General features: G+C 38.7%; 10 protein-coding genes across 14 annotated transcripts; 7 read left to right on the top strand and 3 right to left on the bottom strand.

The window, feature by feature from the left end:
• Positions 1 to 4,223: 4,223 nt before the first annotated feature.
• plcxd3 (phosphatidylinositol-specific phospholipase C, X domain containing 3) lies at positions 4,224 to 16,819 on the bottom strand. 2 transcript variants are annotated; one of them, XM_026322294.1, is made up of 6 exons: positions 16,459 to 16,819; positions 7,796 to 8,052; positions 7,382 to 7,555; positions 6,381 to 6,556; positions 5,975 to 6,076; positions 4,224 to 5,012 (listed from the first exon to the last, which is right to left on the bottom strand). In XM_026322294.1, the coding sequence occupies exons 1-6, from the start codon at positions 16,559 to 16,561 to the stop codon at positions 4,856 to 4,858; spliced, it is 969 nt and encodes a 322-aa protein (XP_026178079.1). In that variant the 5' UTR covers positions 16,562 to 16,819; the 3' UTR covers positions 4,224 to 4,855. The 2 variants fall into 2 exon arrangements, with proteins under 2 accessions (XP_026178079.1, XP_026178078.1); XM_026322293.1 differs by lacking the exon at positions 7,796 to 8,052.
• Positions 16,820 to 18,109: 1,290 nt separating this feature from the next.
• On the bottom strand, positions 18,110 to 54,790 carry oxct1a (3-oxoacid CoA transferase 1a). The gene is made up of 17 exons (XM_026321843.2): positions 54,355 to 54,790; positions 53,134 to 53,242; positions 52,540 to 52,630; positions 47,078 to 47,213; positions 46,698 to 46,847; positions 46,032 to 46,138; positions 45,457 to 45,517; positions 36,684 to 36,791; positions 36,250 to 36,364; positions 35,758 to 35,852; positions 35,102 to 35,150; positions 34,798 to 34,870; positions 33,241 to 33,316; positions 26,446 to 26,535; positions 25,385 to 25,465; positions 19,162 to 19,263; positions 18,110 to 19,064 (listed from the first exon to the last, which is right to left on the bottom strand). The coding sequence occupies exons 1-17, from the start codon at positions 54,451 to 54,453 to the stop codon at positions 19,029 to 19,031; spliced, it is 1,578 nt and encodes a 525-aa protein (XP_026177628.1). The 5' UTR covers positions 54,454 to 54,790; the 3' UTR covers positions 18,110 to 19,028.
• Positions 54,791 to 55,307: 517 nt separating this feature from the next.
• On the top strand, positions 55,308 to 59,058 carry rimoc1 (rab7a interacting mon1-ccz1 complex subunit 1). The gene is made up of 6 exons (XM_026321844.1): positions 55,308 to 55,440; positions 56,085 to 56,194; positions 56,888 to 57,034; positions 57,438 to 57,569; positions 57,753 to 57,867; positions 57,963 to 59,058. Exons 1-6 carry the CDS (start codon positions 55,347 to 55,349, stop codon positions 58,196 to 58,198), a joined length of 834 nt encoding a protein of 277 aa, XP_026177629.1. The 5' UTR covers positions 55,308 to 55,346; the 3' UTR covers positions 58,199 to 59,058.
• Positions 59,059 to 59,176: 118 nt separating this feature from the next.
• fbxo4 (F-box protein 4) lies at positions 59,177 to 63,104 on the top strand. Its single transcript, XM_026320659.1, has 7 exons — positions 59,177 to 59,425; positions 59,987 to 60,261; positions 60,353 to 60,573; positions 60,955 to 61,030; positions 61,128 to 61,300; positions 62,084 to 62,328; positions 62,439 to 63,104. Exons 1-7 carry the CDS (start codon positions 59,270 to 59,272, stop codon positions 62,529 to 62,531), a joined length of 1,239 nt encoding a protein of 412 aa, XP_026176444.1. The 5' UTR covers positions 59,177 to 59,269; the 3' UTR covers positions 62,532 to 63,104.
• A 5,676-nt stretch (positions 63,105 to 68,780) lies between these two features.
• On the top strand, positions 68,781 to 95,815 carry ghra (growth hormone receptor a). 2 transcript variants are annotated; one of them, XM_026320791.2, is made up of 10 exons: positions 68,781 to 69,084; positions 77,415 to 77,533; positions 86,508 to 86,637; positions 86,741 to 86,910; positions 87,766 to 87,944; positions 88,555 to 88,708; positions 88,893 to 88,983; positions 89,136 to 89,205; positions 90,149 to 90,360; positions 90,498 to 95,815. In XM_026320791.2, the coding sequence occupies exons 2-10, from the start codon at positions 77,419 to 77,421 to the stop codon at positions 91,258 to 91,260; spliced, it is 1,884 nt and encodes a 627-aa protein (XP_026176576.1). In that variant the 5' UTR covers positions 68,781 to 69,084; positions 77,415 to 77,418; the 3' UTR covers positions 91,261 to 95,815. The 2 variants fall into 2 exon arrangements, with proteins under 2 accessions (XP_026176576.1, XP_026176577.1); XM_026320792.1 differs by lacking the exon at positions 68,781 to 69,084 and having other exon boundaries at positions 77,277 to 77,533.
• A 1,804-nt stretch (positions 95,816 to 97,619) lies between these two features.
• selenop (selenoprotein P) lies at positions 97,620 to 101,441 on the bottom strand. The gene is made up of 5 exons (XM_026320793.1): positions 101,285 to 101,441; positions 100,427 to 100,650; positions 99,846 to 100,058; positions 99,591 to 99,708; positions 97,620 to 99,456 (listed from the first exon to the last, which is right to left on the bottom strand). The coding sequence occupies exons 2-5, from the start codon at positions 100,627 to 100,629 to the stop codon at positions 99,061 to 99,063; spliced, it is 930 nt and encodes a 309-aa protein (XP_026176578.1). The 5' UTR covers positions 100,630 to 100,650; positions 101,285 to 101,441; the 3' UTR covers positions 97,620 to 99,060.
• A 2,067-nt stretch (positions 101,442 to 103,508) lies between these two features.
• On the top strand, positions 103,509 to 108,984 carry znf131 (zinc finger protein 131). 3 transcript variants are annotated; one of them, XM_026322668.1, is made up of 9 exons: positions 103,509 to 103,635; positions 104,560 to 104,707; positions 104,797 to 104,898; positions 105,926 to 106,067; positions 106,229 to 106,337; positions 106,537 to 106,728; positions 106,852 to 107,230; positions 107,316 to 107,446; positions 107,883 to 108,984. In XM_026322668.1, the coding sequence occupies exons 2-9, from the start codon at positions 104,578 to 104,580 to the stop codon at positions 108,405 to 108,407; spliced, it is 1,710 nt and encodes a 569-aa protein (XP_026178453.1). In that variant the 5' UTR covers positions 103,509 to 103,635; positions 104,560 to 104,577; the 3' UTR covers positions 108,408 to 108,984. The 3 variants fall into 3 exon arrangements, with proteins under 3 accessions (XP_026178453.1, XP_026178455.1, XP_026178454.1); XM_026322670.1 differs by having other exon boundaries at positions 106,855 to 107,230; positions 107,883 to 108,407; XM_026322669.1 differs by lacking the exon at positions 103,509 to 103,635 and adding an exon at positions 103,721 to 103,868 and having other exon boundaries at positions 107,883 to 108,407.
• A 1,232-nt stretch (positions 108,985 to 110,216) lies between these two features.
• On the top strand, positions 110,217 to 121,291 carry nim1ka (NIM1 serine/threonine protein kinase a). The gene is made up of 7 exons (XM_026320658.1): positions 110,217 to 110,353; positions 115,356 to 115,706; positions 116,107 to 116,476; positions 116,630 to 116,742; positions 118,211 to 118,332; positions 118,487 to 118,633; positions 119,705 to 121,291. Exons 3-7 carry the CDS (start codon positions 116,166 to 116,168, stop codon positions 120,461 to 120,463), a joined length of 1,452 nt encoding a protein of 483 aa, XP_026176443.1. The 5' UTR covers positions 110,217 to 110,353; positions 115,356 to 115,706; positions 116,107 to 116,165; the 3' UTR covers positions 120,464 to 121,291.
• A 528-nt stretch (positions 121,292 to 121,819) lies between these two features.
• Positions 121,820 to 128,188, top strand: creb3l3l (cAMP responsive element binding protein 3-like 3 like). The gene is made up of 10 exons (XM_026321664.1): positions 121,820 to 121,947; positions 123,263 to 123,403; positions 123,727 to 124,123; positions 124,339 to 124,448; positions 124,635 to 124,727; positions 125,058 to 125,164; positions 125,784 to 125,852; positions 125,968 to 126,052; positions 126,158 to 126,251; positions 126,462 to 128,188. Exons 2-10 carry the CDS (start codon positions 123,263 to 123,265, stop codon positions 126,836 to 126,838), a joined length of 1,473 nt encoding a protein of 490 aa, XP_026177449.1. The 5' UTR covers positions 121,820 to 121,947; the 3' UTR covers positions 126,839 to 128,188.
• A 2,273-nt stretch (positions 128,189 to 130,461) lies between these two features.
• gadd45ga (growth arrest and DNA-damage-inducible, gamma a) lies at positions 130,462 to 131,481 on the top strand. Its single transcript, XM_026321665.1, has 4 exons — positions 130,462 to 130,589; positions 130,703 to 130,804; positions 130,929 to 131,139; positions 131,315 to 131,481. Exons 1-4 carry the CDS (start codon positions 130,537 to 130,539, stop codon positions 131,426 to 131,428), a joined length of 480 nt encoding a protein of 159 aa, XP_026177450.1. The 5' UTR covers positions 130,462 to 130,536; the 3' UTR covers positions 131,429 to 131,481.
• Positions 131,482 to 139,718: the final 8,237 nt, after the last annotated feature.

Raw genomic sequence — 139,718 nt, 5'->3', positions numbered from 1 at the left:
GCACAATTTTAAAGAGATACAGAGATTGCATGGCAGGTATAAAACTAGGCCTGTCTGATAATACACAGTGTCAGAAATATACTTCTATACTACAGAGGTATTATATATTTGACATACAACATCTGTGTATGCAAAATATTAAAACTGACAGGAACAATATTTGAGCACACTGTCACCTCAATAATACAAATTGTAAACAATCAAAACTTAATTCATACCATGTGCATGACAGACTGAGGTAATGACTAAAAAAATGAGTTCCTGCGTTCCTGAAATTACATCTCAATGCTAAATGACTCAGCTACTGTACAGCAACAAGCCAAGTCCCAGCACCTCAGGCTAGAATAACAGTTGGCTCAGACAATAGGCCACCAGACCGTGGCCTCCATTAGTGCTGCTTCTGTGGGTCTCATGATGTTCAGAGGGCCGCCTTCGACCGCCATCTGCCTGGGAAGTTTTGTCTGCCAGAGCGTTGCCAGTCTTTGAGGGTCAGGCAGAGACTGACTTAGTCAACGAATATGCACCTTTACAAAGTTGGTTGTGTTATTAAAGTAATATGTGTCCTAATAGCCTGGCGGTGAAATGCCATGCATGCCATCCTCATGTTTCCTTTCTATTTCTGCTGTGTATCAGTCAAAGTGAAGAATAAAAATGAAAACATTTTGGACCTTATGAGCTGACGGCAAGCCAAATTTAAAGTCACCCAGCATTTAATGTTCCATATTTTGTGAATAATAGAAATGCAACACTTTGAAAACAATCAGGAACAATACTAGGCTTCGTTATCTTTGTGAAAAATGACACATGATTTTCAGTGAACAGCCACAATGTCAGTCCTGTCATGATGGGTCACAAGCAGCTTCACATAAGGAGTAACAAGCCAAAAGTGGTGGAAATCACTCATATATGTCAAAGTCAATTATTAATTTGCAAAATACTGTGATGCATTTTGGTCTTGTTAACAAGAAAGGAAAAATTAGTGCCAAGGTTATATCTAACACAAACATTATCAAAGTGGTGATGCTCTGTGATGAATAAGGTCATAAACCTCCAGTGGTCAGTTTTGACAGATGGCTCTGTCAGATAGAATGACACTGTTTGCTCTCTCTCTCTCTCTCTCCTCTTGCTGTGAGTGTTGCTTGATGCGTCTCTGTTGCCATTTGCTGTTTTCATGTTTGAATGACTAAAACAATCAACATTGTAATTCCCACAGTTTCTCCTCTGTCCCTGATAATGACTTTATCTTTGGCTTGCATTAATTAACTGTGCATCCCAGTCTCATTATGTTTATATTTCTAATAAAAAACACAATTATAGCTGTTTTTTAAATATCTCTCTGGTGAAATGACTCTTCCTCCTCATATTCCAAACTCTTCTGAAACTGCATGTTGCTGCTGCCCCTTTTTAAACTGTCCAAATGTCATCATCCATCTCTACCTCCAGATGTGTGTGTCTGTGTGTGACAAAGACAGACACACAACACCACTATTAATGATCTTGAATCTGTTAATGTGCCTCAGAAACCAAATAAAAACCACAGGGGAATAACATTTAAAGAATCACAACATGAGATTATAAAAAAGGAATATACACAAACGAGGCAAACGAGTTGCCTTTTGTCTCTCTACTACTCTAATATGCAGTCAAAGCACTTAAGAACAATCAAGCCTAGATCTAGTTACCTCCATAACACTGCTGTTGTACTGAGAAGCTTCTACATGTGCAGATTATGATGCTGCTGATAACAGCATGTTTGCACAATAAATTGACCTATGTTAATAAAGTTAATTGATGAACTTGACTATTCAATGCAGTAATTGGCTTCCAAACAGCTACCTGATTACATCACAAGTCTCATGACAGAAGGTCAAAATATAGATTTTTTTTTTTAAACAGCTAAACCCTCGAAACTACATTGAGATGCATACAACAGCCCGCGCACGCACACACACCACACACACACGCACACACACACACACACACACACACACAGCCATTCAGCGTATAAGCTGTCTGTTTCCTTTTCATGAACACCTGTCTGCAGAATGGCAGATAATGAATTACAAAACAGTCTCAGCAAGGTCATCCTGGGTACCACAGCCCACCCACCTCCATCCTCATCACCCTGGAAACTGGATGATTTTAGGATGCTCTTCAGCAGAGATAGGGAATAAACTATTGTTATGTTAGCTTAAAAGCCGCAAATGTATTTTCGATTTAGATGTGGAGTACAGTCTGATTGAATTAAATTACAATTTTATTATAATTACTTTAATAATGTTTTTTCACTCAAGCAACTGAACAACTAAGCAACCAATAAGTCAGAAACTGCTGAGGAACAGCTCAATTAGTCATTTAATAGGCATAGAAGCTTTATTTGATTGGCCATTTTCCACTTAGAACAAAGTCACCTTCATTTGAATGAAGATTTTTGAGTTTTACAACAACAAGGGACTTTTTTCACACCAGACCATAAAGGAAATGACAACAGTTTGGACCAGGGAAGACACAAATGTCTAACAATTTGCAAGCCATTTTAAGTCTACTCATTTGTGTGGGTTCATTATCCATCTGTATGGGGTAGTAGCAGTGCAACATTAAAAAAAAAACAACAAATTAATTTGGAGATTTGTCTTAAAGGGTAAAAATATTTCCAGCTGAGATGCACCCATGCTATTAATAACAATATTCAGAAAATAACAGAGGTTATGCACAACCCTGTTGGTATACAACAAAACATATATGTAGAGGTTTTTGGTTCATGCACCAGAGTGAAGTACTAAATAAATGTGAAAAAACAAGAAGCAGTATGAGAGTTCATTTAAGTAAAACTTAAGAAATTGCTGTCAATGACTCTTCACAATAATTTAAATAATTTACAATTTTTCGGCAGTATACTATTTGCAATTACAGTATGTACAAACTTTTCACGATATAAAACAGTTCAACATGAAACCACACTGAAGTGAAAGAAGTACCGCTTGAACTCATTTTTACATTGAAGCATAGGATACAAGCATGACTTTCTAGTTGTTACTCACTCAATCACATGAGACTTAGAAATGGCACAGTTACACACAAGACACATACATTCACAAATCCAAAGAGTCGAGTTTCCTGTTGTGGCTTTACATTACCAAACTAGAGAACAATGTCCTTACAGGATACATTCTCCGCAGAAAATGCCACACCGAACATAAGGTGTGTGAACTAGTGTGTGTGAACTTTTTTTCATGCATAATGTGTAAAATCTTGCAATAAAATATTTTCACTGTCTATCTGGGTATTTTTTTTTTAATCTTAAATTAAAACATTGCACAGTAAAGAATAAAATGCATTAAACATACATAAAATAAAAAATACTGAATCGCTTCAATATTGATACAGCAGAAATCCAGGGATCCAGAAACATTCAGAATTATGAAACACCTAATAAAGTAGACACCAAAGACCTACAGCTAGATCTGAGCAAAACATTTATTGTATTATTTTGACTGCTGTCAGATCAAGACCCCCTCACTCTGGATAAGATGTTTTTTTATGATGGTTCTCTGGCTTGAAATAAAATGGATCTCTGACCAAGTGTTAAGCAACTTTATCATTTCTTCTTTTGAAAGACACATCACTGTGATACGTTTCATGATGACTCATATATACTGCACTATAGCAGTAAGTATAGATGCACATACAGGGGCCAAGCATTCAGCAGAAGAAACACAGATGGTGGATACACTCTAGGACCCAGATATACTGTATTTTTATACTTGGCTATCACGACTCAGCACCCACCACACAATCCAATACATTTGTCACGTTGGATTTTTAACTACTGAAAATGACTCGTAGCATTGATTGCATTTATAGCTTTTTTTTTTCTGAAATTCTGTACCTTGCAGAAACAGGACAGTGCATACCTTCCTCAATGTGAAAATGAATGGTTAGTTTAGATGCACAAAATATTAAGTACAAATAAAATGATTTGTATATTTTTCTTAAGTCAAACTGCACTTTTATTCCAACTCCTGAATGTTTGAATAAGAACATCAATAAACTGTTAACCAATAGGGCTGCAAGCTGACTTCAGTGGAAACTGTTACTGAGAGAAACCAGATAACAGATTAATGCTGCAGATAAAAATAGAATAGAATAGTTTATTGTCTATGTAATGAGTAAACATATTGTATTAATACTTTTTGAACACACACTGCTTTCAAGCTGCTGGAGGAATTTTCAGAAATACCTGCAGTGATGTGATCAGGAAAGCATGTTGTAAAAAAAACAAAAAAAACAAAAACAAAAAAAAAAATCTTGGGCAGATATTTCAAAGATAAGCAACTTCAAGCTACTTACATAAAGACTAGAATTTGAGTGGATTTAGTAACACAGACTTATTTAAAACAACTTCTGATAAAACTGTCACTATCATTATAAGAATGACATACCAATACATTAGCAGAAAATTGATATGCTCTGAGGAGTCTACCTTTGATGAAGTGGCACGCCTAGAAACAGTGCATCAGATCAGTGAAGAAAGCAGCTATTTTTACAGCACAGGAAGTAAAGAAATGAATCTCACTGGGAAAAAAAACATTTTGATGTTCCAAAGTAGGAAACAAACAAAACGTCACTCTCGTGATGCTCCAACTAAACACCATTGATGTTTCTACTAATTTCAACTTGTCGTCCCCCTTTCTTTTCCATTTGATCTCTCAATTCACTATAGCCCTAAATAAAGTGAAAGGAGCCTTGCAACTCCCCTCCTGAAATAAATGCCAAAGAGAAAATATGAGAGCACAGACCCAAGCAACTGGCAGTGGTGATGGTGACTGCACTCCCTGACACCCGCTTCAGGCTCTCAGGTGGCATCATCATCATCTTCATCCAGGTGATAGTTGAGGGTGATGACAGCACTGATGAACTCTCCAAGCTCCACAAAGTCAGCTGTGATAATGTTGATGCCGCTCTCCCCGGGTCTTTGTGATCTGATCCACTGCATCATGCCTGGTAAGGCCCTGGTGGGACACAGAAACACACACACATACACAGTAGGACAGAAGCAAGAGTGGGGGAGACATAATCAAAGAAAACACAGAGAAGGAAAGAAGAGGGATGATTCACAGTTGGCTTTTGTAACACACTGGGGCACACTGTGATAAAAATCTCTGTGATGCAGCATGGGATGTCAGCAAGCCAGATACCAGCTGCAAGGATCACATGTTGGACATGTCTGTGTGAGCCCAACATGAGGGGAGGGTGTTACACCTGCAGATGCCTCACCCAGCTTTCTGCATAACAAAATTCTACAGTCTCCTCCTCACACTTGCTTTCTTTTGTGGACTCCTACAGTGGCAACCATTGTGGCAAAACAAATGGATGGAATTTTGAAGGATGCCTGCATCAAAGTAACCAAATGTCTGATGAGAATGTCTGATAGTGGAGTTATCTAATGTTTAATTCATGGAACGAAAATTGATGGTTTTGCTGCTTAGGCTTTTAACAAACTGGTGACATTAAGAGGGAGTGAAGTACAGACAAAGCTCAGGATAAATCAGAAAAAAAACATACTGCACCACAACAGAGAAGGGGGTGAGAAAGATGAAACACATTGCCTCTAGTCTGTTGCACCAATTTAAAACATACTCGAATGAGGTCAGTGTCAAATGCCTCGGGACACCTGTAGAGACCAACATGCCTTTGAATTCAAATATAAAATGCCACGATGACTCATATATGACTATTTATGTGTGTGTGTGTGTGACACAGAGAGAGAGAGAGAGAGAAGTTTTTGTTGTGAGCTTTGGATGTGTTGTTATAATTTTGGTCCCACAGTGCCTGTGTATTTGTTGTAGTATTTTGTGCCACTGTTGCTACTAATTCTACACCTTACTCTTGATATTGCTGTAACTACTGCTATACTGAACAGAAAACATTCTCTTAGTTTTTCTGTCTTATACACACAAACAGGTGTACACACCTTTCGGTGATTGTCTCTCTCAGTCCACTGGCCACACCCTTCATCACGGTGCTGGCCTTCGGTGTCAGAACCACTTGGGAGACAAAGAACGTCCCCTTCCTCCTGCAAGAGACAGATTAAGCATTTACGACATGTTTTTGCTGTATTTTCTAACTGTAGCTTTACTCTGAAAGTTTTGCTAATGAGCCTTTGGTGTAAATGACTCAATGACAGAATACCTGTCATTAAGTCTGACCCAGCAGGGTAGGCCATTAAAATGTAAAACATAAAACAATATAAATGATATATAGACTTTTGCTTGAGTGAATAAAAACATATCTAACAAAATCTAATCAGATGTTGTTCCATTTAGCCTCATGCATTATGGACACTAAGTGCCCACAGTGAAATAAATGTTATGGCTGACCTGCGGTCAGTAATAGATGCCTGAAGAAACTGAACCAGCTTTTCTGGGTCAGTTGTGTTGGCCCAGGGAGAGGGCATCATCTGCCCTGGCCACAGGAAGGGCACCTCCAGAGCCATGGGATGGTGGTAGAAGACCAGCACCTGATACTCCTTCTCCCACAGATACTGAAGAGTCACCTTGGGATTGATAAAAATAAAAATGGTTCTGAGACTTGTTTTTCTCCTGTGATTATCTACTGACCATATCATCATATATTACTGCTTAAAACAATCAATTCAGTCTGTGTAGCAATGGTGAATAGAGGGAATAAAACATGCGAGCAAAAAATACCAGTCCTTTGTCTGCTCTAAAATTAAACACCACTCAGATGCCCCTATAGCTATGACAAGAGTTCATTTTCCCAGAATCCAATAGCCAGTGTTGGCCTTTTCCTCCTCCCTACACTTCTTCCTCACACGGCATCAACTCCTCACAGGGATCTGTGATCTAATAATGGTGTTGTTGACATGGGAGCTGATGAAGGGTTGGTGAATTTTAAGGCTCATACACCCTAACCTCAGGTGGGGTGATACAGGGGTGAAAATGGGCCAGGTAGTGGAATGTAAAAAAAAAACCCCAAAAATAAATAAACAGACAAAGAAAGGCAGGAGTGGGACAAATCTAAGCAGAGGAGTACACACATTTTTACTCCACTTTTATACAAAAGGGCAAAATCTGACATTAAAAACTAGGCTTAAATAGGATTCTGGATGTGATAATCATTATTCTAAATTATTCTATTGCTATAAAAATCATTACTATTGTTCAGGACTGAGAACACAGTAAGTACCAAAAGCCTAAAAACTAAAAACCACAAAAAGTCCTTTCTCAGTCAAGAGCTGTTGAGGCAAAATAAATAAATAAATAAATGAATGCATCCACAGCAAATGTAGATCAGGTTCTAGGAGATTTTATTGCTTTTACTCCTACTCTTTGTTAAGCGTATTTGAATGCGACAGTACCTCCTGAGCGAAGACGACTGGGCAGAGTTTCTCTCCAAATACCTCCTTTAACATGGCCACCAGTTTTTCATGGTGCAGGTTCTGCACACCATAGAAGTGATTGAAGTCCAGGAACACGACCTCTCTGGCGTGAGCAGACAGGAAGCTACTGATCTGCTCTAGACCTTCTCTCACCTGAAAAACACAGAAATAAAACAACTCATATATCGATATTTTCTTATTACATACAGAAACAGAAATAACTGGTGTAAAACCTCTGAAGCACCGTGTATGTTGAAGCCCTCAGTCTGCACTCACACATACATAAATACGACGCCACATACAGAGAAATGTACAAACATCACTTAGCAACAGCAAGCTTTACTAAATATTCATCACATCGAAAACCATCAAAACTCAACGCTCTGTGCTGACCGTGGCACTGAAGAGTCCGTGGGCGAAGAACAGCTCGTTGTCGGGGTCGCGGGGCTTAGTGGAGATGCGCAGGTCAAAGAAGCGGATCCCAGCCTCCAGTTGGCTGGTGAAGTTCATAGTCTGTGTAGCTAACCACTTCCTCATTAGCTTCTTGGCCACCGTGCCAAAAACAGAAACAAAGTTCTGCACCGTCTCTGGCTGCTCAGGGCCCACTGGAGACGCCTCGTCGATGTAGAAACTGAAGGAGTCATGGGAGCCTGGAGAGGACACAAACATGAGGCTGTATGCAGGTATTGACTGCTGTATGTTTTATTTCTGTGGTGGGACGGTGCTGGAAACAAGCCTGATGCCATGGCAACAACAGTGACTATCTGAGTAACAGCATCCATGGTCGTAAGTCATGAACTCTGACAACTTGAAAACAAGTCAGTCTGTGCTCACATACACTGATATTTTTCATCTATCATATTTGCCAGGCACAAGAGAAACCTCAAAGAAAAACCATCACTGTGATTATAGATTTTTCTCATATATCTTACAGGATATATTCTTATGGTCAATCTTCCAATACAGCTGTTAGTTAACTGAAAAATGAATGACTTTGATTTAACAGATTTTTAAGCTGAATGAAAACTATCTCATGCTCTCCTGACTGGTATAAAGAACACATAACTGTAAAAACAGAATTGTATAGATTTCCCACAGACAAGGTGAGTGAACTGCTGCTTGACTTCACATGCACTTGGTCTGAACAAGCATCAAAATGCTAGCACACCAACTGTAAAGCTCCTCAAATAATTAAAATTCATTAATGATTTTCTTCTTCAGAAAGTAATCCTGATGAAAACTATATGGATTATACCGACATTGCTTCTGGAATGATGAATGATGTTAAGAAGTGTCATTTAGCGGTGCCTGGAGCAGAAATCGTAGGTGTAGCAGGGAAAATCTAAACTATATGGAGAGATACAAACCATTATCTTGTGAACGTACTGTGTTTGTGATTTGGGTGAAATGACCATTTTACTAAATATGACCAAATATTTCTTCTGGTTTATTATGTGGCTAATTTTAAGAGTTGTATGCAGAAAACAAATAAATAAATAAATAAAATAAAATCATTATGCTTACACATTTCCTTGAAACCGATCCGAGGTGAATTCAGTTAGTTAGGCCTGAGGGTTGTTTGCCCATCCATGCCAGTTTGAGATTGAGACAAGCGTGTGTATATACACGTACAAATTAGGCTGACAGTAATTCTGCTATCGTCCTCTGGTCTCATCACTGCAATCAATTTCTCATCCTTGTTTTGTCTCTTCACATCCCCTCACACTTTCACACAGACAAACCGACACCCCTTCTCCACCAACACACACACAGACACACACACAGACTCTCACACACACACAGAGCCTGAATTGACCTTCAGCTATCTGTACTCCAGTGCCAGGTCTTTGCAGTTGGCCCAGAGAATGACCATAAGCAGGGTGGACAGCTGAATCCTGGGGCAGCATCACTACAAGCTGAGCATTACCACCAGGGTCACAGCGTAACAGAGCGTGACCTTAACTGGTCAACAAGAGCTGTCTCTGCTGTTGCTGCACAGAATGATTTCTCTTCGGCTCTGAACAAAACAACAAAACATCATACAGTAATTACCACACAATTATTTCCATTAATCACTATGCTACCAATTATTTTCTGCATTAAATCTAGGAAATGCTACATCTATAAAATGTCTTTCATTTATTTGCTTACACTGACCCACAGTTCAAAATCCAAAGATATGTGATATAGTTAATTTCACATCAGAAAATTAAAGAGAACAAATCTTTATATGTGAAAGGATCTAGATAACATTTGGCCTTTTTCTTGTGAAATTACTGAAAGTGTTTAATCGATCATAATAATTACAGATTTTCTGTGGATTAACTGATGGGTAAATTGACTGTTCAGCTCTACAACAAACATACACCTGTAAGAGCTCATTTTTTAGGCTATTCCACAGCGCAGTTCATATAAATTAAATTCAACAGTCCCCTAGGATCATGCTATTGACTGTCAAGATTTAATTAAACTGAAGAAAAATCAGAGTCAGAACATCAAGAGCTGAATCAACCTTGAATCAATCTTGAGTTGACAAACATTTTGTCAAATGAGCAGCACATCTGCGCAGAAACTGCAAAGAATGCTGTGCAGATGTGAGAAATACAATCCAACACAATTAAGCTTTTGTAACTGAGCTGTAAACATGATTAATTATTGGTTATCCTATGAAATAACTTCCTTCACTTTAATGCTGTGCCATGCTCCAAGAGCAACACATGTATTTGGCAATATGAGGAAATATTTTAATTTTGGAAATGAAATGTACAAACAACACATTTTCATGCTCATACAAATTTGAAGAAATAATTGTGCCTCAGAATTGAGTCATCTCCCTTTTATTCTTGTCTGCAAGAATTAGAAGGCCACATTCATTAGTGAGTATGGCTTGTTTACTAGGTTTTTTATCCTCTCCTTACTCCCATCAAACACTGGAAATTACAGACACGTGGTAGAGACTTAAGGCATGGTGTGTGTGTGTGTGTGTGTGTGCAGGAAAATCACAGAGCTTACTAAAGGAAATCCACATTAGTGCTGCCCTTGTGGCTTCAAACAGTGAACAAACATTTTAATTTCAATAAGAAACCCAAAATACTTAAAAAAAAAAAAAAAAAATCCAAATGAGTACAGTGTGGTTCTGACCACAATGTTTAAAAAGGCCATAGTCGATCCTCTGGAGTGACCTGCTGGATAAACAGTATCCAGACTTGATGATTTTTTGTTTTTAATAGATGCAAAGAAAAGTGCAAGAACAAACAAAAAAAAAAAAAACACAGTGAATATAATAAAACCCAGACCATCACAAGTAAACATCAGTTTTGTCTTTCTATCAGTCACTGGTGATGTCAAAGAGACTGTCAATGGCCGAACAGTGCAGTGCTATTGTTAATTGCTGAATGTGAAGTTTCTTTCCTTCACTTATGGACATGATGTCATGTGGCAAAGAAGATGTGAAGAAGTGGAAAGAAAGAGAATGAGCCACAGTGTAAAAAAGAGGAAAATAAAGCCTGAAACAAGCTAAGACTATGATTACACAGCAATTCACTTAGGGACGATGGTGAGGATGACTGTTACCCTGGAGAATTGACCTGTGTTAACTGAGTCATTCTGACTCAATAAGAGCAGACCATTCAGGACCATTGGTGGCTTTTGTCCATTTTCATGAGAAATCATTACTGCTCAGCATGCACTCTATCAATATCTATTTTAGGAAGCTGTGCTGAGGAGAGAAAAGTAGTAAAAGTAACAAGTTGGAGATGAGCTAAGTGATACTGAAAGATACGAGCAGCACCAAACTTCCCATCCTCCCTCACTTGACTCTTTCTATGTTACAGTAATTTTTCAAGTCTTTGAATCTACCTTCTAAAACTCGTGAATCTTCAAACTCTTGGCCAATTCGCTCCATTTCCACTTTGCCTTCTGCCTTGCTAAAGCTTTCCATTTTCTTTTGAGAGGCAATGCAAACACAGCACATACGTTTCTGATGAGGATGAATTATTTGACTTTTAGAATTAAGATAAATGTCCTCCTGCTGGAAACTCAATTAGCTGCCAGTGGTGAGTCGAAAGCAGCCCATGGAGAATCCATAGCTAACTATTATTTTCTGATTCTGGGATATTTTGATAAAAGATTTACTCAAGCACTATATAAAATTGAAATGTTTGCAAATGTATTAAGATGCATGATGTTTTCCATATACTGAAGATAAATATTCTCTGTAAATTCATTCTTATATATAATATCACCACTCTGCCGTTTATTATATAAATGGCAATTATAAAGTCCAGAGAACAAAAATAGCAGACTGGTGTCTGAGCAGTTTTAAAGCCATTGTTTAAAGTCATGAACTGCAAAGAGCAGAATGTGTATCTGGTCAAATACATTATCCTCCGGTCAAACTAAAGTTGACCTAAATGGAGATTTAGGGGGATTGTGCATCATGGTGGCACATCACTACAGAAAATAGCTGTAGCATTCCCACCTCTTTCCCACCCATTTACTAACTGTCTCTAAATGTGTTTTGTTTTTCTCTTGGTTTATCTACTAATCTATTTTCTCCTCCTGTATTTGTTTAGAATTTTACAACCCCTGTACTTCACGTTTATGTGGCAGATTTCCTGCCCTTCCAACAGCTCACTGTACTACCTGTATTTATCATGTTATCTGACGCCATTCATCCTCCTTGTTCAGGGACTTATGTTGCAAGAGTGTGAGCTTGTTGAAGGACTGACGGACAGATTTACAGCTAAATGGTCTGGGTCAGCCTTTTCCTCTACCCTGAGGGTAGAATGAAGACTGAAGATACCTCTTCTCCAACACATTTGTTTAAACTGCCTCTGAGGCCTTCTAACTGTAATATAACTGCCTTCAAACTTTCCCCCAGCCAAAGGTAAGCTATTCATTTCTTACCTCTGGTGAAGCTTTGAGCTGTTAGCCATCAGAAAGGCTCCCTTGAGCCTGTTCATGCAAATCTGTAGTATCTCAGAGACATATTACAGTATCTGATTACCTGCTTTGAATGAGCTGATACAAAATGTGTTTCTCAATACAACCAAGCTAATGTTAAGTACAACAGAAGAAAACCATCAAAATTTTGGATTTGTGGTGACAAAATTATATATTACATTTATTTCGCACAAATGATCAGACTAATATTATTATGGCAATTATTTAATCTTATTATAACCCTTCACACTCTGACAGCACAAAAATGTCATTTATAATATCAAACTTAATCACACATATTTAAAATGAGCCACGCCATGTCAACAACTCTGCATTAATCAATATTGTTTATAAAAAACATTAACAATTAACCAGGGAATAGTCCACTAAATTAACAAAGATGATGACGATTGCTTAGATAATAATCATAAAAGTAATGGGTTTTTCATTCAGGTAGGTAAGTATGAGTTATTGTGCACACCTGTGGGACACAGATACCTGCTCAGTCATACCAAAAACACTGAAAATCCAATGTATTTACCATTTCAGTGACATTCTGTCAGCCACTCCCTTCCCTCCACTAAAGCTTGTTTCATGGTGAGAGAAGAGAGAAACATCACAGAGAAACAGATTCACAGTATTTCTGGCAGCACACCTTTACTGACCACCTCAGCCAGACGAACACACAGCCAGGCAGTCTGCAGCACTAACCTCGCAGATCTAACAATAGCCACAGAAAAACAGCACACCATGTTGCCACAATGATCAGCTAGTGGAAAGAAAAGTGGTGCCTATTCCCTCTCGTTCCCTCCTTCTCTCCTTTAATGACTTTCATCTTTATTCTGATACCACTCCCTCTTCCTTTCCTCTCCTGCTCATCCCCTCACCCACTCCCTAATTAGCTAAAGAGTAGAACGGGTGCAGGTCATCTGACTTGTAGACTCGATGGGTTGGCTTAATGTGAGCCATGTGGGTCCAACCCAGAGAGCTGAGTCATGTCTGAGAGCATCCATGTTAAATCATAGTGAAATCACTGACCAGCAGAGGACAGGCAGCATCATGCTCATGAAAATATGTATTATTTTAACATAAGTGGTTGGCAGCTCTTCTGTGTCATGAGTCACAGCATAATAAACAACGTATTCTGCAATAACTCTAAATAAACAACACAGCTTAGCTGCATCCTTTCGCTGACCTCTAATCACTTACCCAACCTAAACCTGATACTCTAAAGCATCTGGTTTCAAGACTTTTGTTTTTATATATTTTGTATGTATATGTGTCTATGTCAAGAAAAAAAAAAAGCTGTTAATTCACAGCTCTTTTCTTTTTTTCTGGACAAAATTCAGTCAGATTTCACAGTAACTTTGAGTCAGCTCTCAGGGTGACAAATGAGATGTCTTTGGATTCATCATCATGCTTTTATCAACACATTAAAATTCAGACAGACCTCTGCTACTTTTGACATAATTAATTATTTTGTGTATTGGATTATCTCAATAATGCTGCTGCCATTAGGGATCAGGGGTTGTAGTGGTTGGTCTTTTACTGACAGGATTGATTGGTTAAAAAATTGACTCATGATCTTTTGTTTTCCTCTGCACCTACCACAAGGTTTTATTTTAAAGCCCACTGCATTTTCACAAAATGTGCTTCCAGTGGGAACTTTTATAAAAAGGGTATTTTTTCCTGTTAACACACAACATGCATCCCTGTACATCCCTTTGAAACCTGCTGATGTTTTAGAATGCCTCTTCATTGTTTTGAGGATTTCAAATGCTAAATGAACAATGTGAATACAGAACAACTTCTGACCTCTGACCTTTCAAATTCCAAGTGTGTCGTAAAAGGCAACTATTTCCACCTTAGGACTTTGAAATATTAGAACACCTTCTCATTTAGGGACCCAGAGACTGTTTTACTGGACATGCTTTTACCTCTCAGCCTATTGATTACTGTATCTCTTTGTCTTTGGGAGTCAGTCAGTCGGCCTTGCAGCTTGACCAAAATGTTATCAGAAAGTCTACTCAAGAAGAGGCATCTACCTTCCTAGATTGGCTACACAAAAAAATCACAATGTACAAATAAACCATCCTGATCAAGATGCTCCTGTGTGCTGCGCTTCTAATACTGTCTTCACACTGAGATTTGCTGGGTAGATCTGCACCAAAGGAACCAACAGCAGACACTGATAGATCTGTCATGCAACAGATGTTGTATCTGTCAAATGCCTACAGTATGGCCTCTATACTGTGTAGCTGTGTAACTGCATAGCCATATAGAATATTTTCTACACAAATCACTTGGCATATAGCTCATGAATAAAGTATGTCAAACATAACAAATAGATGCCATTAAAACATCATTGAAATCAGATACTAATTAAGTCTTTTCTGTCACCATGAAACCTTAAAATCCATCCAGTACCAATCATACAGGACATAACATAATATGGAGCTGTGCAATGCTGGAAACAACTGTTTTGCTTTTTGGCAATAGCAGAATACCAATACCAACTCCACATGTTGGAGTGCAGTGAGTAAACACAGCACCTTGGCCTGGTTCATTCAGTTTGTGTTGGCTGATGAACTATTCCTTAAATATTAATAATTACTATACCTAATATACATGCAGCAGCAGCTGGACAGTGGGGATTGTAAAGCAGGAATTTACATCCTAAATATAACTCCAACTACGAGGAAGAATGGAACTTGTGGAGGAAGTGTGGCCCTTCTGTTTCTTGTCTGGCCCAGTTTTAATGCCTGCTTGAACACAGGCTTGTAATGCTGCATTCTAAGAGGAGACAAAAATGATGTGATATGAGACATACTCAATAAAAAAAAGAAACTCTGTAAATGCCAATAAGAACACATTGTTGTTGAGAAATAAGATCTCATAAAAGCCCAGATTATGGAATTTATCTTGATAAACATTATGCCAAGTGTGTGCATACAAAGACAGGAAAAGTGGAAAGAAACTGGGGATGGACAGAATCAGTATCCAAATGAAGGCTAGACAGAGCAGCTGAGCTGCAGGGCCAATAAGAAGTAATGATACCTAATTAATTGGGACAGAGCATGTTCCCTGGTGCCTTGGCATGGATGGACTGTGGAGTAACAAAGCGTGTGTCACGTGATTAAGCCAAACGTCATGCATGGAGTAACACTCGCCATACTCTTGTAGTCGACATTTGATTAAATCTTTGATAATTTACGGGTCTTTCCATCCAGAAGGGATGGGGTCAGTGTTAGTAAATGCCACGCCTTGCTGGACACTGAACACCAAACAGTCTGCATAGGAAATTGCATTATTGCCTAAGGGCGTCTGGTATCTAGAGTTCAACAGCTAGAGAGAGATGTGGGGATAAAGAACGGGAGACTGAGGCAGAGAAAAAGAGAGAAGAGAGAGGGACGGACAAAGGATTAGAAAAATTAGAACGGTTTGTGGAGGTGGGACAATCACAGGGAGCAGAGATGAAATTAACTGGCTGCAAATAAGCCATTCTATCAGTCCGATCAGAGGTGGGCTTTACAACCAGCATCTCCACTTTGAATGGAGTTTAAGGAGACCTGCACACTGATTGGCTAAAGGTTCACCAGCTTATTTTCTGTGGATAACGCTGTGATCATCTGAGCGCACAGACTGAACCCATCCCACTCCCTGCATCTCCTCCATGGCCAACACCCAAGTACAAACACCAGAAGTCCTACATAACACAGCATGGTTCATCTGAAGCCTCCATGGTTGATCTTCAGGGACGCCCTGATGTGGTTTTTTGCTCCATATATTATCATCGTTTGGAGTAGGTTGATAAACTGTAAAGCCTGTGGGTATTATTTATAACCTTCAGACATAACACGAGGAAGCTTAACTGTTGAAAATATACGGCACTTCTGCGCAACAGGTCTTACCCTTTGTTCTAACGAGGTACAACAAAAGTAATAGTGCAGAAGTTGCACTGTACGCAAAGTAAAACATCAAACTTTAAAAATTAGTACAATATTTGCAATGGTACGTCTCACAGCCTATTTATTAATTTCCCATCTACTACGGCTACATGAACTGCGCACGGACAGAGATGGACAACCTCCTCCTCACCCGATCACACCTACCGGGAATCGCCAGGTTGGTGAGCGGGATGGTGTGCATGCTCTGCGGTAAACTTGCCATCCAGTCAGCGAACCGCAGGTCGCTTCTCCCGTGAGACGAAGCCATGCTGCCGCCGTGCACAACGCTCCGTTCTCCCGGACCGGTCCCTGCGCCAACCTGGAGTGCGCGCTCTCTCTCTCGCTCTTTCTCTTCACACACATCAAGCTCACACACGCAAACACACCAGCAAGACGAGAGCCAGTCCACACCCCCCTGAGCAGTAACCTACACATCGGCGTGTATTACAATTATGAATATGCGATTTGAAGGTTCTAAATATGGTAAACATCCAGTGGTTAGATTTCCAACAATACGCAGTAATAACACATAGCATATAGCCCCATTAATAATTCGCGCTTTTCTACCCACAATCCATGCCTTTATCATGGGACTTGAGGCATTGCGGTCACAGCACCCACCACTTCATGGCTGCATGTTGAACGTATTTTGGAACAACGTACTTGAATGGATAGGTACCTCATGTAGAGACATTTTGTACCGGCTTTTCTGTCTCTCTCTGTTCATATCAAATTCACAGCTCATCCAGGAGTAGGTCTGAGGTCACACACTCCAGTGACTGAGAGCCATATGGCAGTGATTCATTATGACTGCAATTAATGGCAGTGACGATGAATAACTGACATACTGCGGTGATAATCAACTACCTCCAACCTTAACACGAGTCACTCAAAAAGTAGGTCATAACGGTAAAAACATGGAGAATAAATGAAAGCATCAAAGCTGCAAGGGACTGTGTGCACCACGACATTTGCCTGAGTGTTACACAGGCCATTTCTAAGCTGCATCTTCTGATGAAGGACAACTAGGTGACTGTCCATAGCTCTGCCAAGCCTCGTTTTTGTCTATTTCCCACTTGGCTTGTGCAATGATCATCAGCTACATTTTTTCTAGTCCAAGGCAACATCCATAAATTACCAGGATTGTAGAAATGACTAGGGGATCTATATCTGTTCAGGTAGGTGAAATGAAGAGGCTTTCAATCGCTATTCCAGACATCCTGTCATGAACCTGAGAATCCAAAACAGACGCTATGCAGACAGAGTATCTGCTAATGCAGTTCTGTGTTGTTGATCTCCATCTGCGTGACCTTTACCTTGCTGTACTAAACCCACCTGTTCTACCTGTTTACAATTAATGCAATTTGCAATACTAAAGCAGAACTTCATGTACTGTTGATGTTCAAACCCATTTGTTTCTTTTAGGTTTGTCCTTTTTCAGTGTGTTCCAGTATGTATAAACAAATAGGTTACACTGCGTGGGCTTATGTAGTATACCACTCTGGTTTGACTCATGAAGGGATGTGCTGGATTAACATCAAAGGCCAGTGGCAACAGTCCTTGTCATTTTCTTCCATTTTTCTGCTTGATCATTCAACCCAGTTGATCTTCTTGAACCCACTGGCTGAATCCTCCAGTTGTGTAACAGTCCTCAGGTAATGACAGCGCTTCTCTACTCAAGTGGAGTAAGCCCACCATCCGTATATAGAAAGCCCTAACCTGTAGAGTGTCAGAAGTCATCACCCTCAAAACAGTCATTCTGTATTCAATCATTGTGTGACTTTATGAACAGAATAATTTGAAGACACGAGCTTACTGTTGTTTTAAGATTCTTTGTTGAAATCATAAGTTTCTGATGAAAGACAGTAAAATTCCACTTGTTCCACTCAGCACACAAGGTTGCATTTCATTTTGTGTATAAGGCGAGTGAATGGCAATTGTATGAGTAAAAATGTTAAGGCTTATTGTTTTCTGGCTGAAAATGTATGTTCAAAACTCTGAAAATATAGAGGCTGAGAAAAAAAAGCAGTTGTCATAGTTCATCAAACACGTCTCAGTATTCCACATATTACTAGTTTTCCAAAGGACAAAAAAGAAAAAGATATCTACATTTCTACAATTAATTCCAGAGACACTTTGTTACCCGATGCAGCACATTAAAACAACTACACACACACTCCCTTCTGTACTAAATGGGGAATCACCTTATCTACAACAGTTTTTCTAAATTCATTACATTTTAGATTTCAGCATCTTGTTTTGATGAATTACTCATCTTATGATAAACAGAACTCAAGAGATGAAGTATTTATTAAGTTACTGCATTATTTTTGTTCATTGTACTACAGTATTAAAGTTGCATTTTCTTAGGGAACATATAGCATATGGAATAAGTCAATTTACAGTGTAAGCTCTGATGGATGTTTGGTAAAAGCCACACAAACATCATCAAAAAGGAATAACTTAACATTATAATGAGTTATTGTAATGTTCCCGTACTGTTGATTCAGTTCAAATCACAACAGGAACCATGCATGTTGGCTCCTGTGAGTCCAATTCAGTTAATGTAAGGACTAAACCCTTCTGAGATTTGTATGCTGATCACCAGAGGAGACAACCAAACATTTGTATTTTATAAACTAATCTGACCCATCTCTTGCAGCAAACTCACCAGCTGTTTCTCACTTAGAAATAAAGCAACACCAACAACAAAATATAATCAGAGCCAACGAAAACTAGATTTGCTGCATGGCCCTCAGGTTGGGAGACACCTAGAAGACACCAGACAGGAAGCAAAGAGAAAAGTGAAGTGAACCTGATTAGTACAGTGAAAATTAGAAACTGATATAAAGCCAAACTGTTACTCACCTCAAAATCTGTGCCAGTGCATGCCTTGATATCTTCAGGAGTGAGCCCCTCCCATAATTCTATCAGAATCAGGCCTTTTGTCTTATCCACATCAAACACAGCCTGGTAGAAAGGAACATGGCAGAAAGAGAGGGAAAGAAGGAAAAGAAAAAAGGATGGGATGTTTAAAGAGAGGAGCGGGTGACAAGACACAAAAACAACATGGTTGACATTCTATCAATTACGTTGATGTTTAAAAATAGGACAGTGAGTTTACATGGTTAATTTGGCAATTTGTTCACCTGTGATCACACTTGTCTTTTGTGCATATGTATTGTGAGGAGTTCTTGTGAATAAACAGACATGCACAAACAAAAAGTGATAAATCTGACTCTCATCTTGCACACAGTTTATATATTGACACAGTAATGAATGCACAATTCACAAATGAAGTCCCTGGGGATTTCAACATCTCAGTTTCATGACTAACTCCACAGAATATAGACAATAGCATCAGCCCTGTTGAAGAATAATTTAATTATATTAAAATTACCATAAAGAATCTCATCAAACCTGTCATTTACATAGAAGTAGCTCAAATGCAGAAAATGTATCTAAAGACAAGTAATGTTCTTTTTAAAAAGCAGCAACAGAAAAGAAAATCAATCTGATACAATAATGCTTGTCAAGTACCTTCAGGCAACAGACTTTCTTTTATGAGCCAAAATAATTTTTATTCCGTAAATGCAATTTCTGTAATTACAATATCGGAGTAAAATAGTTTCGTCTGTTCTAAGTGTCATCTTGTCTCAAACACTTTCTGTTTTGGCTCGGCTTCTCATATTGCTTGGATTCGTGAACATTTAGAGAAGAACAATCCTCAACACTGTAATTGTCTTCATGCTCAGTGGTTTCAAACATTATCACTGGCCATTAAAAGACTGGGATAGATAAACATGAGCTGTGTTTCGGTCTGTACATTACAGCATACTGAAAACAGAGATAAAAAAGGCAACTCTTTACTTTTTATTTGTACATTTTTTACTTTAGAATATTTAAAAGTATGTTAGAGATCTGTTTTCTGAATGTGTGTGAGTCTATATACACTAGGCTTAGAAAGTTGCAGCAAAGCTATTTTATTAATATTAATATATTCAAACATAAGAAAGAGTTTAATACATTTGGCTTGGTATATCATAAGCTGTCTATTTAGCTTCACAGGTTCAAGTTATTCCTAACCTTGATCAATAAGTTGGACAATTGCATAGCATTGCCACTCGTGTTCCAAATTGAATGTGATATTATTACTTAGACTGCTGCTTCTCAACGTGGGTCTGATATAGCAAATTAGGTATGTGAACATAATGTACAGTTTATACAACAACCCTTTGAAAGTGAACCCAAAGCAATGCCATTATCCCCATTTATGCACACAATGCAAAAAATACTTTAAGACAAACCAGGCACACTCAGTGGAGCTGCTTCCTGTGGCTTCTCTCAGCAGGAGTTGACAGGCCAAGCTACAGTCACATCCAGTCAAAGCCTGTCAGGACTTTCAGCTCATTAGAAGCACACACACAGTGACAGGGCAGGAGGCAGATATCTCACTCCAATATAGCAAGACAGATGGAATGTCACAATGAACAATCGTCTTTGGCTAACACAGTGACATGTATCTCTAATTGTGACACGTGTCATAAGTGATTAAGGAAAATTAAAGATCTGCTCAAATGTGCCAGAGGTAGTCAATATATGGATACTAACAGTGTGCAGATATGGCAGGTGCTGTATGTTATGTCAGTATGAGCTCAATCCAGTGGTCTGTGTTTCACAATGCATGCAAGATGTTGACACAAAACTCTCTGGATAAGTAAACTGTAGAGCAATAAACTATCAACCGACTCAATTTCTGATTGAATGATTGAATAATTCAAGAGTCATTCAATTTCATCTCCAAAAAATATGGGCAATTATGTTTTTACTTTCATATTTTTAGAACCTGGAAATAATTGCCTAAATAACTGTTGAGGAGAAAATTAGTGGGCAGAGCCTTGCCGTGGCAGTCACGAGGCGGGGGGCGGTGGGGGGTTGTGCACCAATTGAACCAGAGATTTTATCTATTAAACAGTTCAGTCAGTGGAGTATGCATTCAGGATAACATTATCAGGCTTCTTATAAACCCTTTTTTGAACCACGTTCTTAGCCCCTCATTTTGTACTGCAGCGAGTTCGTGCTAGTGATAACTAAGAATATTTTTTTCATTGCCTAAGAATAGTTTTATACACAGGGTTTCTGGCTATTATAGAACAAAAAGCGGTGTTGTACTGCTGGACATTAAGTACTTTGTTTTGTGACCAGTTAAATTAGTTGAAATATTGTCCAGGTCAGTTACAACTGGTGCCCATGCCTTTAAAAAGTGTTTATCTTGCAACTTCAACATTACAAATACCTTGGCAATATCCTTAGTGTGGAAACTATTTCTTCAGAGGGCCTTATAAATTTGTAAATGGTCTCTTTTATGAAATACACAGTTAATTGTTTTTCTTCATTACTGTCATGACTAGTTTCAGATATATTACAGGTTAAATTATACCCCAAGGACTCCAACAACCTGTCATAGATGAGTGGAATTACACTGGAAATAAAACTGGAAACAAAATTATTTTCTGTAATGAAAGTGGCTCATGTTTTTTGGCAAGTTTGACAGCAATTTTAAAGGGCTGTACTATTTATTATGTTTTACCTTGGTGGAATAGTAACTGAAAATGAGTAAATGCCAAATAAATTTTAAATAATTAGTAAATATAGTGCTACGAAATATAAAATGAAGTAATCAACTCCTGTGTTGATCCCTAAATTTCTCTATTTGTATAGCAAAATGTGCTCTAAAATCCACCCATCATATAGTATGTTTGCTCATGCACACACAGCATATCAGTTTAAAAACTATTTTTGACAATACCTGTTGAATCCAATTTGCTTTCCACTTAACCCAAATCAGGACAACTGTTAAAAATTAAGTCAGCTGTAAATTTACTGCAGGTGTCATTGGCAGATCTTTCTTTCTATTATAATTCTCTATAACAGCATTTTCATACTGCTCAGACACAAACAAATTGGAGGTCTTCATTAGAAACAAATTGAAGTACTACTACTATTTGCTAATGAGAAGGGATGAATAGACAGCTTTGGCAAACATGCCTTAATGTCTGGTCTTTATTGTATTTTCTTGATCCTTAAAAATAGTCATAATTTGATTGATAGCCTTGCTAACTACCAACAGTAATTCCCGAGCTGCTGTATTGACATCCTCAATCAAATCACTACTTTATACACAAAAAATGTCAACAACATCTTTATTATGTAGGTGGGTACATTGTTTCTTAAAAAAAAAAAAAGCAATCTGTGAGAACTAGAGGTGGCAAAAAGTTGGCTTCTAAGCATTCTGTGAGCACTTTGGCAATATCGGAGAGCCTGACAAGCTGGCATTCACATGTCAGCCACTTTGAAAAGCCCATTTTTTCCCCTGTCCAAAATATAAAGACATACTGGCATGGTCAAAGGAAGAGTGTTTTCAAAATGCTAAGATTCAGTGACAGTGTCAGTTTGGAGTGGATGGAAGGCCAAATGGAGAGAAAAGTATATGTCCAAATTTATTCAAAGCAAATCAGACATGGCATCAGAAGAATGAAGTAGAAGAGGAGGTCAGGAGTGGAAGCATGAAAAGATGCAAAGAAGACAAAGAAACATAGTAAAAGGAAATAGTGTTGATAGAAATGAGAAAAGAGGTTATAAATGATGGACTATAAGAACTCAAGTCATAAAGAAAGCAAAAAGCTTCAGATGTAATAATAGAAGAAAATACTAATGGATAGAGAAGAAGAAGAAAACACAGCAGGAAATGAAATGAGGAAGGTGGAGAGGAGGAGGTAGTACCAGCGCTAGCAGGGCAGTAGAAGGAGCTTTAACCTTTATAAATGTTGACAGAAATCTGCTCGCTGAGAAATGTTGTGCAATCACAACAAAAGCCAGCCAAGTAGAAAAGAACAGATGGAGGAAAAAAGGAAAAACAGCCATGCACACACTGTGTGACTTTGCTCCTCACAGGTCATGTTTTCAATGATTGAGTTCTGAAGGCAGCAACAAGAAGGTAACAGGTAACTGACCAGAGTACATGAAGACACACAAACTAAATGATCACAAAAGCTCCACTGGTTACTGCAACTTTACTCTGGTCTGTGAATGATAATAGTTACTCTCCTCCACAGCTGGGCTCATTCTCAGACTCTTCACCTTTTCACCATAAGGGTTTTCAAGTATGACAATATACTGTTGTGAATGGGGTCGGTCAACAGTCATTAGGTCAGCAAATGTTATCAACATTTTACCATGCAGGGAGTTGATAAAAACAGAGCATAAACTGAGCTTTTCCCAGACAAGTGAACAAGATGGAGTCCTACCTTCAGTTTAAACTCCATAAGCTTTCCAAATGAGATTGAGAAGCCAGATTTCCCAAAGTACATAGAACCCATTTTCAAAAGTGGGATCAAAGCCCTCACGTACCACTCCACAGACACTGTCCCAAACTATATCAAGAGCCTCAGGCTAAATGTCTTCTATCACTACTGATATAGAGCTTGACTATCTCAGAGACCTCCATCATGGATGTTACCACGGCCTTCCACCTCCTCTGCAGAGGATGTGTCAGTTGGTTTCAGGAGTTCCTTCAAGCGTTTTTCAATGTTCTCCAGCTGTCTGATAATTTGCCAGAACCTCTTTTGGGCCATCTGACCTCCTGAAAGTCCACATCGAAATTACACATACAGGGACTTCATTTGTGAACTGTCCATTACTGTGTCAATATATAAACTGTGTACAACTCACACAGAGTTTTTGCTACTGAAAACAGAAGCTAAAGTCCTTCTGGCTTCCCAAATCATGTCTGCTGATTCAGGGATAACCAAACACAAAATTACCTGAAGAATACTAGTAAACGCAAGCACAACCCATGCATTACATGCATGAATATTGCCCAGAGCACTAATCATGCTTTGGAAGATGACCCACTCACATTACATAATGTCATGGCTCACAAGACTAAAGAAACTTTTAGAGATGAGAAATGAAGACTCAGGGGTCTCAGGCAGAGCTTTCTAGTATGACCTTAATGCATTTTAGAATTTATCAAATATTTCACTAGAGAGAAGGCACAACTAATATGGTAGAGCAAGCATCAGCCCTGAGGAAGGGATGGGAGAATCAACAAAATAGAAGTCACACAATAAAAGCAAAGCCAACCATGCAGTGAAAATTTAAAAAAATAACAACAAAATCAATAACCACTCTGAAATCAGTAGAATTAACTGGTCTTAACTGAATAAAGGCAATTTATATCCTTCTGTGTCACTTTGTTAATCATATCAATGTATCATTTCATTGTGTGTTCTTATTTTTGTATAAATGTAGGTGTGAGGGAGATGTAATTGAAAAGGATATATACAAGTCTTTGTGTGCCTTGCTTATTGCTGACAGAGTCAGGAAACTGGCTTGAGGTGATAAAACAGTAAGGCAAACCTTCTGACTGCAAAAGATAATTTAATCAGTTTTGGTTTGAAACAACTAGTCCTGACTGAAAGGTATAAACTAAAATTTGCACAGTGAGCTACTGACTAAAAACTAACCATGATTTTTAAAATTAGTATTAAACACAAAGTTACATCAAAAAACATAAATCACATCAATCCATTAGCTAGAAGTGAAGAAGAAAATGATCACCCGGGAATGAACTGAAGCGAAGATCATGTTAATGAGAATACATTTTCATAATTAATCATTGTAATACAATAATTCACATTACTGCATGTACTGCAGCCTAGTTAGGTATAGGCTTGACAAATATAGTCTTAAGTAGGTGACATTTGGGTGTTGTTTATCAAATACATTGAAATCATTTCCAAGTCACAGGCATTCACAATATATCAAAGATATATGTTAAAACACACTACATGCAGAAAATCATCTCATGCCTTCCAAATCCAGGTATTTATAGGCCAGGAGCTGAGCAATGCACTAGCTTACTCACTGACACTGTCTAAATTGTAACCAGCCCACATTTATGACAAATGCCTAATTCATCCATTCATGCATGCACCTATCCATCTATTTATAATTTGGGCTGATGAAGACACATTTGCATATAAAATCTATCCATATTAAAAATATAGAAATTAAAGATAATACACACCTTTTCTGTGATGATTCGATCCACACACTGTTTCCCTGTTACAGGCAGGATGCATTTGTCCAATATCTTGTGTTTTCCTCCCTGAAATGAAAGGCTAGTTGGTTGAAGGAAAGACTATACTGGAGGTCAGTTACCTAATTTAGCCAGTTAGGTATAACACATAGCAAACATTGGATTGATAATTTCAAGAATGCCGGTTAAATTTTAATATATTCTCAGATGCAGCTTGTTATGCGTACTCGTCTTATACACAAAGTGTATACAACACATACTGCAGATAAAAAAGATAGATAGATTCATCCATCCCCCATGGGGGAAATTTAGAATATAGTGTATATCGGTTTGTATGTCAGTTTGACAGTCATCTTTAAGAAATAGCACGCATCCAAAAGAACCTGATGCACCATGAGAGGCAGACAACATATATCGCTGTCCGTCCCCCAATCATGAATGAATTCAGGCTTTAGTGCAGTAAATTTATGCTCACCTGCTGCACCATCTGGACTATAGCAGGGCGCCAGACAGGTTCCCATTAGCAAAAAACAGCATGCTGCTATGAATGCTGAATGTTACATTGCCCTTGCATCATATCAGTCTGGACTTTCTAAACATAAACCAATTCAGCTGAATTGCATATTACTATTGTCAGAGGCCCTATGGGGTTACTCATCTCTAGCTGCAGCACCAGTCTAACTAATCAGCTGTTCCAAAAACAGTTCAAACCTAGACTCGTATTTAAATTAATCAAAGACAAATGAACAGGCAATGATTCGTGCGTGGAACCTCGTTAGGATGACCTGGTGCTCTCAAGTAAATGGACATTAAGCAATCCATTAACAGAATTATTCTTAATCAATTATAACACTCACACTCATTGTAGAAGCAGATACAAGGCACGCTGATGAAGGTACTAACATAGGAAAAAATAAATTGCCTATTTAAATTGATCTTAATTCCTGAGAAAGGGAATGAACCTATTGAGGCAATTTATAAATGTAATGTTGGTTAGAACGGCCATAGTAAAAAAAAACAAACTCACACTTGCTCCTACATATACATACCTTAGCTGAGTGCTCCATTGTGACCACCACCTTAGTTCCAGCACTAGCCACCAAATCCATGGCTCCTCCCATTCCCTTCACCATTTTACCCTAAGAATGAAAGATTAAAAGAAAAAATAACACCTCAGTAGATTGAAACACCCTACATAATACTAATTCCACCCAAAACCACTTAACTGCTTTAAAAAGGACATTAAAATTAAATGTTCAACAAATATAACAAAATCATACAAAATAAAAGTACAAAGTAAACAAAGGGATTGAGTTAGAAGACACCAATACCCTCTCTGCTTCAGTACCTATTCAGCTTTCTCAAAAACAAAATGTCCTTCTCCAACAAAAATATATAATTTACTCTGTGTTTTCAAGGAAGGACATTTTGCAGTGCTTGGGTCTCAATATAGCCAATTTTATCCCACGACTAACACAGAGGAAAAAAAACTTCACAAGACAGCAGAATGGTTCTTCAGTATATAAAAAATGTGGTGGGGTTATAGTGGCAATACCACAAAGCCTTGCCAATTAAAGATTTAAAAAATGCATTGTCTGTCCCTCGAAATTACCTTCTAATACCTTAGAAGAAAATGCTTCTAAGTGATTTTTTTCCCCCAACCTAGGTCTTATTTTAGTAGTTCTCATCATTATTTCTGTGTGTTAGTATAATATTTTAGTTTTTATTTTGGCATAGGGAAGCAACAACACTAGGCTAGGCAGTGGGTCCAATGCAAAATATTATTATAATTATGCATATTTGTGTTCAATCCAACATGTGATGGGCCCATTTCTAGAAATAACTTCTACAGCAAGAGTTTACTAAGAAAAAGCACCGTGGCTTTATTTAAGGGAGACAAAAAGGACAAATAAATAAACAAATAAATATAAATATTTATAATACATATATATTAATATAAAATCACAATCTGACTGAAAATCATGATCGCAACAGAACTGCTATCTGAGTGAAAAATTGTCCTCAATTCCCTCGTTTCCAATAAAGAAGATTTCGAAATAAAGAAGACTGGCAAGCAGATATAGCCACAAGGTGACGGCTGAGTAACTGAATTAAAATCCCATTTGCTCATCAATCATGTGAGAAGCTTCCTTTGCTTTCTGCTTGATAACTAGAGGATATATATGCCAAGTGTGGTGCTTCATAAGCATACTGTCTGCCTCTAGGAAAGCCAGCTGGGTGGATAAGATATCAACAAGAGCGGAAGGAGAGTTGGGAGGGGAGGTGGGGCAAAAAAAAAAAAAAAAGGGAAAAGCATCCACTGAGGAAATGGGTAAGGCCACATTTCACTGTGTTATTTTAGAGAACAGCTGAATGTGGCCTACTATAACAAAATCCATAAATAAAACCATCAAAATCTGTTATCAAACAAGTACCCATTTTGACCTTTAACACTAAAACACCATCTCTCCACTATTTTTCCTTTAGCGTTTTTATTCAACATGCACTGACTCTTTAAGATTATACTCCAAAAAGAAACCATACTTTTTAATCACTTGATCAATACTGATGCACTTTCTGACAGTTAAAGGGCTGGGTGGTGTGTACCAGCCCTAGGGGGATAATGCTGTCTGACCAGATAGTAGCAAGTCTAGATTTATAGCTGTGTAAGCCAGACCACCTGTTAATGTACTCCTACGAGCAACTAGGCTACTGTTAAAAAGTGGACCTGTTTTTGAGAATTAAAACATCCATATTAAATTCCAAGTCTGGCTATGCTCAAACGGTAAAAATAAATGTGCACAAAAAGAAAAAGAACTCTCCAAAATGAATATATTTTCCTGTGAGAGGACTGACATTTTTACTGGAATAATCCTTTATTATAACTGCTTCTGTGTTTCTCCAACTAAGGATACAGGCATCAAGTAACTCGAATTGTTATGGGAAGGGCTGGGTTATACAACAATCTTAAATTTGTTTTATGAAAAAAAAATGATATGATCATATGATATTATGATATGATAATACTTTTTGATAAATCTATCTGCTGCCTATTAGATCAAAACAATTGGATTATGCAGTTGCAACAAAAACATACACATGCTACCACACATGCTGTGGGAAATCTAAAAATGAGTGCCTGTAACAAGAATCAGTCGGCTGCACAGGACAAGGAAATTATACCAAAGTGAAACAGCATTGGTGATTAGGAAACAAAGCGTTCTAAGCTAGATAAATATGGAATCAAATCATTGCCAGAATAACAACTTGAATGATATCAGCAATGCCAGATTGTGAAATATAATCACTACTGAATACTTGATCAAATTTATTGATATAATCCAAATTTTTATGACAAAGACAGAAAAAAAAAACCATCCTTTTCCACCCAAACAGGTAATAGCAGGTAGTAGCTTTAACTGGACCTCTTAATACTGGAGGTATCTCAGATTTAAAAGAATAGTGCTTTGCCAAATTCATAGCTTCATGGAGACTTTTTAATGCAGAAGTTTCCACAGCATTTGGCTTTCAACCAGTAGAATCTGCAGAAAGGAACTCAAATAGAATATGTATTCCCAGAACAATATCATGGAAAGAAATATCTTCTGCTTAAGTTACTGGCAAGAATAGGGTAATTCATTAACATGGCTTTGATTATAGTGATCTTGTTTAGCTAACCAAAGCCCCAGAGGTTTTGACATGTCCTCACCAGTCAAATTGTGTCCTTTATTGCTGTAGCCTTAGAACCACGGGGGCTCTAGGAGACACACTTCATTAGCATGAACACACAAAGACATGAAAATACACTGTGAGCCATGTTTCTTTTAAGCACCTAGAACTATTTTTCACCTGGTTGAAGACAATCATAGTGACACATACATACACAGGAATAACTGTATTCTTGCGTAACATATTAGAGAAGACCGAATTCTATTGAAATGTAAAATTCTGTTACAAAAAGGATGAAATCAGTTGCAATTCTGTGTAATTTTGTACTTTGTACATCTAGGATGTTATTTCTTCTCAGAATATCTATTATATATTTTCTAATGCTTTCATATTGGGTTGCTGAACTGTCTCTTTGAATTTAATCCTTGCCAGAGGCAGACATACAGTAGCCTACACATATGCTAATTAAATAGGAATTTGAGATGGAACATCCATTCATATGATGGCTTTAAAAGTGCGAGATAATATGGGGGACTGCAGAAAGCAGTATCACTGGTGCAGAACCCAGATAACAGAAGACTTCTTAAGTTGAAACTCAGCTGAGATGACACCTATCATAACGTGACAGCAGAGACAATGACAGTTGGCCCCACTCAACCAAAAATGTTTTCTCAGAGAGACACCAATGACACACAACTAAGCCTTTTTCTATTAGGTATTTTATAATAGAAAACACAGAACAACAATGAAACTGCAGTATAACTTTTATATTATGATTTACTGCATTATATTATGATTTACTGCATTGTAAATACAACACTGTCCAAAAGGTTTAACAATTTAAAAGTCTGACATTTTCGTTCAAAGCAATCTCTGCATACAACAGTTTGGAGGTCCTCTATCTCCAGACGTGACATTTAGAAAGCAAATGTTGGCTTGTTGTCACTATCAATTAAATCAGTCAGGATCTAATTGCTTCTATGACAAAGCATGACCGGGGTTCCAAAATATGCTGTTGCAGCAATAATGCATAAGAAATGCATCATGGGAAGCATACTTTGACGGGCACTGTATTTCTCTTAAAATGCTTAGGGTTGCTTGGATTTTTTTTTATGTTGCCATGACAACAGAATACGATTTCCTCATTTGTTGTGCCAGTGTTCACTTTCCAGTCAGTGGCAGAAACACCACAGAAAATGACCCCCTTCACAATCCAAGAGTTCCCACTTACCAACTGGCTTTATTTCTCTCCCCCTCAAATTCTCTGACATTCTCAGCTGTCTGATACAAACGACTCTCCATTTAATAACATAGCGACGGACCACAACGAGCCTTCGTTACCCAGACAACTAATGACAAGAATCAGAGGTTGAGACAGGACTGACAAGAAGATAATGGACATAGCACCAAATAACTGGAAAACATAACTGTTTGCAGTGTATAACTGGTAAATACAATCTACTACCAAAAAAGAAATTACAATACTTCCCTAACCAACGACATTTAAATTCCCGTGAATTTGAAATTCTAACCAGACCTGATATTGCAGGGTTCACTTTTTTTTGGTGGCTAAAAACACTGCCAAACATTATGAATGTAGCTCATACACATTTACATACACTGGGGAATATAAACTAAATATCTTTCGACAAACACACACTAATGTTGTGTTGCTACAAATTCCTAGAAGGACATCTTTAACTGATAAAGTGGCAACTAAGTCCAGATAAATCTTTTAGACGGAAAGAGAGTGGAGTTCTAAGTGGGAAAAAAAAAACAAAAAAAACCAAAAAAAAACATTATGCGCTTAAGCATCTCTGTAATTAAAGCTGCCATCAGGCCTTATCATGAGTGCTTGAGCGAATAACTGCATTTTAATAGTCAGTAGCTCCAGCTATTGCAGCACTTAAGCTGTAGATATACAGAGCCTCCAAGGGTTAGAAATAGACATGCATGTCTGATGTAATGCTTTCTCTGTTTAAAGATAATGACTGTAACTTTGTAAAATATATAGCCATATTTAATGTGACCAGATATATTTTTATTGGTCTGGTCAACTTGATTAATTTAATTTACAATGGCTGTACAAATGTTTAGTCTTCACAGATTTTAAGCAAGTGAAAATGGTACAGCACAGGCCAAAATCTAAACTGATAGATAAACATGGTTCTCATTTTGAAAACAGCGTATTCCAAATTTGTAAGGAGGTACATAATACAGGAAACATCTGTGTTTTCATCTTCTGTGAACAACTGGGTGTAAAACCAGTATGCTTAGGAGAGGCTGATAAAGCTTCAGCTGCTAAATGATAAAATAGCATCCCAAATCCAAAATGTCACCCTGTACTCTATTACCCCTTTCTCAGTCGTCCATCTATTGTTTTTTTCCCAGATGTTTCAGGCTGAGTAGAGATGTAAAAGCATTTCAAAGCTGTCAGCTGGAAAATGTTCATCTGCATTTTGCATATTAAAAGCGTTCAAAATCAACATAATCATGCTGAGAGTACTGTATCCTAGACTCCCACGTAAAATATTTCTAATTTCACGGTATGCACCCATCTTTATATAGTGAATCATTTTCATTATCACAGAAGGTGGGACATGTAATTCTCTTCATCCATCCTTTCAAAAGAGGGGATAATGAAAATTGAGGTGTAGGTGAGGACAGAGCATGTGTGCTTATGTCGCTGCATAATTTTGCTGTTCAAACTGTCAAATGGTAAAATGACCAAACAAGATAAAATCCTGCTTCTGAATAAGATCTCCACTGCAGGCTATTAATATTTGCATACTATGCTTAATCAAGCGCCAGTTAATTAGCAATTACCATGGACAGAGACGTACAACCGGACACTTAAACAGAAAACTGTGTATCAAAATTTAGACATCACCATGAACAGCAGCTGTGCAGCATGTCTCATGTTTTATTCTCAAAGTCGCCACATGTATTCATTTTGAACACTTTGTGGCTGTACTTGGCTGCTTAAAAGAGATGCATCTATAAAATTACACTGGCTGAAAAAACTATGCACATTTCAGTGAAGCAGAAAACTGTGTGAAAGGAGACATACTGGTTGAGCCCTCAAACATTATGAACAATCTTTTAATGGGTTCTTGAATTCGGTAATCAATGAAGCGGACTGTGACCACTATGGATTAAAGACCAGTTGACCTGAAGAGACATCTACCAATTGTGTGCCCTTAATATATCTTTTTCGACCAGGACATTGTCTTTCATGAGAAGAAATATTGGCCACTACACATAAAATAAGCAGACTTTGCAACTAAGTCTAAACTGTCTAAAGATATATAATATACTACAATTAGAATAAATTATCTCCATACTGTCACTAATGTCCTTTAAGACTGTTTGAACTTGAAATTTTGATCAGAAAATATGAATAAACTTGAGCAATGACGAATTAGTCATTACACAAACCACCAAGGTATTCAGAATAGTGCTGAAAATCACTTGAAATTAATAAAACTATGTTAATAATCAAGTGATTTTCAGGAGTTAAATGCCAATCTCAGTTTGTTGCTTCATTTTGTCTTATGAGACAGCAAACTACAACTTTTGGTTTGGGACTGGTGGTCAGATAAAATAGGCAATTAAAGATGTCACTTTTTGTTATGGACGAAATATTTGAAGAAGAAACTAACCAGCAGGTTAATCAATTTTGAAGATAAGTTAAATGTGGCATTAAGTGAATTTTCCTTAATACGCTTTGTGGTTGATTCCAAAATCCTGTGCCAAGTGAACTATTGTTTGTGAAATATTTATGAAAATGTTTTAACTGATATTAAATTGGAGAAAATGTAATTTATAGTACTGTACTGTACTGTATAGTACTGTACTGTAATTTACACTACTGAATCATTCTGGTCTTCTGACCTCTGACAGTCAGGTATTTAAAGATAAACACTGTGTAAAAATATGTACCTGTAACTATGTAGATACAACAACATGTTTAAACTTAAAATATTATGCAATCCAACAGCACAGCACAAACTTTACATTAATGGGGAACAAAGCCTATTATAAGCTTTACAAAACAGCATTTGGAGCGTGCCTATTTGTGCCTATTGTGCTGATGCTTGAACCATGACAGATGGAGCAGAAAGTATGCATTTTGGTAAAAGATAATAGATGCATGTCATCAAGACCAAACTTACTGGGATCATCCAGTTGGCTAGATCTCCATATTTTGACACCTGCATGGCTCCCAGCATTGTCAGGTTGATGTGACCTCTAAAAAAAAAAAAAAAAAAGACATAACAGAAGGAGACAGCTGTCAACTTCAGAATCAGTTCAACTTGTGCACTCACAAGTCCATCCATCAGAAAAAAACTGGACTTAGTATTGCTACAATACTAAATACACAATTAAAAAATAACTGATACTTGACCATTGATCAGATTCTGACAATCCACAAATATTTTCAAAATAATAATCTCCCCTGTCTCTGGCTGTTGCACAGCTGCCCTATTACATTTCTGTTACATATAAATGTACTGCTCTAGTAGAATAAACATAAGTCTGATTCTGTAATAGAGGTAGGTCCTTCATCTCTCTACTAATATCTGATCCTCTGTCCTCAGAGAGAAAACTATTGCACTGCTGTCTCCACTAAAATCTTACTTAATATCTTAATTCCTCATTGTTTCTCCATTTCATGTGGAAACATAGCAGGTGTGAGGCCCCACACAAAAACATATAAAGACTTAGCAGTGATAAAGAAACAAGTCTAAATGTAATCCTTGTGAGAGCGGTTCCTGGAGTGGTATTTAAGGCAGCATGGCTCACAATCCACCATATGTTGTGTTATTCTTTCTCAGTGACTTTGGACTCTTAACTGTGTTCACACAACAGCAGACATGCACAAATAACACCAGACATGCACAAATATAAGCTTGCTCACACACGTGTATTCATTTCTCGCGAGGACTTTTACATCTGGTCCTTATGAGGAAGGTTGAGACACCACAAAGTGAGTGCGTAAACAGGATTTGGCCCCCACAATGTGAGTAATACCACACATGCCCCAGGTTCGCTTTCAGTCCTCATGGGGGCTTGACATTCACTTATGTTAATTTCCTGGAGATTTGTTCTAACCTTAACCATAACAACTATGTGCCCATCTCTAACTCTTAACCTAAACCTAAACTTAAACCAAACGGTCACTACAAATACAATACCAATATATGGTCCACACAAGGAAGGCCAGTTCAAGTTTGTAAACCATTTTTTTGGGCCCCACAATGACAGCAACACCAGGTGTGTGTGTGTGTTTGGTCCCTGCCACTGTGACTGGACAGTGCTATTTATGAGCCGTATTGGATTTCCACTGGGTCGACAAACAGAACTGATGCTGCAGGGAGTGTGGGTGGGCAACCTCAGACAGCTGGCAAATCAATAAGAACCAGGGACTTTGGGAATATTGGCAAGGTTGCAGTACTGGTGACAGTAGCTATTTGTTAACATCCAGTGTTGCAAATCATGCTATGTCTTGAGGTCAAATCCTGCTTAAGGGTTACAGCACGCTTATGGTGGAGGTAATAATTTTTTGCATAAACAGCAAGAAATAAAGTCGACTGAGGGTATTATAAAAAAAAAAAAAAAAAAAAAAAATCAATAAGCCATTTGTAAATCCAGAAATGCCAGGTAGATCTAACTTTTAGTCACCAAATAAGTTTTCAAAAGTTTTCAAAGTTAATGTGTTATGGTCTTACCCTCGGATCATGGCAAATGACTCATCACTGGAGAAATACGCAGCTCCAGGGAGCACGGTAACAGTTTCCTTCCCTGAAAACAGAGGTAAAGAGGTAAAACGTGCATTTAATAAGAACTGATGTGGAAAAGAAACAAAAGGCATCAAATGTCAACAATATATCACTTTAAATGTATATTAAGCATTCACCAGAGTGTGTCGAAACTATGCGAGAAATCATAAAAAATATAGGATGTTGCTCAAAAAACGTTAATTCTGTTTCAATAGTTCAATCATTTTGAGGAAACAATTAGAATAATCCTTACCAGCATTAATTAGATCTGCATCCACTGCATCCTCAGTGGGATATGGGCCCTATACCGAAAAAAATGAAGATAAACAACAATGTGGTCACAGGCAGGCAGCCACACACACACTAACATGTCACTCAGGTTGACCAGCCATGATCTTTCAAGGGAGAGACAGACACAATCACATTTCTTTGATTAGATGAGACATTGATTTTCTCTGTGTTCAAGAAAAGGAGCAATCGTTTTGGTCCAGAGAGCAGAGAATAGAAAAGAGTAGTGGAGAGAATAAGAGGAGAGAAAGGAGTACTTCTACAAAACTGGCATTCATAATTAAAATAAATTTTGGCAAATAAAACATTAGCATAAAGCTGCATTTCCCTGTCAACGCAAATGATTGGAAAGTCATTCCATAGCAGCAGCAGCGGCATAAAGAAGAATGGAACAGAAAGTGTCAAACTGCCACAATCTGTTACATAACAGACCTAATACATTTCAAACAAGGGCCCCAACTAGGAATGACATTGCTTAGATGATTGGCTATTTATCTTGCTACATGCTCAGAGCACACTTCAGTATAATAAGGTTTACTGCTCCATCTACACAAACTGCACGTTAGTTTGTTCGAAGTATGAGATTCAAAAGGTTAAGAAAATGCTCTGTACGTGTCTTACCAGTCCCAAAATTCCATTTTCACTTTGGAGGTGTACAGTAATGTCTGGTTTTATGAAGTTGCTGGCCAACATGGGGATACCAATACCAAGGTTAGCTGATTGGTTCTTTGTTAAAGATCATATCTATTCCATCTGTTATCATGCATTGAAAATCTGATACAAAGATGAGCAGAAGTGAATAATACATAATGTTGAGAGTTGCTAAAACCAAAACTACCACACATGACACAGCGTCTCTTCAACCACCTCAAATCCCTTAGTCGTGTTGTCATGTCATGCTTGAACAAATGAAACATTTGTTATTAATATGTCATGCTTAATTATAGTGGAATATGAACAAGTCTTCAAATCACTGAGTAGTTTATCACAAACCAGCCACTTAAAACACTATGGCGGCTTTCATGAGGAAGTATAAATGCAGCATGATTATGATTTTTTGATATGATAGTAGGCTTTTGTTATTTTCTCACTGCTTGTATTTCCAAAGGATACCATACATCCCATCCTCAAACTCCAGTGCAGCTCGGCGAATTATCCTTTCCCGAACAATGTCAGACTCCTTCTTTGGTTTGGGCTTCTCTTCTTGGCTTTTTTGTACTGTGCGTTTCTGGAACCAAAACGAGATTTGAGGAAAAAGAAGACAGCGTCTTGAGAGGCAATGACACATATGAATAAAATTGTGTGTTTCTGAACAGTGAATACATAGTTAATCCCTGCTCCAATGATGTAGAAAGGGTTAAACTCCATACTATTTTTAGGGGATTAACTATATTATTAATTTAACTAACTGTTTAATGGAACATGATTTTCAATGAAGTGGCACCCACATAAGGATAGAACTGTAGAAAGAACTGATACATGTCATTTCATGCCTTTCATGTATACTTTCTCCACTCATGCAAGATCTGAAAGGCCTTGTTTTGTACCTCAATCCGTTTCTCATAGCTGGTTCCTTGGACAACCCTGTGGATGTAAATGCTGGGTATGTGGATGTCCTCTTCAGCAAAGGTCCCAACATCCACCACCTCCTCCACCTACACAGAGCCAAAAAGTGATTAGCTTTGCCTTCACCTGTGAAACATCTCATGACTCTTAGGATGGAAGCTCAGATAAGGAAACCAAACATTGATACACCAGAAAATAACCTTTACCCAGCTATGAAATTCAACACATTGATACACACACACTGATAAAGGCCAGAACATTTTCGCTACTCTGCAGGGTAAGCTCAAAGAATTATCTTGATTTATAGATTGTTAAAACTTAAGAATGATGATCCTTAACTGCTTTTTAAGTAAAACAGGAGGTTTTGAATTTGTTTGACATTAAACACTAAAATGAGCTACAAACAACAGTCATGGTGATGCAGAAGGAGATAACAGGTTTAAAAATTCTGCTAATATATTGGTGGGAGAAGGTGTTGCGCTTATTTTTATTTTATTTTTTATTTTTTTAGCAAGTGCACTGAGTCCAGCAAAAGCTGTCTGTGTACCCAAAACCAGCCTGGCAGACTGAAAACATAAAAGGATCATCTGACATACCAACCCAAGTGGATGTAGCTTGATCCTAGGATCATAGGAGAAGTGAGTAAGGGTGCACTGAGATTGTCTTGGTATTGCGAGGACTTTTGTATTGGCTGAACCAAACACAGGCCAAAAGAAATTAACTTTTTTTAACTTCACTACATAGAAAACAATCCTTAGGTGCATACATTTCTTTTCAGGTCTATTCCATAACCTGCACTGTACTTTCATTACCACATATTTGATACAGAGGCATAAGTAGAAAGGAACAAATCTCAAATACCTACTAAACATAATGTTTCTGACTCGGAGACAGAGGCACATCACCTTTATGTAAAGTGCACATAAGGTTTTATTTCTGTCTGACTAGCAAGACACAAATGGAAATGGATATTGATTTAAACAGAGCTGGGCCAACATGTCTTAGATAGAAATCCAACAACGAATGCACCTGCTCCCTCTTGCTTAAGTAACAATAGGAACTGCTATAAAATGAGCATGCAGCCTCCACTTGGACAGGTGCTCAGAAAAGCTGTACGGCATGTGTGGGTCCTACTCAGTCTTATAGCCCATTTTTACCTTGCTGTGTGTTTGTATTTACAGTAGGTTGCTTTATTAAACACAGAGGTTCCTGAGATTTTAAGTCAGTGTAAGAACCAAACTAAAGTGGGAAGGGACAGTAAGAAGAGAACACTGATTTTCCTCTATCAAACAGAAGATGCTTTAGGGAGGAGGTGTAATTTCTTTTTTCCTCGAGGTTCAAATTTCAAGGTAGAAGAAGCACTTGAGATGACACCAAATTAAAAAGGAAAAAAGAAGACATGGTACCCATGTCAGAATTAATTCTCAACCTCTCTTCCACTTTTCTTTACTTCACTATTGTGTAGCTACAAATGCAACCTACTTATTACATTTACATGGGGGCAAGCAGCCATTCAGAGAAAACTGAATTGAATTTCTCCTTATCTCTGCTTCCTCCCCCAGCGCTGAATGAGAAAACTCAATGGCTAAGAGCGGATCCCATCTTATTGTTGTGTTGGATACACATGCTTTAGTCTGTGGTGAGCTAAGGCCACTTAGGATGGTAAAGTGATTTTAGATGCTGATGCTCCACAGTAAAAAGCAGGATGAGATTGGTGGCGTGAGTGAATTGATACAGCAGTCCCACACATCCACCCACACCTTTTTCTGGGGGCTTGAGAATGATGATTTCCACAGACATCATCATCATCAAGCAAGACCAAATTTAAAACTAGTATTATAGGAAGGCCTAATGTGTCAGGGAATGACTACAAATATGTGGAGGCATTAATTTTAAGACTTCAGATTAAGTAATTTGATTAAGCATATGAATCCATAATTTTGTCTCTTCAGTCAAAGTGTCAAACAGTATGCCCCACGAAACCAACAAGAAAAAAGAAATCACACCTCGGAGAGGGGTTTTATCCATGGTTGTTTGTCTCATACAAATGCAAAAACACTAGGTATTCAACAAAATTTTCAATTAGCTATCCAATACTAAGTCACCGCACAATAACAAGCTCATACAATTTAAATGTGCTGTGTACATAAAAAGAACTCTGTTCCTTTCATCTAGGTGATGTGTCCTGGCTACATCGTTGCTCAGATGTAGTTCAGACAAGAGGTTCAACACACGAGGCGGATAAAGCATTAAAATAAAATACTAAAAACAGAAGAATAGCACAGATAAATGCACACACATACACACACACACACACACACATACACACACACACACGCACACACGCACACAAAAGAGCAGGTGTGTAGAGCAAGCAAACAGGCACACACACAGACATACACATTGATATTCCCATATCTGTAGAACGATTTTCACATCAATGAGAGCAGAGTGAGGCATGAAGTGAGCTGGCAGGAGGATAGAGGGAATCAAAGTGCCCTCTGGGGACACAAGCGTTTTTTGAGAGTATGTGCTTTTTTAGGTTGTGGGCTTTGTCAAATCTTGTTAATTTCAAAGTGAGTGGTACACAATGCTACCACATTCCTAGAATAAACCACCAACAGTAGTGCTGAATACAGTGATCCTTCGACTAACGAAAGTAATATGATGTTTTTACCTTTAAGGTTTTCTCAGTCAAAATAAAATCAAACACATTGAGGGGAAAAAAACAGATGTGACAAATAAAAGACTTTCAGGGATGGATTCAGTCACACCAATGACTTTAATGCTTACTGAATAAAGTTATTAATGGGAGCTGATTGTAGTCCTATTAACCTTGTGGCCTACATCCCAATCTCAAATTCACAAACAGGAGAATTTGTGTTGTCAGATTATATGCGTGGTATAGTAGTTCTCTCTGGTCTAACAAAACCTTAGCATTAGACATGCAACTGGCAATTAGGTGTGATGGTCAGGCCTGGGAATCACCAAAATTCAAAGGAATCATCTATTAGGGAAACTAAATGCCTACAGCAAATATCTTGTATATCTGGCAGTTGGTTATTTGGCTAATTGGATCAAAGTATCAGGAGGACTGACACCTTCCATCCATACCGGAGGGGCAAAACCTTTGCTCACATGGAGTTAAAACCTTAACTGTGACATCAACGTACCATGTCTCTATTTTGTTTGGGTGCGTGCATGTTTTTTTTAAAGAAATGGTGGGCTACAGGCGACAGAGCATAAGGATGACAGCGACACCACACTCTTGTTACCCTGTATATTTATAGCCTCTCCATCTTCCTCCCAGTGTGTGTGCATGTGTGCTTGTGTGTGTGGGCACTTGGCCATGGTCTGCTGCCACTTTTGGGGCTCAGCTCTGCTTTATCCTCTAACCCAGAATACTGACAACATGAGCAATCTGTTTCCTCTCAGTGGAAGCTTTGCCTCGCCTATGACAGCCTTTATGGTATTCAGAAAATGGGAGACAGCCAGCCAATTCAAACCTGGACAACATTATAGAAGCTAAAAATACATTTTTCAAATGACGCATACTGCACAGCAAAGCATTAAGAATTGACAATTCTACTTCCAGCTCAAATGGCAATGTTTACATTTCAAACAACAGATAAGCCACTGGTGCAGCATGATTCAGATTCAGAGTAATAGCAGTCGCCATAAAAATATGAACATAGAGTCAGAACTTATAACATGCAAATTTGCTGTTTCAAACATTCAGTTAGTGCATACGTGAAGCAAATATTCCTTTGGAAGCAAACCTTGGCATCATTATACCTAAAAAGCTAACCTGTAAGCTACACTAGCTGTGAAATATTAATCAGGCTTCCTGTTCACCTGATATGTTTGAATTAATGAAGGAAAGACCTGACTTTCTCAAGCAGTTGCACACCCACAATTACATTCATTCATCTACACTGATCTGAAAGTACCAAGGAGAGGTTACTGAAACTATCCTCAGCAATGTATTTTTCTAAATAAGTTACTAAGTGATAAGTGACATTTTGAGAAACTTTACATATTCCTTTACCTTCCATGACTTCTGTGTGTGCTTCTATAAAGGGAACAGTAAATTAATTTCACTGTTTTCCATCACTATCGAGGTTGCCAATTTATCAACTGATGTGTAGTTTCCCCATCTCAAGACAGTCTCAACTAAACAGAGGGGGAAGTACACTATTAATACTATCAATGCCACTTTAATGTATTTCCTCTCCACACATGAATACAAAAGATTAACTTTTGGGAGAAAAACATGTCAAAGCATTTTAGACCCATCTATTAATTGATATTACAGCGCACTTTACTGTGTTTCTAGCCTCGCCAGCCCCACAATTACCAGCACTTGCTCTGGAGAGGTTTCAACTTTAAGTAAAAAGAGACATCATATTGAGGACAGTGTTCATTTTCTTGTTGCTATCACATAAGTCAAAATTGAGGATGCAGTAGTGTGTAATGTATTTGAAATACTAGTTGTCACAATTACATTGTACAAAGCTATGCCACTTTCTGACATATGAATCCTATTACATTTAAGCTACTGATTGGTGGTAACACTGTGGTGATGATACTAACAAAGCCTGGCAAGGCAATTACTTAGATACTGTATTTCTGTACCAATAAGACCCTCCCCAACAAAAAAAAAATTCAAAATACAGACAGATTTTGACCATTGTACATCCTATGCACACAAAAGCTAATTCATAAACCTCTTTAGGCAGAGAAATGATGGGGAAAATAAATAAGTGGATTTATAATTATTTCTCACAGTAGCTTGAGTAATTGAGTAAGTTGTAAAATATTTGCTATAATAAATAAATTCCGGCATTGAACAGAAAACACATTATTTACACCTAGTTCATGTGCCAAACTGATGACTACTGCTAACCGCTAATTTTGTTTCATCACAAATGTACAGTGGAGGGCTGATCCTAAAACCCCTGAGCATATAGGTCGTTTTTATCAAATTACACCTCTATTATGGTTAAAAGAACAAAACACATTTATTCAACTCATGCATGACTGCTTGGCTGTGCCTGCACACTAACACCCACACCACTACATTGCACTGCCACAGTAACAGAATATAGTTGAGTCATTTACTGTGACTGATTGTCAAACAACAGGCACTGCTGTATTGTATCCCACAATGCACCGGGGCCTTTCACTGTACTTGTGATAAGGGAATAACTGGACCAGCTGGATACTGTGGAACATTCAACAATTGAATCGCAGGGTTTTGGTTGCCTAGCAACCACGATGGGAACTGGTGATGATCTGGTAATTTTCAAAGTCTTTTTGTGTTGTCTCGTTTTCTGACACCATTCCTGCCGCTTGTAGTTCAAATTCAGGAAAGGCAACTACACTAGATGTTTGTATGAGAACTGAAACTATAATGACTGGGAATGATGTGGTAATGATGACAATCACCAAAGTTTAATTAAATTCAGAACAGCACATGCATATGGAGGATTTGCCATGATAAAATGTACATTAAGATATAACAGATCGTTAATCATTCGTCTTGAAGAGAGTAAATATGGAGTGTCCTGAGTGAAAAGGAACAGGCTGGAGATAACTGCAAATTACAGATAGACTACTGGGAGATCATTTGAATTTGCTTCCCAGAAATGTCATTAATGTCTTACAGAAATAGAGTCAGCAGGTTACATATCTCCACATCTGTTAGCCCCTCAAGGATTTAATGCATTACAAAACACATTCACTGAGATTTGGGGAAGCCATTTCTCACAATTCAAATTAAAATGAGACACTTTATATCTTTAACCTGGTTATCACAGTATGTAAATATTTAAATATGACTTTTTTGGTCTAGGCTGCGGCACTTTAACTGAAGCTGAGATGTGCATTGTTTTTATTTTTCACAATTTTGACTGGTGCCCTCAGTCTCCCCACCACGATGCCCTGACATATTTCTCCCTTTGATAACAATTAATTGCTTAGCCCTTGAACAATTTTAGGCTACTTTATAGAGAAACAAATCTGGTCAAGCAGACAAGCTTTTTACTGTACAACATGATCATCTAGGATCTTGCCATACACTGGCCTGAGTTGCCAAGCTAAGCTTCAAGTTAAATCCATAGCTTCACCAACACCTGACCCTGTCTCTCGGTTCTTTTCCCAACCCTGACTAGCACACCAAGGCAGTAGGGTCAATATTGACAGGATATCACCAGATTTATGACTGAGCATGCACTGACTCCTAAAGATAAATTTATTTCCTGAGAGACGGTAATTGCTTCAGTATCAGGGATAAAAGGTTCTTAATGGGTACTGCAAAACATAGTGATCACTTTATTGTCAACAGTAAGTCGACTTGTCATCGATTATGTTCATATGTTACTTGCAACACCATAAAAAGGCACATACAACCTGACAAATCACCTGATACAATGACAAGACAAAGTGTTCAGACAGATATAATTGGAGTCTAAGTACTTAATAGCACACCTATTAAATAACAGTCATATTATTACACATCTGGAATACTATTTTATTTTAATATTTCTTTTATTTATAATTTATTTATTTATTATACATTAGGAGCCACATTTTTATCTGATATAATAAATAAAAAAATTTTATACTATGATTGAGTATCAGTAAAAAAAAAAAGAACTCACCTTATTATTTGTTGTCATGCCTTCAGAAAGCTAGTAAAAACTCTAATTAATAACTACAGAATGTAAGAATGACAGTTTTAAAATGTATTGCTTTCCTTTTCAGCATTTGAAAATCTAATATTATCTAAATCTAATATTATTTGTCAGACTATAGCACAATTACTGTGTATGCCCCAGAAGCATTTAGTTGATATGCAGATGACAAGTCTCTGAAAGAACTACTTGTTAATAGAATATAGCAGGAAAAAAGTAGGAAAATGCTAGATCTTCAAAGCCTAGACTGAAAACTAATAGATGTTTGAAGTCTGGTTTAGCTGGGAACACAAAATTACTTTTAAAATGGATTCATTCAAGTTCAGATGCAAATACAGAGCTACCCTTTCTTAAAATTAGATGATTTGTGTCAGGTTATGGAATGTATTTTGGGTGAAGTTAATTGGTTGAAATTCAATATTAATTATTTTCATAAACAGGCCATTTCTAATAACACTTCCCTAGGCTGCATACCTAATACTGTTAAAAAGGCTGTTTATACTGTGTTGCTGTTTGATGAATTAAGTCAAGCAATTATTTTGGAAATGTGTAGTTTGTGTGTAACTTTTCTTCAACCTTGTTAACTGAAGTGTCTAAAGTGTATCCTTGAAACTTGTGATTTGGTGTTATTTAAATCTCATTTTCAATGTGCCATGTCATTCCTTTTATCTGAGCAAAAACACTTCTGTTTGTTAAATACAAATGCATCAAAGGTCTCGTCGCCTTTAAACAATTGTTTCCTCCTCTTCATTCACCCTCCCCAAAAAAACAAAACAAAAATGAAAACACTCTGAGCAGATGACATTAGGTGCAGAAACGTTGAAGTAGATAGTTCAATATTAGATCCTAGCAAATATATGATGTTTGCATCTAATAACGCAGCTCTCTATGCAGAGCTTGCATTATCATTCATGTCACTATCATCTATATCACAACGCCAGCAGACATCACACAGACATTTCTTGGTGGAACCACCGCTGTCAGAGCAACTAGCTCATTATCTTTGCAGAAGAAATTTGGATAATTTCTATTATACCATAACACTGATTCTCCATAACTCATGGATATCCATCGTTTGAATTATGGTTGGTGTCACCATTCATGCAATGGATTAGGCACGATGCCAAGTAGTTAAATTTGGAGGTTCATTTCGTTGGGATGTGTGCAGAATCCTCTTGTCTTAAAACTCATTAATATCTGTTGTATTTACTGTTAAATTTTAGTGATTAACTGACCATAAAGCCTACACAATAGCTCAGTAGTGAGAAAATTGAGACCACTATTTGGTACCAGACATTTCTACTCAACAGGAGAGTAAATCTCAAACTCAGCCACTGTGGAATTATTGAAATTGTGCTTTGTGGAAGGTGTTAGATTTATGAGAGACCCTTTGCTACCGATTTATTTTCAGAAAACGGCTGTGTTTTATGATTTCTCACACACACAGACACACACACTTTATCTCACTGCTGCTCTCTGCATCAAACTGTCTATATGGGAGGTGTGAAGGTGTGCTGTGTGCTGGAGGAGTGAAGATAAAGAAATGTGCTTGCACGCACATATTTATTATATGTGCACACAGGCACGCAGAGGGAACAGATGACCTATTACATTTCTATATTGTCAAATGCCAGAACGTAAATAACCAGACAAACAGAATAAAACAAAGTATGACACAGCCTGGGGATGACAGGACATGCTCAAACCATTTCTGGTCATGCAAATGGAGATTAAGGTCTTCAGACTTCTAATCCGTTAATAACGTTTAAGTGTTTATTCAATGTAATATATAATATAATACATTCCAATTCAAGATGATCTATTCAGCCCATGCTCTGGTCCTTTTTAGTTTGTTCTAATTTGTTTATATTATAATACACAGTTGGGTACTCTCAAAGTTCAGTTGCTTATCAGAGTCTTTGTGTGAACATCATATTACGGTATACGTATTTTGAGAGAGACTTAAGTTGTATGGAAAAGCTAAATTTACTAGAAAATGAAAGTCTACATAATGCATCAAAGCAATTAACAGAAAACTGAAGCCAAATCATGTTCATACCTCAACAATGGTAGTTTTGGCTGCCTTGCACATGGGCTGATTAAAGTTCCTGGCTGTTTTCCTGTCAAGGAAAAGAAAAAGACAAAAGCATAAGAAAGACAGCATTAAAACAAATATCAGGTAAGGTAAGGAAATAGCTCAACAAACAACAGATATAACATAGAAACTCAAAACAGCTTACTGTGATATCCAGAATCTAATTGCCCGTTTAAGCTAGTTTATTACAGGACACTGCCCTCTTGTGGAGAAAAACTTTACTACATCGACTAATTTCCTTCATTCCCACAAGGACAGCAGGACACCAACCCTGGTTCTCGAGACCTATCTCCCTGGTTGCTTCCCAGCTTTTAATGCCCTTCCAATTTCTGTTCAGCTGAACACACCTGATCGAGGTAATCAGCAGTTGGTAGGGCAGAGTTAGCTGGAAAACAAGCAGGGCAGTATTGCTAGTGTTTACAAGATAAATACTAGCACTATTGTAATACCTGTCTGTGCTGTTGATGTCATTAGTACAGATGTTCCTATTTAGTGGAACATAATCAACATTCTCATTACATTGTGAGGTTATCACATACCTAAAGACAATGTTTCCAGCCTTGTCAGCCTTCCATGCTTTGATCAGAGCAAAGTCTCCAGTGATGGCCTTTTCCATTATGTAGTACCTGCCATTGAACTCCCGCACCTGTGCACAATAACAACAAAGTTCAAGAGTGGCACTCAGAAGATTCAAGGATGAACATGTGACCAGTTTTATAGAGTTTTAAGACTTGGCAGAAATACTTGTTTCCAGACCTAGATTAGTTATTACTGAGCACAATAAAAATAAAAAAATAAAAAAATCAATGAGTACAACACACCTTACCAGCAACACATTATGCCATCAATGTTACTATGCAACATCTTTGTAAACATCAACTTTAGATGTTACTTGGTGTCTGCCACAATAACACCATCCAACCCCTCTGCTCTCCATGCATAAATCCACATTATAAGCATGAATTCGTTACAGTGGCTGGTGAGCATTATAATGGTCCAGAAACAAGCTCATGGGAGCACACCATTATGAGTGGGGATCCAAAACCACTTTTATTTATTGCATCCAGCACTCAACCCATACAACAAGCTTGTAAGAAAAGTTGTCACAGGTCTGAAAAAATATCTGCTGTCACCCCAGTCCAAAGAAAATTTGTGCTGACTTGGGCTTTATGGCACAACCACAAGAGGGAGGAACGTACTCTCACCTCTCTCTTCTCACTGGCAATGGCAATACTACCATCTTTGTTGTACTTGATAGGACAGCCACCCTCTTGGATCAGTGTGCCATAGCCAGTCGGTGTGAAGAAGGCTGGAATCCCAGCACCCCCAGCCCTAACCCTCTCTGCAAGAGTACCCTGTGGAAGAAAAGGTGGCAGAGTAAGAGAAAGTGTCCATTGTATGCCTTTTTTATTATCCAGTACGTAAATATAAACAATATGAAGTCTGACCATGCTAGAACTTAACATATCTAGACATCTTGAATGAATTTGGTGTATGATGTTTGTATATACTTTCATGCATAGATAATATTTTTAGATTTGTGTGCAAGTACATGTATAAACCATTTTGTGGTTTTCTGCCCAACCTGGGGTGTCAGTTCCACTTCCAACTCTCCTGCCAGATACTGACGCTCAAACTCTGCATTCTCTCCAACATATGAGGAGATCATCCTCTTGATCTGCTTAGTCTGGAGCAGCAGGCCCAGGCCAAAATTATCCACTCTGATAAAAACACACACACACACAGGATTATTGAATTTTTACGTGGGTTCAATTAAGCTACAGTCTATTGAAAAAATAGCAAAACTGAGACTTACATTGCAATTTTCATGTCTTATAAATAAAGATTTTAAAGAACATTAGGGAAAAGACTCACAGTCAGTCAATATATATTTGAAAGTTTAATGTCTGTATTATGTAGCTTAGTCTGTTCTTTTTCTACATGCAACTTCACGGCGCTTGAGTAATTCAAGTGAATACATGCAATTCTGTGCAAAAGATTTTGGCACTAAAAATACACCATTTGGTCCCAGGCATGCTTTCAATATTAATTACATAAATTGTGTTTTTATTTATAAATTAACATCATATCAAATGCAGTTAATGGAACTAAACCTAAATCTAATCTAATCAGTATTTGCAGCTCTCTCCTTTGCACTTAAACCAGCAACAATTCTCTTTGGTTTGACCTGCACAGTTTCTCCTGGTACTTTGCAGCACCTTGAAGAAGCTGCTGCAGTAATTCTGTAAATTCAGGCTGTCCCAGTGTTTTTGTCTCTTCATATGGTCATAGACTGACTCCACACTGCCCAGATCTGGGCTCTACGGGGGTCAGACCATTTGCTGTAGGACTCCTGGTTCTTTTTTCCTCTGAAAATTGTTTTTCATGAACTCTAGTGGATTCTTTATAAACTTATTGCCCTGCACAATGAGCTGCACAATGAACCTGGGATTAATCTGACACCTTTTGCACAATACTGTAGGATCAAGTTCATCAAAGGCACCTCATAATGATTCAATGATGTTTAACAACAAAAACAAAACAAACACAAAAGTATGTACCTTCCCTCTAATGCTTATAAAGCCTCATTCAATGCTGTACTTTGAGTGAAAATGTTCTCATTTCCTACAATTTGTAACACAGTGCACATTATTATAAATCCCAGAGAGGTTATTCTAGATTGCGACTTTACCAAACCAGTTACCTTTACCAATTCCTTTATGTGATCTTAAAGACAAGCAAGTCTAACTGCAGCCTATCCACAGCCAGAAAAGAAAGCTCATGAGACCAAATCCAGATGCTGGGCCTGTAACAGCTGCTGCAAGAGACATCTGTGAGCATCTCTTTGTTTACCAACTGGGACATAAAACAATTAAAAACTTTTGGCACAATTTGTCATTAAAGCAGTGACCAGCTGTTTAATGCAAATTCATACCAGCACTTGGTGTTATAACCCATTTAGACCATTAAATCTGGACAAACCATCAATATTTAACAGCAAGGAAAATTCATTCTTAAACACATCTCTATAAAAAATAAAGTTATTGTGTCACCAGGGCCAGTAGCTATGATAGGACCGATTTTTGTGTGTTTGGTCAGTCATTAACCTTTAAGATACTGTCTTCATAAAATTTATAAAGCATATAAAGCGGAACTGTTTCATGATACAAGATAAAGGCAAAATCCCATCAAACAGGTTTTCTGGTATTTCCCCACCCTATTTGATTACAACCAGCAATGTTCCTCTTAGAACATCCTTCCGTGTGGATGACATTAGGCGAGAGGTCTTCCTAGAACATGGTGCAATCAAATTATGTTCATTTCAAGACCAACTTAATTTTGTAATGCTAACATTTAATGTGTTCTGTAGGTTAATGCAGAAACAGTTTCTCTCTATCGCTGCTCCATTTCTCTCTATTAATCGGGGGTGAGAGGACAGCTGAGCTTTGCAGAGTGAATTCTACATCTTTTTTTGTATAATAATTAGCGGAAAATTAGAAACTACTGGTACTGCTTTGTTCTCAACTTTAATCTCAGGTCAGCTGACAAGACAGCCAGGTCATGTGTGCTTAGAATACTAAAAACAAATAGCTGTGATAAACTCTCTGTTACACAAACTGTTGCTTATCAGAGAAGGCTCCAGCAGTGATCTGAACACAAAAATTATTGCCTTTGGTATAGATTCTGTTTTGATTGTGTACAATAAAACTGACTATATAATACAAAGAAACCTACGTAGCGTGATGGTTCTCTCACAGCTCAGTCTCCTCTAATCCCTTGTATATACATGAATCCCTCACATCTCATATTACAGAGCCAACTATGTCATTGTTCTACAAAGTAATGGTAGTGCTTCCCTCTACTCAGTCAACAGTGGCAAGATAGCATAGCCAGAAGTTTCCCAGAATGCTTCAATAGATTCAAAATCTAAAGAAATGCATCCAAATCATATTTCAGAATAATTCTGTCCTACTTAAATCATTTTTGAAACCTCTTAACAATTTGCACAATTGCAAAAACAAAATTAAACATACAACATTAGCAATTCTTACTGTTTACAGTAACCATGGATAAATGGAATGACTTTCCATCAACATTCAACAGCACATAAATCTTAAACATGTTCCTCTTATTTGTACAGATTCAGAGATCAAGAGATCAAGAAAAAGACAGTTTCTTCACAAAACGTCAGTCAGAAAAGCAATTTAAATGTCTTTGTAACAGTATAATACCCTTGCACTACGATTTACAGTAGCAATATGTATTTTGTTTGGTTTAAATTGTGAAAACCTCAAATCTCTGTTATCATGTTTGCATTTTGCATACATGTTTAAAAGTGCCCTGACACTACAAGGAAGTCTCTCAGATTGTAAAGAAGAAGCAAGAATGAGAAGGGGATTTTCAGCTTTTGGAATCTTCTCTCTAAAATTAAATGTTACATAACTACTTCTGTCTCCTTCCAGTCCTATTCCCTACAGGGCCAGAAAATAAAAACAGGATCCAGCTGTGACCATGAAAACCATGGATTTACAACTTTCATAAAACAAGAATAATTAATTACAGAAGTCACGTGTAACACTAATGACAGTGTAACACTGCCCAGTTTTCAATTCCCCTTCCCCTGGTTGCAATGTAAATATGATGCAGGACTGGCTTATATTGTCTGCAGTATATGCTCTAGCGAAAGCAGTAGTCACAAAGAAACTGTAAGAAAGACATGTACCCGAGGATAACACGCCACAGTTCTCACTAAATAAATACATATAAAATATAAAAAGGATCTGCAGCTTCACCATGTTGGAACTTGCACTGAAATTCTCAGAAACTACACAAAGAGGCAATATGGTTATGGTGTGTAAGTGGTTACAATCTTCTCCAACAATCATTAAGTGCAGAAGAAAAACATTTAGGAAAGCAGTGATTGTTTGAACGGGATGACCTGCCTCAAGCAAACATTTTGAGTACTTATCCATAAATCAATATCTACCAAAAATCAAAGTCCACAAGAAAGGTCTAGTAAACGTCTGTGAAGCACACTAACACACTTCATAGGTCAGTGTTTTCCAGGTAACACAACTGACAAAAATGTTTTCAAAGGAGCATAGACAGCATGGTCTGTGCCAATTCTGGCACTATGTGTAGAAACAGATATTTTTTGAAGTACATATTTCCTTTCCAAACTTAACTACAGGAACCAATGTTTTGAACTTACAGTAGCTATTCCCAGGCATTAGCCTAGGTAAAAAAAAAAAAAAAAGGTTTATATAAGTTCCTAAAAATAGAAAATAGCCATGCACAGACACAGTCATGCACATGCACATAGTCGACAGTTCAGCAAGTTCTGTAAGTACTAAGGGCAACAAACATTTTAAAATGTCAGTGCTTTGATGTAAAAGTTAAAATTGTTTAAAAAAAAAAAAGTACATTGTACTTGGTGGTAAAAAAAGAAATTATAGATTTAAAACCATACCTTTAGTATTTTACATTTTAGTAGACAAAATATAATTTTAATGAGTGTTTCAAGTGTCAATGTTGCTGCATAAATCACAGGCAAACAGTTACCGAGGTAAACATTTATTCAGTGAAAGCACGGGGGATTTCAGTTATGCTAAATACACCACAACGGAAGTAAAACTGCAGTGAAAAGTCTGGTTGACAAACTCTTAAATTTAAAGTTTTTTTAAAAACTCAAATTTTGTTTCTAAAACCTTCCTTTGCACAATTTGCCTAGAAGGAAATTGACTCTTCATCCTTTATCAGAATGTAATTACTGGTGATTTCATACATTAACCATTCAACTGATAATACCTTATATTACAAGATCTTTAAGTAATATAACCTAAAATTAACCTTCTTTATTTTTTGTATTAATGTATTAATAATCTTTGTAAGGTGTATCTTTATTAAGAGCTTTTTTCTCAATTAGTCATGAACTTAGTGTTTAGCAACAATTGCTCCTGGTTGAGATACTCCAAATAAAAGTAGGCAATAAAAAGACAGAGTACATAATAAAGGTCACTGAAGTCAGTAGCAGCTGACTGCCATGCCCACTGCCAAAAAACCACTGGAAGTATTTGTAGTGTCTACCCCACTGAGAGCAAAGACACACAATACACAAACATTATCACCTGGCCACTGAACACACTTTTCTAGTGCAAGCAACTCTGATTACTTATCAAAGGCTAACTTCAGGGCACCTGTCCAGATCAGCAGTGTCTGTTTGAAGAAAGAGTGATAACGTCTACAGCAGCTCACTAATATGAGTTTAAAACTGATCTGTAATGAAAATCAGCAGATACATTGACAGGCTCCACCACAAATCCAAATCAAGACAAGCTGGAGAAGGAGTGGAACGGCTGCGTCTCACTCACTGAATCCTCTTTTTAATTGCCCCAACTGTCTTTTTAAACAGGTAACAAGCAGGACTTTGATGTTTAGATGTGACTATCATATGACTGACCACACAGTAGCAGATTGAAACAGTATACATTTCCAACATGATTGGAGAACACAAGCTTTTCACTTTCCCTCCCAATACTCAAAAGGTAAAAATAAGTCAATTTAATGTTTGATAATACTATTGCCAACTTTATATTTAAAACTATTTCATTGGTTTTAATTTATATTTTTAGTGAAAGAGAAATGACATTTGGGATCATTTCAAACTTAAAAAAGATGACAGCACGGTGCAAAGCGTGTACTGTAAAGTAGAACTGGCGAACCACAGCAGCACTTCGTCAATGCTCCAACATCTGAAAAGATTGGTTGTGAACCAGACCAGCTCACCCCATCACAAGGTAACGTCATTTTAAGGTAACATGTCATTTACACAATAGTATTAATGTTTAAAAATGCAAAAGTCAATTTTATCTGATTACTCGAGTCATCGCTGAAATATTCGGCAGAATACTCGACTCCAAAAACGGTCGATAGCTGTAACCCTAATTCAAATATAACTGTATCGTCTGTATCAACACAATCATTTTGAAAATGCTTGCTATCAATTCATTCGTTAAACATGCATGCACTCTACATATACAGACTTACCCTGCATTGTTGCTGACTGCAGTGAGACCCTTTACACCAGTCTTCAGTAAACTGTTGATAAGATTTTCTGGGATACCACATAACCCAAAACCTGTATTAAAACACCAAAAAAAGTTCATGCGTAATGAAGAACAACATAAAGGTAACAAAGGAATCATTACAAAAAGGGTTAAAGAATGAACTGCGGTCGTTTAAGGTGGAACCTTTAACCTAGTAGATTAGGGACACCATGGATTTGTAGAGAAAATAAACAGATGATCTCACCAACTTTAACAAATCACACAGGAAAAACCAAAGTCCAGAAAGCTGTTTTCCCCTCTTATAGAAAAGCAAAGTAGAAAATAGTTAACGTCACTCCAAACTTAATTATAAATAAGAGCTGTGTAATTTGTGTGATGGTAATCTATTCCTCAGATGCAGTTCAAATTGACTTTGCTACAGTCATTCGACATAGAGTACATTAATTAATATCTTCTTATTATTATTATTTAACAAAACCTTCAAGCAGCTCAAATCTGTGACAATTTTCCACCACGGTCACATAGGTCTGCATCTAACCATCATATCTTGAACTCTGTAGTTAGTTGATCCTACCTCCCACCAGAACTGTAGCTCCATCAGGGATATCTTTTACTGCATCTGTAGCATCTGAGTAGAACTGTGAATTTCTCTGGCTGGAGGTGGAAAAATAACAGCTGCAAGTCTGAAGAAAGCATAAAGAATTATCCATAACAATTTACAAAATGTGTATATTATAGTTTGTTTGTTTTTTTATAAAGGAGCTTCATCAGGACCAGAAGTAGACTGCAAGTGATTTTGTAATTCAAGTTCAGTACTTAAAAATGTGAAACATTTTTAATTTAAAAAAAAAAAAAAAAAAAGTTGGCCAGATGCCAAATCCCACAAGAAAAGGAACCAAGTTTTAGGGCAATGCGCAGCCAAGAGTCAGGGGTAGCTGAGGACACGTTTAAAGTCATCTGTTGTGTTCTGCAATGGTATTTTAACTGGGTAATATTCTAATCCAATATTATATTTTTGTGATTTCTGGTGACTAAGTACTGAACTATTTGTTATTTGGATGTAGAGAAGGAAACTCCATAGTGAAAGCCTTTTTTGCAGTGAACAGCAAACTATTGCTTACTTAACAAAATCAGATGTTTATCAAGTCACTTTAAATATTTGGTTCTGTTTAAGTTACAGTTACAATTCCTTTTTCCTCATTATTGACATTATTATCAGCATTACACTCACCAGATGTCACCTCAAACATCTTGTTAATTTCTGAGACTATACTGTTTGCTATTTATAGACACCAGCTCCTTGTACTGCAGCCTTCAGGCACTGACTAAAACAAACCTGCTGGAAATATTGCGATGTAAACCATGCTGGTAGGGGTGGAATTTCTAAGAACCTGCTCATTGCAATGACACACATCTGAGCTCAAATGATTGAACATGCAAATGACACACAGAAAGACCTCTGCTGGGTTTCGAATTAGGAACCTTTTAGCTGTGAGGCAACAGTACTAACCACCAAGCATGAATGAAAGAGTTAATCATTTGAAAGATAGCTGCTATACTAAGAATCCCCAGCAACTTGAGATGAGTTTAAATCATAATCTAAAATTAAATTTGAGCAAAATAAATAACATATGTGACGTGTGTTGGTAAATGCCCTCACTAGCTTTCACCTTACAACAAAGAGAATTAAAGCCTCTTAGTGTTATGACCTCAATCTTCTCCCAGTCACTACCAACTGTCTCATTTTAATGTAGTTATTTACACAAATAGTGAACATTACGGTTTAAATACCGACCTTGCTCAGTTGGTGGCTGATGAAATTTAATTTGGTTGTGCAGGAACCGTTTTTGAGGAATAAATTCTGCGCTCTGTACAAAGCTTTGAAGGCCGCCATGTTTTAAGCTACACTCAGGGGATGAACCGAGCAGCACAGTGAAAGCTGCAGCCCGGTGAACGACAGACGATGCAAACTGAAGAGCCGTAAATCGTTGCTACTATCGCTGTTGGCGCAGCGTGTCAGCGCCACGATGACATTGGCTGCTGTGTCAATGGGCTGGACTAGCACGAGGGAGTCTGGGAGGCTTGGCCAGCTAATTTGAATTTAACCCTTTCACCACCACTGCGCTTTTATAAAGTAGTCGGAGTATATTAAAATGTCACGGTGACGTTAAGACGGGGGGGAATGATGCAATGCAAGTACCGTAATGTCTGGACTATAAGTCGCACATGAGCTTTAATCGCTTTAAGCAAAAACTGCCTTGTTGAACAAAAAAACCGTACGAGTCGCTTTTCTAATTATAGTATAAATTAGCATGTGAAGAACATACTGGCTAGGCAACTAGCAGAAGTACATCCCGATATTTATTCATCTGTGTCAAGTAAAATTAAATTGCGCCAAAGTCGGGCTGGGGGTAGTGAATGTGAGTGCCCGCTTTTTCTCTTGCGTTTCCTGAATGGCGACGCTCACTCCAAACTTTGTCTGCAGTATAACGTTTTCTTTTGGGCGACATTTTCACTTGTGTTACACTAGTGGTTTAGCTTGAACAGAAACGTTTTTATTTCTTCAGCGGTATAGTTAATATTATTTTCAATTAACTCTAAGTCAAGAGTACCATCTAACGCTAGTGACTACCTGACAAAATGAATGTAAATACACACACATAAGTATAAGAAAATACAGCATTTCGCATTTGGGCGCGTGCGTGCACACACGGTGGTCTGCAAAAAGAATTGACGGTGTGTGAGCACGTGAATCATTCCTGGCTCACGTGACCAATAGTTTTAGTCATGGCCGACGAGTACAGGCGACAAGGTTTTGAGTTGGAGAGAAGGATATTTGAGTTAGACATCAAGTGTTCTAGTCTCAGGGCCGAAAAGCAAGGTACCGTTAGATGCTGAGAATTCCTCCGGTTTTGTAGCCAATGTTGGCACTTTGTGTTTTTGGCTAACATTGTGATTCAGGTTATTAGCCATGTAGCAAAATAGCTAACGATATAACTAGCTTGCAACCATAACAACAACAAAAACTGCTGTCTGATGAAATGTTGCATGTTTACAAATAATACATATCCTAACTTTAGCTAACAAACGGTAAAGCTGAACTAACTTAAAGACGTTATGGTATCGCTGCTCGGTAACGGATAATTGTTTTAAAATAACTGTATAGGTGTTTCAGTTAACGGCTAGCGTAAGTTGGCTAACGTTAGCTAAAATATATAGTTACTCTTGACAAACGATTAGGTGACCATGAAAAATTACGCGGACTTCAATGCTTAATAAAACATATTATAGATGTTTATCTTTTCTATCTTTAAATACATTTCAGGATTATATATTTCTTTAAAATGTTAGTTAACGTTTGTGCTCCTGTAATAGTTTACAACGTCGAGACTTGTTTCTGTTTCAGCGTCAATTAAACTGTTTTGCATGAACATGTGAAAATAAAGAACCTTTGGCCAATAACAGCGCTGTGTGTAACACAGGATAGTTTTTTCTCAGTTGAGGTAACTTATGGTTTTTCCACAGATGATGACTATTTACAGAATGCGTCTGCCGTACTAGACACCTTGAAAAGTTATTACAGACCAGGAGGGGAGAGTAGTAACCTTTCCAAGCTGCTTCAGGATTACACGCAGGTACTTCATTACACCAAACTTCGTTAAATCTCTAGATCTGAAAATAATATCTGGTTTTCTTCAGGGATTATTTGATTATCTTGTTTTCAGTTGAATATTTAATTAAAACATCAGAAACATGATCTTCAAATTGCTTTTCTCATCTGGGGCTTCAAGTGTCAATAATAGTGTGTAATTGTAGAAAACAAGGAAAGGTGTCCTCAGAATTGAGAAGCTGGAGTGAACAAACACAGACTTTTTGTTTGATAAATGACACATGTGATTAATGAATTGCCAAAACTGCTGCAGAAGCTTCTTAAGTTAGTGTTATTTCAAAATCATATACTACTCTAACTGTATATTTACGAATTATGGGTATATTTACTATTCGAAAACCATTACTGTTAAAAATGTATAAATGAAAGTCTAATTTGTTAAAGTTGTAATTGGGTACCAAGCTTTATGAAATTCTTAGGTTAAGAATTTAAGCCAAGGTGTGCAGGAGTCAGTAGTTAGTTATAGCTTGGCAACCACTTCCTTGTAAATATCAGTTTCATCTATCAATGAAGCATTCACTCAAGTAATTTAGTGAGATGGATGGATGCAAATGTTTGATGACTTATAAAAGATTCTTGTAATTTAGAAAATTTGTCATAATTTTGTTTAGATTTAGTGTTTAATGTGGAGTGTTGTGTATTTTTTTTTATCATTTAGGTGATCCTAGACATCACCTTTTATGAAGAGAATAAACTGGTGGACCAGGAGTTCCCAGAGGACTGTTCCCCTTATAAAATCCAGCAGCTGCTGCAAGACTTGACTGAGCCAGAGGTTTTGGCAGGGAGGTTAGCACCAGGACAAGAGGTGTGTGTATACATATATCTCTGAATGGTTTGGTGAACGTGAGCAATAACAGCATGAAATCAAGATTAAAGAATGTTAATAAATCATGCAATATATACCAGTTATCTGAGTAAAATATGTGGCTCCAGGCCCTCTATGACCATCTACAGAATAACCGGTATTGATTAATGGCATAAAATAGATGTAAACAGTGCTGGCCACATTAAAATTGGATCAAGAGGTTTTACAGTCATATGTTACATATGACACCCTTTGGCCTTAGACCCTGGAATCGAATAAGGGAAACTCCCCCAAATTCACCTTTAAATTTCTTATTGGTTTATGGTTCCACAGAACACACTTGCCCAAATCTACTTCCATTTTATTATGTAACAGTAATATTCATGTCTTTGTTCAATGACAGGTGCAGACTGTGTTGGGCCTAGAGCTCTTAGAATGCCTCTATTGGAGACGTGGAGCTCTGCTGTACATGTACTGCCACACCCTTCATCAGCGAAAGCAGTGGATCAAGAAGAACAAGGACACATTCCTTAAGGTACCACACTGTGAGAAATAGATATAGTAAGTAGATTCAATAAATGTCTTTGACGTGAGCATGATTGATTATGCCACAACACATCCACTTTGTTTTGGTCAAAACAAAATTTTAGTATTTGAGGATTTTGTTGACATGTGCTCATATTAGGCCTAATGCTAATGTGGTGATATTGTAATCCAGTGTATTCAGGAAGGTGTGCGATATCTGATGCGGATGCTGCAGGTGAGAAACTCAGTGAAGCTCAACGATGGGGTGGTGCTCCATGACACAACAACAGCAAGCTTCCTGTCTGAAGGTAAATATGTCATCAGTTGTCTTTGAATGACTAACAGAATCTGCTGTGTTGCTCTGCTTTTCATTATGCTCACCACCTACTTATGTTTTGACCAGGCATCTTCTCAGACACACACCTGCTGACAATGATGTACATTGGGGAAATGTGTTTCTGGGCTGTTAAATATGAGGATTGCAGTGCGGACACTATGGAACACAAAGAAGATCGCCTCCAATTTCGGGACATTGGTACACAGATCCTCAACAAATATGTGCTTGCTTGTGAGGGCCCACTACAGGGCCAAGGCTGGAACACAGAGAATGCCAAGGAAATCCTTAGTATTTTACAGTGAACCAAGCTGCACCTGTATTGATGTTGCCCCCAGACACAGATCTAAGCTCAGTTTTCAAATTTCTGTCAACCCTAAATAAATATGGAACCCATCAGGTGAGCTATAATTTTGTGGAAAGCTAAGGGTAGACGTAAGGGTAAAGTATATATGAAGAAAAGAGTCTGGATCAATGTCTACAGGCAACCTCATGTTATGCCAAATGGCCCAGGCCAAAGCAGGTGAATGAGCAGTCAGAGTATAAGATTGCAGGTGTAGAACTAGCAAGGACAGCAGAGGAGGCTGTTGAATATATATATTGATAAACTACATACATATATGTATGTATGTACTTTTTTTTTTTTTTTTTTTTTCTCGCCCTGTCCTGCTGAGGAAGCAGTTGTCATCCTAATTCCAGACTGTTGACTGGGCCAGTTGTTTGAATCTAAGAATGTGTTATAATAACATTAATATTAATATAAAAGGTTATTAATATAATTGACTTTTTTAAAAAAGATTGTTACAAGTTTAAAGATAATCCAACTGGAAATGACACATTGCACAATAACATTTTATTTATTGTTTTGTTGCCATTTATGCTTTTAATATATTATAATTGCATATGCATTAAATATAAATGTGTATACAAAATGTACACACAAGAGGAAAAAAGGGTGTTCAGAACTGTTTGACAATGATGTATTATTGACCGTTTGAACTATGTTCATACCAGCTTTGTAATCCGCCACTTGTATTCCCATCTATTGCAAGAACCATTTTTCTGCCACTTGAATAACTTTGATAGAGTTTGTGTTATTTGAACGAAAATCATTTTCTGTTTTTTATGTCCTCGCTGACAATAAACACATGTTGTTTTAAGAAAATACGTTTATTTTGCATTACGTCTTAAACTTGTACCTTACAGATTAAAGTTTAGCTTAATAAAAAAACTAAATTCTAAAACTACAATACCCACAATGCAACACTACCGCCAGCAATAAGGAAGTGTGACAGGGATAGGGAAACGTAATCTCTTCGCATATTTATATCAAAGTGTTTTACTGTTTGTTCGTATATTATCGCTTATCGGAAGTCATGGCAGGCAGCGTCCAACAGCTCAGTGGGTCTGCGGTGATCCGGAGTCTCAGACGCTTCAGAGACAGATATTTTCCAAACAGTAGCAAAGATGGTTTAACCACTGTTGGCACGGGAGAAGAAGAGCCTCGAACTGGATTTTTTGACAGTTTACCGGTGAGAAAAGTTGCCAGTCAGTAATCGTCCATTACTTTTTTTTAAATGTCTATGTACATCTCATTCATCCAGATAGGACCATTTGTAATTATCAGTTCGTGTGCCTAGCATTATAAACACCAGGTGGTGAGTTGTGAAGGGAAACATAATTTTTTTTTTTTTACATATAAAAGCACAGCATTTATGCCTTACCAATTCATGTTCTTCCTGGAGGACTACTTAATACTTTGCTTAATACTTAAGTAAAAGTTCTTTCACCACTAAGGTTATTGAAGATCATTGATAACATTATGGATTTACTGGTATCAGTGATTGTCTCAGTCTCTTCCCTACTTTTTGGTACCTTTTTTTTCTCTCATTTTCAACTTGTTAGCCTTAATCTATTTAAGATATTTCTGTTGATTATTCAGATGAGGCAATAAATTAGAATTGCAACTCACACAGAATCAAAACACAACATCCAGCAAATAATGTGGAACTGAACAGAATGGGGTGTATCACTTAGCGACCTTAAACGATAGAAGCATTAGTTATATACTGTATATGTTTCCTCTCCGGAAGGTGGACGTACAATTCCTGATCATGACCTTTCTGTCTCCTGCGGATATCTGCCGTCTGGGAGCCACTAGTCGGTACTGGAGGGCCCTGGTTAGAGATCCATTACTGTGGAGATATTTCCTCCTCAGGGATATGCCATACTGGCCTTCAATTGATCATGTGACTATGCCCCAACTGGAGTTCTTGGATGCGCCACTAATCGTTGAAGATGAGACCCTAGATGACAGAAGAGAGGGGGGAGAAAAAGGGATGGAACTGAAATTTGACTATATGTCAGAGTGGGTAACTTTTTCTGCTGTCCTGTTGGTTAGATGGTAATAATTTATCAGAGAGAAAGATTTTTGACCATCATCATCATTATTTTAACAGATACCTGAAAGGCTGCCCGTCCTGCAGACAACACTGGCTTCCTTCGCGGCCCGCATATGAGGTGGTGACCTCATTTCTTCAGTCTTTGGTGCCCCCATCTGAACCACGTTATGCCATGTTTGGCCCTGGCATGGAGCATCTGGATACCTCTTTAGTCACAAGGCTCATGCACACGCCTGATGTTCTTCCTGTGTCGGGCACTCCACAGAGACAGATAAATAGTGAGATAACACCGATGCTAAGTGTAGATGATGAAGGATACATTTCTGCTGGTCTCATCATTAATACAGTGACAAAACTACCTTTAAACCAGTCTTAAAATCAAGGATCTCCTTAAGCTAAAAGGGCCTGGTCCTGGAATCACATTGATGTATACACAAATTATATTGTTGCTGTAATGCAAATATTGCCTAAATGGCATACCCTCAATCAAGATACAAATTATGGGATAAGATCCCATTGATTATGTTACTGTTTGTAATTTCAATTGTCTACCTTTAGGTGGCAGTATTGGTCCATAATTGTGATCTGACCTATGATTACTATCAGCCAAAATACCCCAAGAATGTAACTAAACTAATATCAACTGTTTTTTATTCTAGGTATCGGCTCAGGCATCAGTTACATGTTCAACAACCAACACAAATTTAATATCCTGACTCTGTACTCAACTAACAGGTATGCATTTTGAAGTTACCACAAGTGTCTATTGTGCCTAATTATAATTGTATGCATATTATTATTAATACTTTACAGTAAAAGTTTGTGTTTGCAGGGCAGAGAGGGAAAGAGCCAGAGTGGATCAACAGAACATCAGTAATAGGCTTTTTATCTTTGAGGGAACAGATGACTCAGGCTACCCAATTTACAGGCCTGCTCCTCAGGTCCAGCAAGTGTGCCAGGTGGTGGATGGCTTCATCTATGTAGCCAATGCAGAGCCTGGGAGAGGTGAGATAAGGCATTTCTATTTGCAGCTTCTGCTCCTCGTCCACTACCATGTCACATCGTGCATGTTGATTGTTGAAAGATGGGCAAAAAGCACTGCAGGAGCAACCATGTGTCAAGTCCTTGAACATAAATGACATCATACATCACTTGTCCTTACCTTACAATGCACGACCCACTCCTACCAGACCGTTGTCGTCGTAGTAACAATCATACGCTCCATTTGAACACTGGTAAGTGTACTGGACCTTAGTCATCATGGAAAACATCTTAAATGCACAGTTGCAGTTACAGAACCATCACAGGTTCATTAGGTTTTGGTGCGAACACTGCTCGGTTAGCTTTAGGAAGAAAAACTACTTAATTAGGTTTAGAAATCAATAGTGGTTTTGGTCAAAATGACCGTAGTTGTCATGGTTATAGTAATAAACACTTAGTCAAGGTTGTGCAACATGGATAAAAAGCACAATGTTTTAAACAGGGTTTGAACATCAGCCTCATTTAGGGAAGTCCTGTATTTTTCCCGATGCATCCACCCACCCATCCTTCTAACACAGGCTTTTTTGCTCTATATATCACATTATCTCACTTTCTTCATTGATTGCATCATATTTATTATGGTTATAATTACTATTATTACTAGAGTTGTTGCTATCTTGCTAGGATTCCCTTGGTATTTTCCCTGGTTAAATAAAGGCTAAATAAACACATTACCTATCACACACCACTGTTGGTTATAATAACTTGATGGCACAAATGATTTTTGAACATTTTTTTTTTTTACAGGTCAGTCTCCTCAAACGGGTGGAGCAGAGTCTGAGGTGGCTCACATTCGAGCTGTTCTGAGCTCAGCTGGACGTTCCACATCCAGGCCTCTGCTGGTGCTCTCCTGTGTCTCCAGAGAAGAGCCAGAAGCTATTAGTGCTGCCAACCATCAAAATACCACAAACAGAAACAGGAACAGGTGTCGAATTTCCTGCGTTGACATGGCAAAGAAACTTGGCCTACCCCAACTGACTAACCCCTGGATGGTAACTGTTTGATATTTGATTAACTGAAAGGCTTTCACTGAATTTATACTCATCCCTTATCTGTTTGTTAGGACTTTCAACCTGTGTTTATGTTTCTTTGTCATACTCAGGTGCAGGATACAGTGGTGGAATCCCTCTCAGGTCTTCTGGATGGCATTTCGTGGTTGCTGAGATGTTCCGGAGTCAAACTCTACGGTAGCTAATTGCATAACTTCTGCTGCCGCTGGGATGAATCAAATCCATAGACCTCATTGCTGCGTCATCCTGACACCTATATACAGTGACATTTCTTAAGTAATGTGTACCATATGTGCACTTATTGCCTCATGACTGCCCATGGAATTTAATGAATTAGATGAGCAGCAGAAGAGATGGGGTGATATTATTCATCTGAAAAACCTGGTAGACCCTGTTCTTATTTACGCAAATGAATGAATGATGAATATGAATGAATTACAGCAACATAGAGGGTTATACAAACATCTGGAAGGTTCACAGTAACCCCACACACTAGCTTTGTTGAACACTATGATCTATGGAGCAGCAGCAATAAGTACCTTATTTGAAGTTACAGTAACACGGGTTCAATGCAGAAATGAAGGAGTAAGGCCCAGGTGCACATAGCACGTAAGCATTAATATTCTGCTACAACCCTGATTTTTTATTTTAAGTGAAGCAAAGGTATATTTTTTGACATTTTATTTTCCATTGTTTTATTACAGGGTCATATTGTCAGTACATAAAATACATTAAAAATGACTTAAAAGTTGTGTTAACACTTTGTTTTGTGGAATTACTTATTTTCTGCCAAGAACATTTCTTGTTCCTTCACCACCAACTCCATTTTTTAGAGTTAGTAATGTATGCCAACAACATTTCTGCAGTTTATAGTATAAAACTATAACAAGAGCCACAGTTCAGTCATTGCTAAGAAAGCTCATACTGCAATGATCTGATTTTTGAAGCCAAACTATAAAACAATAAATGGAATTTATTTTACATATTTATATAAATATTGCATTTTAACAAATGCTGAATACTTTTATTTATTATTATATATTTTATTAATAATTTGTTTTAATTGTTATTTCGTTTCCCAAATGAAATCAGAATTAGATATTTTTCTTATGGTGCCTTATGGCCCCTGGAATCACTCTTTTAGTTTCTGATATCACTGCAAATCTCTGTTAAATAACTAATAAATCACTTCTAATTATGAACAATGGCAAAAGTCTCCTGGTTAAAAATTCGGTCTTCACTTTTTTCTATCTCATGCACATATTTCAAGTCAAAAACCTTGTGAGTAGTAGAAGATACTTGCTTTCTACTCACTTCACTAATGTGCTACACTCCAGTTGTGTGGTTCCATTTCTGTGAGGTTAGAGCTGGCATGTAAGGGTGAGTCCACATCTGCATGTCTGCAAGAATGGAAGAAGTTTTGGTCACCAGGGACTGCTACTCCTTTTTTTTTTTTTTGTATTTCTTTTTTTTTTCAATTTTTTAAGAGTTGAAGAAGTTGAAGTCTTCGCAGCTATGAAATAACAGCAGTGGGGGGGGGGGGGGGGGTTAAAGCTTTCTAATGTAGACAGAAATATATGTCTGTTACATACTGGAGTCTGCAATACTAAAATGGAGCTACATTTCATTGAAAATGTAATAAGATTTCCTGTCTATTTACCATCTGTTGATTTTCTAAAACTAAAAACCAGTGAAATTGAGGTACTTAAATCCTTACTATAAGTTGTGTTTGTTCACTAAAAATTACTACCTATTTCATATTTAGAGTCCCTGGTAGAAGTGTTCACAAGCCCTAATGGCAGCAATCATTTTTCTAACATGTAAGGCATGACAAGATAATGTGCTCCACTGATGCTCTTTTGTTCTAGTCCCCTAGGTAACAATAAATCACTAGCAAAAGTACATTCTCTCCCTCAGCAGCCCTTTCATCAAAAGGTTCCTTAGTCTCAACAATCATTTTCATAGACATACAGACTTAGAATAGGAACATGATTGGTGCAATTTAAATGCATTAAGCGCAGCTGAATATTGGTGAAGCGGAGATTGATTCAGACAGCATGTGTACACATCTGTGTGTGATTTGTGTTTATATGGATAAAAAAAAGCGACAGATGAAAACTGACATTTCATGTTAACACGTTTCTCTGTTCTCTGTAAACAGGATGTCTATATATATATATGGCGCTCACTCCACAGTTGCTTACCTACATTATGTGTGTGTGTATGGATTTTCATGCTTACGCAGACTTTCCGGTGGACCACATTTTCAAAAATTATATAAACCTCAGGACCCTGTTGGGCTGGTATGCAGGGAATAACATTGCCTAATCCTTTGTTGTTACTCTGTGATCCTTATGGAGCCAGAGGAGGTAGAGACCTACCACTGAACTGGCAATGTAAGTGTGCATGGAAATGTGGGGTTGTGGTACAGTCAGTGAATGATGAAGTGAATAGAAATAAAATGTATCAGTATTATTGAAATTACTGAAGCCTTGTATACGGGATGTGTCAGATAGGACATATTTCAAGGTTTGTATATTTAGATTGTAGAATATGGAGCATAAGCAGTGGTTGTATGGGGGAAGTTCCTAGGCCATGCTTTGGAAAAGTGAATTAGTACCAGTCCTCCAGCTGCCTTTTGTCTTCTACAGTGGAAAGAGGCCTCTGGGATATGATGTCAGGAGGAAGAAACCCCTTTTCATGACCCGAGACAGTTTAGAGATGCAAGGAATCTTCAACATTATAAGGGCAGTTGAAACATATGAGTGTAAGATATGTATAGAAGGACCAGGATGCAGTGTTTTGAACAGACTAAACAGATCTGAATTCAGCAACAGGCTAAAAATTTTCCTCTGTGCTCAGCAAACACTGAAATGTTTAATAACTCTACCATATCTGTATGAAACTTATTAAATGAATATTTAAAATGTGTGTTCACTTTACAGCCTGAGGCTATAGACAAAAATAATCAGTAGTATTGCACAGCCAATCTGCTTATTTATGTGACAGGAATGTTTGCCAGATGTATTTTCTATATATGCCCAGATGTTTTCCCTGTTCAATGAAACTTTTCTTGCTGATGGACGTGTATGGTATTTGTTTTAAGAGGTTTATTTATGTCTGTTTGCTTACAGCTGTGCAGTATTTGTAGATTACATCCATCCGTCCATTGTCTATACCTGCTTATTCCTATTTAGGGTCACAGAGATCAGCATTCATCCAAAACAAGCTGTTTTGATGAAGCACCAATAATGCGTCATTACTGAAAAGGTATTTCAGAATTGTTCAAAAAAAGTCATCAAGCATATATACGGTTAAATACAAAGTAACCGCTGCTAACCAGATGTACAATATTGGCTCTGTCAATGATTGGTTGACTTAAGAGAATGAACTTGGCTGTAAACCATGTTCACAGCAAGCAACTCACTGTCTTTCACAGACTTTTATTTACATCACCCTCTCCATCTTCCACTGTTCGTGTTTTTTACCTTTGTCTAGTTCCACTCTTTTCACGCTCTCCTCCTTTCATTAGAGTTAAGTCCCTGATTTGTATTCTACAATGACAGCCAAGATTAAAGTAGGCATTGAAAAAAACCATCATTTGCATGATGCTTTCACTGATTAGGCTAAGCGTCTCTCTTAATTGTGTTGTTTTGCACATGGTGGGGCTCTCATGCTGATACTCTGTGGATCTTACTCATCTAATGCCATTTCATCAATTCACTTCAATTTCCTCTTCACTTCACCACGTCCATCCCACCTACCTCCTGCTGTTTTCTATATGGCAGGTAAGGGACTCGTAATACTGGATTAGGGTTCAGAAGTGTTAACAGTGAATTATTGTGAATTGCTTTAAGACTATCAACAGCTCTGCCATAAAGGATATATGGAACCAAGAGCACAATGATCCATCTTTATATTTGCTGCTGATATTGTTGCTTGTATGTGCATGTGTGTGTTTGTGTTCCACCTATAGTTATCCCCTCTCTGTTATCCTAATCCAACAGACAGCAGTGAGCTGACATGGTTCTGAATGGCCACACTTGCAATGTGAAACCACACTAAATGCATTAGAGGCGACTCGAAGGGGATGACACAAAGGGCATACTTTCATCATTATTAACAACAGACAGCCAAATCCACATCTTACGTCACTACCAAAAGGCATGCTAATACATAAAATGACTGAAATGATCATCATCATCATCATTTGTGATTTTGTAATTCATGTCTCAAATGTGATGAAATTAAAAAAGATAGATGAAATAACAACATATGTGTCATCTTGTTTTCAAATCCCATGAAAAACAACAATCGATTGACCCTACTAATAAATGTTGCCTATAAAAAACTGTTAACATGGCTTATGCCTCTGTACTGGAAAGTACTGAGACTTCAAATACTGTGCAGGTTGTTTTAAATAGATTTTTAGTCATCTCAGCCTTAAATTACCAAAATAAACACATAAAAGACAGATCTGATCATTATTGTAACTACTTTTCCATGTGTTTTAACAGATAGTTAGGGTGAGATGCCTCCAGTACATAGACATTAGTCTTTGCACCAGATGCATTGTTCTGTTGTCACATTAAATTTATTCAATTACTCAGAACAATCACAGGAATGAGTATTCTTAACAAAGGAACTAATTCAATGGACGCTCTCATTCTCTTCCAATCAGAGCTCTCTGTCCTATATTTGAATGAATACACTGACTTGTTCAGGGTTCATGTAATATATTCAAATTGCTGTTTGTTATTTTTTGCAACTAATGTCACAAAATGTCTCATATCCAATGTAAGGTCAACATGACCTAATCTCAAGTAATTTACTTTATGTTTAAACAAGGAATAAGATCGATAAAATCAGGGTTCAGTTTTAAAGATGGTGTACGGCACTTGTAAATCTCTTTAATCTCTTGTTACAATTTGTAAGTTACATTATTTGTATTTCAGAGAAACCTTGGTATCTGATCAAATATTATGTACACTTCAGCTGGAGGACTCTGAAAAAGCCAAAGCCATAATATGTAGACCTTGTAAACAAGAAGGGAGCAGGGATATAAAAATACAAGGACAGCCCCGCTCAGTACAGACGGGCCAGTTCCATTTCTTTCCCCTCGAATCACAAATTATGTCAAAACAGATAACAATGCATTGGCAGGGAGAAAAAAGGCACTGGACCCCCCCAGAAAATATCCAACCCTCATCAGCACCTCTGTCTACATTTGTCAGCCCATTTGTCCCTCAGCCATCCTTTCTATTTATGATTGACCATACTGGACATATATGTACTTCTAACCTGTTCCAGTTTATTTGCATTTGTTAGTAGCTGCACCATGGCTCAGGGTGTATTGAAGGTTACAGGCTATTAAGCTTGTTTGTTTGCTATTTTATTCTAGGTGGACATGATTTAACTCCATAATGTGTAAGTGTAGGCCTAGTCTAGAGGAGGATCAAGTCTTGCAAAGTTATATTCCTCTGCTTTAGCTTTAATACTGCAGCTGACTTTGTTTACACTGATGGATGTTCCCCTAGGGATGAGGCTCATCATCAAACCTTTAAAAAGAAAAACAATCACAGAGTCCATACTGGCAAATAAAAGCAATTTATGCACAGCAAAGTCTGCAAGGCAGCAGCAACAGCTGGGTGCATGTGTGATTTTTCGCTCTCACGTGTAGGGGCAGGCCGTCCATACTAATTGATGGCTCTTAGGTTGGGGGGGTGTATCCATTGACAGCTGAAATTCAGGGCGAGCCTCAGTTGGTCTCCGATGGACCCTCCACGTGAGGCCCACTCTGGCTAAAGTTTTCAGACAGATGCAGCTATTCATGCCATGTCATTTGCAAATAGAAAGAAATATGCTACATCTTGACCTATTGTGTTTTATTCTAAAACATCCTTCATAGGTTTGCAGATAGGAAGGCAAAGTTTTATGAATAAAAAAAACTACAGACTAGCTTTAAGAAAATTGAACATTTTTAACCAATTTCCTCCCAAATGCAGTAAAACAATAAATCTATAAAAGTATAACTAAAAATACCCCAAAACACTACTTGTTTTTAAAAGCTAATTATAGACATAGTTTACCTCTGTCAAGTCCAGACAGCTGTTTTTTTGACTTTATGTCCTCAGGCAGTAAAAGTCACTGTAGGCCTGCCCACTTGACCAGACCATCATAAACGCAATCAGATAAATCAGTGTAAAATTAACTTAGCCTATGTTCTAAATAGATTGTTTAACCTTTTATTGCTCTAATTAGATGCAATGAAATAGCCACTTAATCCAGACTCTGACCCTGGACAGAGTGTTGCAGCCGACTGTCTTTTATACCAGGGGCTTTATTTTGGAAGTTTGTCTCGGCAGTATTTCTGTCTGGCCGTCCTGTGGTCATCATGGAGTAGAGTGGCTTGTTGGCGGAGGAGGGCGCTTCATCGCCATGTGAAACACAGTGGCTCAGTCTCAGCGACGTAGTGTGTTTGTAGCTCTGAAGATAGGCTGCACGATGAACTGAGCGGCAGATACGAGAAAAAATCTTTAGTAGGAATGCGACACGGACCCGATCCAGTGTGATGTGAACGCTCCTATCGGAGACGTCTGAACTAGGCCGATCAGGCTGAAGAGGAGAAGCAGGACTTATACGTGCCTGTCGGTGCTCACGCTGGCCATCGGATGACCAAGTTCTGAAAAGTCGACCTGCGCTTTCTTTGCAGTCCTTCGGCTCGAGACTTCGTAACAAGTAAGTGCGTTTGTCATTTCAAAGCGCGCAATGCATCTTTCTGTTTATCCATCTGGCTGCTTCCAAAACTCCCATGTTTTGTGCAGCGTACGCAGGACTCGGGCAACTTTGCGTAAAATTGCTTTCGCCTACATTCTTTTACACCTCAGGGTATTCACTGTAAAAAGGTTTTTGACCACGACATTTAGCGTGTTTAGCCTATTGCTCCACCCAGAGCACAATTTAAAATAAAAACCATGAAGCAAAAGCATAAAAACTTCAGGTCCCAAATTCCGCTGAAACTCGGTGGTGCAAAAGCAGACGGACTCTCTGTGGGTGGATGAAGTGACAGATAATGCTGGTTTTGACGGATGTAGTTAGCGTTAGCTGATTGCACTTTACTTGGTAAGTTCTTTTTTCCGTCCTGTGTACAGCCAGCAGAGCGAAAAAGATAAATCCTTGAGGGAGAAATGGAAACACTTGACTGAATAGAGAGGTTGACTCATTTCAAAGCAGGTCAAGCTTTTAAAAGTTAAAGTAGGCCTATACAGCTGACACAAGATTATTATGGAATATCAGGGTGTTGTTTGGTTATTGTTGGAGGTAATGTACTGTAGGCTACACTGTTTATACACAGATTAAACCGGTTTGTACTGTGGCCCTGGGTGCTCCAACAGCAAACACACCGACAAAACGCACATTAAGGAAACGTTTTCACCAATTTGACAGCGCAGGCGCAGCATTTGGGAAAACTCTGTAAACTGAGGAGAGACGGTCAAATAAGGAAACACGGTTAAATACAGCGAAAGACACAGAACAAACACCTGCACTGACCAGGTTATGAGCAGGTATTTGGAGTAACAGGCGCCTGAATAATCATCCGGAGAGTTGACTTCACGAGTCACCATGGCAACAGTCATCGTCATCGTCATCGTTTGGTTGTGTTTTCTATATGTTGTTGTGCTTTCCATTGTGGCAGGACGTTTTGTGTTTTCTCACTTTGAACTTTTGTTTCTAAGACCAGTGCATGTGGTGTGTGCTTTCTTCATTGTTCATTGCTTTTCTATTTTTGCAATACATTGAACTTTCTCGGCCACCGTAGTTTTCCCTACAATCATTTGAGCCTAAGTGAGCATTATAAAGTATTTTTGTATAAACATGGCATTACAAATATGGAGTGTAGTGGTTTCCTTTAGTGCTGATTTCAATCTATGAAGCCACAAATAATGAAAAGTGGAACAAGCTAATGTCCAGGCCTCTTACCGAATACTCAAACCATTAAAACTGACTTGTGTTTAAAAATTAATTACACTTTTCCATATTGCATCACTAGTGATATTTGTTTAGTGAAAATGGTTATCATCTGTATGCATTTCTAATAACTGCATCACTATTTAGCAATTTCTTAGTTTGTGTGCTATTTGTCAGTGATTGGCTGATGTCCTGACCACCTTTTCAGCTCTGCTGTTTGGATTAGGAGACACACCACCCTGTAATTAGATAACATCTGCAAGACTTTCCACTATTGAAGCCCTGATTCAACTTTGCCTTTCAGTATTTTTTGAAACATGCCTTTCATCAGTCAAATGTTTTGGCCATTTGCTTTTTTAACTAATTCGGGTGTTTTATGAATTGTATTTTTGCATTAACAGTATGTTAGTCATGTAAAAATGTTTTATTGCACTGTTGAGTCTAATCCACTTAGTTCTGACTTACTAACTTGACAACAGTGTTTTCCTCAGAGTCTTTGTATATAATAGCTTCAGGTCATTCTTTTCATCTAAATCATGTCACATAGCTAAATAAAAAGCTACATGTTTATTACAGCCACTGAATGGCATTAGCTTAGAGGGCAATTTAAAATAAACATTCTGTCTCATGGTTTGAAATCTTTGATAACATGCATATTCTGGCAGTTTTTCTTATAGACTGTATAATTTGATAATATTCATCTTAATAGAGCTAAATGGGATTTATTGTTAGAACAACTGTGTGAAGATGGACATCTATAATGGCACCCATTATGACATCCATGGGAACTGATGTGAGACTCCCACATACAACAATAAGTAGGCTGTGGCTGTTATATTCTTTACCCTTTGACAGCTCAACAGCTCTGTGCAAACCATTAGATTTTACAGACCTCTGTGTATACAAGGTCTTCAGTAATGTGCATGGATGTTGGGATGTATATGTGCATCTGACAAAGAGAAAATACAGCATTTAGAGCAAATTAGAAGGGTACCTGCTGTACGTTTATATTTAGTCCTCCAAAACATGTTTTTCTGTTTTAGATGGGACTGAACTCTGTAGGGTTAAGCACTCGATGTGCGCCATTCAGAACACAGTAAATCATTAAAACCAATATCCAATACTTCATGTGTCTCTGAATTCTGATTAGTTTGAGATGACCAGCCATGGCAACTAATTATTTTACTGATGTCAAACTACTGTATCAGATGACATTTGAAATTTTTTTTGGGGTCATATATATTGGTTTTAATATCTTAGACAAACTGTTGCGTATCTGTGCATGCACACACAGTGTGGAATCCCGCAAAGCAGATGTATTTCACAAAGATCAATTTTCAGATTTGCATTTTCTCTCTCTCTCTCTCTCTCTCTCCTGTGCTTAGTCTCTTGTTTGCTCACTTTACATGTCTTCTTCTCACTCCGATACACACACTTGATTTTATGCATACACGTGTAAGTGCATACACACAAACTCCCACTTTTTCTCTGGTTTACCTCCCACACACTCAGACTGCAGCAGCGCTTGCAGATGTGTGTCCTGATCGGTTTCCAGCAGAGCCTCTTCTCATGCCAGTGTGCTGACTCTGAGTTTTCCACTCTCTCTTATGAAATAAGAGTAGAAGACATTAGAGCCATCCAGTAGCTAGATCTGAATGAAAGCACACAGACACACATGCACACAGGTTAAAAGTGCATACTGTGTCTGCACAAATATCCTCTGCACAAACACACACATGCTCTGTCTCTCACCACAGGTTACAGAATGTATATAAATATATCCAACAGTATAAGACTTATGAGGACCAGCTGGTTGCTGCATTTTTGCGCCCCACCTCTGGTCTGAGCGCCTCAGCCAATGTGGACTCTTCACCAGTGTCTGGTGTAACATGCAAATTTTGTTTATTTTACAGAAAGAGTTTAGTGGTGAAGGGGAGAGCAGAGGGCAGAAGATCTATTTGCATGATTCTTGTGTAATTACCGAGAGACCTAGAAGTGGACCTTTGGACTACTTTGTGTATGTATTTTTATAAACATGATTAATTTGAAATGAAAATATGGTTGTTATACAGGCATAAAGTATAACACCACCCAGTTGAGGCAAAGTGATTAAAGACAGTCCATTAAGTTAGTTTAGGTGTGAGGTGCGTGGAAGACTATGCACAGACAGGAAACAAATGGCATGCTGTGTGGTTCCAGTGAAAAAGTTAATAGTTATACAGTGATAAATTTCAGTCTAACTATATACATCATCAGTTAAGTGGAATATATTTTGAAGTTTCTGTTTACGTCTGTCTCATTTTTGCACAGTTGTAGTCATTATTTTATTATGTAAAGTTCTGTTTCAGCAATTCTTTCAGTAGTGAAAACAATCAGAAAAAAGGTCTTTATTTTTATGCTTTTTTCAAGCTTACTTATAGTTACACAACGTTTTACACAGTGTGTTTGTTCCTCTTACCTCTCTGCACTCTTCCAGACATCAAAAATGATTTGTGATCTCTCAAGTTGAGGTTGATTGCTTTCAATCTTTTTGTGGCTTTCCTCAAGAAATCCGATACTGAGTTGCTTGAGATGTTGTTGTGTAAGCTTTGCTAATAATTCAGTGACTGGTTGAAAGTAATCAACAAGGCCATGTTATATTTATTCACATTTTCCTTTAACTCTTCCTTAGCCCCTTACCCTTGAGAAAATCACTTTGAGCTTGGAGAACCATGGTGTTTGTAATAATGGCCTGAAATGAATGAGACTGATGGGACTAAATAAAGGAATTGAGGACATCATTAGATAGTGAGGGAAAGAAAGATCAGGAAAGCACTAATGGCAAGCTTTGTATTCATTCTGATGTGTTCAAAGATTTGAGTCCCTGGAGTCTGCATTGGAGTTCCTAAAACCCTTATAGTCAGTGAAAGGCTAATGTAGTCTAGTGTGTCTTTTATTTCTAAAATTCTGTTAGACTCAAGGCATAGATCAGCTTCTGCATTTAGAGCCCCAGCTGACCCCGGGAGCCACTGACTAATTGGAAAAACCATTAGAGATACTGTATAGTGGAACAGCACTAAATTTCAGTATGAATATCAGTGTGCCTCTGGCGAAAGCTTAATCAAGTAGTGGGTTCAAACATACTATCAAGTGCCCACAATTTACATCACCTAAAGCTGTTATTGATTTGTATTTGCAAAAATCTTGGTAACAATTTAGAGTGAGTGAGACGTGAGGCAGTCTGATGAATCCTAGTGTCTACAATGTAAAAAAAAAAAACATATTTCATTTATATTTTGAAACAAATGGAGACATGTCATTAACTCCCATCATCTTAAAATGCAACAAAGCACAAAACAAGTCATAGTGAATGGACTTTTATTACTAGAATATTTAATGCAAGTTGCATTTGGTTGCCAAAGCTTTAAATTATCCAAAGGGTGATGTACCTCTCAGGACATTGTAGACGTGTTATGGTGACCACGGTGGTAAATTTATGTAAATGACTACATATTTTACTCTTAAATATTTAGTAGGAATAAAAAAGGAGCTGTAGTTTGATAAACTACAACAGTGATATGCTCATGGTGAATAGCAAGAAACTAATGGCAGGAGTGACTAATGCACATCATGCATGTGTGAATGTCTTTGTGCACAATACAAATGAATATGGAAGTGCTTGTAAAACATTGCTCCAGAGCACTAATGGTGGTCAACAATTTGAATTGATATTTTTCTTCCCAAGCTTTACTGTCATGTCTCATCAACAAACCTCTCGCCCTGGGTAAAGGGAAAATCTGTGTTTATAATGGCCACATCCTTTTGCATTCAAAACTGAAGTTTACTTTCCTGGTCCAGACATATAGTTAACAGGAACTAGGTAAAAAAAATTAGACTTTAAGATGAGCAGTGGGAATTTGCAGAGAGATGGTGGCTAACCTTGCAACATCACTTTGTGTGTGTGTGTGTGTGTGTGTTTGCATGCGTTTGCAGCTATAGAAGGGACTAACAAAGATGATGTGACCTCTCACCCTCTAACCTTTCTTTTTCTTTGGCGTCGGCCATGCCACCCACTCCTCCCCACGCGCTTCTAACCTCCTCCTGCCTCACTCGTCAGCTCCTTTTGAACACACAGATGATTTATAGAGATTTGAGGAAACATGGGAGAGGCGTGGTGTTAGCGCTGGGGTGGCAAATCAAGATGTGGATCTGTGTGTGTGATGTGCTCATGTTGCGTGTTGTGTTGTGTGAGCATTTTAGGGCAGAGGTAGTGGAAGGAAGGTTGACCATGGAAGCTTTAAATGTTTACCAAGGAACCGCAGGAGACCTGGGCTGAGCCTCCTTCTTCTCTGGTTAGCTTAGGCAGCTCTTCCTGCAAGTTAGAGAGCCTGCACTTGGCTAAGAGAAGAAGAGAAATGGGGGAGAAATATGTACGAGATGGAGAAGCACCAGCCTTGCCAGGACTTTCACAAATGCTTTGAGAGGGGGAGAGTAATGTTAGGATTAATATGAGGCCACATGTTAGGACTCTGGATTTTCAACTGCAGTAAATAATGTTAGACTTTTAAAGGAAAGCCACTGTGTGACAAAAGATGAACAAAGAGCCTTCCCAGAGTTTTAAAGAAACTGGTGTGAAAGTGTCATCAGAGGGCTGTTAATTTTACCAAGATAATGGTGGTTTAGCTTTTGATGAAGAAAGAAAATGAGATGTTTTATTATGATTTTAAAATGAAAGACAATCAAAACTGAATGGAGTGAGGCTCAGAGGGGCCTGAGAAGTTCTGAAGACAAACTTGGGCAACCATATGTGAAAGCAAAAAATAAGTGTTGTGGCAAAAAGTACTAGGAGGCAAATCTCAGGTTATAGGATGGCAAGTTTACTAGGCAAAAGCAGCAGAGTCACACCAGAGCATACGATCTGCAGAACGGGTCAATACCGATTGACCCAGAACAAAGGAGATGATCAACTTTTATATCTGCTCAGCAGTGTTAATTTACACATCAGAGTCACTTACATGTAAATCATGATGGCATGACGACATACGTAATATATTTATCGTGTCTGTGTGACTACCTGTCTCTTCGTCTGCTTCCTTAATGAAACACAAAGCAGTGTCAAAAGTCTTTGTTGAAGTCACACGGGGAGGTAGCAGATGTGATGTCTGTCAAGGTGTAAATTTCCCTCATAATAAGTATTTGAGTCAGGCCAGACAGAGCTTACAGTGACTGACAACTATATGCTATGAATTCTTGCATTGTATGAGCCTTGTATGGCCTGTGGACAGTTGGAATTCATCCACACACACACACACACACACACACACACACACACACACACACACACACACACACACACAAACACACATGCACACGTAAGAGTGCATATTTGTATTGGTGGAAAATGAAGTTGGTCATGCATTATCCAAGTTTGTTACATTCTGACAAATTTATTTTATTAGTGACCAGTTCAGTTTTACAAACTGACAGAGTGACTGCAGAGTAAATGAATGACTATGATTCTCACTGTAATTTGGAATCAGTGTTTGATCTGCTGTCATACAAAAACTCATTACAAACTTCATCCAGACATTTTCTTTCCACTTGATCATTAAACCTGGAGTCTTGCAAGTCTCCAGGTTTAATGATCACAAAAATGTGCCTGAGGTGGTTGCACTGTTTCTCAGTACTTGTCACTCTCTGTGAGTAAAAATGTTTTGAAATAACCTCCCATAAAAACATACAAGACAATCCGATATGCTTTACAGTAAACCGCAGTTATGCGACTTTAAAAGACTCTGTCCGCAGGTTATGCCCGCACTGCCAGATACTGGCAATGCTGCACTCAAAAACATAGCCTCCACGTTTGGGGTTGTTGGTTGCCCAGCGAAGTTGTGGAGACACAGCTGTAAATAGCCAGGGTGTGGACAGAAGGTTTGGCCTATATTTAGAGGTTTGACTTGACTGGTAGAACTACCTCACCAACAGCAGTCTATTCACCAGGAAGAGCTAGTCACTGTTTTTCTATATCACAGGTCATATACAGTAAATTATCAAATCTAATTTTAATATGTACAGTAGGTAGTTAGGACACATGAGAGATGAAGTCACCACATCTCTGTGTGAAAGGTTTTGTTGAGAAATTCAAGTCTAATTTTTAGAAGAGATGTTAAGCTCAGGGGAAATGTCTTGGTCTTTGCAACAAATTCTGCTAAGAAATTCTCCCCAAGTTCTGATTGCATCAAACGGCAAAGCTAGCAGCTATCTGGTGGGTTTAATGGAGACCAAAGTTAGAAAGCTGAAAGGAGAGTGAATAGCTCCAGATTAATGATAATCTTGCTCTTTATTACCTGGATGTGTAAATAAGCAAGATTTTTGCCATATCACTTTAAAAGGAGAAAATATATCATTGTTGCATTAAAACCTTGTTTGTGCTGCCACCAAATGGCCACAAATATGCAGGTTTAAAATGACTACACATGGAGTTACTCTTATGCACATAATTACTGCCCATATACTAGAATTGTGTAATATTGACTAGAATAATATTTTTAAAAAATCAGGTCATTGGCTGGATTCTGGGAGTAGCCTTTATAATGAGTGAGCGTGACTTCTTGTTTATATGTGAAATTAATCTTCCTGTCACATCTAAATGTATAGTAATTATACACAATGTCTGTATAAAATATAGTTAGTAGACAGAGTATGTAGTAAGTTATATGGTTTAGGTAATTTCTCAGCATTTTGCAGAATTATACATTTTATTTCAAGAAATATTTTTAAATGTGGAGTACACAAAAAAGAAGCACATATACACAGAAAAATATACTTCATACATTCAAATGTAGGAAGCATTCAAATGCTGCAGCAGCAGCAACCTGGCATGATAATTAAGTATACCCTGTCTCGTGTTAGGTTTCACTTACAGCAGCTGAAAATAAATGTCAGTCACAATTTGTGCTCACAGGGCTGAGAGAAAGAAAGTGGGAAAAAAAGTGAGAGGGAGTCAGAGAGTGAGGGAAGGAGGGTTTTTCACATGGGCATGTCATTATGGAGTCCAGTCGATAATTATAATCACTGTCTATCCGTCCCTTTCTCATTGTCCCATCTGTCTCTCTCTCTAGCATCATGGCTGTCTCATTGTCCTCATTCAGTCTCCTGCTCCTCCTAATTTCCTTCCTGGATTGCCTGTCCACTCCAGGTTCTGCATTTCTCATGGACTGGGATCATATGACATCACCAGGTAGGTTACTAGTGTTTTTAATGCTTTGTGTCAAGGCAAATAAGAAGGAGAAACAGACTGATAAGAGCTTATTAATTTCTCTACATGCACCCCATCAAACATTAACGAAAGTGATTCAGATTTTGGCATGGTGGACAGTGGTTAGCATTGTCGTCTCACAATTTGAAGGTTCTGAGTTTGAATCCTGTTTGACCTCTGGGCCTTTCTGTGTGGAGTTGTGTGTGCATGTTCTTCCCATGTCTGTGTGGGTTTTCTCCATGTACTCTGGCGTCCTCCCACAGTCCACAGACATTCAGGTTTGGATTATTGGCTAATTGGAGACTATAGGTGTGAATGTGAGTGTTTGTCTCTCTCTCTCTGTGTTGGCCCTGTGATAGACTGGTGACCTGTCCAGGGTGTATTCCGCCTCTCACTCAATGTCAGCTGGGATTGGCTCCAGCTACCACACAACCCTGGAAGTGATAAGCGGTAGATAATGCATGGATGGATTCAGGTTTTGCGCACAATATGTTGTTGACACTTGCTATCACGTCTTATGACAGACATCAGTTGCAGAATGCTGTGTTTGTTCAGATACATGTGGAAAGGTCCGGTGTTGAGTAAATGCTGCGCTTTGCAGGCTTGGTTTGTCAAACAGGTTAGTGATCAATAGAGTTAGGGTAAATATATGGTCAGAGCCTCTCTGTCCATAGTCCAGGGACAGAACGTTGCAGGATGTTCAGCCAGCTAATCCAGCTGTCACTGAACCATTTGAAATAATTAGGTGAAAGAATGCTGTGGCTAAGAAAACAGCCCACATGTAAAATCTGTACAATTTTCCATTTCACATCTCAAGACATGGCCAAGATAGGGATTTAAAAATAAAATATGCTGTTTTTTACGACATAATGATACCACAAGTGATGCACAGTCAGAAAATTAACTCAGATATTGATGAATTGGCATTCTTCTCTAATAGTTGAACCAACTGCAGCTAAAACTGAGCAAACATGTCAAGCTTTACCAAGACAGTCCTTGTTTATCTAAAGTCAACCTGGGCCAGCACGAGTTTGAGTCATTTTCACAGCCAACATTCTGCAGCTCCTAAGAATGGATCAATTCTGCAGCAGACTTTGTCAAAACATGTCTCTGAACCTGCTTTAAAGAAAGTGTTGCTAACTGCTGTTTGGTTCTGTTCGGTCTGCATTCCTAGGTTTTATTTTATAAAGCCAAATCAGGGCTTGTACTTTTGGAGGGTGGCTAAGCAACTGTTTTCAGTTAAAACTTTTATTGCTCATTGGACTGGTTCAGATTGTAAACAGAATTCAGACTACAGAATTGACGTATATTCCTATCTGTTCATCTTTACTTTCAAACTGTCTTTTAGTGGAAAATCTGACTGATTTCTTTCTTTTTTAATATGTGCAGAAATGAGTAGATCAGCAGTTTAGCCACATGGACCTAGGTCACTGATTTGACAAGCTCAAACATAAAATGGCATAAAACTACTATGATAACAGATTAATCATGTAGCAAGTAAAAATGTTACCATTGCCAATAAGAACACATTTAAATGAGTTTGTTAATTACATATTCTAATATTTTAAAACACATTTTTTGCTTTTCTATTTTATTCAAATTTTTTTCTTACTTTTTTTGATTGTCTTTAAACTGAACATTTCAATTAAAGTATGCAAAATCAGCGTGCAGTCATGTATGTTTTGACAAGTCATTGTCTTGCCAATATATTGTTAGGTGCATCAGCACATTGCAATTTAAAAAGCAAGCCAGACAGCAGTAGACACTAGACTTAAGAAATCTCCATCTCTTGGCAGCTTGTCTGGCTGCTGCTGCACCTGTTGCTAAAATGGAAAGTTACCTGGAGAAACACTGGGGGAAAATTACCGTCGTGATTATGCATTCTGAAAGACACCCTATTCACGTGGATATACTGGGTATCTGCGCACGTTCTCAGCAGTTGTAAATGATTTCTCAGGATCATCTGTTTGCTTTGGTGCAGGCTTTATTGATAATCCCTTTGAAAAAAGCATGTGAATAGAACGACATGTAATCTTAATATTCTCATGGAAAAAGCAAGAAAAGCCTTACATGCCAATTTTTTGCCAACACACATTCTACTTGATGTAGATGACATTTAATAATGTGAACTAGGATTTGACTGCAGGATTGTAGAAGCAGTGTAGAAAGAATAGGCACATTCATCAATACACATCTTTACTGATGGGTGACCAAAAAGAATGTAGAAGCAAGCAAGTGGTTGTTTTTTTCATTTATGATTTTGTTTTTCCACATTTTCATGGCAGCCTTGAGCGGAACAGAGAACCGCTATGTCAGACAAATAAGAAATATTTCCACTAGCTTCTGCTTGAGAATGCCAACTCATCTTGTCTTCATCTGCCAACTTCAAGTCCACACCCTTTTGGTTATTTATTTATTTATTTATTTATTTATGCTTTCTTGTGTAAGGACAATTATGGAGCCGGTTCAGTGACAGTTAAACTTTGGCACAGAAAAACATTGGAACTGAAAATTAAACATTGGCATCAAAGCATTTGTGTTTGCATTATTAATACTGCAAATAATGTATCTTCTCAGTTGTGTTAATGTAACTTTTTTCCAATGCCAACATTATTCTCTTTAATGACAATGTTCTGATTTTTAGTTGATGTCAGTGTTTTTAAATGCCAAATTTTTTTTTCAGTTTTGTATTTCTGTCACTGTTTTGGCGTGGAGGGGAGAGCTCTGAAGGGTGGGGCTAAGTGACGTGGTTACTACATGTAACCATGCCAAAGATTAGCTGTCATTGTTCAATTTGAACATTATATGTTGACTGCTAAAGGTGGAAGCCTCATGTTCAGATCCAAGGATGATGGTCAGTTGTGCAGTCTGCAGCTTTGTGAACTGCAGTGATTAGAGAATATAGCAAAAGCTTTTCCACTTGGTCAAGCCAAGTCTTGGGGAAAATAAACAACGTGTTGGGCCTGTGTGGCGCAGGATTTAGAACATTGGTTCAAATACTGTGCTCTGCTCTGGTGGACTGAATGTTGAAATCCATTCTGGCTTTTCAATAAAAATAAAAAATAAAAAAAAATCAAAAGACCTTGCTGTTAAAAATCCTGGAAAAATATGCCCTTAATTATATTTGTTTGAATATATATTTGGACTAAGTAATTGTGTTTGAGGACCATGTTGGATGTTGGAATTCTTATTAGAAATATTTTGCCTGTGCCAATTCTCATTTATTGCTAGTCAGTGTCAGTCATTCTTGTGTTGAAGGTTAAGAAAAGCGTGAGCATTAATAAGTTATATATGTGTATATATAGATTTGTGCTCTGAGTCTTTGCCTTCAGGCATTTTGACTTTATATTTGCTCACAAACTCTAGCACATGGCTGAATCTCTGAATCTGCTTTACCTTTCTGATAAGCTCTGAGTCTAACCACTGATAGCCAGCTGAGGTCAAACCATCAAACATTCTGACTGGTTCACCTCCTTCAAATGTATAACTGGTGGTGAGTGAGCGCTGCAGTGATGTAGCCCTGGTCTTCCTCAACAACCATTAAAACATCTGTAAACACAGAGCAGCCACTGATAGCGTGAGCAAACACACACAGTCTGCGCCTTTCTCAGTCTTACCCCCGTACAAGTTCCAATCCTGACACCTGCTTTTTCCTCTTGGATTTACAGGTAATAAGGTGTCTCATTGACCTGTTACCTACCTGCTCTTTCTCTCAAGAATAGTTCAACTTTTGAATAAATCATTGCATTTTTCCCTAAATGCTCAATATTGTAACTCTATTGTTTGCTCTTCTGACCTAAAACAGTTTTCTGTAGGATTTTTATGTCTGTGACCAGCAAGCCACTTTACAAAACCAAAAGTAGATGTTTGGAGATGCTCCTATATATTTACAGGCTTACCAGAGTGATTATAGCCAGTGATAGTCATTTGTCTTGATCTGTTCTCAAACACGCACACACACACACACTTTTTTTTTCTTTCTAACCACCTTCCCTGAATGTCTATCTGCACTCAATTCTCAGGCCAATAGATTGATCCTGTTGCATCTGTGTTTTTGACCACAGACGTGGTAACCAGTGGTAACAGTGCAGAGATTTGGCTTGGAAACACAATCTACAGTTACATCTGCTTTAAAGACTAGCAGTGAGTGTGTTTGCTCTGAGCTGTGTATTTGGGGCCTTGTGTAGGGTATGGTGTCGGAAGCTACAAAGTTGAAATCTTAAAAAACATCAAATGGTGGGAGGGAGAAAATGGTTGGAAATATACTAATAAAAATGTCATGATATTTTTATGTGGGTAAAATAATGGGTAAGGTGTGTTTCCAGCTGTTTAGAGACAAACTGGTGAGTAATTGGCCTATTTGTCTCAGTCTTTCCTATCTTAAAAGGCTTTCCTGTGATATTGCAACAATCTGCTCTGAGTGATTATGGCTAATCAGGCATATAATTTGATTGATTCATCACCTGCTGAGCCACATCAGACAGGTCCTCATGCAACTTATCTTGTTTTCTGCCTAGTTAGTAGATGATGAGTTAAGCAATCACTTTAACCCTTGAATGTGTGCCCATGTCTGTGTGATGAAGTCTTTCCCTAAAGCTTAACAAGCTCACAAAAAATAATAATTTTAAGGTACTCATCGTTTCAGGTGCGGTGGGATACATTCGTTATCACAACAGCGAAAAATACCTAGCACAGCCAGAAGTGAAGATATAAAGCAAGAGTATTTCAGCTTTCTATAGAAACTCAGTATAGGTCGACATTATATATGAAGTAAATGGCTGTTGATTTTTCCTGTTAGAGTTTCAGTTATAATAAACAGCTATGGAACCATTTTAAGTCATATCTGAAATGGGATCTCACATCTCAGTGTGAGGCCACACAGTCAGGAGCTGAATTTAAACATGGGGCTTTGTCCCATTTGAAACTGTCACCCTACTGCAAGGTGGTTGGCAACATACTGGAATGAGCCAGAATAAAAAAAGAAAGAGCGAAATGGGATGAGAAAAATGGGTGCACACAGCATGTGCAGGTGTCTGTGCTGTTAAGCACCTAGCTGTTCATCTATATTTACTTTCACTTGGATATAATATGACATAACTAAGCCAACACTGTGAACTGCAATGGCATTAGAGGAGATTAAGATCGTTAGTTCAGGCTAATAAATCACTGGGACGAGAATAAACTGACTGGGTCACTGCATGGTTAGTTGGTGGGAATCATGACGATCAGATGAACGTGTCATCATGTGAACTCAAGCATAGTCGTAGAACCTGTTGTGCAACTTAGGAGGAAAGGCAGGATGTATTTAAGGACCTGGATAATGGCACTTTCATATTGTTTGTCGTTTTTTTTGTTCTAGTTCAGCGTGTACCTTTGTGTGAGTCTGTACTCCTATGTGTGAATCTGTGTGCACATGTTGGCAGTTATTCATACCACCTGTTTACGCCTCCTTGTTTGTATCTTGTTGCAGACTCTCACCTTTCTCCTCCTCTCTCCTGACCTACTTCTCGTCTTTTCTGACTCTTGCAAATACCACATGAGTTCCTCGCCCAACATTTGACCTCCACTGTTGAACTGACTTTTAAGATTTGTATTTTGTTTTCCCCAAAGAAATTAAATATATAATGCATGTATAAAGGAGGAATACATAACATGCTGTTTCAGTTTCCCAGACATTATCCCTCACATCTGCCCATTTGTTCTCTTTTTGTCTGCTCATTATTATCGTTTCCCTCATCATTCAAGTCACATTGCCTGTGGAAGATGAATAATGTTTTCTGTTACATACACATGAACACCTATACTAATGTGCGTTGGAAAAAAGTGCATGTGTGTGTGCAGCAGGGGTATAATGTGGAATTTGGCGTGTATGCACTTTTACCTGCACGCTGTTGCTGTTTGTGCTGCCAATTCCTCCATCTGGTTAACAGAAATGTGCACAGACTGATGGTGGTGCAGTAAGTGTACCATAGTGTTTAGCATGATTCCTGCAACAGCAGTCAGAATTCACTCCTGAACAGTCTCACCAAAAACGTCTGATGTTTACATTGTACAACAGTATCATTTTATAAGTGGCTAGTCTGCTTTGTATAGAGACATAAATCAAATATACACAGGGCATTGCAGAAAAAAAAGCAAGCAAGTTTGAAAATATGTAAATAATGAATAAGTAGTACCTCAGGTCATGGCTTAAAAATAGTTACATTTTACCGTCCCTGTATAAGTTAAAGTTAGAGATGCAGCAGTAATACAGTTTTGAGTGTCATGTAATTGTACTTACACAGTCAGTCAAGAGCAGCATTCAATGTGACTGGGTTCAAGAGGTTCCACAGTTCAGCAGCACTGTTCTCTCAAGCATAGAGCAATCAAACCAATTATGTGCTAAGACCACAGTGTATGAGTCCATATATTTGTGTCTATGTATTGGACTATTTGTGTGTATTTTCTGTTGTATGTTATAGTAACATAAGTACCAAGCCTAAAAACAACCCCTGAAACCTGTGCACAAGCTATGCATGCAGCTCCAAAGTAGCAGATGATCAAGTGTATTTATGTAACCCAAATTTGTGGCAAAGCGCACATGCACACTTAGGAAAACAATTCACAAATATAAATATATATTCTCTGTGTTCAGAGAGCTTTCTCCACAAATTATAGATGGGAAATATGAGTCTGGGAATTCACAAAATGCAAGGAGCTACAGTTGTCTGAGAGGGTGAAATAACTTTCACCATGTCAGACAGGGGCAGGAAGTTCTTAATTTTGATCAGCTAAAATAAAAAGACCCTACACAGAATAATGATAATGGCAGATGGCACCAGAGACTCTGAAATTTCTCTAGTACAACTAGTTGTAGATGTACTACAGAATATCAACAGCACTGCAGTAACACACTCTTTTGCAAACAGAAATCTCACAGTGGTGGTGTTCCATTACAGTCCACACATTCACTGTTTCTGACTGTTGCCATCTATCTGCCTCCCTTCCTGTCCCTATACCCTCATGACCTCTCTTTTTCTAGCAATCTTTGGAAGCATATTAACCTCAATACTAACTTAAATCTGCAAATGAGCTGGAAAAGACAGTAATTCCAAGGTTCATAGCACCATTTTCCAGGCCCTGCTTATGATGGTAAAGCTTTTCTGGTATGGAAACTGATGAAGTCTGGTTGCACCTTTCTTCCTGCTGATATAGAGCTGTTTATCATCAGAGGAAGGTGTGCTTTATTTAGACTTTCTAGTAGATTTTAAACCTTAATGGCTGAAGCTGACATCGAGGTAGATAAGTGGTTTCCTAGCTTCTCTGTAGCGGCCCTAAAAGCTGTTTATCAGTCTCAGCTGCACACACAATCCATAAGGACCAACAGGTACATGTAGACAGCCAGTGTGGGCTCACGCACGTACAAAAGCCCAAGGCTTTCAACTGTTCATCACTTAATGGCAACTGGAAGGTAATGGCAGAATTTGGCTTCCCATCAATGAAACTCTGTGATGATTATAAATTAGAACGTGAAGAAAGTGTTGAGGCCCTGGAACCATCTTTACATAGGAGGTTGTCAACATGTGGCTGTTAAGCCATTGCCCCCTGGCTTGTTGGCCAGTTAGAACTTGAACAATTCCTCTTCTCTCTTTTTTTACTCTCTGAAACAGACACTATGGCAAGAAGGTTTTATGATAGAAATATAAAGGATTAAGCAAGAAGACACACTTCTTGAAGCCAACAACAATAAAGAAAGGTTCGATTGAGTTGTCTGAAATATGTGAGAATGACAGGCAATAAGCGATATATTTTAAACAGAAATTATGCATCTCCAATGTGTTATTTTAGCTAGAGTGTAACCTGTCCTGCTGTATTTCTAAGCTCTCCATTGCATCCAGTATTTGCAGAAAGCTCTTTGATGGTGGCAGCTGGAATTTGCTGGTTGGAGGAGGGAGGGTGAGTTGAAATAGCAACTCTCTGGGAACCATGACAGTGTGCAGAAGATGAAGGGAGGGAAGGTGGGAAAGGAGGGGGAGAGCTAGACTCATTGGAATGCAATGAATTATGAGGTCAAGTTGGCATCAAATGCAAAGTAATCAGAGTAAAGATGTAAATTCTGTGCAAATATATAATGTGTCTGACATGTCTGGGATAGGCCTTGTTTGTTAAGGTGATTTGTTGTGGTGTCTGTGGCTGGAAGTGTTTTACGTATACTGTAGGGATGCTTTCTGGGTGGTGTGTGTCTGTGTTTAAATGGTGTACAGTATGTATGCACATGCTAGTAACATATTATTTTGCCTTAAGTGAGGTTTAGTAGCCTCTAGTGAGTCTATGTGGAGACAATTTGAGTTTTATATTTATAAACTCAAAACTATCAGAATATGGTGTTTTGTTTCAGTCTGCCTTTAATTCCTTCCTTTGTGTTGCGAAACATGTTTATGTTCTGGGTCTGTGTGTGATTTATGCTGCAGCCAGTGAGACGAGAAAGCTGTGGGGGGAGAGTGGGTAGAGTAGAAATCAATGATACCTTCTGTTGCTTATTTATGGTCGCACCAAACGCTGGAACTCTCAACTGGAAGAGAAACTGGCCCCTGAGAGGAGAGGGGGGTGGTGGGGGACTGGTGATGAGGAGTGACAGGCTGCCAAGAGAGAGGTGGAAAGGGCTGAGTCAGGGCCTCATAACGGTGCAGAAGACAAGTGGTATTAAATGTTTATGGGTAGCTCTAAGAGCTATAAAGGCAAAGTGAACAAATTTTGATGCAATGTAACACTATCTTTCAACAAATTGTTTTCCAACAGGTAGAAGAGGTCAAGTTTAGATTAACATAAGCAACAGACTGTGGGTCTACGCATGTCAAGACGAGGCATATTGTGTCTATAGGGTCGATAGATTTCAATGAATGTGATTAAAAAGCAAAATGCAGCAGAGGTCGCTCACTGATCGTTTGCTTTCTGTTTCCTTCTCATTGTATTTCAGCGCCCCTTGAGCCTCATTTTACACAGTGTATATCAAGGGATCAGGAGACATTCCGCTGTTGGTGGAGTCCAGGCAACTTCCACAATCTGTCCTCCCCTGGGGCACTAAGAGTCTTCTACCTTAAGAAAGAGTGAGTTTTGTCACCACTGTACCTACTTTAGATGGGGAATTCTATGTAAATGTTTTTCATGTACAGCACTTCATGCATTTCTGTGGGCATTTCCCTCCTTCAGCTCTCCAAACAGTGAATGGAAAGAGTGTCCAGAGTATAACCATTCAAAGAGGGAGTGTTTCTTTGACGTGAACCACACATCTGTTTGGATCCCCTACTGCATGCAGCTCCGCAGCCAAAACAATGTCACCTATTTCAATGAGGATGACTGTTTCACTGTGGAGAATATTGGTTAGTACCAAACATATGTGAAGCCTAAAGTTTGCAATATGTCTCATGAGTAAGGCATATTCAACTTTGCATTTCTACTGTGAGTAACCATTATGAAACATGGTCTTGTGCAGTCTTTTCCTACACATTTAGAAGTTGCATGGCTGATACAACATTTCTACAGGTTTAGTAAATTTACTTCAGCAGAGAGAATCATATCCAGTGCGACGGATGAAAATGGATTTTGTCGATATATGCACAAAATGTTTTCCAAGAAATTCTGCTTAGTGCTTGGTGCATATTGGTTCAACCAGCAAATGTCATATGCTTATCAATATCACAGCATTTGACAGATACACAGCATTTACACGGTAAATGTTTTGATGTCTGCATTTATCTAATCAGGAGTGTTAGAAGATGCTGACACACTTCATTACCACGTCAGTGTCATGTGCTTGCTGACATCTTTTTAATGGAGAAATATTTATTTATTAACTTTTTCTCATGGGTGGAAATTGATTACTGGAATGTTTTTTATAGATAGCATATAGCTGTTGTCTTCTTTACCACTGAGAGTAAAATAGACATGAATATTTGGTTATTTGGTCTGTTTATCTTTCTCACTGCCAAATAAAAACACATTGTGTATAGATAACCTCTATTTATACTGTATATATGGATATATTTTACATATTTGTAGATTTTTAACTGCATTATCTTAAATTATAAGACATATGCGATTGTTTTTTTTGTGTGTTTTTTTTTTTTGTTTTATATGTTCAAGTGAATTAAAGGCTATTTTCCATGTTTAGTGATATTAATAGCTTTCAGGGTTTTCATTCTGTTCAAACTAAACTTTTGCCATTTTCTTGGTAGTACGTCCTGACCCACCAGTGTCTTTAAACTGGACCCTCCTGAACATAAGTCCTTCAGGGCTAAGTTATGATGTTATGGTCAATTGGGAGCCTCCACCCTCTGCAGACGTTCGGGCAGGTTGGATGCGCATCGAGTATGAGATCCAGTACAGAGAGAGAAATACCACAAACTGGGAAGCAGTAAGTTTTTCCTCTTTTACTTGCTCTTAAATTCCCTCTCATCCCCTCCTTTTTATGCACACACACAGTTATGCAGGTTGACACATGTAAACGCACGCCTTAAAACTCTGTACACGTGCACAACATGCAAAACTGCAAACAATCATCCAATCTTTTAAAAGTAGTCTAAGGTTATAGAGGCACAGTGTCATGTTTCCTTTCCCCTCCCTCTTGAAGTCTTGTGGCTAAAATCCAGTGTAGCTTTGTTGGCAAGGCCAGAGCAAGGCCCTCTGGGAAAACACAGCCTCTCTGAAGGAAGTGAAGGGAGGGATCTATAGGTCAGAGGCCATGAGGGCTTATATATTCAGGCCAGCCCGTTTGACAAAACCACATTTTAGAGACCTTTATTACTGTATAACAGCTTTTCCCTCTAACTAATGTATCTGAAATGCCTCAACAATTGCAGCTTTGGAAAGGTCACAGTTACAGTTACCAAAAATAAACATGGACCACTCAACACTCTGTCAGCTTGTTATAACTGCTGGTCTTTTTTCTGATTAATTTGAATATAATAAAAATCACCTTTTTGTTTTCCTGTGCATCTTTCTTTCTTTGTGTCTCTGTGTTTCAGCTGGAAATGCAGCCACACACTCAGCAGACAATCTATGGTTTGCACATAGGAAAAGAGTATGAAGTGCACATTCGCTGCAGGATGCAGGCCTTCACTAAGTTTGGACATTTCAGTGACTCCATCTTCATTCAAGTGACTGAAGTTCCCAGCAGAGGTAAAAACTATGGTGGGACAGGGGTAAAACAATAAATATTTGTGTCCGATATATGCAGTAAAATTACAAAAATGTTTGGCCCATTGCTTTGTGTAGTTCAAACAAACAGGGTGCATCACTGAACAACAATCCAGGCCGTTGTATGTGGTGATGATGATGGGTTCTGCTTTATCTTGTTTTTTAGAGACTAAGTTTCCACTCACACTTGTTCTTGTTTTCGGGATTGTGGGCATCCTCATACTCATCATGCTGATTGTGGTCTCCCAGCAGCACAGGTAGGAAATGTTTCTCTCTGTTTTTTATACACGAATGACAATCTTTTCAATGCCAGTACTGCATTAACAGTGTCAATGGTGCAGTGCATTATGGCCTAATGTGCAAAGGCATCCTTCTCGATCATATCCTCCTCTCCACCCCGTCACTGCAGATTAATGATGATTCTGCTGCCACCAGTTCCTGCACCCAAAATTAAAGACATTGATCCAGAGCTGTTAAAGGTACATTTGTGTGTGTGATGTTATTTTTCTTTGTCTTTGTCTTGTCTTTACTGCATAAACATAGAAACCAAACCCTAGCAATACATTTAGATATCATAGTGTTACTGGCAGTTATGTCAACTAATATGGAACAGGAAAATGCAGTGCTAAAGCTGACATTGATGCCACCGTTACATAGTTTAGTCACCACAGAGCAAAAAATGTCCCATTTACTACACAGTCAAATGTTCACTTTCATTTGGTTTACAATTATAAGCTCATGTATTGCAAAGATGTTTATTTTACCTCTCCAAATCTACCAGCAGTTTGGCTTTAATGTGGCCAACAGCAATCACTAGATGCAACAACCTGTATTCCACAAAGTGATTGTATGTAATTATTTTAAATTTACATACCCTCTGTAATCTTAAAAAAGCAGACATGATGGGTGTCCATTGTGGCTCAGTTATCCAAAGCACATTAGAGCACATGAATATCACACCACCCACTGTCCCTTTTTGAATAACTGCCTGTTTATCTTTTGTGTCAACTATCAAACAACATCAGAAATGTCCAGAAATAATTTTAAAGCAAACAGACACTTTTGCTTAAGGACCACTGAGGGATAATAGATGTGAATAGGGTTATTGTTCAACATGGCGTTGTGGGTGTATTTTTGCCAGGTAATGTGGGATGCATTTAGCAGCCAGCCTGTGGGCTTTTTACAGATAAAAATGACCTCTGGTCCACAGAAAAAATGTCCTGATATGAATTTAAAAAGTGCTGTTATTCCACGATAAGACAAAGGGGAAACACAAAGGTGTCTGGTTTGAAACTGTTTTTAAAATGTACACACTAGCACATAAGTCGTAATGGAATTTAAAAAGGGTGAATTTTATTTTTATGTATTTTTATGCATCCTGATTGGTACATTCACTTACATTCAAATTTGTTATACATGCAGAAGGGAAAGCTGGATGAGTTGAATTTTATCCTGAGTGGCGGAGGTGGACTGCCCAACTATGCACCAGATTTCTATGAAGACGAGCCATGGGTCGAATTCATCCAGGTGGATTCTGAGGATGCAGACACTGGGGAGAAGGAGGACAACCAGAGCTCAGACACCCAGAGGCTTCTGAGTCTGCCTCAACCCCTGAGCCACCACATGACCATAAGGTGCTCCAATGACGTCAGGTGGCACAGAGATTCTGAGATGTACTGCAAATGTCTTGTTTTAGTCTTGTCAGATAGTTTTATGAATAATTCCATCTTATTTCCTTTTCTTTATTTCCATCTCTTTCTCTCTCTCCTAGTTTCCCTGATGAAGACTCAGGCCGGGCAAGCTGTTACGACCCAGATCTGCCTGACCTAGACAGTCTCATGCTGATGGACACCCTGTTGCCAGGACAATCCAAGGATGGAGAAACATCCTTTGATGTTATCGAAAGTGCTCCAGATGGAGGCGAAAGACCTAGAGTCCAAATCCAAACTGCAGGGCCTCAGACATGGGTCAACACAGACTTTTATGCCCAGGTCAGCAATGTCATGCCCTCTGGAGGGGTGGTGCTCTCACCTGGCCAGCAACTCAGAGTCCAGGAGAGCACCTCAGCCACAGAGGAGGAAACACAGAAAAAGGGAAGTGAGAGTGAAGAGAGCAAGGAGACTGATGAAACAAAGCAGAAAGAGCTGCAGTTTCAGCTGCTGGTAGTGGATTCCATTGGAGGTGGCTACACCACAGAGAGCAATGCCCAGCAGATCAGCACTCCTCATAGCTCCCCCATGCCTGGTGAGGGATACCAAACCATACTCCCCCAGCCAGTGGAGACCAAACCTGCAGGCAGAGTGGAGACTAATCATTCACCTTACATTCTTCCTGACTCTCCCCAGTCCCAGTTCTTTGCCCCTGTTGCAGATTACACAGTAGTGCAGGAGGTGGACAATCAGCATAGTCTGCTCCTCAACCCCCGTGCCCACCAGTCCCCTTCTCCGTGCCTGCTACAGCACCCCATAAAAGCCCTACCTGCTATGCCTGTAGGGTACATCACCCCAGACCTGTTGGGGAACCTCTCACAGTGAAATAACAATGCCCTTGGACCTTTAGCCATAAGGCTGATGAACCAGCATGTCCCTTACAGTCACAGAAGCCTGTTTCTACCTGCTGGAAACCAAATAACTCACAAAACACAGTGTGGTTGAAATTGTAAAAGTGTTTGAAGGTTCCTGGAAGGGAAACAGGAAAAGCTACAAACATTACTCTTTGACTCTTTTACATCTGCTCCATCAATTAATTGGATGCAGAGGAAGCCAAAAGTAAACATCACAAACCAAATGTACAGCTTGCTTTATGTGTTTGTGTCAATGCACAAAACAGACAACAGACTGAAACTGTGATTGTGATGTCCATGAATCAGAAAGCATTAGTTCGCAGTTCACTGCCTTGGATCACATTATCATTGTCTTTAGTCCAATGACATTGGTGAAGTCTTAATCTTACAGAGAGATGTCAATGTATGATTGACTGGGAGAAAACAAGCACGTTCTAGTCATGTTTTATCACACCACACTGTGAAGACGTCATTGTTGTTGATACCTCTTGCTGACCAGGGTGTTTTAGTTGCTCATTTGTGACTTATTTTGTATTCTTACATTTCTTATTTCATCATGACATCCTATTAGTACTTCACTAGAGATATATTTTTATACAAGAAGGCATTATCTAAAGGAAAAAATCCACCCCAAAAAACACGACTATGCAGTTTTACCTTGCATTCCTGGCTTCATTTTGTTTAAGGATATGCTGATCATATTTTCATGAATAAGTGGCCAAACTGATATGATGTCAAGATATTTTGCTCCATAGCCACAGTAAAACTGAAAAAATTAAAAGTACAAATGTGCACACACAAACATGAGTCGGTACAACAAACCTACTTATACTGTTACTAATACATTGTTTGCCTTTCTAGGAGGATGTTGAAAAGCATCCTGAATTCTAATATAAAGGAAATCACTACCTTAAGTAGAGGAAAGGGAAATTACAATTTCTAAACTAATTCCTGGAATGCATTGACTAAGCAGGCTGCTTATACGTTTATATTCTTGTAACTTGAGTTTATTTATTTTCATTTTATTCTGGCATGCATTTTGAGAGTATATGGAAGTACATTAAGTATCCCTAGCTAAAACTAATGCTGTTTAATACAACAGTCCTGCTATAGATTCTTCCTCCATGGAGGTGATAACAATTCTGAAGCATGTTCAACAACAACTGGTTGGAGGATTTATAGCTTAACTGCGCATTTATTTCAACTTGGTGTGCCTAATACACTGCTTAATGAGTGTACATCAATTACAGCACTGATTAGCAGTGCCTGTGGTAAGGAATGACTTATTCAGAGCCACTGACGGTTTATGGACTGTGCCGGAAAACATGGAGCACAACCAAGTGCCTTGCCCAAGAGCCCTTTGATATATTTTTTATCAGAATGAAAGGGACACAAACACACACCCAGCAGAAGAAAGAAAAGAAAAAAAGAAAGTAGATGTTGCAGTGCATCCTGTAAGAGCAGTTAAGTATAACCGTTATAACTAGCACTCTCTCCTAATCATTTATACTGAACCCTTAATGGGCAAACTGTTACTATCTTGTTTTAGGGACAGTAACTGGAGCAAGTTGAACGACTGTGAAAATATATAATGGCTGTAATTAGCTAGCATTTTACATGTATTAACTGCCAAGTACACCACGTTGATGACCTGTGCTTACAATAGTGTTGTTGGCTTGCCATTACTCTGCGAAGGTAAGCTTATGTAATTAGGATTCATGCATTTATGCATTGCTGCGCACAGGCAAGTACTGCTGTGTATAGACAATGTGTATAGCTTCTCTGAGCACAGATTTGCTACAAAAATCCTGCAGATGCACACAGCACAGTGACATACATGTATGCATGCACACAGAGTACATGCACACAACTTTGCCTTTGTCATAGAGCCATAAAAATGATGAGCTGAAAATTGTTGTAAGGGTGAACAGTTTCTAAATTGGTCGTGTCCATAAAACTGACCACAGCCTCTAACCAAAAAATGTTAAACTGCACATTCTGGTCTAACAGAGAAACAGATACATAGATATGATCATTTTTCCCCTGAAAATCTAAATCTGATGCGGTACATACAATATGTGTGTAATTACGCATGTATCCCTAGATCCATTGATCTAGAACTAGAATGACCAATTATAGGATGATATCTTGGCAGAATCTGCGGCTTAATCAATTATGTAATTAGATTGGTATGTAATGTAAGCTTGTCCTTGGTTCATTAATGGTGTAAGCTTTTTCTGTTAGCTTGAGGATGAGAGGATCGTAAAAAGACCTTTTGTAAAGGTTTTAGGCTCTTCATATGTTTTCATGCTATTAATTCTATCATGAAGACTTTGACAATATGCCTGTGATGCAGAACAGCATAGCACACTGTATACAATAAGCTATCTAAGTGTAGGCTAATAGAGGTAGTGTAGGATAAGCATCGTCTTGTGATGCAACACATGGAATTTTCATTTGAATGTTATAGAGGCATTGTTATTCTGTAATAGCAAGGAAGCCTCCAAATGAGCACATCTCACCATAAACAAAACATGCTTCACAATGGAAAGGAAACACATCCTGCCTTTGAATTATGTTGTTTTGGGCTCATCCTTGAGGTAAGCAAGCAAATGACTCTAATAGAAGAGATCTTTGGTATCAGACAATCCTGAAGAGCCATAAAATTACAGTTTTTAAGAAAATGTGAATATGATAAATATGTGCCATTTCTCTTTTTCTGTCTGTCTCTTTTTTGGAGAAGAGCTCAGTGTTTATCGTTGCTGCCTAGTGCTAATGATACCAGCAAGTCAATGCAAATGCAGAAATGTCTTAATATATTTACTAGTGCTGTAAAAATGACAAGTATATATTTTTAAGGTCATTAATATAATTAATCACAATATATTGCTGCTTGATATGCATTCAGCCTTACCATGGAGGGAAGGGGTCATTCAAGTAATCACTTTATTGTGTACATTGTAAACTGCAAATTGGATACCTTAAAAAGTGCTGTGGCCTGGGAGAAATGGGAAGCTATGATTTAGTGTAGTTATTTTTTCAGTTATCAGTAGCAACAAGAAGACAGTTTTGCCCCAGAGTGAAAATGCAATACAGTCACTAAAGATCCTCATCCACGTTTCACAGTGTTCACATCCATCCAGAGATCCCCAGAAGGCTCTCTGTGTGTACGAAGGAAGATCAAATCATGGAAGAAGCACTATTCTGTGAGATGTACAATGGTGATTGTGAGTGTGTGCAAACTGGAACATGCAATACAGTTAATTGTACAGAGGAAAGCTCGTTTTTAAAATGTCATTTCTGAAAGAAAAGGCTACAGTGAGGAAAAGGAAAACAAATTGGGCGGTGCGTTTTTTGTACAGGAGTTTACTACATTGTGTCTACATTTGTGTTTTTGTTTGTGTAATTTGTTAATTTTGTTTTGTTTTTCTTGCCAGTCCACAATGAGCTCATACTTAAGTTGTTATTCCAATGTTACAGACACTTTAGAGCAAGCACTTTGTTCACATATATAGCAGATGGAAAAAATAGTATTGAGATTTTGTATCTCTGACTAAATCAAGTATATGAATTACCTGTTATAAAACAGCATTATATTTTTTATTCAGCACTATAATCAGACAATGGGGAACCTTCAATATTAATAAGCTTCAGTTTTGTTCTACAGAGTCTTTGTTTATAGGACATATTTTACACTACCAGATTGATAGGATGATGTACTGTAATATTAGCTATATGATTTATAGGGAAAGTGGATAGATATAGTTTATTATGGAGTCATATCAAAATATAGACAGAGTGAAATAATTCTACTCTACACTCTGGCATTTCTCCCTCTATGTGATTACAGCATTTCAGTATTAAAAGGTGCATTTTGATGGAGCTATCGTGTTTTATAATGATGTTTTTTGGCTTGTATATTCTTGGCAATGTGTTGGTTCAGGGGTGGCTGTTGTCACTCTCATGCCTGCACGTAATCTTGAGCGCTGGAATTTGTGCTAATTGTTGCCTTTCATGAAAGAAACAGCATTCTGCCAGACATTTTGAAACTTGTTGAGGAAGTATTTAATTCTTGACATGAGTACTGCGGTATATAGCGTGTTTTGGTATTACTCCACTCAGTGGCTCCATATTTCTTTCCATATGTTATTTATTTGTTTGCTCAGAGCCCTTATATCACCTCATCACCTAATCTGCCAGAAGTGGTTGGGACTGCATGACTAAGGTGTGCATCCAGGCTCATAAAACTGGAAACATCCCACGTCAGAATTGGAAAACCACTGCATTGCAAACACAACAATTTCAGTTTGCATTGGCTTCAGTTGGTGATACGACTTTGCTCTATATTTCCATGCCCCAGTCATGTTTTGCTCCCTGATCTTGGAGACACTGTCCTTGTCTGCTGGCTGGTGTTTTCCTTGAGGCCAAGGACTATGTTGATCTTTAATGATTTTATGTTCTCTTACCATCTGAGCCTTTCTGGTGTTGTATATGTGATCAATAAACTCAACAAGTTACACAATAAATGTATACACGGCATCTTAATCATGTTATGCATTATATTTGTCATGAGTTGTCTTCAAAAGTGAAACGAAACATTTTAAGAGGTATGTTTTTAAATTTTTAATTATGCTTTTCGAAGTATCTTCATGGATTTCTACAGAGAACAACAGTCTGTGCAATGTGTACACTTTAAATTGGATCCAGTATTTAATTTAAAATCAAATGTTAATATTGGAAATTGAACAGTAAAATACACAAATCAGATTTCACTGGGTGATCAAGGTCATGTTACTGATTAGAATTTGAACACAATACTTTATTTTGGTGTCATTAAAAGTGCACAAGCAACAAACCACAATGTAAAGGTCAGCTCAGCTCAGCACCCAGTGACAGAATAAGATGTTAATGAGCAAAATATACAGCCCGCTCTAGTCTGAGAATCAGAATGCAAATGAGAGAGAAGAAAATTAGAATAACATGCATGTGTGTGGTGATTATATAGTGGTGATTGCCCTCTGTGAGCAATACAGAAGCATTTTATCTGTGTATGTGAATAAGTCTTTCTTTTACTCTTTTACTCTGCTGGAGTAGGTAGACAGGAAACAGTTGTGCATTGAGGGGAAAGCATATTGGACAATTAAGACAGGCTGTGTACTGCACTACTCTGTGTGGGGCCTGATTGAATCACAGAGACAGCCACTCACAGCTCTTCGACTCAGGACATTGCAGGTAATTACCCATAAGTCACTGTTCCCCTGTATTGGATCTTCAGCCCAATTACGCCCACACAAGCAGTCTGTCTAGGCCTCATTTATTACCTCCGGTTGGTTGTTGACCTTTTCAGACGCACAGTCTGACAGGCAATTCAGATACATTACACTGAGCAGAACGTGTTACGCTTCAAGTTCTGAAGACAATTTCAAAGGTTCTCAGCTGTATGTTGATTTCATTATCCAAGTGTTTGCATAGAAAAAAGAACTTAAATACTCTTCTTATTGATGGCTCATGTTGGTGTACAGCCCAATGGCAAAAACAAACAATAGAACACTTAACAAAGCTATTTAGCTAAATAAGGTTTGTATTGTTCTAGTCTTTCATTAATATGGATAGTAGATAGTAGGTTTAACAATATGTGTTTCTTTACATGGTGAGAGCTCATTTCCATCCTCTACATGTTGCCTGTGTACATGCTGGAAACCACAGACAAACAATGGGGGAAAGGGTTTCCAAAGATAGTGCCATTAGACCTTTAGCCAGCTGCTGATTCATAGTATGGCCTGTGTTCTACAGGCCATATAGTGCCTGTTACTCTTGTACATATTGACTCATTTTAAGGCTCATTTGGGTGGGGTTGTATGTGGTAACACGGAATTAAATGAATATCTCACCAGTAAACTGTTGGGAGTGTGGTTTTGGTTGATTGTGTAGGCTTTTACTGCCACCTGCTGACAAATACTGGCAAATCAGTTTCTTCTTGCATCCAGGATCTTCCAAAATGTTTAAGGGAAAATTGTTTAATCTAACCCTAACCTTAAGCCCCACCATAAGGGACACAAAGACTTAAAAATGTGTTTATTATTGGACCATGATGGCATGTGCAGTTTTTTATATTTTAGATTATTAATGTAGAAATATCCTAATGTGGGTAATATGATCCCTCTGCTTTAAGGTCATATGCATTCAACTCCTCAGGCACATGCAGGATAGTTGCCAAATACCACGGAGATTCACTCCCCCCATATGTGCAGTTCAGCAGACAACAACTGTGAAAGTTGACACGTTTACTGTCAACCTTTATATTTTACTTATGACAAGAACACACACAAAGTAGCTCAACCATCTTTATTCATCTCTCAATTTCCATGTTTGACAAACTGAACACAATACAGTTCTCCATGCAAGCATCAGGTTTTCAGTGTGATTATTATGTTTCCACAGAAACCATCATTAAGCACAGAGTGTATTTCAACAGTCATTCATTATTTCACTCTCATTTTCCTTCTGCCGTTTCCTAGACACTAGAGCCTTTTTTTTCATTTTGAAAATAACATTGTACAAAGTTATGTGTAGTCTATATAGAAAATCTAGTACATGCAAAAAAAAAAAAATAGAAATACGTAAATACGTACGCATCTAAAGTATGAATGCTGGAGGTGGAAAAAAGATACACCTGAGATATGTACACTTGTGGAATCCATCACCAGGTACAAAATTTTAAAAAAGTCATTCATGGTGGTTAGAGCTACTTAAGGTGACCAAGAACATTTATCAATAGCATTCCCTATAGACAAACACATGTCCTTTTTGGATTTTTCCCCCAGTAATAAGTCAGTATTTAGGAATCAAAAATGTAGCATTAACTACAACCTTCTTTCCAACCAGTTTGCACATCTACAGTGTTGTAATGTCTTACTAATATCATCTTCTCCTATTCTTTTTTAATCATTAGTTTTTACAGAACTGGGTGGTTCAATATCATATTTCACTTTCCTCAAATATCTTTTCATGTTGAATTTTGAAATCTTTAAAAGTTTATCATGTTCCTAGACTACCCTGTCCTCTCTCTCCTGCCTGGCTTCATACAGACGCCACTAGAGCATAGTTTCTGCGCCTGGTTTCATAAAGGATGGAGAGAGCAAAATGGATAAGGCAGTTTATGAACCTGACAACCAGATACACTCCTGAGAAAGGATGAGAGCAACCCACTGACAGATATGAAACAGACGAAACACTGCATATATTTTTAATATACATCTGTTGCCAAATAGTTAACAACCTGGCAATAGATGCTTTGGTTGAAGTGTTCATCTAACTTTTTTCACTGTGGTGTTGGGCTTCATTTGTTCATCTGTTCCACGTTTGCTGTCAGGAAGTCCCACACCCTCTCACAGGGTAATACTTGTTGGTAAAAAGAGCACTTGGCCCCACAGTTGGTAAATGGTGTTAATATGAAGCTGATATCAGAGCCAGCTTACAGCTGCTCTCATCCTCAGCTCACAACACCTGGGGGTCAGGCTCACTGGGCTGGCTGAGGCTGCTGGCAGTCAGCAGGAGGCGAGCGTCACTGTCAGTTCTCCCTAACATTATCGGCTGCATCGCCTAACAGTCCGTGTCACTGTCAGGAGGCAGGCAGCGCCTCATTACAGTGTCAGAGACCGACTGCCTGCTCACTTCCTGCATCGCCAAACAGCCTGCGTCAGTGTCAGCATCAGCTGGCCTTAGGAGAGGCTTCATTGTCAGAGCCTACTGGCCACTGTCAGCTATACTTTCACCTTGGCCTATCAAAAGGCTTCACAGGGGCTGCATGGACCTCCTGAATCATCTTGAGTATTTGCGGCATCTGGCCTAAATCAACATGTTGTTGCCTTTGTGGCAGCCCACCATCCTGTTCATGCCCCTGGTGTCTAATGCCATGCTGACTTTGTCCATGATCATGACCAGCAGCATCATGATTTCCATGGTGATGACCATGGTTGTGATTATGGCCATGGTCAAAGCCAGAGGGGTGAAAACCATTATCATTTCCATGGTGGCCATGATGGTCATGACCATGGTGATGTCCATGATGGTGAGCATGTCTAGTATCTTCCTCTACAGTTGGAGTACCATCTCCATCAGGTTGTACGCCTGCTGTCACTTTACATTCCTCAGGGGTTTCCACACTCTGTAGAGAGGAAAATGGCAACAAAGTCAAACTAAACTTTAGTGTATAAACTTAATTTTGATTAAGTTTGTCACCAATATATATGAATTTATATTTGTTTAGATCATATTTGGGCAGTTGTGTGTGGTCTATACCTCGTGTGTGCAGTCCCCACATATGCGATTACAGTAGGTGTCTCTGATTGCACTCTCAATATGGCCTTGTCCAATGATGGAATATGGAAGTGAAATGTGATGGGTGAGACGGCCACATCTGATAGCAGAGGGATAGAAACGCAAGGTGAGATTAAGCATAGATGGCAACATTCATGGTCAAAGTAAGTAATAATAAACCAAAAGAAAAACATCTGCTCCTGATTTCCACTGTAGTATCTACTACAGTTAACAAACCTGTCATAAATGAGAAAGTCATCTTTCTGTCCACCCAGTGTTTTCCAGACATCAGGCTGCTGCTCGTCCTGTTTATACAGTGTGATGTTCTCTGACAGTCTCTGTTCCAGCATGGCGTGCAGGCGCTGGGCTTGCTGCCCCTGGTGGTTAATAACCATGTAAATGACATCCTTCAGGCCCTGTCTCTCGAGCTTCTGGTGCAGGCCGTCAATTCTGCTCAAAGAAGCAATTAGGAGACCATGAATTTAAAAAATTTGTTACCAAATAACAAAGTTGATAATAAGTTTTCCCGCTTAACAAACAAGTTTGAACTGCATTCACTTTGACTCTGTATAGTTGCATAAGGACTTGTCTGAACTTGCTATAAGCTACCCTACCACCAACTTGTCATATCTTGCAGTATGGGCCATAAACTCTGTCATGTTAGAGCAGATATTTCTGCAACACGTCCTAACTAACCAATCGCTTTGAATGTCACACTGACACAGACTTTTGACTCCTGGGCTGTAATTTATTTGCCTTTTTTTGCTCAATAGACTAAAGTATAAGACAAAACGTTAAAGATCAGTATGGGTACATACCTGCCAGCCTGCACCAAGCAGAACAGTCAGCTGGCCTGTAGAAGAGCTACCACTGTCACCTTGCCCATTGCCCCCTTCATTGGCTCCACCTCGCCTATCGACCAGGCTGGCGACATCTGACAGCGAGGCCCAGCCCCATCACTCTCTGCTCCGCCCCCATGGAGCAGGCAGAGAGTGAGGAGCAGACTGAGGCACACCCACATCCCTGTGGTGCCTCCTCACTGCTGAATACATATGAGAAGAGGATATTGAATAGCAGAAGGGAGAAGTTGAGAAAGGGGACAGCAGAAGGTGAAAAAGAAGAGACGGGAGAGTACACAAAAGTTTGGTTGAAACTCAGTGAACATAACTGCTAGGACAGTACAAAATGTTAGATCATTTTTTCCTTCTCTGAACTGTCCATGTATGCTCCTATGCAGTTAGCCATTTCATGCTGACTGACTGAATATAACGGTGAAATGTGGTGTATAGTAAAGAAAAATTTTTATTTTAGGTTTCTATATGTGTGCTCATGCTGTTTCTATATCTTTGAGCTCACTGATACACAGAATAAAAACACAAAGGTAGTACATACATAGTCCATGAACCATGCTTAAAATAGCTCAAATATATGCAATTCATTACCATATGCATGACAACAAGGAATGTTAAATAGATATTTGATCAGTGGGGGGTTGAAGTGCTATAGATTAACGAAAGATTCAAATGTACTGTATTGTGAAATACCCTTAGGTCCACTGGCTTAGCATTAACCTTTTTATCATAGCTGTAAAAGAGAAAATCAATAAACAAATTTTGCTTTCTACACATTTACATTTGAACTAACTTGTACAAAGGGTAATAAATTCTCTCACTTACCTTTTTGCTTATAAAATTCCTTCTGTCTGTTCAGCTCTGCTTCGCTGCAGCTCCTTTAACAAAAACAAGCCTCTTGCTCCACTCCTCCCTCCTTTTATACTCTGTCTGTTGTTTTTCTATCTGGAAGGAGGACAAAGTTCAGTCCCAGCTGTATGCTGATGGCTGCACTTTTCTCAGGTTAAAAAAGTCACAGTGCATGAAATCCCCTAGATGACAGGAAACAAACACTTTTTTAATGGAAAATGTTAGAGGGCAACTGAGAGTTTGACAAATTCCTTCAGGAGAATAATATAAAAGGAGAAAACAGCCTCTTGCTAAGTCAGCCGGGGAGATAGTACAAGCATTTGCCTTGCAAATCAAACTGAATGCTTTTACAGTGTGTAACGTATATTATAGAGGTATATTAGAATCTTTAAGAACGTTGAAGAGTGTTGAGCAACTCTGTTCATGTCTTTCAGCAGAAAGGGGAACTGAAAAAGAACAGGGGGTGGTCCTCTGGCCAGTGTCCAGCTGGTTTCTCTGAGGTCCACATGAGCACAGCGAAACAGTCTTCATTCAGTATTCAAAAGTGGCACAGTTTAAGCATTCCTCCAAAACTGTCCTGCAGTTTAAAGCATAAGAATATCATTTGCTTATTTATGATCTGTGTTCTAAATAATAAGACATTATTATTATTATAAGTTTTCTTTCTATTAAGAGTTGGCCAAAGAAAATGAATGCAAACAATAATTCATCTAACCAACATGGATAATGAAATGGTGAACTTTAAGAGATGTGAGAACCGCACAAGACAACAGCTTAATGAAAAAAAAACCTTTCAAAACCAGGTACTGAAACTGATTTACAGCTTCAGACTTTTTACTAAATAATTGTGGAGACATGTTAATTCTTGTTAAACCTGTCACCCAGCTGTAGGAGAGGGGACAGACGTGTATGTCTTTATTAAAGGGAGTATAATCTAATCAACAGTTTAAGCACATTAAAAAGATGTAAACTGCCTTACTGCTAGAGCCAGGTGAACTTGTCTGTCTACAGACAAACTATATGATGCAAGTCATATAGTTTGGTATGGTGAGACCACTGTGATGAGATTACTTAGGTCAAAGGCCATTGCAATTTTGAGTAGGTCAGCAAACTTGTGGCTTAACAAGCCATTAAAATTTCTTTAAACATACATAGCAGGTGATAAGATAAGCCATTATCTGAAAGTACAGTATGTGGAGCAGTACAACACTGCCCAGTAACAGAGAAACTAATACAACAACCTAGCAGGAGGTGTTTGCAGTCTTTGGTTGTGGCTAAAGTGTTTCGTCATCTCCATGGTGACTTTTTATGTTGCTGGACCGCTTTACAGTATGTTAAAAACATTTACACTGTTTCCACTGCCTCTATATCTCTGCAGATTCACTACTGCATGGTACTTCATGCAATGATACATTTGATATAACTAGTATTGAAAAGCTGAATAATTATCAAATTAATGGAGGTTGTGGCGTAGCGGTTAGAGCAAGAAAACATGCATCACGTGGTGGGAGTCGATGTTTGTCAATCAGTGCAGTGAGACGTGACGACTTTGGTCAGCTCATACAGCAGCGCATGATGTGTAACTTAGAGTGCCCTGGCAGGACTAGTTGTTTTCATGACTCACTGTCACTGTTTACATTTATAGGGTCACTCGCTGTAGGTCCCTTATAAGGACACACTGGCTTTCATGAAGTAAGAATGCATGTCAGTCAGTTTCAGTGGATCAGCACTGAGAGTATAGATCCACACCATAAAATTAACAGTAAAATGTGATGCAGATGGCACAGTAGTTTTTGGTAAACGTTAGTTTGCCTGATTCACAGTAGATGAGAAGAAGATGTGATTAGACTGAGATGCATTTCCTAAAGGACATGTGTGAGTGCTGGGAACCAGTAATGCTGCAGGTTCATGGAATTTTTAATCTGTACCTTATGTATGGTCCATAAGCCATTACCCAAAGGTTCTTTTGGTATTGGTTACAGTGCTATAGACGTCAATAAATGAGCTGCAAAATATTGGGATATACATAAGCAGACAAAATGTTTGTCACACTTGAAGTTAGGGGTTTCTGAAGCTGCTATTATTTGTAAAACATAAAATGAACTATAGTGACTAGTTATGGGGCAAACTCTCCGGTGGTCACTCGCACCGCTGTCACTAAGCAACGCTCCCCGGCGTCCTAGGCTTCGCAAAGGTTTCTGGGAATCGGAGGCTCGCGGGTTGAACGACCGCCCTTTTTTGGAGCAACGAGAGTAGAAGAGCAGTACATGCGTCGAGGGAAATATTATCGCAAAACAAACTTCTGAAGGGGCGTAAGCAGGCTTGAGGTATGTACACCGATGGTTTTTAACACATATTTTGTCCCGTGGTGATTATAATTAGCAAAACCGTCTCGGAAAAGTGTATTTTAATGCGCGGTTTGATGACGTAATGTTGGTTGTCAAACACGAAATGGCGAGCGTGCTAAGAGGCCCGTTAACGTTACCTCTAACACCCCAGGGCTGTGGCATGATTATTTTCTTCATGTACCGAAACAATCACATAAGTGTATCTACTCCTGGTAAGTTGGACTCTGATTGGACATATATTTTCGCCTGTCTGGATGTACTAGCTTTGCTCTTCGATAGCTGGACAGGGTTGTGTGATTGCTAATTAAGCTAACAATAAGATGGGCTGATAAAATTGTTAACGACACGAGCTCCATGTGTTGATTTTTGGATTTGAATTATATGCCCGTCTCGTTTCACGTCATGGTTAGCACCTACATTTTTTGCAGAAGGTTTTTATTTTTATGTGGATTTTGTTTTGGAGGGTCTGAAAACGTGTAGCCACGTTTAGTAATGATGTCTTCCCCCATGGGCCCTCCCACCGCGACTTCCTTCGCAACAATTTTGCCTTATAAAGTATGTTTCTGTTTTGAATCTAAATTGCAACATGTATGCAAATTAAGATTGAAGCTGCACATGTGCCAACATTTTATATGTATGTCCAGGTTTACACTTATGATTTGATTAGCTATTGTGCAGAACATGTTTGGTTATTTTGAGTAGGTTGTTTTCATGGTCAGCAATTTTCAAAAGTATTCCATAAGTCTGTCAAAACAGTGAAGGCAATCTGTAAACTGGAAACCTGGCTAGTTAAAGTGACAATATTATGCATAGTTGTGTGTTTAGTGGTCCAGGAGATAACTTTGTTACTTTTGTCAGAAAATACAGTTATATATATTCTCCTTTCTCTTCTTTACCCTGCAGAGAAGCATCAGGTGAACAATGGCGGCTGAGGCGGAGATTGAGTTGGAAGGAAGCAGGGAGTACCCAGCACATTACAAAGTCATGATGGACAGACTTAATGAACAACGACAGCTGGACCAGTTCACAGACATTACTTTGATTGTGGATGGTAAGTAGGGATATGCTGTAGCTCACCTTTATGTGTTAGTGAATTCTCTAAGCAACACTACTCATGTCTATGTTTCTGATCTCTTGCAGGGCACCAGTTCAGAGCCCATAAAGCAGTGCTGGCAGCATGCAGTCAGTTTTTCCACAAGTTCTTTCAGGATTTTACCCAGGAGCCATTGGTGGAAATAGAAGGTATTTTTCATTTTAAATTCTGTGAAAGAACCAATCAGATGCCTGCTTATTTGAAAGTGAAAATATTTGATGTTAAGGTTAAAACTCAAACATTCATTAGCAAGCCAATTCCAAGGTCAGGTTTATCACTGTGATTACTTTAGTTGTGTACACATATCATGACAAAACCATTAATGATCATAGCTGAATTGATTACTGTTTTTACCTACAAATAAGTGGTTTTAGGTATAGTCCCATTGATACTGGACTGTTGAGACCAATGATTATATTTGTGGATTTAAGAAAAATCTAATGGTATGTGACTTTAACATAAATGACAAACATTTATGATGATAAACAAATACTCTATTTCTTTTTTGTTTGAACCCAAGATGCATACTGAGTATTAAATTACACTTCAATAATAAACACTTCACTCTTAATGGTGACAGTATTTCTAAAGTGTCTCAAACCTGCTTCATCATTTCTAATTTGAAATTTTAGCCTAGATGCTTTGCTTTTGTGGTGTAAATGCTTGTTTGCACTCTACTTGCTCTATGTTGTTCAGATTGTAAAATCCTTTGGGATAAAGTTTAACTTTACTTATGTTTGCAACCACTAGAAGAATCATATCTCCAGCTTTTACCAATGAAACTAAGTGAGATGATATAATTGACAGGAGCAAAGGTATAAACTGAAAAAAATGATTCAGCCTGCAAAAAGTGGAGATTTCTTTTATTATATATGTTGTAAAACTATGTAAAGTAGAGTTAGAGCCAGGTTTGTTTTTCATCGTTAACATGATGTAAGTCTATTAAAAAAAAGTAACAAACAGTTTTTATGTATTAAGAGTCATGTCATGCATTAGAGTCATACCGTCATTAAATTGAAAAATGTTTTACCAAACCATTTCAGCCAACTATTTATGGGCTACAACATTTTATATTTTAAATATGTAGATCCTAGGCTTTGCAGCTAGAAGTATCTTTTTGTAGTTACTATGTTATGTACAACAGCTTTTTCTCACCACTCTGTCATCTTCTAACAGGGGTGAGCAACACAGCTTTCCGCCAGCTGATGGAGTTCACATATACAGCCACACTGGCTGTATCGGGAGAAGAGGAGGCCCATGATGTCTGGAAGGCTGCTGAATACCTCCAGATGCAGGAAGCCATCAAAGCGCTTAACAAGTGAGACAAAGTCAACCTGAAGCTGAAAAAGCTATACTCTGTCAGAATTTATGTCATTGATGAAAGTACTAGTGAAATGTTTTAGGAACTGCAAAGAAATGTGTATCACAACTCAAACATAAGCTTGTTACCTCTCAACAAGATTTCATATTCCCTTGCAGGATAAATGAGAACCCCTCAATGATGGTGAAGAGCAAAGGTAAAAAAAGGAAGATTGCTGAGACATCTAATGTGATTACAGAAACCCTACCCACAGTAGAAGGGGAACAGGTCAGTATGTAGATAATGGTCCCACTGATAAAGATATACTGTAACTACGTGCTTGGTGCCTGGCATTTTGGTTAAGGCCTGAAATTTAAGTGATCAGTCATTCTACCACTAATTTTAATCCTTGGAAATGTCTAATGTATAAAGTGAACTTTTACCACACATTTAATTATCAGGATTGAATATTTTCTGTGTTCTCCAGGTGGAGATTGAGGTGCTAGGAGAAGGGGCCATTGAGGTGGAGGAGTCGGGACTGGAGGAGGTGGTTGATGCAGCAAAGAATGCTCAGGCAGCATCAGATGATTCTGCTTTGGCTCTTCTTGCTGACATAACCAGCAAGTATCAGCAAGGGGAACCTACCCTTCAGGTGGTCAAAAAGGATGGAATTGAAGAGGTATAATGACTTTTTAAGCAGAGTACCACATTCTTCTGGTTTATTAGTTGGTTAACTGGAAAAAAGAGATCTCGATGTTAAAGGGTTAACCCAAAAATGTGTTATTCCTGTGTTTGTGCTCAGCAGGAGGTTGTTTATCAGGAGGAAACAGTGACTGCCTCCAAGGTGCTGGAGAGTGTTGAGGTTGTGGAGGTTCAGATTTCCCAAGTGGACAATATGTTCCGCTGCAATAAGTGTGACCGCAGCTTCAAGTTGTACTACCACCTCAAACAGCATTCGAAAACACACCTGGGCTCACTGGAAAAGCCACATGTGTGCAACTACTGCGGTAGAGCCTACACACGAGAGGGTGCCTTGAAGCAGCACGTCAGCACATTTCATTTTGAAGCTGAGGAGCTATCTCGAAATCACAAACCCCAAAAGAAAGTGCATGTTTGTGAATACTGTAAGAAGCACTTTGATCACTTTGGCCATTTTAAGGAGCACTTGCGGAAGCACACTGGTGAGAATGAAACTTATGTCTTGCAGATGTGTTCTTACATGTCTTAACTGTCCAACATTAAAATAAGTGTTGTGTCCATGTTTAGGTGAAAAACCTTATGAGTGTCCAGACTGCCATGAGCGATTTGCAAGGAACAGCACATTGAAGTGCCATATGGCTGCCTGTCAGAATGGGGCTGGAGCCAAGAAAGGACGCAAGAAACTCTATGAATGCCAGGTACAGTTTGTCTGAATCAAGAGCATCAAGCATTCCCCTACCAGTACAGTGTCTATAGTAGAAAACACATTTTCTGAATATTTTTTGATCACAAATGCAAAAAGACATAACATACAGACATTCTGATATGTGCCCTTCTGTGTACAGACTAACGTGTTGAATAATGTGCTAATGCTGCATATACTGATAAATAATGGCACTGTTTTGTAGATTGTCGTAGCTTACTTTGGTAAATACAGTTAAACATTAGAACAGTCAAGAGTATAAGTGACAAATGGTGCCAAAGTAGTAAAAATGAATGTCTGACATCTTCTAGTGAATATAGTATGTTCTATCAGTTCATCTGGTATGGTACACAATAGAAAGAATTCTGATGGACCCCTCTTTTCCTTTATGACCATGACCTCTTATTTTCCCCTACCACCTCTTCCATCAGGTCTGCAGCAGTGTGTTCAACAGCTGGGACCAGTTCAAAGACCATCTTGTGAGCCACACAGGCATCAAGCCCAACCATTGCACCATGTGTGACATGTGGTTTACCGATCCCAAAGAGCTAAAGGCCCACCTCAAAGACACCCATTCCATTGAGGACAAGTCAAATGAAGAGCTGGTCATTACAGACTCTGCTGCCACAGCTGCCCTTACCATAGCAACACAGAGCATAGAAGGAACTGAAACAGTCCTGTTGGACGACGGAATTCAGGTTGAACATGTCACCGTGGAGCCTGTGGATGTGATGGAGATGGGGGAGACTACAACAGTTGTGATGGAAGATGGGGGTGTGGCAGAGATGTGTGAGGAGGACATGGAGAGATTAAAGCAGGCTGGGGTACATATCCAGGTGGTCCATGTGACCACAAGTGAAGTTGACGGACAGCAAGAGGTGAACTCTCAGGTTGAAGTAGAGATGGAGGAGGAGATAGTAAATATTGAGGAAGCAGAACAAGCAGTGGTTTTATGAGAATGTAAAAAGGGCTGTCTTGCAGCACACTTCCAATCCTGAACAGATGCATTCTCCTGTGGTTACCATCTTATTTTTCGTACACATACTGCACGTGGGATACAGCATGTCTCAATATGTCCTGCTGTCTGCCTCACATGGAATAACTTGGTTCCCCTCTGGTTTTTGAACTCTGATATATGTACAGAGATATCATTACCTTCTAATGATGCTGTATTTATTTTAAAGCTATTTGCCATCATATCGATATAGTTGATAACTGCAGGATCACTCCATAAGGATTATGAATCCCTTTTGTGTTTGTGTGTGTATGTGTTTTTTTTTTTTTTTTTTCCTGTTTGTCCTTGTTTTGCCTGTATATTATTATATGTGTATTTTGTTCTTTTAATTTGGGTCACTTGCCAAGACAATTTGATAATGCATTAAATTAATTCACACAAGAACAGCTTTTCTATGGGGCTGATGTTGCTCATATTAGCATTGCTCTGATTTCAAATTGTGCTTGTTTTCATATTGATTTTTCCAGTTTTTGTAGGTAAATATTCAAATACGGAATAAAATATGTTTACAGAATGGGCTACAAGTTCTGCATGTATTTACTTGAGATTTTTATTATATACATGCATTTTGAAAATATATTTTCATTAATGTAACATTGTCTTTTTAATTCAGTGTTTACCTAATGTCAGTTTGCTAATAGTGATGAAACCATCACTATTACCTGCAGTTTTCATGAACTTTAGAAACTTTCAGTGTCTTTCAGATCATTGAAAGTTGTGGCCACAACTTTACATACGGATTTAATCTCAAACCAACTGTACGTCACATGCCTGAAGCACAGTGGAGCACTTAGAAGCAAAAGAGCCAGATGTTTCCCCCAGGAGCTGGTGGAAGCCAGATCATAGCTGGAAGGACAGAGAATACTGGACTAACATCAGCTGGACAGAAACACAGCTAAACTCTGAATAAATGCTGAAGTTGCTTCATGTCTGCAGAATGTATGAACACTCCCCTTTTTGTAACTTACTAAGGAGATTGGTGTTGGTTCTACAGCTTGCTGCCACTGCCCCCATGTGGCAAAATAAAATTAGTTAGGTCGATTTCCAAGTCAGTGGTCTTAAGACTATACATTTTGCTTTACAAAGCTATCTTTTTCAGAATATAATGTAGAACTTGATCTAGCGTTTATACTGAGATGTTACTACAGAAGCCTATAATTGCCAATAATCTACATTGACGTATTTGCAGTTTGGACTTCCTTTAATAAGGTTTAAACGCCAATGAAAAACATGGGTCTATATTTACAACAGTAGCGTAATGAATATGTAGGCTGGTCTTTAAGAGAATAGTAAAACTCAGATATTAACCATTTGGCCATGGTGGAGTCATTTTAGGGCATTTCGCTGGTCCTCTGAACTCACCTTAAACACAACTTTCTGCAATGCACTTCCTGTTGACATTAGAACTGAAAGCGATTTTAAAAACTAAACTTAAAACACATTTTTTTCAACCACGTTTTAATCTATCAGTCTGTGTCTTTCAGTTAAATATAAATATACTTACTTATTAACTGATATACTTAAGTGGTGTTGTGTTAGTGTTTAAACAGTTTTTATACTTGTTTTTCGATTGTAATTGAAAATTGAGGTTAGGTTACCTGCATACTGCTGTGGACAGCTTTTGTGCTGCTGAACTACACCGCTCTGCGGCTTTGGCTCCAGTTCTTGTTCCTCATTGGGTGAACGGTGCGCGGTGCACTCCTTGAAACGGCGCTGATTGGTCGTTTCACCTGTCACTCAAGAGAATTTCCTTCACAACGGGCTGAAACGGGGAGCAACTGCAGCGGAGCCAGTGCGCTCAATGTCACCAGATACCGGAGAAGATGAGTTCACAGCGGGGTCGGTAAAGCTTCCCGGCGCTTCGGGCTAATGAGGATATTCACCAAAGTAAGACTGCTTAACAACCGTAACACGTGTGGTGCTTTTGTGCCGTTAGGATTATGATAAATGTCCTGTCTCATAGCGAATGGCCTGCTGCCCGGAGCCGTTAACTGTTGACTGTCATTGAACCCGTATATATAAATGCACTTCCAGATTTATTTACACCAAATTAGGTTTTTCTATGAAAAAATCTGGCATAAATGTATTTCTAGATTCTAAAACATCGCACTCAGAAGACTCCTCTCGGATGGCGACCCAGCAATCTCGCAAATTCATCTAAAACGATGTAGCTCGTACGATATGGACCGAAATAATACGAGAATACGTCTCAGATTTTTATTTTTAAAAATGATGTTATCTACATTTGTTATGCTGTATTCATATTTAACATCGATTACAGTTAAAATCATTGCATTGGTTCTGCAAAGGATCACGGTGCATCACTTGGCAGTTGTGCACACACGCAGTGCACGCGAACGCACGGTGTAAATAGATCAACTTTGTCGATCCACAGTGGTTAAGTCTGCTTTATCTCTTTTGCTGTGTTGGCCGCACAAATCTGGATGGCACCCGAATAGGACCGAACAGAGTCTGGCTCCAGCACCTGTTGTACTCGGTGGGGTTTTATCTGTCCTTATGCAGTAGGCTATCAATCACAAGTCTTTTTGTGCCATTAGGGCACTTTGACTGGTGAGGTTAGCAGGCATGTCTGTAATCTGTAATGATGGCTTGGGAGCAGTAAATTGGGTTAAGGAGTACAGTAGTTTTAGTAACAGAAAATGTATACAGACACAGCTTAAAAGCTTGTTTTTAGAGAAACAATAATAAAAAAAAAACTTGCATGTGAAAGGGAAAGAAGAGCCTGAGGGTTGAAGTGTTTGTGGTGGTTATACACAGACTGATTTATTTGCGTTTTATGGTTTCTGTGTTTGCTGATAGCAAAGAGAAAGGCAGGACTTAAATGATTCAGCAGCCAGATTTGGATTGCAGGTCTTATTCAACACAGCCATCAGGATACACCTTATTGTGTCTTTAACAACATGATGCTGTGTAGAAGTTTTATGGCTTACTTTAGGAAGTAAATAATTGGAAGCTGTATGACATCTTGTCTTTTTAAATCTGCCTTAGTCATTCTTCTCAGTGTAGATCTGGATCTGGATTGGATGCTGGATATATTTTCGTACAGTTGAAGTAAAACCAATCAGTGTTTACAGTATTTCCTCCTGCATGAAAATTTGTTCTTGATTTTTATTCTTTTGATGATCAGTCAGTCAGAGCACATGAAACATTGGGCTTCATGTGTTTTTTCTTTGATGCAAACCTCTTTGAAGTGCTGATGGGAAATAATATGCAAACTCAGACGGCTCTTTAAAGCAGGAAGAAATAAATGACCAAATAGATCTGAACCACCAGATGCAAGATTTACAGTGTCTGCTGCATTGTTATGTTACTGTACTCCCTGCATACACTGTCATGGTTACATTGTTAAGGCCTCAGAGACATCTACAGCTCACTTTCACAATCAAAAATGTGCTTCAAGCTATACGGTTGCATGTGTTCTGTATTGCCAGGCTTAGGGAAGAACAGTGTGTGCTGCACTTTGTTTTACACAACAAAAGCAGAAATTGCACCCATGACTAATAAGGAATGATGCTATATAAATAGTGAAGTAAGAAATAAAATTAGAAGCAGTATTAATGTATTTAATATGAATTTTAGTTGACCATTTGCAAAATGATTTGTTTTAATGCATCCATAAAGACCTGTGCAGCTTTGGTTTGGTCCCATGTGTTTATGTGGGGAGTGATTTAGAGGTCAGTGTGTTTTTGTTTTGTTTTGTTTTGTTTTTTGTGGGGGGGGGGGTTTAATGTGAAATATTTGCCCCATAGATTCCAGAGAGGCCTGCCTCTCTGTTCCTAGGGTCCATAGTCTTCATTGTCGTGGCGCTTTCACTGTTGGGCTCTTTATTCTTTTCAGCTGTGTCTCTCCCTTAACGCACCAGGGAACTTTGTGTGGAGAGAGTTCGCTGTCTCTGTATGTGCCTGTATGTGTTCACTTGAGTGTGCATGTGCATGGCCTGAGCTAAAAGTTTGTGAATGTGGTTTTTGTGCCTGAACACTCACAGGGAGTAAAAAAAAAGAGAATGGGAGACAATAACAGCCTGGACCGAGGGAATGGATGTACAGTGAAAGGAAGGCAAAGTAAGGCGATTTTTAATGCTAATTCAGGTATAAATTTTCTACAGACATTTCATAACTTTTGTTGTGAGAACCTGAAGACAGAGTTGGGAACAAGTGACGGCTGCAGAGGATGAGCTCTCGTGCTTTCTGTTGTTGGAGCGTGTGAAGAGGCTGCTGATGCTAGCAGTGTGATCAGCAGCACCAGGCAAACCCTCCTCCCCCCCTTTGGGGAGCTTCAAATGATTGACTGTGTTGTTAAGGACCCATGCTCAGCAAAGCTGATTGTGTGTTCTGAAGAAGGACAGACTGTTTGCAGACTCGTAAATTTGTTTGTCATAAACAGCATATTATTATAGAGAGTTTTTGAATATATGTTAGAAACATCAAATGCAGCTTGCTCTTTAAGTCACAGACACACTAATACATAACCCATTTGTACACCTGGTTATATATTAAGAATTTTAACAATTTGTAACATTTGATTAAACTTGGAGATGTAAAAAAAAAAAGAGAATAAAAAATTTTAAACAGGAAAAGCAGATATCTAAGGATCTGAGCATAGTGGATTTAGTAATCAGCAGGGTTTCACACAGTCTTTCACAATATTTTAGACTTTTTAAAAATCCATACCTCCACTATAAACATCCCGTCAATATTTGTAATTTTTATTTGTAGTTTTGTAGTTATTGTATGAGTTGGTGTGTGTATAAGTCTGCTTGTGCACAGTAATTAACATGGGTAGTCTCAGGCTCAATGCAGCACCTGTAAACACCTGTAAACATAGCCTGCTTTCTGCTTGACACTCATTGCCAGTTAATGCCTAATCCTCAGTATGAACAAAACGACAAAACAAAGCTTGGTCAGTGTACATCACCAAGCAACCAGGTGGAGCTGTTATCCAGTGGACGCAAAGAACAAAGCAAAGTGGGTAGCTATATTCACCTAGAAACCCTTTGTGTAGATACTCCACTTAAAGTATTTATTTGAAGCAGATCCAGTTACTTATTTAAATATGTTTTAATCAACATGGCAGGTGTCATACTGTGTTAAAAGAAATTTTAGGGATATATTTATTACATTTGAATTATGTTTTTTTTTTGTTGAAAATATCAGGACAGTGATAAGGTATATGTAGGGGCTATATTCCAAGACATATTAAACTGTTCCTAATAATGTCCCTAAGAATATTCATCTACAAATGAAAAATACAATTTCCTGATGGTGATTTTGTCCCGTGTCCCTCTGCTGTGTGCTCCTCTGATTATTTATTGGTTTATCTCATGCATGGTTGTTCTTTAGTCTTTTTTATTTGCACACATAAAAGCCTGGTTTTCAGGCCTCATTGCTTTGTGCTGTAAAGTGGAGGCCTCTCTTAGCAAGTCCTTTTAGGCAGCCTGAGATCAATGCTTAGATATTCATGGCAGCATGGCAGGAAGGTGTTTGAAGGCTTGGGGACTGTAGGCCTGACAAAAGAGAATTGCTTTGATTTCCTAGCAGGGCTTTAACATAGATTCATTCATTTTAACTTAGAGATAGATGACACAACATCTTCTAAAACATGTTATACTAATTAAATCAGTTCTACTACAGTTATGTCATGACTGACTCAATCTAGAAAAAGTTTGCAGCAACTACATTGTAGTCATTATTTTAGTAATTCATGACTTCACTACATTGTCAGTGGTATTTGGCTCCACATCCATTTGTTCCTACAGAAGTTTGAAATCTTTAGAATGATATCCCTTTTTTTTTTTTTAAAGGATAAGTACTGTAATTGCCTAAAACATCTGGGCAGAGTAAACAACACATTTGTTTCCTTCCACTAGTCAATATAAAACTGGTGTGCTAGTGAGCATCAGTGAGCAGCAAAAGACTAGTGTGTGTGAGATTCAATCAAAATGCTTATAGCTCCCATTTTCATAATTGAGGAACATGGGCATTCAGTGTAATGATGTGTCTTACTAATTAGATTTTTTTGTATTGCAATGCTCGTGCTAGAATGCTGGTAACTGTAGTTTGTATTAAGTATATTATGTTTATATGCCATTAACTGCTGATGCTGCTGAATACGCAGGTTTCAGATTGAATATAGAACAGCTGACATACACCGGTGGGAAGTATTAACTATTAATTATTCCTCTGTCTACAACATGGACATGATAGAGAAGCTGTTCACATAATGTTGAGGTACATTGTCACATTTATTTTTGGACAAATACAGTATTTTTAGTAAGTAAACACCATAATTTGTTTATTTGGTACATTTGAATTGTCATTATAGAAAATATGTATTTCTTCAAAATCAGTTTTCACCTTCATCTTCTCTTGGGACATTGTTAGAGTTTTGTTCTCAGAGCAGCATGTAGTTATCACCTAGCTGCAAAATTATATACCCACTCTCATGGCACACACACACACACAGGGAGTGACAGTGATCACTCTGGATTAGAAATGAAAAAAAGTTACTCGTGCTAGTATTTCAGGTTGCAACTATCAACTTGCTGTTAGAGTGAGAGTGTTTGTTCTGGCATTCATGGCAACCTCTGCTTGCATTGTCCATGGAGCAAGACCTAAAGACTAAATTAAGTAAGGATTACAGTACAAATTAGTGGTACTCAACAACATCCTGCATAGGCACCCTTGTGCACACAAACTCTTTCACGTTTCACATGGTGAAAAACATAGATACCGTGATTTTGCACAAATGCTTGTCCCATAAAAAAATCTACAGAATTGCTATAGTGGCAAATATTCTCATTCTTGCTAGCATGTAATAAAAGACATAAATATCACATTTATTTTTGTATATTTCTTATGCTTCATTCTAGGTTGTCCCACTAAATGCCCAACGGCTATACCCTGACACTATCATCTGTTCAACCTCTTTCCTCTAACCCCCCGTCCAGCTCCTCTTCCCCCCTCCTCCTCAACCTGTGGCCTATTTATACCCTGGAGACTCAAACAAGACTATTACAGCTCTGCAGACCTGTTCAGGAAGAGACAGCAGCAAGCATGAATCCGATAAGACATGGTCTCTCTGATCTCCAGCCTCATCAACTTTTCCTCGACAGCTACAAATAAGGACAATTAAGGCTTCAACCTCTGGAATTACTTGAAATACAATAAGACTGCATCTGTCTTCAGCTTAAGATGACAAACTGCCATGATATTTCATTGTGGTGAGAACTGGAATGAATGTGTTGTGATTAGCCATTTAACTTTAGCTTTTTCATTTAATATCATGGGGATTAGTATGTGTGCTGTCTGTATGAGAACACTGGTAGTCTCACAACAAAGATCATGTATTGCAAAGATCATGTATATTTAATCTGATATGATTATACAAGAAAAACAACACATATTCTGCTGTTAAATACATATAAAAATGTATATTACTAAAGCAGCTTTGTTTTTTGTTATAGTCTTTAAGTTTAAAATGGTGGTTTGACACTCTCATAATAGTAGGGACACCAGTCATTGTGCTTTAGAGCAACCGATTCAGTTCTTATTCACAAATTGCTGCCGAGAAATATACAGTGTCAAAAATACAGTAATTTTTTTTCTTACTGTTTCATCCAGTCCTGCATCACTTCAAGCCATGAGCTAAGGCCTATTCCCTCCTGGGCATCCCTAGTAGGATGACTGCTGTCTGCCCCTCTGAGAGTAGCCCAGAAGGGGATGAAGCTAGGGCTGGGACAACAGGTTCTAGGGGTTCAGGGGCAGCAGGCACTGCTGGGAGCAGCTCAGTTTCTGGAGCAAACACAGGGGAGTCTAATGGAGACTCTGCAAGAGGTTCCAATGGTGGAACAGCTGTGGTTACTGGTGGTCAAAGGTACACCCGCTGGAGCCGCCAGGACAGCTCTGATATCAACACAGATGATGAGGGAGCCACCGTCCGCCGCCTCACCCCACTCGAAAGGCTGAACCTGGATATGTGCCAGGATGATAGGCATGTATCAACATATGAAGTGGAAATCACCACTATGTTGTATTTTGGTTTTTGACTGTCTAGATAGTGATTTATATTTTTACACAGGCTCTACCCTTTAATATCATGAGGAGCATTTAGTGTTACATCTTGTATTGTGTAATCTGGTCACAGGGTTGTCCGTGAACTAACAGTGGGCAGAAGAATCGGCTTCTACAAAATTCGAGGGGAGATTGGCTGTGGAAATTTCTCCCATGTCAAGTTAGGAATTCATGCTCTCACCAAAGGTAAGATATTGTATCAATAAAATAAAATGCATCAGTACTTAAGATCAGCCAAACACAGATGCTAACGTGGTAGATTTTCCAGTGCATTTTGACTGAATAGGCATTGTAAAGATAAATGGATTGATGATAAAGGATTCCTAAAAACATCCATCTGTAAAAATAAAAATCTTGGGTAAGGTTCCATTTGCTCTCTGCTCTGGCTTTTTATTAGATTTAAGTGATAATTTGGCTGATGAGCTGTTTCCCTCAATGGGCTGCAACTCTGACAAGTGCGTCCTTATGTTGCAATTTACTAACAAGGCGATATGTGCCTGGCCAGGGGGCTGATTCAGCCACAAAGAGACAGATTGTCTGCTATCCTTGAACAGATGGATTGATTAGAGAGCTCCAGTTTCCTTAGCGACAGCTGAAATTACTGCATGCCTCATCAAAAGCTAAAGAAAGAGAATGTGTGTGTTCATGCTCTATGCTTTTTAGGGCAATATTTACTGTATGCATGTCTGTGCTACAGTGTGTGTATGTGTGTTTAAGTGGTATCATTTAGTCCTCCAAAAACAATATGAGCTGCAATGCATTTAAAATGCTCCTATTGAAAAGTATGTCACATCTGAAAGTGAGCCTAATGCCAGCCTGAATAATACATACCGATGAACAATTAGATATCTCAACACCATTTTTCCACTTAAGACTTTTTCTGTATTCAGTTACCTGGGGTCTATTTTACTTAACCTTCATGAATCATTTAAAATATACAGACAGTATATTGGTTGTTTGAATTTGATATAGGTTAGGTATTTTGAAATTTTAACATTCTAACTTGAGTATGTTTTGAAATTATGATTATATTTTCTTCATGTTTTAAAGGTTTTAGGTTAAATCTGATTGCACTGTAGCTAATGCAGTGTTCTGTGACACTGTCATATTTAATCCTCACCTAGACCTGACCCTGTCCGCTCAGTCACTGCAGTATGAGAGGAACAGAGCACTTTTCTGTCATTTATGAAAGTAAATTTCCTCTTAAGTTAGGGCTAAAAGCGAGAACTTACCCCCTGGGAAAACATAATCATGAAAATTGGTTTCTGGGTGCTGCTAATCCTCCATCAAATTATCTAGAGCAGGAGCTTAGTCACTTCAGGGGCTATTCTGTGTTTGCTAGATGTAACCTGATTCACCTTTTCTCTGTGTGCATAAGATTTATATAACACATCTAATACATAATTTATCAGCAAAGTGAAGTTATTTTAGAGAGGGTGGACACCATGGGATTACTTACATTTTATATAAAATATAAATAGAAAATAAAAATTGAGTTTGGAAATTGAAATGTTTTGATTTCATTGTCCATATTAAGCTATCATAGATCTATTTAAATACCATTTTATATATTTCTCTATAAAAATGTGTCTGTAATACTAGGTTTCACATGTCACTGATCATAGACCGTAAATCTCTCCTTTGGCACCACCAGACAAGGTTGCCATAAAGATCCTAGACAAAACTAAACTGGATCAGAAAACCCAGAGGCTGCTGTCCAGAGAGATCTCTAGCATGGAGAAACTACACCATCCCAACATCATACGCCTCTATGAGGTTTGGCTCATACAGCACACACTCTCATGTTGACTTACGGTACATATGACCTTTACCTAAAGTCTCATTGACCATATCCAGTTGACATTCAGTCTCCTTAGTAGTGCATTTGGACATACTTGTCAGTCATATTGTCTTTCTTTTTCTTCCTTAGGTGGTGGAAACGTTGACACGGTTACACTTGGTGATGGAATACGCAGGGGGAGGTGAGCTCTACACCAAAATCACTACAGAAGGGAAACTTTCTGACGCTGATAGCAAGATTGTCTTCGCCCAGATCCTCTCTGCTGTTAAACACATGGTCAGTGCATATGGTATAAATTTATATTCATTAGGTATAATATCTGTTTCCCTGCTGTGTGACAAATGAAGGTTCTTCTTATCTCATTTAAAAGCATGTATATGACAGTGTGTATGAAATAATACAAAACAGAATTTCACTCTCACTATAACCAGATTCAAACAATGTGTTTGTAGTGAACTTTTGTACATTAAGATGACCGATATCATCTGCTACTGGTTTGCTGGTTTGCTGATCATGGAATGTATTTTTATTTATGATGTGTCATATACTATGAGTGCCTGATTTAACCATTCAAATATGATGCAATCTCCTAACCTAATTAATCTTATGTTCAAAGTTGCATTAGCACTGTCTAGCCACACTGATCCCTAACCTACAGAACTTTTAACCACGCTATAAAGATCACAGTCAGTTCACAGTTTAAGCATGTAGATATATGTCTTATGTATATTATTATGACTAACATACAACATGTACAGAATACTTAAAGCTCACCATAATTATAGCAAATCAACTATGAGGAGTTTAATATCCTGAACAATTAAAGCATGACGTTAGATTTAAAAAATCCTTTGATACACAAAATACTTTCATAAGACGTACAGTATCATGAAAGGAAAACAGAGCTGTAATGGATTTAAAAAAATCACTTCACACATTTGCCCACTTAGCAGTTTTTCTGGGTCAGTTTTCAATTTGAATTTAAACTAAAAAAAAAACTGCATGTCTATCTGTTTGGTCAGGATTCATCAGTTGAGATGGCTGCCTTGTGAGTATGTCTCTAATTATTAACCTTCTGTTTCCAGTTTAACAATCCTCCTCTGCACCAATATGTGCATCACTTGGATTGAAAAGAACTACAAAATTAGTTTGTAAATAATTTTTTGGCAGAAACCAAACTGTTCATGACAGAGATAATGTGCAATATTCTAAAAACATGGGGGATGTTTACATGTCATAGTGTGAGTTATGGTCCTTTATATAATGATTGTTGGAATCCTTCAGCAGCTAATTCACATGAAAGGGGGTGACATTTACATAATTAGGTTTTTCATTGTTCTCCTACAGCATGAAAACAACATCATCCACCGTGACCTGAAGGCAGAAAATGTCTTCTACACCAGCAGCTCTTGTGTCAAAGTGGGGGATTTTGGCTTTAGCACGCTGAGCCGCCGTGATGAGACACTCAACACATTCTGTGGCTCTCCACCTTATGCTGCACCTGAGCTCTTTCGCGATGAGCATTATGTTGGCGTCTTTGTAGACATCTGGGCCCTGGGGGTAATGCTGTTCTTTATGGTGACAGGCACCATGCCATTTCGGGCAGACACTGTGGCCAAACTGAAACGGTGCATCCTGGAGGGAGCCTACATCCTGCCCTCCTGGGTGCCAGAGGCATGCCAGAGGCTGATCAGGGGAATCCTCCAACCAGTACCAGCTGATCGCTGCACCGTGGAGCAAATGATGGGCTGTGAGTGGTTGTTACCTGTTGAGTTTCCATATCCCATGGAGCCCTTTAAACTAGACCCATCCTACCTAGCGGAAAGTGATCAATCTGAACTTGGGGAGGAAGAGATGGAGATAAAGGCAGCATTGGAGACACTAGGCATCACCTCAGAACATATCCTCAACAACCAGGGGAAAGACTGCAGGAGCTCCATCACTGGGGTCTATAGGATCCTGTTACACCGTGCTCACAAAAGACGAGTTGTTGAGAGGAGGCCTGCGGTTACACAGGTAGTTGGACCAACTACAACAAGTAAAAAGGAGCGTCTAAAAGTGTACCGTAGTTTACGACACACATCAAAACTTTGTGTAATTCTGTGACAAAATGCTCTGCTTTGCCATGGAAATAAATTGACTTTATAGTCTGGGATGAAATTGCATGAATTTCATTAGAAATAAAAGCAGTGCTTTTCAGTCCAGTAGTATAAATTTAATCATGGTATATAGCTCCACTTAGCTAATGAAATCTGGGATTTCTTATTTTATTATTCTTATTCTAGTATGTAAAACTAGTCTCTATGAGAATGTTGTTGCCAGTGAATTGTTTGTCTCCTTTGTTGACAAGGATAGGGCCCTGTAATCCTCATAAGATCTGGAAATATTAAACAATATAATTTATTTAACTAAACATGGTGATCAGATGAAATACATTAATTTGGTCATGCAGACCTTATCTTTATAGCCTATAGCCATTCAGTTGTGCTGTATTGCCAATGAGCCTTGTAAGAAATCGATGTAGCATAAATTCTTAAGGAGCTAGAAATTAAACTGAGGTTATAAAAGGCTTATACATGCAGTCAGTACATAAAATGTGGTGTCTTTAGTGTTTAATTGCAACTTTCTTCAATGCCTTAGTTTTATTTTGTTATGAAATCAGACAGACAGGTTTCATTATACTCCTGAATGTTTGTAATGTATGAATTGAGATTGCACATCTTACCTTCTTATGCAAGGTATCTCTATGAGATGTTCCTGCTGTTTGACTGGTTAACTTGAATGACCTCACGCTATTTCCCCTGTGGCCTGAAAGCAACATCAACCTACATAAACCTACGTACCAACCTCCAAAGTTAGTATTTGTTGATGCGGCAAAATTTACTTTCAGTTTTGACTGAAGACAGTTTCAATATAAGTAATTTGGTTAATTTAATCATATGATGCCATGGTCATGGTAATGTGTTGATTAAAATACATTTCAAATTTAAAGGCTTCAGTGTTTTTTATTAAAACATTTTTATTATGCTTTTGTGTTTGTGTATGTTTTCGAATTTTAACACTAAATGGAACATATGGTGCGTTTATTGGTATTTTGAAGGAAATGACTAATTGCAATTTTGGAAGTGTCTTGTGGCTTTTTTGCTGCAAAATATAACATAATACTGTTGTGTTTGAGTATGGGTCATGCATGCTGCACATCAGTATGCAGAGCAGCCCTAAATATACTGTAAAGATACTTTATTTTGACAGCATCAGTGTATTGTGTTGCTTTATTTGTATCACAATATTATATGTATTTTTACGATATAAGTAATAATATGTATTTTCTTTTGCTGTAGCTACTGTGTATTGAGAAAGCCAGCATAGTACCTGCTACTGTCATGTCCTACAATTCCCAGAAGAACCCCTAAGAAAGCACGTACTTATATCCGCCTTTACGTGATGACGCATTTTTTGCCTCGTTGGAAGGTGGTTTCAGAAGGAAGGGCTGTGACTAGACGGCAGTAGCATAGAAACGCTGACTAGAGAAACCTAAAGATATCCGGACGCACTCACTCGTATGGTATTTCGTCTCCTTTCATCGAAAGGTAAAAACCTAATGGCGACATTAATGGTGTTTGAAGGTTTTCAGTGTGTTTACTCTCATGGGAGACGACGCCCTCACAAAGACATATCGTTAGATTATAACAGGATTATTAAGGTTAAGACAATGTTAAGTAGCTAGCTTGGTCGGGGATGTTAGCCTAAGATATTTCCTTCTATCTGCCAAAGGAGTAATTCATACAGTTACTAATATTTCTCAGCCTGTTAAAAGGCTTATGAATCGCATTGCTTGTGTTTGACGCTGCATTAAGTAAATCATTTCCTTTGTGTCTTATATGTGGGTATGTTTTAAGACATGAATCTTAATTTGCAAAACAATACAAGTACCCTATTACCAGACAGCCTTCTAATAAACACATAAAAAAAACCTCGGCAAGCAGTGCAGCAGAGAAATGATGGTAAAGCAAACGTTATGCATCTTATTTGTTTTGACACTCGATACTGTATTCACATCTCGTGACAAAGACGTGGGGGTGGGGCTAACTTTAAGATGAGGTCATCGTGGGAGTGGACGGTGATGCAATATGAAGATGTTTACATGACAGTTTTGATTATGTGTTATTATCACGTTGAGGGTGAAAGAATTGAGTCTTGAGTGCTTTGGATCCCATCTTGAATATTGTAGCTGGAGAGGACAATGAACTCCTTACAGTCAAAACATCCAGATCCTCACCAGAGCATCAATTCATTTACTTCACCACCCTGTTGTCCTGATGGACACGTATCACTGTAATGCTGTCACAAATGCCATAGCACAGAACAAAAGGAACTTCCACTATGATCAAATTGAAGATGTATGACTCCTGGAATTTATACAACATGTGATCATAGCGGATGTATATGGTAGGCTCTCTGATAACCAATCATGTGATAGTCACAAAGCATTCAAAGTTCATTTCAGGCAGCTAGAGCTGAATTAATTCTGAAAATTGAAAAATAAAATGAACTGAAAAAAGCAGGGCTGCAACTAACAGTTATTTTCATTATCTGCAAATCAACAATTAGACTCTTCTTCCAGCTCAGTGTCTTATCAAACAAAACAGTTTTAAAACAATTTCTATATGTATTCAATAGGTTCAGGCAGCACTCGTTATTGCAGTGCAGCCTGTTGGAGTAATACATGATATCTAAGCTATATCACAAAATTGCTTTGCTGTACCCAACATCCCAGACAAGGTCTTGTCCAATCATGCCTCTCTTATCTAGTATATCAATAGCACACTAATATATGAACACATTGTTAGCAGGTATTAAAGCTAATGAAGTTGATGTGGTCTTTGTGCTATTGTTTTGCTACAGATGTCTGTCACTGAGGATCTTCCAGACATGGATGGTGCAGACCTGTTAGGGCTGCTGTTCCACGATGGAGAAGATGGATCTACTGAGTCACTTTTTCCTAATGGGAATGAGCTCATTGAATCCTGGCTGTCTGAACAAGATGTAAGAGTTCATTCACAGAGGAGAATTTGGGAAGAAGTTGGTTAGACACATATCCAAGACCATATTTAACCATATTGCTTTGGATTACTCAAAATACTACTACTGTATATTTTCCAACTCTGTGTTATCTTGAGGCTGAAATGGGATCTTCGTAATTTCTTCATATAGCTTCATGATAAATTTATGACAAACTGTAAATGTCTGGACAAATGTCTAGAATTTGGAAACAATAATATAAACATCTTTAATTCCACATCTTAGAGAAACTACATGATTGTATTCCAGCCCAGCATACTAATATAACACTGTCTTTTGTCTTCCAGATGCTGACAGGTGTGGATACTGAAGACTTTCTGTCTAGCTTGTTAGAGGAGGAGGAGGACACCATGGGGGGTATCTGTTCCTCCCATTCTCCTTTGGGCAGCGACAGCGGCATTTCTGATGACAGCAGCACTGGAGTTGGAAACAACAATCTTCTTGGATGCCAGAGTCCCCATGGCAGTGATAGTGATGTTGTGCCCAGCCCCAGTTATTCTCAGCCCAGCCCGGTGCACTCAGACCCTGCCCTGATTTCTGGAGAGCTGCACGCTGAGAGCCTGGAGGCCTTAACAGTCCAGGCGGATCACAGCTATTCTCTGCTGCAGAATGGAGGGAGGGACATGGATGTCCTGCAGAGTGTCAGGGCAGAGAAGCCAGATATGGATGTTTTCATTGATCTGGGTATGTGTAGTCTAAGAACTCTTGCTTGTAGGATTCTGTGACTTTCTTTAGTATTCCTTAACATACCTACTTAAATCCTATCAAAAATCATGATGAATTCCCAGTTAGTAGAGAGTCTGTGGGAGATGCAGCAATAAATGGGGACACTTCACTTGCATAGCAGATTAAAAGAAAGAAGCATATTTTAAATGTACATTCTATATATAATATGACAGATGACCTGGTGAGTGAGGAAATGGAGGAGGACGTCACTAGTGAGCTGCCCTGCACTTTGGCCATAGAGGACTCAACACAGATTTCACCACAGCTTGGCACAACAGACCAGGTCAGTGTCTGTCGCTGTTTTAGTCCAACCTGGGAGTGCTTCAGTTTAACAAAGATTTAAATTTTCAGTTGATTCACTGGAATTGCGTGACATGTATTATTAAGACTGTTCATGATGCATGCTACAAATGTGCCACAATTTTATGCTCTACTAAAAACAAATATTTATAACATTTTATCTCTCCAGTTTCAGTTTAAGGAGATTGTGCTCTCTGAGGAAGAGAAGCGGCTTTTGGCGAAAGAGGGAGTAATCATTCCTACGCATATGCCTCTCACAAAGGTAATTGATATGTTTAATATCTTAATTGACTTAAGCTGGTGGTGTTGTCTTAGTTAAGAATACTGAGCAGTATTGTAAGATACACTATATTGAAGCATCTGCACAATGCTATAAATACAATAATAAACATAATTTGAACCCATTTGATTTATTGATTCAAATTATTATTTTCATTGTAGTTCTTTTGCTTTCATACCCTGATGTTTTTGATAAATATTCAAAATAAATGTTTTATTTGGTTTTTATGTGGCACAGGCAATTACTGTATATACACGTCAGCTTCTGTCATGTCAACATTGTGGTGAAAGCCTCCTCCTCTCTGTGTAACAGGCAGAGGAGAGGACATTGAAAAGGATCAGGAGGAAGATACGCAACAAGCAGTCTGCTCAGGAAAGCCGCAAGAAGAAGAAGGTGTACGTTGATGGACTGGAAAACAGGTAAACTGAAGTGGCCAAAGTTTCTACTAATGAGATGTGAATTCTTTCTGTTCAGTTGTTTTAAATATGGATGCAGAAATTTTATCTCACTCCAGGGACCTGGTACTTGTATATTTTTTTAGATCAGTTCTGACTTGAATAGCGTGGCATCCTGGCTAAAAGATTAAAAATGTTTTTTAAGGGTATAATGCAGCTACTGTAATTCTGGTGCTATGTTAGGTAACAAAAGTATCAGATCCTCAGAAGTTGGAAGTAGGACCACATTTGGCTTCTTTTTTTTTTTTTTTTCAAGAAAATAATTATTTGATTTTCCAAGTAGTTAGAAATTAATTTTTACTAATTGAATGGTCAGTTATTTGACATATTTTTGCAGTTCTACAGTCAGCTGACCTTTTTTTTGGTAACACCTATTCATCTATGAGTTGTTGCTATTCTTAGCAAGCTCAAGAACACACACTCCAGAAACAGCTTAAAGAGGAGTCTAAATTTTGCTTGCCTACTTCCCTGTGACTAGTTATGCTATCATTGATTTATTTTATGTCTATATTTTTATGGTTGGTCATAAATTCCATGTACATTAAGATAATTGTACTGAGTACTAAATCAACGTTTATCACAGGGTCGCCATCTGTACTGCACACAACCTGGAACTACAGAAGAAAGTCCAAATGCTTCAGAAGCAGAACATGTAAGAACTCTGAGATGTTGCTTCTTTTTTAATATGTAATAACTTAATAATCTAAAAAGTCTTGCTGAATCAGTAGACATCTGTTACATTAAATTTTTCCTCTTGGATCTTACAGGTCCTTAATAGAGCAACTGAGAAAACTACAGGCCATGGTGAAGATGTCAACAATGAAGGCCAGCACAACCAGCACTTGTGTTATGGTAAATCTGTTCAATATAAACACTTATTTCATTCTTCTGATTGTTGTTTTTTTTTGTCATGTTGCGGTATTTTTCCTCACTTTATTTTTTGGATTTGCCCTCCAGGTGTTCTTGCTCTCTTTCTGCCTCATAATTTTTCCGTCAGTCAATCCATTTGGAAGAAACACAGAAATGAAGGAACTCTACACACCCTCCAATGGTAAGTTACTTAGTCTATGTTATCCTATATTTCAACCTTTCCTGTCATGTCTTTTTGATACAGATAGTTTGTTGGGTTATTCATTAAGAGAGGCGTTCTGTACTAGCAGACTGTACCAAATGCTTCTCAGTGCATCAAAGTTTTTTTATTTTATCTGTCAATGTAACGAAGATCACTTAGTTCTCTTTTTTTTTTCCCTCAATATTACAGTCCTCTCCCGGGGCTTGCGCTCAATGCCACCAGAAAGCACAAATTCCATGTCCTACAATGAGCCTGAAGATCATGATACTTACATGCTTAATCAAGTGGAGAACTTTGGTGGCGGTCAGAAGAACTACACCCCTGACTACCAGAGGTTGGAGCAACCTGACTCAGAAACAGGCGTCAACAGCAACTCCTCAGCAGACTTCCCCAGCCCTGCTCAGGCTGCAGACATGAAGCCAGGTCCAGCTGTAGGAGTAGGGTCCTTACCAGAAGGATCCATTACTGCTGCAATTGCATATGAGGTGTCAGGTTCCAAAGATAACAGGATAGACCGAAACCCCCCATCTGTGATATTACAGCAGCACCGCTCAGATGAGATGTAGTATGGAAATGTTTATGAGTATAACCAGCAGAGGGAGCCATATTCATATTGTTTTGGGTACCAAATGAAAGATTAAAACTTGAAAAAGAAGGAAGGGAAAATACCATAGTTGTTAAGATATAGGATAAGTCTACCTGTCCCTGTCCTTTCTTTTCCCCTCTAACAGTCTTTTGATGTACTACTGTTACTTTATTTGCACTTTGTTCTGATGTTCTTGTTCAGTAGGTGAAAAGAACTGGACAGAGATTTTCATATTTTAGCAGTGTAAACTTCCTGAACAATAGGGCATTATAGCAGTAATATTCTGAAAGCCACATGCTACTTAGGCAGTATTGAGTGCTCTCATGTTATTATGAAAATTGGTGCTGATGACCAAAATTTGAGAATTTCTTTGGCACTGCCACAGGACAGTTTTTAGTGGATTAGTAGATCCATAGATTAATCAAAGAGAGCTATTTACTCGATGGCAGTTACCAGCAAATGCTTGAGAGCTTTGTTTGACTCTAGGCTGTCTGATAACTGCCAGCAGAGCTAGATGCTAATGTGCACTGCTTATAAATGACTCCCCATATTAAATTATTGTAAAAACGAGTAATGTAGTTGTTTGCATTGCAAACTGGTCAGCACCATCCATTGCACAGTAGAGGATAGACGGCGTGATTCTCACGAAGCTTGATCAAAGTGGTTGCTTGACTACAGTAATGCATAAGCCATTGCAGGACATTTGGCCATTTAGAAGACTTAGTTTATTAGCATTTCCCTTGTAACAAGGGTATCCATGCTCCTTTTACTTTTAAAATGCTTTGTTCTTATGTTGTACAGTAAAGAAAGAAAAGAAAATGTCTACAAAATATAAAACAAGACAATGAACCCTTGACTTTGCCATTGTTAGAAAACCTTCATCGTCCAGTGTAAAGTTCTCTTTTACAACATCAGAAGACAGGTCTTACCTTTATAAAAATGTCTGAAGTACCTTAGTACCTGTGGGCATAGAAGACAGGGTTTGATATATTTGCTATATGAACCATGTTGCAGTGAGAATATACTGAAAAAATGTAATGAACTGTTTTGTCAGTGAGGCATTTTAATTATTTTTTATTATCTCTTATGTTACGATAATATGGTAATAAATGGAATCTAAATGGTATTAGAACTGCTTTTATTATAATTAAGAGTCAGTGAGATTTTAAATGTTGATCATGTTAAACAAGTGCACTGTACCTGACATAGTCCAAGAATGGAATGTAAATATGCTTAAATGATTGTAGCTTTTCTGTACATTTGAACTCTTTATGTATAAGACATGTCTGGACATCAGTAATAATAAACTTTTTATATATCAGAATGAAAATTGTTTCTCTGCTTTCTGTTATTGACAAATAAATAGATGAATAGAATAGCATGGACTTCACTTATTTTTTCAATTGTTATTTATGCAACTTGCACTGAAATTAAATGTAAGAAAAAGGATGCAGTATGCATACACTTGAACTACTTTAGGTTGTCTGTGTCTACCTACATATGTTTCTCTGTTGTTATCCTCTCAAGATCCCTTCTTTAATAGTCCTACAGAGCCATTTTAAGTACTTATGTGCAAATACAAGTTACAGCTTACAAATTCACCAGCTCTACCAAAAACCTAAAATCCCCAAACACAGGTGCTGTGGTATCAGAGGGTATGGTAGTTTGCTATACTTTCTGACTTGTCACACAGGGACACTATTTTTAGTTTATCCTCCACTGGGATTTTCACAGTCAGCCTGGGAGTTTCCCCATCCTCTTAGCCAAAGTGCTTAATGCATTCAGAACTGTAAAAGTCCCAAAACCTACTAATGTTGTTTATCACACTAGCAAGTCACATATCCCTCTGATTTTCTTATGGTAATGGAAAGTATATTTACATATATAATTAAAAATATAATGAATTTGTTGTTTGCTTCTTACACTCTTCACATTCCTGCCCCATGGCTGACAAGCAATATTTTTCTGACTAACATCAGCTGTGGGGGAATAACAACACAGCCTGATACTGACTAATGTGAGGCCATTCAACATGTTCAGACTTGCTGTTTAATAAGGGAAAGGTCACTCTGACTGACCAGCAGATGGCAGTGTTAGTCCTGATTTCTCATGCTGAGCTGAGCAGAGCGTGTTAAGCGGCTAAGGCCTAGTCCACTTAGCAGGAGCCAACTTATACCACTGTATAGAAATACTGTAAATGTTCCTCATGATTAATCCTGTTTGTTTGTTTTTCAAGTGCGCATCACTCATATTTGCTCTAAATGTTTGTTCACACTATTGTGAACATTACTTTCAAGTTAACACCTGCACAAGCAGCTGGTGCGTAAACATGCACAGGCTTCGGCATCTGAATGTAAACACATGCAGTCCACTGATAACATCAACGGCACTGAAAAGACCAGTGTCCACGGCACGTGGCGCATTTCAGGAGGCACCTTCACATCTGCCTCAGGGGGATGAATGGATGGGGGTCATGAAGAACACAGAGCGCACCCCCCCCCCACACACACACACACACGAAAGCAGCGGGGCAGGTGGAGGACGTGAGTTCTGTTGTGGCAGCAAGTCTTTTTCCAACGCGGAGAAACGACACGCGTCAAGACAGATGGGCAATTATGCCTCCCTTTCAGGAGACGAACAAAAAAAAAACACATTGGCGAGTGGGGACCACAAGCTGTTTAGGCTACTCATCCAAAACACTTCGCTCAATCCGGGTCAGGACAGTCTTGGAGGGATAGTTCAGTAATTCCCGGAACGACCGTAAACACAGCATGAGACTTCAGGTGCGCTGTCAACAAGCTGTTTATTCAGGGCAGAGTTAAACTCAACTACAGGGAAAGTTTGGAGCGGCTATAAATATCACACTAGTGACTCCTCAAACTGGGGGAAGTCCAGTCCTTAAAAATTGTTCCGGAGTTTATCATGGCATAGAATCATTTGACTAGTAGGCCTATTTCCAGTGCTGCTGCACCCACAGTAAAACATCCGAGAATTTTCCTTTCACTCATCTGCATACTCGGTTAAACTGTGTGAACTGTAGACTATTGGTCTTTGTCCATGAGGAAACATCACCTGAGACTAGCTGGTATGACTCTATGCAAAGATAAAGAGGCAAATAACAAGGTGGAAAAACTACAGTCCAGCCTCACCATGACACACACACTAAAAGAATCCAATTCAGTTTTCTAATCCACGTGATGCAGTGACTGTAGCTAATAAACATGCTGTGCCAGGACATTATCTTCTTTGTAACATGCGCAGGGTTTACTGAAGTAGCCTCAAGCTTCACTGAGTCACCGTTGCTGCGGATCTGAAAAGTCTAGTAAACAGGACTTTTAGTTTTTGTACATTGTGCTGATGTTGGATATTGACAAGACAAGGAGGAATTGGTCGTGGGTGGGGGGGATTTCTTGAAAGGTTGTAATCCTGTCCCACGTGGGGTTGTCAACAAGCTCCGTGTAACTGCCCGGGGACTTTTGCTTTCCTCACCCAGGCAGGTCTGAGCCAATGGTAGAGAGCAAGTGCGGAAAGCCCTGCCCCTTGACGAGAAACTACGCTGGGCTGCTATAAAACCACCCACAGCCTGCTCTGTGCTCAGAATAACACGAGAGACTTACACAGAGACGTACACAACCTTTTGATCCGCTGCAACAGCCCGATCGCGCTTGGATTATAACTATGACTCTGGAAGAGATCTGCGGACAAGACAACGCCATGGAAAACGCAGAGAGGTGAGTATTTAGCTCGTGTATACAGCATTATTCAAGCTGCTGCGTTAGTGCTTTATACATATTTCTACAAAATGTACCCAGTGTTCTGATGATGTGTGTTTTTCTTTGTCAAGGGTGCAAAGTGCAGGCGCAGCCCTGGAAGAGCTGCTGGTCGCTGCTAAGAAGCAGGACTACCTGACAGTTGGAGTTTATGAATCTGCTAAAGTCATGAATGTGTAAGTATTACTGCCTGTCAGACGTTTCACTGCACATATATATATATATTTTTACATTTTACGCATAAAGATGTGAGAGTATTGGGGTTTTTTTTTCTGACCAACCCTCTCGTCTCTCCCTCAGTGACCCAGACAGCGTGGCGTTCTGCGTCCTCGCCACCGATGAGGAGTACGAGTGCGACATTGCTCTTCAGATCCACTTCACTCTCATCCAAGCTTTCTGTTTCGACAACGACATCAACGTGGTGCGTGTCAATGACATCGATCGCCTGGCTGACCTGGTGGGTGCAAACGAGACCGGCGAGCCCAAGGACGCGCACTGCATACTTGTCACGGTACGTTCCCGAGAGCCCCTGCTCGGTCTGTACCCGGCAGCCAGTGAATCATGCATGCATCACTCCTCTGTCTGGGTTTTCTGCACACGCTGCCAAGTCATAGTCTATTTGTGTAGCCCTGTACAGTATCTGTTGCGAGTGTTCAGACTCTAAACATGTTCTTCTTTTATTTCAGAGCCCCAGTGCAAATCCATGGAAAGACCCTGCTCTGGACAAGCTGAGTTTGTTCTGCGAGGAGAGCCACAGTGTGTACGACTGGGTGCCCACCATCACACTCCCAGAGCGCTGAAGTGACCTTCCATTTAAAAATGCTTCACATAATGATGGTGGTGATGATGATGATGATGATGAAAACAAAGTCAAGGAGCTGAGCTTCAGCTGGGGGTGTCAAGCCTTTCTCCCTGACTTTTCTGGATTAAAAGGCTGTGGCTGTAACCCCCTGCAAGGGCACAACCTTCCAGTTCTGGGTCAGCAAGTTGGGTCTGGATTACCCTGTGTTATGGGGTTCAAGTTCAGAGTTCAAGTGAGGACTGGGTCAGGTGTATGTGGAGTGGCCACAAAGCCTGATGGACACTGAGAAGCAGCAGGACTGTGCTGCATAGTGCAGGACAAGATAAGTGGCCTAGATAACAGGCACCTGGGAAACTGAGCCGAGAAGGTCAAAGAGGAAAGAGACTGTGCAAGAAATGGACTTACGAAAGTGGGTAGGCTGCACTGAGTCTCATCAGAAGGGAACAGGGAAGATGCTGGTCCTGAAGAGGGTATCTGCAAATGTCAAACTGGACTTAACTTTTCTTGAGCAGTGCAGCTATCAGGAAGGTCCTGGAGCAAGCAGAGACTTTGCGTAATACTTTGCGTAACCTGATCTGAGCTGTGTCTGTACCTGTGACACTTTTCATGGACTATTATTTTTACTTTCAGACAATACAATGCAACATGAATTGTACTCATTTTAAACGTCTTGTGAATAAACATTTGTAATCAAACGTTACTCTGTGTTGTCAGAAAAGTTATTTCCCTTTTGCACTGAGCTTCACATACCACTGACACTAACTGAACCTAAGGTTAGTTAAGATGCACCGGACTGTGGGAAGTTACAACAGACAGAGACATTTCAGGAAGTGTTGACATCAACTAAAGTCAAATGTGGGCAGGAGATGGAAAGTAAAGATGAAACAAATTAGGTGTCTAGAATATAGAGTAAAAAGAGAGTAGTAAATGGGAAATGTAAAGTTACAACATAATGATACTTGCTACACATGTGCTCTTTCCAGGCACTGACCTTTTACCGCTCGTAGACCAGATGCCTTAAGCATATGACAGCTTGCACAATCGCTGCAGCCAGAATTGAGGCCGAGGCAAAGGGGGGCTGCAGGAAAGAGCTTTCTTTTGTTTTCTGCGGGCTGGCAGCTGGGGTTAGGGAGGTCTATGTCAGTTGATAGTGTGCTTAGTTGTAGTTTTGTGCATCCAGGTGGAAATGGGAAGCAGCATTGTATTACTAAACAAATATTACTATACTATACAGCGCTGTGGTTAAACTTTACATAGCAGAGATTCAGTGTTGGGCAATTTACAGCATTGCACATATTTGATTTTCATATATGAAAGTTCAGTTTAATAAATCGAGCAATGGCTTGCTAAATTCATGCAAACCGTTAGGCAACGCACATGGGGAAAGTAATGACCTTTTGTATTCCTGTAGACGTGCACACACAGTCGTGCACTCACACCACAGAAAATGGACTGGAATTGGAGCTGAGCTGTAGCGGAATGAGGGTCAGTAACGACACTTGCAGGTAAGCGGATGTGTGTGGTGGTGCTGTGGTTGGCTCTGAGCTAAAGCTGACAGTAAAAGACGGGCCACATCAAAGGAATAACAGACTTCAAGAAACTCCTCTCACTTTTCTTGGCAACACCTCGGTCTCCCGCCAACCACTGGTCATGTCATGAGCGTGTCCGCACAAGCATGAACAGACACATGCACCTATATGTGCAACCAATCACTCATACATGCTGCACAGAGAAAGATAACTGCTCAGTGTTCTAGGAATGGGGGAAGTTTTACTTAGAATTGTAAAAAAAAAACAAAAAAAAACAAGCAAAAAAACAAGTTGTAAAAATTCAATAAAGGGACTTTCCATAGGCATTAATATCTGTAGTTGTAAGAGTCAGACAAATGACTATGCATGCTGACAAACCTAGTAGTATTTTACCTGTGTTGTCACAACTGTAGTTAGATTAAGATTCAGATATGTATGAAAAGCACTGGGGTTTATGATGAATGTTTATTGGTGGTTGTTGTGCTTCAGACTCTCAACACAAGCGTGTCAGCCTGTTTCTGAGTGAAAATGAAATACAAGCTGTAACAGCCACAGCCAACTCAAAGGGTAAAGCAGGACAAAATTAAAATGTTTTCAAATGCAACCAATATATCTGTGGATCCTGTGCAGACAGGTGAGGTCAGCTTCAGGTAGCCTTTACGCTCTTTTACCATGAAAAAAAAAGACTACTGGAACAATAGCAGTGGCAATCGTAGCTAATCTTGACCTGTTTCTGGGAAGAAGAAAGCAATATTTAATGACCCAGATAAGAAGCATTTCACCCAAATATAAATATTTACTGTTTTATTATGTGCTCGGAGTCAACACAGTAGCATTGCATGTATTGACTAAATCTTTGACGTACTTTGGATGAATGTCATTGTGATAGATCAGATTTTTGTGCTTCATAAAACCTCCTTTTCCAGACCTGCTATCTCAACCCTAATTCCTATAGTAGTAATTCATGCAAGGCCTATGCAGGGCTGAAAAATAACATGTTTATTTTTTATGCCATGTTCCTCTTGGCTACAAGTGCATGTGGGCCGACAAAAAACAAAACAAAAAAAGCTAAAACTAAAACGAAACAACAAAAAAAACTCAGGCTACTGGAAAGCACTCATTGCCTCTGCTGCTGCTATTTGTATGGAGTTAACAAACATCTTCTCCCTGTGTTGGCTGTGGTGCCAAAGCCTGGAGCAAGAGTAGAGACCGCTGAGGCAGCCCGACTGTCTGCACAAGGTCTGAGCCAGAGATCCAGAGGTATGATAGACTGTAGGGAAGAGAGAGAGACTAGACAGATGTGCCTTGACTTAGAAACATTAGTGTTTTCAACTGTGGCACAGAAAGCTGCTAAACATCAAGCAGCAGCTCACTCCAGTGCTATCCAGACTTTCTTCCCATATAAAATGCTAATGGGTTTTCCCCTAATTGATATGGGCAGTGACACGGCCAGACAAAATATTCAGTTAATCACTAATGGATCTGCACCCACAGACACTAAATTTACTTAGATGATTAAAGATCACTCAGCTGATAATTGACTTTCCTAAAGAAAAAGTTTGTGAAATACATTTCTAGTAGAGTTCGATGGAAGAGTTAGATTAAACATGTCATGCCTGTATCACCTGTCTTTGTAGAATGGTAACAAAATCGACCTGCCAGCACTTCTAAAGTGCACTCATTATATATCTGTTTAGTCCCGACAGAACACAAACAGGCACAGTGATTTAATGGAGTATGAGATAGCTGATGACAAAACTCCAGGTGCTAGACTCAGCTATTTATCCAATAGATAGATATGAGAGTGGTTTCAATCCCCTCATCTCTCAGCAGCAAAGTGAATAATCTTATTTACCAACACACTGAACTCTTCCTTTAATATGTATACATAATATATACAGTCTAGTTTTGTTTTGCATTATAATGCACATTGTATTAAGGGACAGTTGATAGTGTAAAAACCTTGTTTGCACAGTTAAACCGATAAGCCATATAGCAATATTAATGCTAATATTGTATACCTTGCTTATGGCTTATAGAAAAAGGAAAGAAAGTGCAAGCTGCTCATATTTTGGATATCTGACCTGTGAGATTACATTTGCTAAATGTTACAGTATGTGGGAAACCCAAAGATTCCCAGACTTGTGGTTCAACTGTAAATGCTAAATGTTTCCGAGGGATATGGTGGTAGAGTGATACTCTGCCCTTCCCAGAGCCATTACTTTCATAGGGAACTGTGGTCCCTTCTTCCCATTCCCTTTGCCCTCTCACTTACAGTAACCACGGCGAGATGAGATTACATGATGAGCTGGCAAGCAGCATCTCCTCTCACCCCACCCAGCTCTGATTCTCTCATTCTCTCGCGTGGCCAGATTGGTACCATGATCTCATGGCCCAGCTGGCTCTGGATGTCTGGTGTTAGGTGTCTCTAATCTAAGTATGTGTCAGCCACTGGAGAAATGAGTTGCTCACTACCTGCTGCTGTTGCTGTTGCTTAACTTACACTGAGCTCACTCCTTTAGACAGGTTGTGTGGTGAGCCAGCACAATCTGCAACTTTCAGAAGAACTTAGATTCAAGGTGCAGGGAATTTCTCATCACTGTGGTGGCCAGGGTGTTTCCAGTACAGTGCACACACTGAGGCTGCTGTTTGCGAAGAGTCACTATCTGTCTCTCAGTATGACCTGACACAGGTGGTTTTTGAGTTTTTGAGGTCGCGGTTAAGGAGAAATAGCTGTAAGTGTTGAAGCATAAGCATGTATACACACACACACACACACACACACACACACACACACACACACACACACACACACACACACACACACATACACACACACACACACACACGCATACCTACACATAAACACACCTGGGCACCTGGGATGACCACACCACAGTGGGAGGGATGACATCACATGACCCAACCTCTCAGTTCAGCATGATGATTGTGGTTGTCTTTCTGCACAGCCTGTAATCAAACAGTAAAACAGCTGTATTTGAGCCAAGGGGAGGGTGACCACGTTACAAACACACACACACAGAAACACCTGACATACACATACAGAGATCCACTATGTCCCCTTGGGGGGGGTAGGGTGACACACACAGCAGGTCACTGCAGATGAGGTCATGACACACACTTCTTTGTTGTTAATGTGATATACTACTCTTGGTCTTTAGGTCACAACCAATGACACAGTTTTTAGGCCAAAGAAAATGTTTTCAAATGTTGAAGATAATCCTTCCACTATTTGTGCATGTTTGTTTTCAAATTGGTACGTCTGTAAAAATTGCCCTGGGATTGCATCAGGGTGTTTGTTCAGTAGCAACTGAATGGCTTGACTGGATGAAATGCATGATTTGTGAGTGCAATGTCTTTATTATTGGCATAAACAAGATTATGCATGTGCCTGCACTGCCTTTTTGCCATGACGCTCCCAGGGTTTATAAAATATATTATATGAGCCATGACAGCAGTGACCTTATGTAAACATCAACAGCTAAATCACATGATCCTAGTGCTAGAGCTCTAATTTGATCCCACCTCACTGTATTTTATATAAAGTAAACACCATCACAACAAACATGCAAAAACAACACTTTTCTTTAGTAAACAAGTAGCTTTCTTGAACAAATTAAGAATGTGAGCCCAGTGATATGGTGTCAAATGCTTTGATCAAATGAGGCTGGAGCTCTTTATATAAACTACAGTGAGGTAAGTGTAAAGGGCAATGGCTATTTGAGGAAAACCTGAAGCAGCTCAGACTGTCTCAGAGTCTTATAGTCTCACCTGGTTTATTCTAGCACAACACAGAACAGAAGCAGGAAACTAGAAAACCAAATAAATTTTAACATTCCTTTAAAACAAGACCTCCAGGATTGCTATCACTGAGTGAAGAAGGTGGTATTTAATGAATGTAAGAATGTGGCTTATTTGTCATTTAGGCTTTTTCTCTTAGCCCCTTTCTGGTTCGGCATTCTGTTCATAGTGGTCTGCTGTGGCTGCCCCACCTCTGGCTGAGGTGGGGCAATGCTAAGTGATTTTCCAAATATGGGGAGCAGCCACTAACCCTGACTGGGCTGACACATTACTGACATAACTGAGCTTATCCTTCCAGAAGCACATGTACTCGAAACCATGCCAGGAATCCCCTCAAATAGTCTGCAGTCCCAGAGTGGAACAGCACAGCCTGGAACAGGGGCGAGGAATACTGCTGTCTGCACAGTTACATTCACACAGCAGAGACATCCAAATAAAACGTGTGAAAGTTACAAGGTGTTCATAGCCATTCATCTGATGACAGTCTCTGCCATGTTCTGGCACGCAGACAGAAAAGGGCAGGATGACCAGATTGATTCAAGGATAGATAGAAAGAGTGCAAAAAGAAAACAATAGATGCATTGCAAAGATACTCTAAATTCCAGATTCCAGACTATTTCTGGCTAAATAGAGAAGTACCATAAATAGCAACACTCATTCTTACTCACAGGGATTGTTTCATTTAAAAGAAATGTTGGTGCATAAACACACATACCAGATACACAGAAACAAAGGGAGTGAAACAGGAAGACTCTCTCCGCTGTCTACTGATTAACTTTAGAGTCACATCAGGACTCTGGCAAAGAAAGAAAAAGAATGGGGAAAAAAATAGAAGTACAAGTACACATACAGATGGTGGAAAGGTATTAAGGCTGCATGACATTCTTCCCAAGGGAGAGGGTGAGTGAGCAAGAAACAAAGAGATGAAAACAGAGAGAGCAAGAGAGAGAGAGCACAGAGTAAATGCAGTGACCGCCAGACTGTGACACTCCTTTCAGTGCACATGCTAATTAGAAACCTTGAGAGAAATTGAGCAACAAGGAACATTGGCCTGCCTTGACACAGGGAGAAAAAAGTAAAGACTGGAGGAGACAGGAGATGAAGGAAACAGAAGAGATAGAGCACATAGAGAAGGAAAGGAAAGGACAGAGGAGGATCACTGATGAAGGCCTTGTTTGCCTACTGTGCCACTGTGGCACAATATGATGGTGCCACATGATTACAGTGGACTTGATTAGAGGTCAGGGTTATTAGGGGAATGATGAGGCAGCAGCTCATCATGACAGACTCTGGCTCATGCATAAACAAGTTGATTGACTGTGTGTGTGTGCGTGTGTGCGTGTGTAAATGTTTAATGGTATATTACACTGTTCACACACATATATGCAAACACATGACAGGAAAAGCATATGATAACCTTGGTGGAATAGTTAAATATTAAATAGACCACAACATGTTTTCAGTTTTCCTTCGCACATAAGGTGCTTGCATGCTTTCTTAGAAGACAAAAGCATGTTCTGCTAAATCACTAAGATATTGCATAATAATGCCAGATCTGGACTGACTGACCATGTTCTTGGCAACATATCTTATCTAATGGAGCCTTTTCCAGCCTCCATAGACTTGCTGACAGATCAAAACAAACGGCAGCTGGCTGCATGTTCATATGCCTTACTTTAACTGCCAGCAGCAAAGAGGAACAATGATACTTAGCACAGCTGATAAACACTGATCATGCATGATTGTTTTTACAAAAACACTGAGGTAGAATCATGAGCGAAAACACTAAGAGTTGGCGTTCAAGTGTCTTTCATGCATGAAAGAACAACTTAAAGTCTGCACGTTCTTCATGTGTGTACAGCATTTCAATTTGAAATTCCTCCCAGAGGATGTCTGGAGACAGCAATTAGAATTTTGCACAGGGTAAAAGTAGAGAGAGTCGTGTTTTTCAAGGACTTTTCAAGGGACTGATGCAATTGCCCCTCTTCCTTGCACTTCGCTTTTTTCATAGCAACATACCATACTTAACCTAGTAACACAGTGAGGGTGCATGGCAACAGTGGTACATATATCCCACCCACTGCTCCCATTCTCCTCTCTGTACCTGCACAATGTAAAATACCTTTACATCCTAACATGCTCCATGTTTGTGTGGCTGTCAATAATGACAAACAAAAATAAGCTCTTTTTGTTTTGCTGTTGTTACTTGATCAGTAGAACTGCAGGGCAGGCAGAGGGTGAACAGGAGAGGGGGGAAGGGGTTGTACTCCAAGACCTGGGTACCAGCCAATCAGAGGGCAGGATTAGCTTGGCAGGGAGGCATAAACACGGGTTGTTGCTGTTGGTAACAGAAATCTGATTGGTTCTCTGGAATTCTTGCCCAATGGGATAGGTGTCTCAGTGCATGTGTATTTTGATCACTGTTATGAATGTGTTTATCTGGTGTTATGATCTTTAATAACTTTGTTATTCTTCCCTTTTCTGTTTTCACTTACAAATTAGGACCTTATGGTCCAGCTACTAGGACCGGAGCAAAATGTCTAGTTGTTATGTACCATTCAGAGTCCTAAATCTCCTGAACTTTGGTTACCTTTACTCCCTGGCCTGCAGAGGAAAGGCCATATTGCGCTATCTGGGCTGCAGAAGTAAACACACACACGCACAAAAGGATGGACATGCCGTAATATGACATGCGGAGGGGAAGCAGTGACGCTGCAAAGCAGGTTACTGACACTACTGTTGTACATGATGCACCTGTACCTGTTTTCCCGCATGTTTTTAATACTGTTGTTGACTTGGATCACACCCTTTGTTTACCTAATAAATACATATAATGACACATTTTTTTATTCTCAGATTTGATGATCCCATGATATCAAATCACACACAAAAACATGTGCAGGTCCACAAATATGTGACGTCCTTAAGAGCAATGAA

The sequence above is a fragment of the Mastacembelus armatus genome, chromosome 9 (assembly GCF_900324485.2).
Source record: "Mastacembelus armatus chromosome 9, fMasArm1.2, whole genome shotgun sequence".
Classification (NCBI taxonomy): Eukaryota; Metazoa; Chordata; class Actinopteri; order Synbranchiformes; family Mastacembelidae; genus Mastacembelus; species Mastacembelus armatus.
The sequence above is the reverse complement of the archived record's forward strand: the minus strand, read 5'-3'. Positions and strand labels throughout refer to the sequence as shown.

Bases quoted from the DNA above. Each gene is read 5' to 3' on its own strand.
- plcxd3 (XM_026322294.1), bottom strand. From the start codon at position 16,561: ATGGCTTCGTCTCACGGGAGAAGCGACCTGCGGTTCGCTGACTGGATG. The intron at 6,557-7,381 runs GTACTGTCGCAT...ATCAATCCCAAG, and splicing joins CAGTCGTCTTCGCTCAGGAG to GTGACTCTTCAGTATCTGTG. The intron at 5,013-5,974 runs GTGTGTACACCT...GTGTCCCACCAG, and splicing joins AGAGAGACAATCACCGAAAG to GGCCTTACCAGGCATGATGC.
- gadd45ga (XM_026321665.1), top strand. From the start codon at position 130,537: ATGACTCTGGAAGAGATCTGCGGACAAGACAACGCCATGGAAAACGCA. The intron at 130,590-130,702 runs GTGAGTATTTAG...TTCTTTGTCAAG, and splicing joins GCCATGGAAAACGCAGAGAG to GGTGCAAAGTGCAGGCGCAG. The intron at 130,805-130,928 runs GTAAGTATTACT...TCTCTCCCTCAG, and splicing joins TCTGCTAAAGTCATGAATGT to TGACCCAGACAGCGTGGCGT.
- ghra (XM_026320791.2), top strand. From the start codon at position 77,419: ATGGCTGTCTCATTGTCCTCATTCAGTCTCCTGCTCCTCCTAATTTCC. The intron at 77,534-86,507 runs GTAGGTTACTAG...ATTGTATTTCAG, and splicing joins GGATCATATGACATCACCAG to CGCCCCTTGAGCCTCATTTT. The intron at 88,984-89,135 runs GTAGGAAATGTT...CCGTCACTGCAG, and splicing joins GTGGTCTCCCAGCAGCACAG to ATTAATGATGATTCTGCTGC.
- oxct1a (XM_026321843.2), bottom strand. From the start codon at position 54,453: ATGGCGGCCTTCAAAGCTTTGTACAGAGCGCAGAATTTATTCCTCAAA. The intron at 46,139-46,697 runs GTGAGAGTACGT...TATTGTGCACAG, and splicing joins TTGCCAGTGAGAAGAGAGAG to GTGCGGGAGTTCAATGGCAG. The intron at 35,151-35,757 runs GTAAGACACGTA...TTTTCGGTATAG, and splicing joins AAAATGGAATTTTGGGACTG to GGCCCATATCCCACTGAGGA.
- nim1ka (XM_026320658.1), top strand. From the start codon at position 116,166: ATGACTGCTGTCTGCCCCTCTGAGAGTAGCCCAGAAGGGGATGAAGCT. The intron at 116,477-116,629 runs GCATGTATCAAC...ATCTGGTCACAG, and splicing joins GATATGTGCCAGGATGATAG to GGTTGTCCGTGAACTAACAG. The intron at 118,634-119,704 runs GTCAGTGCATAT...GTTCTCCTACAG, and splicing joins TCTCTGCTGTTAAACACATG to CATGAAAACAACATCATCCA.
- rimoc1 (XM_026321844.1), top strand. From the start codon at position 55,347: ATGGCCGACGAGTACAGGCGACAAGGTTTTGAGTTGGAGAGAAGGATA. The intron at 55,441-56,084 runs GTACCGTTAGAT...GTTTTTCCACAG, and splicing joins TCTCAGGGCCGAAAAGCAAG to ATGATGACTATTTACAGAAT. The intron at 57,570-57,752 runs GTACCACACTGT...ATTGTAATCCAG, and splicing joins ACAAGGACACATTCCTTAAG to TGTATTCAGGAAGGTGTGCG.
- creb3l3l (XM_026321664.1), top strand. From the start codon at position 123,263: ATGTCTGTCACTGAGGATCTTCCAGACATGGATGGTGCAGACCTGTTA. The intron at 124,728-125,057 runs GTAATTGATATG...TCTGTGTAACAG, and splicing joins CGCATATGCCTCTCACAAAG to GCAGAGGAGAGGACATTGAA. The intron at 126,053-126,157 runs GTAAATCTGTTC...TTTGCCCTCCAG, and splicing joins CAACCAGCACTTGTGTTATG to GTGTTCTTGCTCTCTTTCTG.
- fbxo4 (XM_026320659.1), top strand. From the start codon at position 59,270: ATGGCAGGCAGCGTCCAACAGCTCAGTGGGTCTGCGGTGATCCGGAGT. The intron at 61,031-61,127 runs GTATGCATTTTG...TTGTGTTTGCAG, and splicing joins ACTCTGTACTCAACTAACAG to GGCAGAGAGGGAAAGAGCCA. The intron at 61,301-62,083 runs GTGAGATAAGGC...TTTTTTTTACAG, and splicing joins CAATGCAGAGCCTGGGAGAG to GTCAGTCTCCTCAAACGGGT.
- znf131 (XM_026322668.1), top strand. From the start codon at position 104,578: ATGGCGGCTGAGGCGGAGATTGAGTTGGAAGGAAGCAGGGAGTACCCA. The intron at 106,068-106,228 runs GTGAGACAAAGT...ATTCCCTTGCAG, and splicing joins GCCATCAAAGCGCTTAACAA to GATAAATGAGAACCCCTCAA. The intron at 106,338-106,536 runs GTCAGTATGTAG...TGTGTTCTCCAG, and splicing joins CCACAGTAGAAGGGGAACAG to GTGGAGATTGAGGTGCTAGG.